Below are 144,179 nucleotides of genomic sequence, written 5' to 3'. Positions count from 1 at the left end.
GCCTCCAGGGCCTATTCTGCCCCACAGTTTTTCTCAGGTATTCTCCAGAGTGGGACCCCACCTACTGTTCTACAGGATGACAGAGAGATTCCGTTAGCCATAGTACGCAATTTTTCACTTAGCAGTGCCCAAGGAGGGCTCACTCTAGCTCAGGGATTTGCTAGGGTGTTTGAGATACTGTAGCAAACAAGATAATATAAGGCCTGCCTCAATGAACCCTTCAGGCCACTGGACCAGCCAGATAATAGAATTGTATAATTAATTTTGATGGGTGCTGCAATGGGAAGATCCATCCACCCAGCATCCATCCATCTGTCTGTCCACCCTTTATTATTATTATTTTTTAAATTTTATTTTGTACACTATGTGTGTGCTTGGCATACATGGATGCTAGGAGAGGGTGTCAGATAGCCTGGAACTGGAGTTAGAGGCAATTGTGAGTCACCATGTGGGTGCTGGGAATTGAACCCAGGTCCTGTGGAAGAGCAGCCAGCGCTCTTAACCACGGAACCGTTTCACAGTCCCCATCATTCATTCTTTCATTTAATCCACTCTGATGTAGTCAGAATCTCTCCCCGCCCTCAAAGGCTGAGCTTATCACCCACTGCAACGTGCCAATGAGAGAGATGGACGATGAAAAGCGGAGAGGGGAGAGTGATCAGCACACTGGAAAGAAGAGCAAACGAAGAGATTCACTGGCCATGAGCTCACCCTCAGCTTTAGGTTCATGTAGAGAGAAGCGGGCATAGAGAGGTATGCATAACTGAGCAGTTTTGGTCAAGGCACCATCTGGTCGATCATTTTCTCAGTTCTGGTTCTGCAGGAGTCTGAAATCCATATCAATGTCATCTCTCAAGGGAACCAATCTGGCTCCTATGAGATTGACCATTTATGCCTCAGGGTGTAGCCTGACCCTCATGGATAATCATCTAGGGACAGTCTGTCCTCTGAGAAGCTTTGCTGTTTCTGGAATCCAAGGTGACTGCAGGTTTAGGACAGTGACGGACCCGGACCCTTGCTGGGATGAGCTGGGTAAGATAGACAGACTCCTCAGCGCTGCTGTGGCTGTGCAGTCGAGCAGGAGACCAAGCCACAGTCAAGGAGGCAGACAAAGAGCAGAGAGAGGAGCCAGGCTTCTGTCCTGCTTGGACTACACTGTGGACCTCTGAGAAGTTCATGCTTCCCAGCGAGAGCGGCCCCACCCCGTGCCTCTCCCGGTCTTTCAGAATCTCTTCTGGACCTGATTTTGAACTAGATGGACAATTAGATAAGCCTCCTATATCACACTTGGTATTTTTTTTATTACACACTAAGTAACAGGTTTCATTATGGCATTTCAGTATACTGAACTTGGATTGATCTGATGTTACCACCCATTCTCCCCCTTCATCTCCCTGCCTGTATGCTCCCACCTGCAGTATCCACCTTCCAGCTTCATATCACCCTTGTTTTATTACCCCACCCCCGCCCCTAAAGCCTCCTCCCCCGCCAATTGTCCTCTTTCTAGTTTTCTATCCTTGACACTCATTACCACGTAAATACACACCTGAAAATTAGAAGCTAAGATCCCCATATGAGGGAGAACATGTGGTATCATCTGAGCCTGGGTTATCTTATGTGATATGATGTTTTCCAGTTTTATCTGTTTCCCTGTCAATTTTATTTCTCTCTATGGCTGAATAGTACCCCATTGTATATATGTACCCCAGTTTCAGTATCTACTCATCCGTTGCTCAACATCAAGTCTGATTCTATTTCTTTCATAGTTGTGAGTAGTGTATCAATTAGCCTGGATATGAAACTATAAATAATTGTTTATATGCCACTTCAAGGTAGAGCCCATCATAATAAGGCAGTCGAGGCAGTAGGAGCCTGAAGCAGGTGGGTACATCGCATTTACAATCAGGAAGCAGAGTGTGGCAAACACATGCTGCTTTTTGGCTCCTTTTCTACTTACATAGTTTAGGACCTCAGCCAAGGGCATGGCGTCACCCACAGTGGTTGGGCCTTCCCACTTCAACCAACGCTGTCCAGACAATCTCCTAAAGGCCTGCCACCCAGGTGCCAAAGTAAAAAAATGAACACCAACCATCATACAAAGTATGTATGAAAATGGTGTTATGAAATCCATGACTTTGGTAATAAAAATAAACTAATAAGAAATAAATAAAATGAAAAGCCAAAGAAGAAACCCTGTAGCTTTGGTCTTTGCTGTGGGTCCCCTAGTGATCCATCTTTGTTTTCTTTAAAGAACCCTCCCCTTGGCATACCAGCCTTTGCTAACCTAGGGTGGATACTGCCGCAGCAGAGGAGGAAGAAAGGTCAGAAGTGGGTGTAACCCTGCTCACGGGCAAGGCTTGATCACCATTACCTCTGGGGCTGTGAGACTTGAGTGACAATGACTACCAGCTCTCTGTGTGACTCATCAGGCATGTCATTTCCCTTAATAAGCTCCGTCAGCCAGACAGCCCTCTGTTTGGCACAGACTTTAATACAGGCTTACTGAAATTTCCAATTTCAGAGCTGAGGACTAATTCTTCCTGGGCTCCTCTTGTTGTCATAACAACAGTGGCAAATCCTTGCTGACTGATTGGAGGAGGATGTTGGGGTTGATAGTGACAATTACAGATCCCCACGCTTACATTAGGGTGCCCTCTGATCCACCCGAGTGTTTCAGCTGCCTGATTAATCAGGCAGCTACAACTGTACATCATTGTAATAATATTTACTTTGAAAACTCACAGTTGGACCAAGGTCTCTACTTCAGGCTCTGCTGACATCCAGGAATCTTAAACTTCCTCCTTGGCAGGGAGGCTTATGGGGTCTTTCCTTGGCAGCTCCGGCACAATTCCTCCAGCAGATGTTCGTCGGATTCAGGGCCTAGTGAGGAACTGATGCTGGATTAGAGCTGAGCTCTTCAGTTGCTTCCTCACCTGGATGAAGCAGCGAATCTGCCGAGGAGCCCAGATACTTTTTTGGGTTTCTTTTCTTTTCAGTGTGTCTGGGAATCTGATTCAGTGGGCGGTAGGGGTAGAAGCAGGGAGTCATAGACATATTTTCTTAAATGCCCTGGTTAGTCTCATGCATGCAAAGACTATTGATCTTATTTTGAGGACCCTGAAGGCTACAAAGTTCAAGTCACATGGGGAGTAATCCAGTCATAAATGAAGCCTTTTGGTGTGTGTATGTGTGTGTGTGTGTGTGTGTGTGTGTGTGTGTGTGTGTGTGTGTGTGTGTGTGTTTTAGTGGAAAGAAAACTTATAGTGGAGAGCCCTGGGAAAATACTTTCATTTTAAAACAGCTTTTCTAAAATTGTATTTTGACTTAAAGTGAGACACTCTTACAGTATTTCAAAGAGCAGATTTTTGGACTGACTGTGTTCCTAAAAATATTTGATGCTGGTTTGACATGCAAAGTCTTGGGCTCTCTCATGGTATCAAAATCTCCAAGAGTGGGCCATGAATTATTATACATATGGGAGTCTGAGAGTCATTGACTTATATATTTTATCATTTGGTACTTCTTTAGTCTTATAGATTAACTTAACACAAAGTAGAATCACGTGGGGAAGGGGAATAAATAAGAGATGGCTTAGATTAGATTGCCCAGTACACTTGTCTGTGGGGGATAATCTTTATTATTTGGAATACTGACCACTAAGGGTGGTATCATTCCCTACGGAGGTGATCCTGGACTGCATGAGCTGTGGAGAAAATGAGCTGATCATCAGCACACATGCATTAATTCATTGCGCTCTGCTCTTAGCTGTGGCTATAGTGTGACTAGCTGCCTTAGGCTCTGATAGCTTTGGAGTCCCCACAAAGATAGACTGTCACCTAGAACTGTGAACCAAATGATGGGTCCTTTCTCCCTTGGGTTGCTTTTTTTCAGGGTATTTTGTCATAGCAAGAGGAAACCAAACTAAGACATAGATACTCCATGCCATGTGCTGAATTTACTGGAGTTGAAAATAGCAAACATCTGCTCATTCCAACTTCCTCCCTGTTCCATCTACTGGTGTTGATTACACATTGAGATTTTTTTTATCCTGGTGATTTCAATGCACAAATTGCTTTCTCCTGAACACCCTTAGCCTTTCTGTGACACCCCTGAACTGTTCCTTATCTCCTTGTTACCCTCTTCCTCCTCTACATGGCCCTTCTGGGGACTCAATTGCATGATTATTCTTGTTTTCCATCCTGATGTGGGAATGGCTTTCAAATGTCTTGTACCAACTCTTACTCATTTCCTGAGTTCCGGACCTGGTTTGCAACAGTCTGTAGAGAGCCGCACTGGGATGAAGGGTGGACTCTTCACATCTTTCTGTTTGAAGAGAGTTCTCCATCACTCCCTGACACTTGGACCTTCTTTTCTCTTCTTTTCTTTTCTTTTCTTTTCTTTTCTTTTCTTTTCTTTTCTTTTCTTGGTATTGTTGTCTTCCATTCAGTTCCAGAGCTGGAGTTGGTATTGTTGTCTTCCATTCAGTTACCACCTTGCTCTTTATCTAGTCTGATTCTATTTCTTTCATAGTTGTGAGTATGTAGCAATTAGCATGGATATGAAACTCTAAATAATTGTTTGTATACAAGCTCTGGCTCACCTGGTCCTGAGTATGATATTATTGGGGAGCTGTTTGTCACCTTTATGCGGTTGGGCTTACTGCACAGTGGGCCATTGAATACTGCTTTCTGAAGGGGTTAATACAGCTCTTCTGGACCCCGATTGGTTTGTGCAAGAAGGCCATTATGAAAGGATGATGAGGCCCCTCCCTTATCTCTGACTTCCTGACTGGTACCTTTCTCTTTTGAGTACCCGAGTCACACTGCCATCTCCAGCAATACAGTGCACCCAGAGGGCCCGAGAGGAGCCAGCGAGTGCCTGCTGTTAGGACTTACAGCCTTTCAAACTGTGAGCTAAATAAACATGCTTTCTTTGTGCAGTGCTTAGCTTCAGGCATTTTGTCTTCATAATGGAAAGTGAATGAATACGGTGATCATTCCACCACGTGACTTCAGCATGCCTCCTGTTTAGCTCTGCGTCATCAGGAACTCAGAAATTCTGTACTTCCCACGCTCTCGGTCTGCTGCTCAGATCTTACCCTGTTCCCATTGGTTCCTCACGTGAGCAGGAGTGCTCACTCCCAGCAGCAGTACTTCCGACTGAAACCTGGGTGCCATGTTCCAAGAGGCTTGGTCCTGGAACCCTCACTAGGGCAATGCGGGAATGAGAAAGGACAGACACACAGACACACTTGGAGAAAAGCTGGAGTCAGGTGATCTGTGCAAGCTCTGATCAAGCCACACTCACTACAGCTGCAACCAGGAGTGTCAGTGCACTTACTACATACAGCACGGGGAGCGTGTCGGCTGGTTTAGGGAGGAGGTCTCTGTGGGCAAGCTGTCTCAGGCTGTAAACATCAGGGAGGAGGAAGCCGCAGTCACAGGTTTTTGTTCATACTGATCAGTCAGTCCGTCAGTGCTCGTACTGAGACCCAGGGAAGAAGACTTTGCCACTTCTGAGCTTGACCCGCATAAGGAAAGGCTTTGTCAATTTCCCATGGGTCTGAGGCCTGGCTTCTTGTCATGGCATGTTCCCATGTTAACAATACACATTCACTGGGGACTCCACTTATTCAGGGCTTCCTCAGCTCTCTGTACCTGGCCTGACCTGTGGCTCCTGCTTTGTGCATTGCCCAGTCTGTCCACAAGTCCTCCATTAACACGAAGCACATTTCATAAAACACGGTGGTGGCATGTCCTTGTCTATGACCTCCACTGTTTAGAATCCTGACTGGCTCTTAGTGGCTACTTAATTGTCACTTCCCAATTGAATGAATTATTCAGTACTTTACTTACAAAAATCATATATCATGAAACAGTCTATACTTAGGTTTTAGCCATTCTTCCAATTTTTGAAACACATGCCATAAATTAATGCTTTGGCAGTTGAGTTTATAAAAACCACTATGCATTCTGATTAATTGACTCATGTTACCTGATTAATTTTCTTATTAAAGGGTCAGTCAGAAGTAGGAAGTGAAGTGAATTCTGTGATAAGGATCAACATTGGAAGCTTGCCCTCTGATAGCTAGAAAGGCAATTCGACAAACCACCAAGGTTACCAGGCACATGACTTCATCTTTTATGACTGGTCAGACTTTTTCCCCTTTAAACTGAAGGATGTCATATTTCACCCCAGCAAGCTGAGTTTTGCTAATACTCGAAAAGTGATTAATTCCATTTTAGCTGAAGTCTTACCACCAGCTGACGGTATGATTAAGTTTGAGATACCCAAGTGGGTCTTTGATCTTCTTGGTCCTCTTTTGTCTATCATGTCATTGGGGTCAAGAAAGCCATGATTGGCTGTAGCCAAGTTCTGCAGACAGGTGGGGAAGGGTGTTAGGTGTGAGTGGAGGATGCCAGATGGAGGCACCAACATGTTAGTGCTGCGTCCTCAGAAACACTTGGCTTGACTACATCACATATAGAACTGAGAACTGAGGACATCTGTCAACTTGTCCGCCCCCCAGCCATGAGGTTTTTCTGTGTTCTATTTCCTGTGCCATCTAGTCAACTCTAAAATGCTTTGAATAGTCTTTAAATTTTTTACAGACTTGGGAACTGTTAGTTGATTCCTGGTAGTCTGGGATGTGGCTGGGGAACTGGGGAGGAGGAAGTGAATTGAGTCCATTGTTTATGATGCAGGACAACATGATGACTATTGGGCTTGATCTCAAAAGGGAAGAGGAGCTCCCTGGAGTCCTCCTGCCCTCCTGCCCATCTCATCAGTGCTCTATTGGCTCTTTCAGATTTGTGCCCCATGGGTGCAAAGGGCATCCCACTCCTTGCCCAGATTAGCAGGGTCTTGTATGTGGCTCTGGCTGTTCAGGCTGGGACAGCGGCTCTCCTTTTGGTGACAGGCTTGACAGTGTCAACCACACCGTCCCTTTAAGCTCACAGAGGGTGAGCAGAGTGTGAAGCCTCCGAATGTTTCATTCCCCCCAAGCCTTGCTCTACAAGGAAATGTGACCCTCAGTCTCACGCCCTAATGCCCTGTTAGGGTGGTAGTATGGAAGACCTTATTTTACAGATGGGAACATTGACTTCCTGAGGGCTTGAGCTGCATTCCCAGAGTTGGTGCTGGGTGTTGAATTTGAGTCTCCTAACATGCCTTAGGACTCTTGTGTCCACATTATAGCAGCTCTATCATGTGCCTGGTTCGCAGCCCTGCTTGTTGGGACCCTTTCCTCTTGCTAAGTGGACAGGGGGCATGCCTTTAATGATTAGAGCCTGACTCGGTTATGTTCCTCAAGTACTTGCTCTGAACCATTGCCTGGAAATTGTGTTCCTGATTCCCACGCATCCCACAGGGGTGGGGCACTCCTTCAAATTCCTGCCCACTTCTCTTACTCCTCTGAGGTCTTTTGGCCATCCACAGAACACCTTCCCAGCAGCCTTCTGCTGCTCTTCAAACACAGCTTGTAAATCCTTTCTTATACCATATTCCCAGGCAAACACACTCTTTTCTCATACTCCTCTCTTTCTCATGGAAAGGCTCATCTGGGGGTGTTCTGAGCTCTGATACAAATCATACTATTTTTAGGACTGCTTCAACAACATCAGTCTGCTATGGCTAGTACTTAAATAAAGAGTGTCTCCTTCAAACCCCTACACTAGCAGTTGCCATGAACATGTTTTTCTCAAACTATTCCACTATGAAATTTCTCTGATGTGTGTGCATGTGCACATGTATGTATGTGTGTATGTGTATGTATACTTGTGTGTATGCCTCTGTATAAGTGTAGATGTATGTATTTGTATTTGAGATATGATAACACAGTGTAGCCCATGCTGGCCTCAAACTCACAGAGATCCCCTTGTCTCGGCCTCCCAAGTTCTGGCATGACAGGTATGAGCCACAAGGCCTAGCCACAACTCCTGTCTGTCTTGTGGCGCTCATAGTACTTGCTTACAGCTCTGAGAAGTTAGGGCATTATAGAACCTGGCTTAACCCCTTAAACCTTATCTCCCAAACTTACATCCTGGAGCCATAACCCATACCTGACACTGCTTGGGTAACCAAGAACCAGAGACTAGATAGACCAAAGACCTAGGGTAAAACCAAACACAACTGGTTAAAATAGCAAAAACCAAAAAACAAAACAACCCCACCCAATAAAATGATTCCTAATGATATTCTGCTATACTCATAGATCAGTGCCTTATTCAGTCATCATCAGAGAGGCTTCATTCAGCAGCAAATGCAGAGACCCAACAGCCAGACACTACAGGGAGAGAGAATCTAAACGGGAAGCTTCCAGCAAATCCCTCCCCTCAGAGTTCAGGAGTCTGTCAGAAAAGGGGGCAGAAAGATTGTAAAGCCAGAGGGGATCGAGGACACTAGGAGAACAAGGCTCTCTGAATTAGTTAAGCAAAGCTCATATGAGCTCACAGAGACTGAGGCAGCAAGCACAGGGTCTGCATGGGTCTGCATGTGGTGATATTTTGTTTGTATGCTAATAAATAAAGGTTGCCTGGAGATCAGAGGACATACCCTGCTATAAACAGAAGTCAGGCAGTGGTAGCCAACACTCTTAATCCGATCACGTGGCAGGCAGAGTCTCTGTGTGTTCAAGGACACAGACAAGCGTGGTGACATACGCCTTTAATCCCAGTACCAACCACAGAGACCTGGAGGTCTGTATAGTCAGTGACGAGGAAGTGAGGTGGCTGGGTTAAGAGCCAATGAGAAGGCAGAACAGCAAAGCAATAAAGGTGCAGGTTAGACAGGAAGAAGTTCTTGCTTGGGAAGCTACAGAAGCATGGTGAGCTAAGGTTAGCTGGTGGCTCTCACTATTTTTCTGATCTCTATGGCTTTCACCCCTATATTTGGCTCTGTGTTTCTTATTTAATAAGACTGTTTAGAAATTCGTCTACATCTACACCAGGTCCTATGGTGATATTTTATTTGTGCTGAAATGTGATTTTATTTATATGTTAATAAATAAAGTTGCCTGGGGGTCAGAGCTGAAAGCGAGCCATTTAGCAGAAGCCTGGCGGTGGTGGTGCACGCCTTTAATCCCGATCACATGGCAGGCAGAGTCTGTGTGTTCAAGGACATAGCCAGCTTGGAGACACACGCCTTTAATCTCAATACCAACCATATAGACCGAGGTCTATATAGACAGGCAGTGACGAGGAGGTCATGTGGTTGGTTTTACAACCAATGAGAAGGCAGAACAGAAAGTCAATAAAAAGACAGATACACAGGAAGTAGGTCTCTTTCTCAGGGGAAGGATGGCAGCAGCAGTGGGTGGTAATAAGGTGGTTTTAGTCTCAGCTCTTAGCTACTGCTCTGACCTCTTGGGCTTTTAACTCTGCATTTGGTTCTGAGTTTCTTATTTAATAAGACCGTTACATCTACAAAGTCCTCTGTGTATATATTATAGCTGTTAGCTTAGTGTTTTTATGAGACTGCTGACTGTGAGAACCAGTGAGTCTGACTCTTGGGATGGCTCTTGGGGCTCTTTTCCTCCTGTTGGATTGCCCTGTCCAACTTTGATATGAAAGTTGTTGCTTCATCTTATTATATTTTATTTTGACATTTTAAGAAAGGAAACTGGCTTAAGCCTTTAAACCCTGTCTCCCAAATTTATATCCTCAGAGCCTTTCACTTATGTGATGCCCATAGCATCCTCCTTGAGTGAATACTCAAGAATTCATGGTTCGCCATTAGACATTTGGAGGTCTTGTCTTTGCAGCCATGCTATAATTTCCTCCTTGTGTTCAACAGAATGTTTCTTTCTAAGCAGTTGCAGAAATTGCATGTGGCAGTAGGAGAGAGAGAGCTTAGTATCTTATTTTATTTTATTTCTTGTTGCCAGTGTGGGTTCTGGTTGAGGAAAAGAATTCAGTCATTTTGAGTTAAGGTGAGGATCAAGAGTGGTCCCTGGAAAGGTTGAGAATGACTTGGGTTATCCTGAGCCATGAGGTTGGATTTTGAGAGGCCAGATCTTCCTACTGTCACACAGCTTCCACGGAAACACCAGAATCTGAGAAAGCTTCACATAAAGAAAGAAGAAAACAATTCCATCACAGAGAAACCACTTTCAGGCTAGGGAGATGCTCATGAGTAGAACACTTTCTGTGTGATCAAGAGGACCTCGATCAAGAGGAGCGCTGTGGGCCCAGCGCTCATGTAGAAGCTGGATGTGACCGTGTGTGTGTGTGTGTGTGTGTGTGTGTGTGTGTGTGTGTGTGTGTGTGTTGTGTGATCCTAGTGCTGGAGGGGACACAGACAAATGGATGCCTAGAGCAGTGACCCAGGGTAGGAGCTGGCAGCGGCCCCCTCAGCCTGCTCTCAATTTACCTCTCTACTAATACATGTCACCTAGGGAGCTCCAGAGGACACTTGTGCCTTCTCTGGCTGGGTGGTGGAACTGCCCTGCAGAGCTGTTCCTGGGGTGATATGAGGGAAGCCAGCTCAGCTTCTCACTCTCACCCTGAGGAGCTGATTCTGCATATACTTCTGGGTGTCTGGTCCTCATTACAGCTGGCTGAGTTGATGGTTCACAGGCTTCACCCTTCAGGGCCACTTTACCTGGGGTTGACCAGATGCCTCCAAAGTCGCTCTTGAAGAAAAGGCCACAGGAGACAGCTCAGGTGGCCCCAGAGCATGTCCTCCAGCCGTCCACACCATGTAGCCAGCTGCATCTGTTCCCACCTTTCCTTCCAGGGGCCAGCTCACCGCAGGCTTGTGGGCCCGGCTCCGGCCTGCCAAGCCTCCTGGAGTGCAGCCATGTGGACATCTCTCCTGGAGTTCATGGGTGCCTGGGTCCTCACATAGGTTGTGAGAGAAACAAACTGAAAATGTGCTAAGTCCGTCCCCACCTTCTTAATTCCAGCCTCCCCTGTGAAGTTCTGTGTGTGTTCCCAGACTTGTAGTTCTCAATAATTTTTGCAGAAATAATTCCAGTGACAGCCCAGCAAACATCTTACTTCACAGCCTGGCATCCTGTGGCAGCCCAGGGAACATCTTACTTCACAGTCCTGCCTCCCATTGCAGCTGGAAGGAGCAGATGGAATTAAGAATACGCAGAAGACAGGGCTGAAGTTTGTCCTTGGTTATTTGTTTTGTTTTGTTTTTGTTTTTTGGAGTATATGAACCTCCCCCCACCTTGTTTTTTTTTTTTTTTTTTTTGCTGTTAACAGCGGGAAATAGACAAATGCAGGGCATTTGCAAACATCTGACTGAGAAAATACAATCAGAGTATTTCCTTTCAAATTTACATCACTTCATGCTTGGTTCAGACCCTCTCCCTCTGATTTTTCTTTTTCTACCTTTTTTCCTCTCTAAAAGTGGCCATATTGCAACTGTGTCTTTTTTTCTTTTTCTTTTTTTGGTTTGGTGACCAATTACATGACTTTTCATCATGGAAAACTTCATATTATCCCTTTAAAAACTACTCCAGCCCCAGTTGTGGCCTGGAAAGATGGCTTGCCTAAAATTCACAAACACATACTGTTTAATGTCAACATCAGGTTTTGTTTCACAAATTTTTGTAAAGTTTTTGTTGTTTGTTTAAAGGTATATGATGCAAGGGCTCTGTGTGTGTGTGTGTGTGTGTGTGTGTGTGTGTGTGTGTGTGTGTGTAGGTCAGAAGACAACTTGCAGGAATTGGTTCTTCCTTTTACCACATGGATTCTGGGGATGGGAACTGAACTCAGATCGTCAGCCTCGATGCAAGCCCCCTCACCCACTGAACCATCTCTCCAGTCTGTTCCTAATTATTTGAGTATCCGGCAGCAGATCTGACTCATTCTGGATGATTTAGTTGTTTCAGCCTCTCTGTCTGAAGTGCGGCCCCCAGCAGCCCGGAGTGAGTCTTTATGAGATTATCCCTTTACTTCATTATTTAGGCACATTCCCGTGCTTCTGGAAAAACAATGCTAAAGACAGAACATGACCCGGAGACTCAGACTCTTTACAACTCACCAGTCAGGAGGCATGTGCACACACAGAGTCTTTAAAAACAAATCATTTATAGTTTCAATCTTTTCTTTATAACCTGTTCCAATGAGATCATCATCAGGGAGGCAGGTTTCATGTTCTTCCTTGGAAGCCAAGATATTTGCTTCCAAGTGAGTATTTAAAGAAAAGCCCAGTGTTTGACTTTCCCCTTCCTCCTTATCTTTCTGTGGAGTAGATATATTGTGTGAGTGGTCAACATCCCTGCCAAAGTCAACTTTTAAAATAGACATAACGTAAGAGCCGCATGCAGCTTGAACTTGATTCCTGGTGGAGTTGTGTCTCTGAGGACTTGGCTTCCAGAGGGCTGCTTTGCCAGCCGGGAAGCCTGCAGCCCACGTTCCTCAAGAAAGAAAAATGAATGCACCACCCCATCCATCACCGGCATCGTTCCATACAACTTCATGGAGGACTTTGAGAAATATGTTTCCCCACTGGGGGACGCATTTAGAACATGGTACCATGTGACAGGCAGCCACAATATGTCTGGTACCTTGTGGCCAGTGTGAGACTGATCTGGTTCTCCTTAAGCAGGGCTCATCCAACACAGAAGCCTCCCACTGATTTCTTCCAAGGGTCTTTAGTCTTCATGGGAGAACTTTGATTGTGGGCATGGGGGTGCATATGGGGGTCAGAGGGCAACTTCTAGGAATTGGTTCTTTCCTGCTACCACCCGGGTTCTCAGGTTCAAACTCAGCTGATTAGACTTGGTGACAAGTGGCCCTTTGAGAGGACTTTTAAGCACTGGAAATGAAGTGCTGGCTGGAGCAGTATGTGCCTCTGAGATGGAACTTCTGGGGACTTCTCCGCTGTGAGTCAGTAGTAGAAGCCAAAATAAATGCCCCTGTTTAGCACAGTGATGGGTTTGAGAAAGGGATCCGAATCCTGGTGGCTGATTTATTCCTGGTATTTTAAGAAATGAAATAAAGACAAACTTAAAACCTTCCAGACTTCAGATTCAGGGCAGTTGGATAATCCACAACGCAGAGCCCTGGTCATTTAAAGTAAGAACCAGGAAGGAGACATTCTGGCATTGAGTGTTTTCTGTGAAATCTACAGCCTGGTTTAAATAACTAAGAGAATTGTGCAGCTGGCGGTGGGTATAAAATTATCTCTTTAGCACCAAAGTCTGTCATTCTCTGTACCTCAGGACTGTGGCATGAGTCCAAAATGACCCCCTGATGCTTGCTCCCTGATGCAGGAGCATTTCTAGATGATACCATTAGGAAATAATTGGAAAATGAGGCTTCAGAGTCATCTGTGGCTTCACACCTTGGTGGGCAATTGAAGGTGGTAGAAACTTCAGGAAGTGGGGCCTTGCTAGGAAAAGGTGCTTCAGGAGCCCTTGAAGGGTATGGTTCATCCCGAGTCCTTTCTCTCATTCTCTGTCTCCTGGCAGCCATGAGGGGAATTGCTCATCTCCACCCCACCTCAGTCCTAACAACAGCTCTGCCAAGTGATCACGGACTGAACTTCCTGAAACCATGTGCCCCAAGGTGTCTTCCCTCCTGAATTGTTTATTTGGGTATTTTGTCACAGAAGTGGGGAGTTGACTGATGCCCCGAGGACGTGACTTTATCTGGAAACAGGGTCTGAGGGTGAGGCCATGGTGGACTTAGCCTGAGACTTAAGTCCGTTGACTGGTGTCCTCAAGGGAAAAGAGGAGGTTGGAGGGAGACGCATGGAGGAGACACTACTGTAAACATGTAGGCAGAGCACAGAATGATGCTGCTGCAAGCCAAGGAATGCCACAGGTTGCCAGGGGCCACCAGAATCTAGGGGAGTGGCATGGGGCAGGTTCTTCCTCCGGGCCTTCAGAAGGAGCAAGACGTGCCAGCGCCTTGGCTTCCGAACTTCAGAATAGTGGAAGGGTAGAGCTCTGTTACGTCATCTAGTTTGTGGTAACTGGTTCAGCAGAGGCCCTGGTGAGGTTCTTGGAAACACCCAGGGGTGTTAATTTTGTTTGTGAGAGGCCCAGTGACTTGTCCAGGCACACAGCAGGGGCACGGTGGCCCTCAGGGGAGATGTTCTTCCATCATGGAGGTTGGCTTCAGGCTTCCATGCGCTCACTCCCTGTTGTTTGTAGAGCACTCTCAAGTGTGCCAAGCACGGAGACAGATGGCAGCCAGACCTCAGGGGTGAGATGCATCTCATTTGCCATTCTGGGGCTTTCAAAGAAGCTATACAGTCCAAAAATGACAAGAAAGGGCACCACATGATGGCATTAGAATGATAGAGATCACAGTCCTGGCGACAGTGTGTGTGGCTGAAGGGCTTAGACAAGCCTCCTTAGGTTGGGTTTGGAGAGATGGGGTTTGAGAATGCAGAGAGGGTGGGGAGGTGGGGGGTCACGTGCGGGTGGTGGGGAGGAGGCCAGGTTTACACCTCATGTCAGTCCATGCCTCTGACAAGGACTCTTAAAGGGCCGTAGACTCTCCAGGGACTACAGAACCGATGAATGCTGTCAATTGCCTGTTGCTTCTAATTCTCTGTAGATGAAACCTTTAATTGGAGAACCACAGTCTTTTTAGCCAAGCACCCCAGAGAGAGCAGAGCCCACATGGAACTCCAGGGGTGGCCCAGCGATAATGCAGCAGCTTGTGCCACACCCCTCGGCGGAATGACACAAATCTGGCCAATAGAATGTTAAGGGGAGGGCCAAGGAGAGAGCTCAGTGGGTGAGACCCTGCGGGCAGGGGAGCTTGAGTCTGGAACCTAGCATCCACATGAAACGCTGCAGGCTGGCAAACCCAGCACGGGGCGGGGGGGGGGGGCGGGGGGGGGGGGGGGCAGAGAGAGGCCAACGGGGAGAGCTGGCTGGCAAGCCAGCCTGCTCAAAACTGTAGCTTCCGGCCCAGTGAGACGCCGGCAGTAAGGTGGAGAGGGACAGAGCAAGACGCCGTACACAGGTGTCCACACCCCCACCCAACACTTACATAATGTAAGAGGACTCTGGTAGAGGCAGAGAAGAAATGGATGGATGCTTCTGGAAATGTCTCGTCGTGCTGGGCAGGAGAGCAGAAAGGAAAAACTCTCCTCTCTAGAAATTTAGTGTTTACAACAGTGACAGTTATCTTGTTACCGGAAGATGAAGGAATCACAAGGGACGGGGGTGGGAAAAAAGCAGTGAGGCGGGATCCTTGCTGATAGTGTGGTACCACTGCCCATCACCTTACCTGTGAGGTCCCATTAATTTATTCCCTTGTCATTTGAGCTGGTGGAAGTCCATGCTGCTGCTGCCTGCCAGGGAAAGCGTGGGGCTTCCTGGAGGAAGCGACCCACAGGCTGTCTAAAATGAGTAGAAGCGAGATGGATGAGGGCAGAATGTTCTGGGCAGAGAGAACGGTTCTGTGGAGGTTCTGGGAACCCCCGGAAGGTGTAAGGAGAATCCTGACTCAGGTGGCGGTGGCACAGAGCACAGAGACGAGCTGTGGAGGCAGGCAGAGAGCAAGCTCCTTTCTGACTCTCCAGATGGCTCACTGGAACTAGCACATGAAGGTGGAGGGCCTCCTGGGGCTGCAGAGTGGAAGAGGTCAGCTGTGATGGCCATCAGCTTAGGGTTCCAGTGAGGGGATGAGGCCCTCGCTACACTTAGAGGCAGTTTGGGCGTCACTCTGGGAAAGACGGAGGCAGCTGGGATGAAACCGCTCTGGGTGAGTGGCCCTGTGCTATTCAGGTAACCAAGGTGGCCCCTGACTCGGTGCTCCCTGGACTCTCAGGACTGAATTGGGTGCAGTTCTGGGCTCTCCCACTTCCTATCTAGGTTGAGGGTTGCCCTGACCTCTGTGTTGTCCCTCTGGGGACTCCATCAGGCCCAGCCCCCAGCCCAGATGTTTGTCCTCATCTAGTGTTGGGTGGAGCGTTTGGACTCCTTTATTCTCCTACAGCTAAATAGTTAGACCCAAGGACAGTGTGACTGAGTGACTTCCAGCACACTCATCTTGTGAACCAAGGGGCTGGTCTACCACATTGTCCTGCGTCTCATAAAGATCAGTCTATGGGGGCGGGGCCTCCCACAGCGCCTAGTTTTGATAGGCCAGAGGCCACTGTAAATAAATGGAACTGTTACTGGTGTATAGAGTGTAGCTGAGGGAGGAGGAAGGGCCAACTACAGGGGCATGCCAACCGTAGGTTCAGACTAAATTGTGGAGGTCTATTTTGTCTTGAAAAATCCTGCTGTCCTAGGCAGGGGTGGGGAGATGGCTCACCCAGGAAGGTGTTTGCTATGCAGCCATGAGGACCTGGATCTTGATCTCCAGAACCCATGGTAAAAGACATCCACATGTGCTGTGTGCATGTAATCGCAGCGCTGGGCCGGGAGACCAGCAGATTCCTGGGCTCTCTGGCCAGTCAGCCAGCCTCACCATGTTGAGCAGTTCCAGGAAAAATGAGAGAGCTTGTCTCACAAAACAAGGTGAGCAGTTCCTGAGGAAGGATACTCAAAGCTGACCTCTGGCCTGTGTGTACATGTCCACACATGTCCAAACACAAACATGAACACACACACACACACACACACACACACACACACACACACACACACACACACATAAACAAAATGATTTGAGCCTGGTGGCAGGGAGTGGTCGCAGTGGTACACACCTTCAATCCCAGCACTTAGGAGGCAGAGGCAGGGGGATCTCTGAGTTCAAGGGCAGCCTGGTCTACAGAGGGAGTTTCAGAGTAGCCAGAGCCACACAAACTGTCACAAACAAACAAACAAACAAACAAACAAACAAACAAACAAACAAGATTTGAAAGTAGGGGAATGATGGTTCTCCAAGCTGATTGTTTTTCTTTCCTTCCCAAACTGTTCAGGGTGTCTGAGGAGGGCACAAGTGGTCTGGGCCAGCACACCAGGGAGTGCTGACCCCAGATACCCAGTTCTGGGAAGCCTTGGAGGAAATCCTTTGGCACCAAGCAAGCAAGCAAACACACACCCAAACAAAACAGCATGAGAAGCCCCACACGGAAAAGTTTCCACTCGCAAACATGTTTTTGTCACGGCCAAAGGTTTAGGATTGCAACATTTGGGCGTCTTTGGCCCTAAACTCGAGGACTCTGCAGTTTTCCCAAAGCACCTAAAATAAAGAATTCTCTTTGGCAAAAACAGTGTGTTTGTAAACAGAACGGTTTTATTTTTGAGAAACTCAATTCCCCCTTAGATGTAGCAGATTCTGAGCTATGTCCTCCAGGCGATTTTCCGACGGCCTTGCTCACTCCAGATTGTCGCACAGGTAAAACGTATCTCTTCCGCGCCTGTGTGTGGTTTTCATTAGCTGGGTGTGTGTCTGGAATGCGCGCTTGTTGGCCATCTGCCGGTTTCCTCCTGATGGTGGGGAGAAAGGTCCACAGATGAGGCCCTGGATGCTCCCAGCCTGGGTTTCTCATGCCAGGGATCCCGAGCTGGAAGCATCCCAGAGAGGTCAGACATTCTCCACGCATGGTCGGAAGCCTGCTTCACCCAGCAACAACTTCAAGTTGGACTGGTTTGTTTTCTAGCTGCTTCTCTAAGTCACTTCGCTGATGAAGACACTCTCTCTCTTAAATTCCAGCAGCCAAGGTGTCGTCTATTTTCTCCCCACCTCTCTATCAGCCCCATTTGAAGGGAAGGCCAGAGCAGCCTGGGCTCCCTAAATGATGCTGAGAACAATTCTCCTTCAGTAAGTCTTAGCCAAGGTGTCCATAGGGGATGGAGATGTTAGGAAACATTTATTTCTCACCCTCTCTCCATGCCTCCTTTTCTCTGTGCTACCTATGTGTCATCTGTCTGTTTGTCTTCCCCCCCCCTTCTCCCTCCCTCCCTACCTAGGTATCTATCTATCATCCATCCATCTCTACCTGGAAGAGAGACAAGGACAGAGACAGACAGACAGACAGACAGTCAGGCACACACACACACACACACACACACACACACACACACACACACACACAGAGAACTATGAGAAGGCACCTAAGAGAATTGGCTCACTCAGTTAGGGAGTCTGGGAGATGCCACGGTACATAGGTAGAGAACCAGAGAAGTCAGTTGTGTGGCACAATGCAAGTACAGAGGTCTGGGACCCAGGGGTGCTGCTGATGGTGTAATTGTCAGCCCGAGGCTGAGAGCCCTAGGACCTCGGGGCCACTGATGTGATCCCGAAGCTCAAAGTCTAGAGAACCTGACCCCAGAAGATGGCCCGAACTGTACCTTCCCTACCTTTGTGTCCCTTTGGGGCCAGATGACTGGCTGGCGTCTATCCACATGGAGGCCAAGCCTGCCACACTCAGTCTGCAGACCCAGAGGTATCTTCTGGAAACCTCTCACAGACACCCTTGGCAGCTCAGTGATTCCTAGGAGATGCCAGGCCACCTGGGCCTTCCCTCAGCATAAGAGAACAGACTCCGAGCCCACAGAGCAGGGGTGGGCTATAGATCAGGGGTAGAACTCTTGCCTGGTAAGTGTGAGGACCTAGGTTCACCCCCAGCACTGCCAGAAAATAAAGAATAATTCATTCTTTATTCATCATCAGACCCCCTTGATCCAGTTAAGCTGATGCTCCAAGCTTTCATTACCCCATTCCTAATTTAAAATACCCTATCTGAAAGCCCAAGACAATAGGTATAATTATTTGACTGTCCATAGGAGGATGTATATATGACATAATATATGTATATAAGCAGTATGATATATACTGTGTGATATGAGCATAAATGCCATATACATGGTAGGCGTATTTAAAACTCAATGAATTGACCCATTCTGGGTATTTTGGGAGAATGGAACCCTCCATGGTCTAGTTTTGTCCTCCCTCCTTCACTTAGGATGGCTCATCCACCTGTCAATCACGCCAAAACAACTTTTCCAACTCCTTTGTTTATCTGGGTTCTGTAGATCTTGGAAGGAAATGAGTCTCATAGAAATGGGCTTCAAAATTTCCAGCACTTTCCACCTGTCAAGGGGCCCAGAGGTCTCCTAGGATAGCAGTGGGAGAAGACGGCATCTTGAAGACTGAAGTGAGGAGAGCAGTTAGTCAGGACATGTTTTAGTGTATCGCTGCACTAAATTTGCTTTAAGCACACACACACACACTTTGATGATTTGCCTATAGCTTTTTAAAAAACTACTGTCTTCATTTATTAATGTTATCATTCCCATTACCTGCTCTGGTTGTATCGCTTACATTTTTTATCACGCTGTATTTTAAAACCATCTCCTGAAAGTGAGGGAATTTCTCCTCCCGGAACTAGAACCTTGCCTCTGTTAGTTTTTAGTACAAACTCTGTACTGAGCAGATCCTGGGCCATCCCATGTGGCGGTTACTGTGGCAGCAATTCTATGTAGCCACTAGGTGGCGCTCATGCGCTATTGCAAGCGGCTCCTACGCTGCAGAAGTACTTGGCAAACCAACTGGCCTTCCTTGTAGGTAAACTCAGAGACTGGTCCTGTGAGCTGCACATGCCTCTCAGGGTATAGATTTTTCAGCTCTCTTCTCTTTCCTTAACTACTTAATTTTTTTTTTTTTGGTTTTTCGAGACAGGGTTTCTCTGTGTAGCTTTGCGCCTTTCCTGGAACTCACTTGGTAGTCCAGGCTGGCCTCGAACTCACAGAGATCCGCCTGGCTCTGCCTCCCGAGTGCTGGGATTAAAGGCGTGCGCCACCACCGCCCGGCTTTTTTTTTTTTTTTTACTATGGTCTCCTGACTAAGCCAAGGAAGGCTCTAGGGTTGGGTCAAGTGTGAACACTGCCGCTTCCTTGGCTGTTCCACGGCCTTCGATAAGTCACTTAGCTTCAATTTTCTCAGCCATTAAACAAGGTGAATAATAGACTACAATCTAGTAGGGTGGCTGTGAGAGGGAGTAGCTCTGTGTTCAGACACGCAGGGTCGTGTGTGTTTGTGTTTGCTGTTTTGTTCTTGGTTACGGGCTCCCGGATCTCCTAGATGCTAGTTAAAGAACCCACATGACCTGAACTGCCCAGGGATCTTTACATGAAGATTTCTGTACTCTTGGTGTGCAGTTAGGGACTGGATACTCAGGAGCAGACAAGCCACCTGTTGACTGTTGATCTTGAGACCTCCCAGTCTCCACTCTTTATAGGTTACCTTTCTGGTATTTAGTTATAGCCACAAACAAACATAAGCTACTGTATTTTCCATCGGACGCTGCTGCTGGGGCTGCCCAACGGTGAGGATTTAGTGAAAGCTGGTTCTCAGGTGACAGGTTCCTCAGTGACCACAGTTAGGTGTTCCGTGTCTTCCAGGGCCCACCAGCATGCTGGGAATCTTTCTTTTTAATGCGATAAAGTTCTTGGCTATGACTTTACAGTTTCTATAATCTTCCACTAGGCCACCTACTTACCACGTTCCTCTAATACCTATTTATTTTAGAAAGAAAGGAAGCATTATCTCTGCTTGTGTATGTTTGAACATAGGTGCTTAGGAAATCACCTGCAGTATTCTCGAGCAGGACCAGGACCCGCCATTCCTTCCTCTCCCACACTGCTGCACCAGAATTCTGGTTTTCGGTTATAGAAATCCTAATGCAGATCTCCCTAAACCCCACAGTTCTTATTTTGTTTTCACTGTGATTCTTTCCCTATCATGAGGACTGCTGGATCACGAGACCAAGCTGTTAGAGCTACTTGTCCTTCAGCCTGGACCTTGGGTAGCGCCTTTTCAATCTTCTGTCTCCCACCAAAGCTGGCATCCCTTGTATTGCTGGTAATGGGGTATGAAGTGTTCCCTCCTGGTGAGTTAATGTCTCTCAGACCCCAAAAGAATTGACTAGGTGTGGTGCATTCTCTGTTTAGGAGGGGCAAGAGACAGGAATTTGTTCTTTTTCTTGGCTAAGATGCTCTGGAATGCCCCAGATCTTAGACCGTTGCAAGTGATAGGCAGGCGCTGGAATCCCAGGTGACATTACTTCCCACTCTTTAATTGCATGAGTGTGACTTACCAAGGCCCCTTGTGTCTTTCCACTTCTTGCTCGTCAGGCCTGGCTTACATGATGTTTTTACTGGGCTGACGTTCTCCAGCGGTCCAGCTGGGCCTTGTCTCCTCAGACTGTATTATGACAGAGTGGGGGCTGCTCGCACAGCCCTGGGTCGACACTGTAAGGGAATACTATTGTCTCCGCTGGGCGAATAGAGATGGTTCCTGACCCTTGTTTCTTGGCAGAGATGAAAAGAACTCACTTTCCAGATCAAAGGCTGCATGCCATGTACCTGAGCCTGTGATTTAGTGATGATTCAGCATCTGGCAGGATGCTTCACAGCAGCTGGGAGCTACTTGTTTCAGTTTGGGGTGGACAGCGTCCGATCCCCCCAGGACCCATCTGGTTTCCACAGGGAAACCCAGGCACTTGATTACTCAGGCACTGAGTAATCAAGAAGTGTTTGGATGGGGACTGCGTGTCTGCAGCCTTGACTCTAGGGATTATTCTAAGCTCTACAAATCCTGATTCGCGGCCCTCACCCCAAACCCAGGATGGGATGTTTTTATGGACTGGGGTAGAAGTACTCTGAGAAACTTTGCTCAGGCTGGCTCACTGATGGGTCTTAGTGGACACAGCAGAAACCCCAGCAGCGTGGGTAGACAACTGGAGAAACAGGTGGACTACTTAGCTGGACCCAGCAGGTACCAGACCTGGTCTTGGGTGTGAGTGAGGACCGAGGAGGCAACAGCCCATGTGTAAAGAGACTATGTCAGGTTTCTAGGGTCAATGTCTATCATTTGGAGTCTGAAACCTTATTCAAGTCTGGGAATTGGACTAAGGCCCCTCAAAATGTGACTCTTATTTATAAATGGAGTCTTTAAAGAGGTAATTCCATTAAAGTGAGGCTGTTAGCATAGAGCCTTGTCTGATAGGATGACAGGACCACCATCTTTAGAAGAGGCTGTGACACAGATGGCCATCTAACAGGGAAAAGGCTGCCACCTGGAAGCCATGGAAATAGGTCTTAAGGGGAACCAGCCCTGCTGACGTCTTGTGAGATGGTTGATTTTGTGTCCATTTAATTGGATGAAGATGTGATCGCTTAGCTTGTAAAACCTTTCTAGCTATGTCTGTAGGAGGGTAGCAGAGGATAGCCTACATCAGTTCCCACAGGTACCACTCAGCCCACTGAGGGTCAGACAGATGAAAATGTGGGGGAAATGGTGAATTCCTCCCATTTTCAGTGAGCGGGGACCTCTGCCTCCCTCTGCTTCCCTCGGACATTGGTTCTTCTACATCTTGAGTCTTTGCACTCTAGACTGTATGCCAGCAGTCACTTCCAGCCTCACTCCCATGTGGTTCTCAGTCCTTCAGCCTTGGCCGGAATCATGCTGCCTGCTTTTCTGGGTCTCAAGTTTGTAGGTGGCTGATTTGTGCATCCCTTCACCCCCATATCATGACACCCAATCTTCATAGTTAATCTTGCACACTTTTCTCTATGTGGGTTCTACTTAGCAGAGAACCCTGGCCAATGCACTTGACCTTGGGCTTGTAGCCTCCAGGACCACGAGATGATTAAATCACTTAGTTTATGTTATTTCATTATGGCAGCACACAGTGTGTTAGCCCAGATGATGTCACCCTGCCAACACTCTTTTCTGGTGTGTCTTAGTTTGTTTTGTGCTCCTATCACAGAATACCCGAGACTGTGTAGTTTATAAAGTACAGAGATATTTTCGTATTCCTAGAGGCTGGGGTGTCTAAGATGGGGGTGGGACTTATATCTGATGGGGGTCTTTGTACTGCATTATCTTATGGAAAAAAGGTTAAAGATGAAGAGAGTGTGAGTTTGAGTGGGAAGAGATAGCTGAACTCACTTTCATCATAAACCTACTTCCTTAGGGAAGGTCCCACTCCTCCGAGGATAATGTTAGCACACCCAGGAAGGCAGAGGCCTAGGATGCAAACACCTTTAGCCAGTGACTTCCTGATGCCGTTGCCTGAAGGATTAGGTCTCTAGAACAGGAAATTTAGGGAATACATTCAGACCACAGCAGTGAGCCCCATCCACAGCCCTTCCTGCTTTTGGATGAAAGGAAGTCTGTCTCCATGGTGACCAGGAGGCCTCTGGATTTGACATGCAACATTTCATCAATGGCCGATGGCCTCAGCCTTTCTTTGTTTCTCTCCCAGATGTGAGTTTCCCTCAGTAACTTCCATGCAGTTCCGTCAATGCTGCCGTCTTTTTCTACATGTTTTTCTCAAACAAGTGTTGTGGAGTAGGGGCCTATGTAGTTCTGTCTCTGATAGACCACCATAGTTCATCCTGGGAAGAGGGTTTGTGATGGGGCCCCTCCAGAACCTGTGCTACCTATGTTAATGGTAGTTACCTACCTATGGAGTTAGTCACTCCCAAATCCCACTCCTGCTCCCAGAAGGTGGACTCCGTGGGGACTTAGATCTCTGGGTGCTTGTAGGGAAGAGTTCTGTGGTTCAGGAACGAATCAGCAGGAAGGGACAGAGAAGTTTCCGGGAGGTGCTCTTGCGATACCATGGGAAGCTGGTGTAACCTTCAGTGCCTTGATGAGCTGGGGCTAGAGGCTCAGGCTGCCATGTACCTGGCCTGTCAATCAGCCTGTGTCAATTGTCACAGGAGAGTCGTGATCTTGGGCAAAGTGGCTCCTTCAGGCAGCCTTCCCTTAGGAGAGTCATCCCCAGACACCCATATCCCAGCATCCTTTAGTCCTAAAGGAGGGTCTGGGAAACGCAGAAGGTAGCCATGACTATAACTCAAAGGGTTACTGGGAGAGCTTTGAACTTCCTATGGACCAAGGTCAGTGCTAATGCCCCTCCTGGCCTGTGGTGGAACAGAATGTCAACACTGTGCACGTCTGTCACCCAGAAGTCCACTTTGCTTTCCTGAATGGAAGTCTTTTCTGGGGAGACTCTAACCTAGGGGGCTTAGCGCGCACGTGGCCATCTCTTTCTCCTGAACCTCCACCTGCCGCTGGACTGTGGTTGAGCCAGAAGTGACATTGGGACCCCTGGCTGTCACTGCACGTTGGGAGCTGGTGAAGGTGAGCTAGGGGAAGAGCAGACATAGACACAACCGGCTCACACAGGTTTGAACTGCCCACCCCCGGCCTCGACCACAACAGAAGCTCAGCCCTGCAAGGCCAGGCCCGAGAAGTGCTATTTGTTTTCATTGAAACTTCATCTCTGGCACTTAACAGCGTCTAACCAGCAGCGGAATCAATTACCACGTGTCAGCCTGAAATCTGACACAAGAAATGAAAGAAGGCCACAACCTCCCTGGGGGCGGGTGGGGGGAGGGGGAGGGAGGGAGAAGACTCAGGTGGGAAGCTGTGAACAAGCCAGTTAAGGGCTAATCTTGCCTCCCTCCCTCTCTCCATCCTGAGTCCCCATGCTGTCGCATCTCTGAACCATTGGCTTCTGCTTCCACAGAGTGACCAGCCAGCCTGGGGAGTTACTTGGGGACTGTGCGTAAGTGGCCCTGTCTAGCAATTGAGGACCCGAAGGTTCTTGACACTCATCATTACAGGGAGCTTTGTGGGGCTAGATCTTCCAGGGCAGCCATGCTGACAAAACTGAGCTGAATTGTTACATCCTCAGGTGTCCATGAAGCGTGACGACAGTCTCCATTCATGCAAGTCTCAAAGTGAGAACCTCCATGCCTCACCCAGTCAGCTCCACACAGCCTCTGTGGATGAATCCTGCCAGCAAGATCTTAGTCTGGTCCCGTTTTCCTATTCTTACTTTTGTAAAGGTTTTAAGTTGGCTGGGGAGCGCGCTCAGTCTGAGAAGTGCTTGCTTGGCAAACACCAAGACCCGAGTTCAATAAAAACTCAGGCCTGGTGCTTGGAACCCCTTATAATCTCAAGGCTTTGGAGATGGAGGTTGGCAGATCCCCGGGATGCTCTGGCCAGCCAGCTTAGCCTTATCAGCAAGCTCCAGGTCTAACGAGAAATACTGCCTCAAAAAATAAGGTGGAGAAAGATTGAAACCAACGCACACACAACATGGAGCAACAGAAAGACTGAAGGTAGCCGTGACACACACAATACCGAGTAACTTAGAACGCTCTGTAAACCTGATCTCAATGGGACTCATTTACCTGATACATTTTCGTCCAAACCTTCCGTGGATTCACTTCTGTAGGGATGTGTCCTCCCTTCCAAGAGTGCTGTTAGGAGCCCTCAACAATTGATCCTGATTTGCCACTTCACTTTTCATGCTGTAGACCTGGCCCGAAGTCCCCAGGCTGCTGACTGCCTGAGAGTGAGCCACCAGACCCATGCACATGGCTCTGCTGTTCTGGCCAGAACCCTCACACCTTGTGTTGAGATATTGCTTACACTTTCTGTTCTTCACCTAGAATCTCCGGACCCAATAGGCAGCCTTTGACATGCCGTCTCCATGCTCCATTCACCAGGCTTGCCAGTCTGTCGCAGTCAGTACAGCTTTGGGGGTGCTTAGGCGTCCATTTTCTTGCAAATGTTTTTAGGGATGTGTTGATGTGTGTGTCTCAGTGCTTTTGTTTAGTGGCCACATGTTTAATCCGCTGTCACCAGCAGAAGATGTATTTCCCACTTATAGATTTCAGAAGGGGGTTCTTTTGCGTGCACTGTACCATCATTGTCTTCCTTAACCCCCACCCCGCCCCCACTTATTCCATGCCTATTACTTTTCTCTAAAATCTGGACGAACATTTTTAATGCACAATCTTTTAATAAAATTAGTACTAACACTCAGCTACTTTGAAAACATACAATCATGCAACTATGTTTGACATATGTTTCTGGAATGTTCATTTCACAACAATGACCACAAGGACTTAGGCTTTATGCCTGTGCCGTGGCGGGTGCAGACAAAACTGGAACCAACCGGTTTTTCAAGATTTGTTCAAGCACCCCCCCAACACCCCCCTAAGGAATTCACCTTATTTTTCTTTTACAGTGACCTCTGAGGCTCAGGGAATACATTGGTGGAAATGAATGGCCTAAAACATATCTGGCTACATAACAAATGGATGTTGGGTAAAATGCATGAGCATGTGTGCACGCACACACACACACACACACACATGCACACACATGAATGCAAACATATGGACAGCAGATGATTTTCGAATGTGACTTACATACTCATTAGATCTTTTTAGCAGAATTCCCCACGAGGCTCATTGTCCTGCAGCTGAAATGCAAGAGGCTGGCTGCTGGGTGTGCATTTCAGAATTCTGAAGTTTAACTCGAATCCCTTTGAAGTGTTTTATTTTGATTGATGAATCATTTCAAAGTTTTGATAAATTCAAAGGCCCCCAATAAAAGACAAAATCAGATGACTTACCAATCAACGGTGCCAGACAAGACTGGGAAGCAGGAGAAAATGTGACATGGACAGCCATAAACTGACTTAAAAACCTGTATCAATCACTACAAATTTCAAAAGAGCTTAGAGACACTTAAAGTGAAACAGTAGGGGTGTTTTTAGGAACCATTGGGAAAATATTAAAATGCTATGGGTATGAGAAATAAATTCCAGTTCGTCCCTTTCTGAAGTCAAGATTTTATGACACAATTTGGCTTCCCAAAGAAGGAGCACCTGCTGGCTTTGCACAGAGATCTTTGGGCTCTGGTTTCCAGGGTTGTGCAGGCCCCTGATGGAGCCAGATTCCCCCTTTCAGGCCGCTCAGGAAGAGTTTCGGCCATAGTCTAAGAGGCTATGGTTTTGGAAAGGATGGCTGGGGATGAGAGCACCCTCATGCCCATCTCAGTACCCCATGTGACCAAGGCCAAGGGTGCAGAGAACAGAAGACCCGGGGCAGGGGACATCAAATACATTCACTGCAGCGCCTCAACCAACAGCTCCTCAGCTGCACGCGTTACCTCTTGAGACTAAATACCTGGCTGGAGGAACCTGAGGGAAGAAGGGTTTATACTTGGCTCATGGATTGGAAGGAAATCATCCATCTTGGTGGAGGAAAGAGGGTGGAGTTCATCGCAGTAGCAGAGTGTGGCTGGATCTCCTCACATCTCTGTGGGTCCTTGAGGCAGAAAGGGTGCGGGATGGAACCCAGAGAGGGCTAGAACTCACAGGACCTGATTCCCAGTGACCCACTATCTCCAGCAAGGCCTTACCCCTAAAGTCCCACCTTTCCCCACACAGCTCAAGTGTTCAAACACACGTGTCTGTCGGGGGCACGTTTTACACTCAAACCCTAACACCAGCCTCCCCCTCCCCACCCCCCCCCGCCCCCCGTGGTCTGGGAATATGCAATGGTTATTTAGAGGCAGGCTGGCAGATAAGTGGATAGAAATAGTAAGACTATTTTATGTCATTTCCCTTGTATGTGTGTATGTATGTGTGTGTGTGTGTGTGTGTGTGTGTGTGTGTGTGTGTGTATGTGTGTGTGTGGTGTGTACTTGTCCATGTGTTTGTATGTATGGGTGTACACATGTGTTTAGGGCAGAGGAAACCCTAGGATGTTGCTCCTCAGGCACCTTCAATTTTTTGTTTGAGACGGAGACTCTCGGCCTGGAACTTGCCTCATATTGTCTAGATTAGTGATCAGTAGGCTTCTAGGGCTCTACCACTTCCACCCCCATCTCTCCACCACTGAGACTGCAAGTGTGTGCTTCCTGTATGATTATGTAGACGATCCAGGCAACCCCAGCTTGTTAGCACTTTAACAAGACTTTCGGAGTCATGTAGGGAGTTTTATTTTGGAATCTAAACTCCATAATATTACTTTAGCTATATAAGTGGATGTGTCTGCATGTGCATGCAGGTGTCCTTGGAGGCAAGAGGTGTTAGCTACCTAGAACTTGAGTTACACACAGATCGGTGAGCCACTTGGTGTGGGCGCTGGAAACTGAACTCAGGTCCTCTGGAAGAGCAGCAAATGCCCTTAACCACTAAGACATCTCTCCAGCCCCCACGTATGTGATTATATAGACAAAAGACAAGTCTATCTACCTATGTATATAGATATATATTGAGGAGATGGGTTCATCTAACACAGAGAAAGAGAACTTCATGACAGGTCTGTAAAGTGGAAACCTGGAAAAGCTGGTGGAGTAGTTAAGTCCAAGTTCAAAGGCCCGAGAGCCCAGAGGGAGAATGGGTTAACTCTGCTGATGGTTGAAACTGTTGAAGTGGCTTTTCCTACTCAACAGATAGGTAGGTAGCAAAAAAGGAAGAATTCTTCTACCTTTTGACTTATTCATGTCCTCAAGAGATTAGATTGTGCCCACACACATTGGGGAAGGCAATCTGGTTCTAGAGTCTACTGATATAGACACGCGAGAGATTTTGTTTAATGGTGTAACTCACAGACATGTCCATCATGCACATCATAGCACAGAGGCCGTTGATGTGGGGTGTACGGATAAACAGACTCGGGTAAGAACAATTTCCTTAACAAAGAGTCAGGCTCTGAGACTCAGCCTCATGTCATCCACAAGAGCGATGGGCAAGTGGGGAATAGCCGACACAGTCCATCTGTAACTCCTATGCCAGCCCAAAAGAAAAGGCAGCAAGAGTTAAGTGAACTGCTTCAGTCTGTCCCCACAGGGTTCTGCGGCCTGCTTTTCCATTCTCGCCTGGGGCCAGCGGTGACTTGCAGTCTACTCTACAGAACCTCTCCGTCCGCTTACCCAACTGCGCTCTTCAACTTTGCTTCATCCTCATCTCTCCTGAGACCGGGTGAGCACTGAGTTCACTGAGGTAACTCTTCCCTGCTTTATACACTGGTTTCCCGCAGGGCCTGCAGTCTTGGGTCTCCAGTCTGTCCCCATGGGCTCTTGGATCCTGCCACTGGCTGGATTCCAGGAGCAGGACTGAGTCAAGAGACGTGGTTTCCTTTCTGCACAGCACTCAGTGCTCAGTATGCAGGAGAATTCTTGCACCCTCTGCACACATGAGCCTACCATTCGGCTTGAAATGTTTTACTCAAAGCAAAAGAATCCAAATTTCCCAACAGTGAAACAAGGCAAGTATTACTTCTAAGGAAAATTACACTCAATAAATACAAGAAGCATATTTCCCTTGTATATTTATCGGTGAAGTTCAGCCTCTCAGGGTGGCCTACTTTTGGGGTCTTACTATATAATCTCACAGCTCTGGTGGTTTTGTCTCTAGGCATTTTGTGCTCCAGAGCCTTGTGCTCCAGAGCCTTCCGCCGGGTTTGTAGATACATAGTCTCTCACCAGGAAGGTTCCCACCAAGAACCTTTGTTGAGTGTGTTCTTTCTCCCTCCAAAGTAGATTTTGCAGAAATGGTGGACAAGGAGACAACCAATTTCAAATTCTCATCCATTTGTCCATCTTAGCATGAGACACAGCTGCTCTCCTCATCCATGCCTAGTGGAGGGGGCAGGGCAATGACGTCAATGCCTGAGCTTCCTGAGAAGAGAAAGTTGAGGGAAGAGGGACTTCTTAGGTTGATTTGGCAGTTAAAGGAAATGGTGAGTAAACATTCTGGAAATAGTCTAGGGGACAGTGAATTCTTGTTCTCTTCTTCTCACTGAGATTACTCCCATCATTCCTTGGAAGAAAACACAGGCTAAGCCAGACCAAATCTACAGCTGAGAGCGGGGCATGAATGAAGGCCCACGCCAGCTGGGGGGCTGTTGGCATTTGTTAGCTGCTGAGAGAGGGAGAGCCGGTTTTCGCTAATAGTGTGGTCTCTGGTTAAGCTGACTATCTCCAGTGGAAGACCGCGTGTCTAGAAATACTTGAGCAGCATAACTGGGTCTTTATAGGTTTAAAACATTGGACACAAAGTGGGGTGGGTGGGAAAGTGGGGGTGGATCTGGGAAGAGCTGGGGGAGGAGGGGTGAATATGATCAAAACATGCTAGACATTGTCAAAGAACTAATACAAATTAACGAAAAAGATTAAGGTGCTAGAGACAGGGAATGGTAGGGATGCGGATGCACAGACAGTAAACCATCTGTTCCCACTCTGCAGGCCATTGCACTCTGGTTCCCAACTCACTCCTCTCTTTCTTGTGGCCTCTTTAGATGTTCATGGATTCCCAATCCCCAATCCAGAATCCAGTGGCCAGAGGTTTAGTTGGGTGGATGTGCTTAGACCATCCCTCTCACGAGCAAGCATCCTCTGTGGATTCCATGGTGGGATACAGGAAGGGAAGAAGATGAATTAGGGTGACTGATGAGTGATTCAAAGATGGTTGTATTATTAATACCTCAGGGAATTTTAACCAACTCTTTTCTTTTTGGTGGGGGTATCAGTTCTCATCTTCTGCCTTCTTTGAGGCAAGGTCTCTTGTTTGCTCTTGTGTGTACCAGGCTAGCTGGCCCATGAGCTTCCAGGCTCTCCCCAGCCCAAGCCCTTCCCGTTTTTATTGCAATGGGCTGGTGCCAAGACATGGTGGGAGGAGCTTAACGTTGAGAACTGGATGGAGACATGGATGGATAGGATCTGATGCTCTGTTACTTTTAATCCCACAGGCTGTCCCAAAAGCACGCTGTTTCCCAGCACCTTTCTGCCTAATGAAAACCGCGTGGCATCTGAGATTGCATTTATCTTTTCAACTTCCTTCCTAAGCATTGTTTCACATAGTCTGGTACTTCATTAGTAATGATTTTACTGACAGTTCCCTCAAACAGACTCTCAACCCAGGTGGAGGAAGATGGATTTTTAAGTAATCTTTTTTGGCATAAACATATATCACCCAGAGACTAACTATTGCTTTTATTTTTCATTTGTTTTCTTTGGTGGCATCTGACAGTAGGTTGTCAGGACAAATTAAAGTGGTGACTGAGCAATAATTGCTGCGCGATAGAAAACGATGGGTAAAAATGGCTTTTTAAGTCAGTAGATGCTCTGGTCTCAGGTCTGAATATTTAGGCGAGCATCTACAAATGTAGCTGCCAGGGCTGGGGATGTGTTTATGGAGCTGGGTCATCTTTTGCAAGTGGGGATTTGCATGGAATAATTCGGGTTTGCTGACTTCATAGCTCAAGCTTCCTGGAGCGCTGCCAGCCTCCCCTGCTTTCTGCTCCGAGCAGGAGTCCTGTAGCTGTTAACGCTAATCTTGTCTGTCTGCCATTCTTTCCCCAGACAATCCCCTCTTACCCTCCTACTCCTTCAAGACCACTTCTGTTTACCTAAACTTTTAGGACTGCTCCTGAATTTTTAAGAAGAAAACTCAAATCTCTTTCAGAAAGGCGACTGGAGAAGTGAGCGGGGAAGGCTTTTGGAAGGTTGGATGTCCAGGACGCACCCAGGCGTGCCACAATGATTTTATGTTGACATTTTCTGGAGTTGACTTTTTTTTTAATAGTCAGTTTCTTGGTGGATTCCAGGGGCTTTGCCTGTGCTGTAATTTCTGTGGGGATAATGAACCAGAACACCATCCTTGCCCTCAGTTAATATGTGATATATTTAGAATCCTTAGAGGTATTTTTATGGCCATTAAGTCTAGTGAAGTCACTGAGTGGAAGGGGGCCCTCTTAGTGTGGTCTCCTTTCATGTCACTTGGTTCAGAAAATGTGACAAAAGAGAGATCTGCTTCTTAGAAGAGAAGGGAATTTGCTTAGGTTTGGCCAAAGGAGACTTTCAGACCATTAGCTGAGTTAGGTCAATTCTTCAGGTTTGGGTTAGGGTTTCACACAGAGTCCCTTACCATTGGGTAACTGAAGCAGGACACCCGGGCTAGCCCAGCTGCATCTTCTCTCTGTAGAAGAAACCACACCGGGAAGGAAAAAGGGATGTGTTTTAGGCCCAGACTTAAAAGCTAGAATCGGGAAATCTCTCAAGCTTGTTCCACATCAACGCATGCCCCAGGACGTGAGTGCTCCGGGCTGGTCTGATGGAGCAAGTGATTTGATGACTGAGTTATTAATTTAGAATTGCTTCCCTGTGAAGAAATCAATACACAAACGTCCTTGCAAACTTTTGGTATATTGATTAATTAAACAAGGAATCAACACTAATTGAGTACTTTCTTAGTGTCACAGGGTGAGATAATGAAATTGTGTGACACAAACAAACCATGGCCGCGGGAGCTTGTGGTCTCGGGGAGAAAGACGAGAAAATAATGATCAGAAGCGGGTGTTCTGAGCAGTGCGTGGATCTCTGGGCAAGGAAGAGAGAAGGGTGAATGCAGGGACTTCCTGAGGCACGCTTCTGGCCTGTCTGAGGGACAACGAACGGCTTGTGCTCTGAGAGCAGACAAGAGCTATGGGATGTTTGTGGGTAGAGCGGGGGAGTTTCTGTCACCTATGATGATGAGGTAATGGCTTGTGGAGCCCTGTCCTTCTTCCTCAGATGACAATCTTTTTGAATCAATGAATATCTTAGTTTAAGAGTTTTTTTTTTTTCCTAAAGAATTATCTAGGTATCTGGACATTTATTTTTTTTTCTCTTCAGTGTCTGGATAGGACATGAGGAAGTGCTGTCCTGACATGGTTGAGTGATATTAATATTGATTAGTATTAATGCAATGCTTCATATTAAATGGTTGATGGATCCTTAACATAAATCTTCGTATGACAGGCCATTGTGAAATACTGTGAAAAGTGTTCTGTGGGTTTGTTTAGAATGCTGTTTTCTATAGTTGCAGGATTGGTCTCTAGGTTGATATTTCCCCCTCCTCTCTTGGCTTCTCTTTCCCTTGCCTGCATTGGTTTCCAGATTAGATCAGTTACACGAACAGGGTTGGCAGGCTTGTGTGTTCTATGTTCTGATATAATTGGCAAAAACAATGTACACCTTATTCAAAACTGTGTATCTAAAGACCCATTAGAGTCTGTTGCCTCTTGGAGGTAGATTTTGGGTCATTTGTCAACTTTCCCCACAGGTTTTGGCTTCTGCCTATGAGATGCCCTTGTGTTTGTTTGGATAACACACATTTTTAGAAAGGAATTAAAAATAATATGCCTTTATGTCTTTTTTTTCCCCCCTTCATTTCTGCGGCTGTAGTGAGATACCCTGACAAGAAGCAACTTCATGGGAGGAAGAAGATATTCAGCTCTAGTTTCAGGTGTCAATTCAGCATTGTGGGGAAGTCAACTTAGAACAGGTGGTGGGAATTTAAAATAGCTACCCACATTCACGATCAGGAGCAGAGAGAAACAGGTGCATTCTCGCTTGCTTGTGCTCAGCTCTGCTCTTACGCAGTTCAGGACTCTCCACCTAGGGAGTGGTGCCACCCACAGTGGGTTGGGTCTTCCCATGTTAGCCATGCGACCAACACATCTAACAGCCACATCCTTTATTTTATTCATGATCTTTTCCACTTTTGCATCTGCATAAGTCTTTTTTATGTTTTTAATTCAGGTGACCAGAGACGTGCATCTGTACATATGTCTCTGCAGTCTCGCCAGGACTCAGTTATTTTACTCTCTAGTTTAACAATACTTATTTTTTAAATTATTTTTTAAACCTCTCCTAAATTAATTTGCTTTTCAGATTGGGGGCTCAGTTAATTTAATTTTATTCATTTTTTTATCCTAAAAGGATTAAAATGTAACTATTTCAACACTGACCATTTTGGCCTATCCCAAAGACTTGAAAGTAACAGCTTTAACATCTTGCACATTAAAATTTTATTTGTTAGTTTCTTATTTCTTTTAAGTCAGGAGTTATTTAGGATCATAAGCTCTACAAAAATGCTTTTCATATTATTTTAGGAGAATTATCCACCATAATTAGCTTTCTAGAAGGGGCCCATTTGCTGGGAAACATTGTATTAATGTAACACATTATGGCCAGTTAGAACTACAATGAGACACCCATCTATGCCAGGAAGGTCCCCAGAATCACTTCCTCCCATCCTCTCTGTATATTGAAGAATATGTTAACTTCTGTGTAATGGTTCTAATTTTCTATATGAGTCACTTGAAATAACCATTGCTTTACTCAATGCTGTGTCACTTAAAAATATTAGTCTTCCTTTTTGATTCTTTATTTATTTTGATACAACATTTTGATCTTTGTCCTGTTTTATATTCCATCCATTTATTTTTTAGAAATAAATAAAAATCCTCCACTTTATAAAATTGAAAACATTAATATTAAAAATTAAAAACATTTGCTTATTAAAATGTTTTTCCTGGCCTTTTATTTTCAGTTGTCTTGTGAATACAACTATGATTAATTTTTATATAATCATTCCATCACCTTTAATGTTGTTTCCGGGACACTTGTATTTTTTTAAGGGTTTTGTTTCTTTCTAATTTTTTAAATTATTTTTATGTGCTTCTACTTTGTGTGGTTAAGTTTATATATTCTAGTTTAATTACCTAGTAGCTCTTTGCATTTATAAAAATATCATAAAACCTGTATTTTTATACAGTCAAAATTAAGAAGGAGATCATTTGAATAAGCTCTCTATACCAAGAAAGTAGTAAGATATATTTTTACCCCCCTACTCTCGCTTACGAGATTTAAAGATATAAAATCGAGTTTTTGGTTGAGTAAATCTTTAGATGTTTCACTTGGTCTGGAATTTTTTCTCCTGGGGCTGAAGCCTTGGGCTTGCTTGGCAAGTGGCCTGCACGGACCTGCTCTGCATTTTCATGTTGTTGGTACAGACTGCCTTTAAGAGCACTCAGTGTTTATAACCTGTCCTTTTGTATAACAAAGCTTGTTATTATTATTTTTTGGGGGTATCTTTTTTCTACCTAATGGCAATAAGAATTTGAAGTGTCAATAGAAGAGGCTAATCTTTAAAAAAAAACCTTGTTTTATTTAGTGGTGGTGGTGCTGGTGTGTGTGTGTGTGTGTGTGTGTGTGTGTGTGTGTGTGTGTGTGTGTGTGTATGTGTGTGTGTGTGTGTGTGTGTGTGTGTGTGTGTCTATGGGATGTAGGTGCATGCATGCCATGGCATGCACAGAGGTCAGGGGACAACTTTCTCTTGGTTTTTAGTGTGACGGCAGGGACAGCCAATGCTGCAGCCCCATTCTCTGGTGGGACAGTCGATCTGGCCCATCCCACTTGGACTGAGGAGTTCTCGGGGCAGGGCTCAGTGGGGGCTTCCCTCCCCACTAAAGGCTGGGCCATGGTGCATAGACTTTCTCCTTCACATATCTGTTAGTGATGGGATTCTCGAAAGTTTTCACTAATGGCTTCATATCAAAGCTTTTGTTTGAGTTTCTCTAGGGTGGGCTCCTCCTCAGGAGTTCATGGTGTTGGCTCTGGGCACCCTTGTGTGTCTTCTCACTCCTCATTTATCTCCGTCATTCAGCTTTCCCTCCAAACCCTGGCTCTGTCTTCCACATGGTTCCGTCTCCTTCCCAGACACAGGCTGATGTTTAATTAAGATGGTAAATGTGTTTCCCCTGCTATTCTTCCTGGCCTCACCAGCAACCTCTAAGCTTCCATCACCTAGACTCTCCTGACGGAGATGGTGGATCTCTGAGGAGGCCTGACCCTCCGCCCACCTCCTGGTGAGGCTCGTGCTCACCTTCAGCTGTGGTGCTGGCCTTTCCCCCTGCTCTCATCCTCTCCCACTCCACACAGTTAATTAGCTTCCTCCTCAGAGAAAACTGAAGGCCAGGCCTAAAATCCTGCCCCCTCACAGCCTGGGCCCGGTGGAGCTGGTTTGGGGACAAACAGACCAGAGTGCTGAGGGCGGAGGTGGACTGGGCTCTGGAGAAGCCGGAGTCTGACTGAACTCTGGAGCTCCTGCCATCTCCTCCTTATTCTATCAGAAGCCTGTCTACAGCAGTTGGAGGTTTGCTAGTGAGCACTTGCCCTTTTGTGCATCTTTCCCACCCCCAAACAGCAATCGGGGGACTATTCTAAACCAGGAAGGAGCACACACTGGTTTTCAAAGTGCTTTTACCCAACTCCCACGTACACTATGCCCTGATGATGGTGATGATGACGCTCAGTTACTCAAACCCGTCTTTAGAGCTCAGTTAGGTTCGCGTGTGGCGGTACATGCTCTGCAGCAGTGCGTGCGTGTTATCCCAGCCCTGCAACCGTGCATGGGTGTCATCCCAGCACCTCAACAGTGTGTGTGTATGCGCATGTCATTCCAGGCCTGCAACAGTGCATGCATGAGTGCAATCCTGGCACCATCGCAGTGCCTTGGTGTTATCCCAGCCCATGCAACAGTTCATGCATACAGCCTCAGCCCCGTAAGGCAGGAGGATAAGGAGTGTCAGGCCATCTTCCGACTCATAGTGAGTTTAGCTGGGTTACAGTAGACTTTGTTTCAAAAAACCAAGAAAAAAGATAAAAATAATAATAATGATAATGATAATGATAATAATTTATAGGCACTACAAGGAGCACAATACTAAAGTGAGCTGGCATTCCTGGACACTTTCTCCCTGAGCTGTACTGTAGGAAGAAATGACAGGAGGTGGGTGTGAGTTGTTATAAATTAAGCCTGGTTTGGAAATCACAAAGCTCTGCCGCCCTACATGACTCTTCGTGTCTGTTTCCCAACCTGCCGCAGGAGAAGGCCAGGCTGAGAGATCTCTGCTGTCCTGGTGCCGCTGGCATTGCGGGAACTCTGCCATTGTCAGGGTAAGTGTCCCAAGAACCTCCTCTTTCTCTGCTTCCTTAGGCTCCAGGCAGGAAGGCTGTGTTGCTGAGGGACAGAAAGGGATGAAATGGCGGCGTGGGTGCTTGAGGCTTGGCAGCAGGTGGCGGCACTCTGAAGAGTCAGATCTTCAGTTTATTGGCTGAGGGAGAAGAAGGAGGAGGGGAAGAGGATGGAGAGGGAGAGGAGGAGGGTGAGGAGGAGGGGGAGTGAACAATGGATTTATTGCTAATATCAGATCTGATGACTCCTGATAAGGGGTAATCAGAAATCTTAAAGGGCAGGGGTTACAAAAGAAAGTGTCAGGAGATTTGCGGTGATTATGCAGGCAACAGGGTATTTTCAATCAGTTTAAATTTTTACGAACAACCAAGGCCTTCTCTACCCCTCTATGTATTTAGCTTTGACCTTGATCTGAAGTGGAAATGTAAATATGTACATAGGAAACAATTGCCACTTATCAAGGAAGTTTTTCACAAATCAGAAGCTTATTGATAGCCTTTCCCTTCCTAATGACTGTAAGACCTTGAAGAGACAGTGGATAGGCTACTTACTTAAAATATTATTTTATTTACTTTTGTATAGGGATGTGTGCTGCGGGCCACAGGAACATATCATAAGAACTCAGCTGGTTATAGCAAAGTCACTACCTGGAGGAATCAAGAAATTCCTCCAGAGGAAGCCAAATTCCAAGGAGCTTTTGGTGTTACTTGGCTTGTTATAGATCAGCTGTCTTCTGTTATGAAAATCATGTGTGCCTTCATAGTTTTCCCAATTGATTTTTCCCTAAGAAGTGCTAACAGTGTGGACTGATAACTCTCCGGACATACACATTCCAGGTATTTGGAGAACAGCCTCAGGAAAGGCTTCCTCTGGAATCAGATATCTCCCTTAGCCATATTCAAGGACTAACAGAAATAACAGTCCAGACCATCACATGCTAGTCTCCTGATTTAAGGTAAATTCCACAGGTAGACACTGTCTAGGTCAGGTGGACCTTAAGTAATAGCTTTACACAATTTAGCTCGGACCCTCCTTTCTTACAGCCTTACTAACTTTATAGACCTTTAACTCCTTACCTAACCACATCTAGGAATATTTAGATAACTTTCTGTGCTAATAGCTATGCTCAGCCCAAACCCCAGTTTAAACCTCTCTGTAATTATCACCATTGGCAGCATCCGGCCAGGTCCATCTCCAGACGGAGGAAAGTACCTTATCAGAGATACCTCTGTACTCTCTAAGAACAGACTTAAGAGTCCAGACTACCCATTTGAGAAGGCCTGGCGGATGTGCCAATTAAGCTTAACTTCCTCCTTTCCCAAACCTTTCCTCTGGTTCCAGATCTCCCTTTAACTATCACCAGAGGCATCTAGCTGTGCACAGGCTGCCTAGTGACTGAGCACACTTTCCCCCACCCTGCAGAAAAGACGGTAGATAGCTTGGACAGATAGAAGCCCCAGGAAAAAAGAAGGCAGTTTTATTTTCTCCCATTGACCTAGCAATTTATAGATTCTTAACATTTTCTACCAAACACGTTTAAGACTATAGTTGAGCAATAAGATCCCTCTTCTTAGATATTACCCGAATTTAGCCTTTAGTTAATTCATTTCCCCATTGGTCACTTCCCTTTGGGGTTGCAAATGATAATTAATGGTTATTGCCCCTCTATGTGATTCTTATCACCCCTCCGTTTGACCCCGGAAGTCTGGCTTTGCACTGCCAAGGGAACACTGATTGTAAGTGTATATATACCGGGACTTCCGGGGCACAAGGGGACGGAGAAGAGAAAAGAGGATGGAAGAACTAGATGGGTAAGAACTTGAGAGGAACAAACTGAGATGAGGAAGAACTAGCTTGAAGGGCTAGAACTAGGTTGAGTACTAGAGGAACGAGATGGAAGATGAGGAAGAGCTAGATGGGGAAGAACAAAATGAGGAAGAACAAGACGAGAGAGAAGGAGATGGGAGAGGAGCTGATATGGGAAAGAACTAGATGGATGAAAACCTAGAAGGGGCAGAACTAGATGAAGGAATTAAGATAGAACCTGGAGGGAACAGCAGATAAGTGTAGAGAGAAATCAGGCAAGAAAGGAGCTAAATATGAGAGCAGAATAGAAGCTTGTAACTGACACAGAATAATAAAGTATATGGACTAAGGAGTTTCGTGTACATAGATTCATTTCTTTTCATCAAAGATTAATTATCAGCTGGTTGTAGATTCTTCCCAGACCCTGGGAGGGGACTATAGAGGGGCTGGACCCCCATAGTCCCAGATAGGTGTGTGTGTGTGTGTGTGTGTGTGTGTGTGTGTGTGTGTGTGTGTGTGATCTATGGGGTATAGGCACATGCACACCATGGTGTGTGTGTGTGTGTGTGTATGTGTGATGTCTATGGGGTATAGGCACATGCACACCATGGGGTGTGTGTGTGTGTGTGTGTGTGTGTGTGTGTGTGTGTGTGTGTGTGATGTCTGTGGGGTATAGGCACATGCATGCTGTGGTACGTGTGAGATCAGAGCACAGCTTTCGGAGTTGGTTTTCACCTTCTACCGTGGGCTTCAGGTACTTAACTTAGATCATCAGACTGTAGGGAGAGTGCTTTAACCTTAGGCACTAGCCCTCTGTCCCACATTCTTTCACAATAATTAATTTTATTGATTTTGTTATTTGACAATTTCATACATGTATACATGTGTTCTGACCCCCTCTCCCCATTTCTCTACATTCCTATTGACGCCTCTTATCACTGCCAGTCCTTTTCCCAGAATCACGACTCAATCCTTTTTTTTTCTGACTCATCCAGGGTAACCAGGGCCATCTGTGTGAGCTTGGGTAGAAAGATCCACTGGAGTCCAGTGCAGTCACCAATGGCCAGCCATGTTTCCTCTTCCCCTGAATCTATCAGTAGCAAATAGTCCCGCCATGAGGGGTGCCCCTGGTGTCCCCTCCTGCATCCATGACTGACTGCTGACAGATCCTCTCTTGTGTAGATCTAGGATGGGCACCTGTGGCTGCTATGAGTCCCCGAAATGGTGGAGCCATGCCCTGGAGGTGGCATTTCACGGCCCTTCTCCCTGTCACCTGGCTTTTATGTTCTTCCTGCCCACTCTTCCACAGTGTTCCTGGAGCTCTGAGGGGATGGCATGGATACCTTTAGGAGTGGGGACTCTTCTGTCACTTATTTCTGATACCACACGAAGCTCATGGAGAGAGAGGGATGTCTCTGGTTAAGACTGAGAGTAGTGACAGCTATGTCTATGGGAATAAAAATCAATATTTAGACAGCACTTTGATGCTGAATGGCTATCCTGAACTATGCGTTATGCTTTGTGGAATTGATCTGTGTGGTTGGAAACATCAACTTTCTACCTATTTATCACATATTCCTTTAAAAAAATACAGTTTCTGGCCTTGTATACTTTTTTTCTACAGACAACGGAATGGCAGTGTCTGACTCTTCATGGGTAGATGTAATCCTGTGCTTAAATGTTATTACGTGGAGATTTAGTCTCTTTATTTTCTGTTATTGGTACCTCAGATCTACCCGTGGACATGGTAGGGACTGCTACCTCCCACATACTTATATCCATGTTTCATACCTCATCACATTTCTATCTGAGCTTGAACGTGGAGGGCTTGAACCTAAGGATCTTTTTTAGTCTTGCATTTCTGCTAGGCACATGTCTAGGCCAATAGCTTTTCTTGTCAACTGAAGGAAAACATGAAATCTAGCAAGTTCTGGACAAACACAGAAATTCAGGGTGGAATGCTGGATGTATCTAAAGAACAACACTCAAGGGAAGAAGAGGCAGAAGTAAGACTGGGTGGGAGGTGCCCCTGGGGGGGGGCATCTGCTGCAGCTTGAATGTCCCCAATGTGGGTGCTGTCAACAGGACAGAGTCAAAAGGTGTCACCTTTAAGAGTTACTAGTCTGGCAGCCTCTTTGTGAATGGGATTCAGGCCCTCATCAAGGAAGCTTCAAGCTGCATGTAGCTCCTTGTCCTGACTTCTGCCATGATCATGGAGCAAGAAGCCCTCCTACCCACTTTGTCCACCCTGAACTTGGGCATCCTAGCCTTCAGGACTGTGGAAGTTTATTTCTGTTATTTATGAGACACCCAATCTGTGACATTCTTACAGTAGTTAAAGTAAAGGAACATGGCCTGACAAAGCTCTTCAGGAAGGCGGAGTTGTAAGCCGGTTCTGCCCTTCAGTGGTTCAGTTTGGCCCAGCATGCTTGGCTCTCTATTCAGCCTGTGGCCAGGCTGTGGGGTCACAGATTTCTGCAGCTCAGGCAATTCCAGTTAAGACAGCAGCCCTGCTCAGAAGGAAGACTTGGGTATCAGCACATCGCCATGTGGACTGTATTCTCCCGATTCCTATACCTATCTCTTTGGTGGCATTAAATTATAGAACAACTCTAGCAGTCTACAGGGTGCCACTGGATGAGTGAGGAGTGCTTCAGAATGGTGTCAAGCATCCGTATTACATATTCATATGGAAGATGCTGTAAAACAACACTGCAACATGGGCTGCTGAAAATTTTCAGTCTCATTGCTACACTCAGTGAACACTTCGGGATGGCTCCCCTGTTGACCTCTCTGGACTATGTGAAACATGGAGGAGACAGACAGTTCTCTATCTATCAGAGCACTGTGGAAAGAATTATTGATGAGAACATGCCTAAGTACACAGTAGAACATGTAGCAGAGTTCAGTGAATGTGATCTAGACTGAAAAAGAACAACCAGGCTCTCCAGAAACATGTTGGTGCATCCATTATGTGCTAGGCGTGGGGCCACGCGCCTTCTTCCCTTTGTCCACTGTCTTCGCGCTGTTCATTTGCCGAGTCACCAGGGCCAAGAGCACAAACCGGTGGCTTGGGACAAACGGCGTGGAGTGCCACCACATTCTGGAGGGTGGGGGTCTGAAACGACAGTAGTAGCTCTTTCCTACCCTTCAAGAAACCCAAGAAGGATCTTGCCTTCACCTTTTCCAGATATTTTTTGGTTGCCCCAGGAATTCCTTGGTCTGTGCCAACATGATCTCAAGCTGTTTCCCTCATGCACATTTGTGTCCAGGTCCAAATGTCCCCCATTTTGTAAGGAGATGGCCATGTTGGGTTTGACCCCAATGATTACTTCTGTAAAGATTTTCTCTCTGAATAAGTTCAGTCACAGATACTGGAGGTTAGGATTGTATCATTCCTCGCAGAGGACAGAATTTAATCCAGAAGGTCACGCATTTCTATGAGGTTAGCTTTATTATCTATATTTTATATGTAAATGCACAGGAATTCAAAGAGTCCAAATAACTCATCCAGAACCACACAGCAAGCAGGCGGCAGAGCATGGACTTGAACTCAGATCTCTGGGGCTGCCTACTGCATGTTTGTACTTTATGCTAAAATGTGATTATTACCTCTACATTGGGAGCTTCTAGAACAAGGAGAGAATGGGAAGGATAGGGGTTACAGCAAGTCTCCAAATGCCTTGGTAAAAAATCAATCATTATTGATAAAAATGCCTGGAATTTGGAAGCAGCACTGTGCCATTCTTCTCAGACTAACAGTCTTGGTCAGGTTCCCTGATGTGCCCAGATGTGTGAGAGGTGCTGGCCTGCCTGTCATGTTTCCTCCTCCAATATGGGATCCCTGGTTTCAGGACTTTTGGAGGTACCCAGGCCTTAGTTTCTTCTCCTGAAACAAGAGCTAACAATTGCCTATCATAAATTGTGAGATGAGGTAGATGAAAACATGCTGTATATGTTCCTTTTGTCATGATTATGGCATATATTGTATACATTGTCTAGTCATCAACATCATCACCACCATCATCACCATCACCGTCATCACTCATTGTCATCACCATCATCACCATCACCACCACCATCATCATCATCATCATCACCATCATCACCATCACCATCACCATCATCACTCATTGTCATCACCATCATTACCATCACCACCACCACCACCACCACCACCACCATCTTCATCATCATACCTGTATTGATTGGAGCATGTTCTCAGGACACTGATGCCCTATTAGCAGTGTGACTAGAGAGTCCATATGGAATGGTGCAGAATGGCTCTGAGACAGGTCCTCTGGTTCTGGCTTTGAAAGTCACCACCTGTGACTTCATGCCCAAATTGTACCTTGTTCATTGAGCTGATCACTGTCAGACATCTTGCAGATACAAACACATTTTGCCCTTTGGATTAAAAAAATTAATTACTTTTTAGATGGTCCCACATATGTATACAATGCATTTGGACCACCCTTTCTCTCCAGCTCTCTACCACCTCATTAATGGCCATCCTAATCACAAATTTCTCTTTGACATTCATGATTATTCTTTTTGTTTGTCAGCTCTCTGAGATTAAGTGGGACTGTCCGTGCAACCATGAGTTTTGAGCCATCTGTTGGAGCTTGGTGGGCTGAGCAGTGGGTACACAGCTAAAGACAGACATTCCCCCTCTCCCAGAATCCACCAAGAGCCAAAAGGTCAGAGGTAAAGGGTAGGGGCCCAGGAGCCCATTCCTTTCCCTTGACTTACAATACTGGGCCCACTTTCTGTGGGCCCAATGCAGGTCACTAATAATTGAAATCGTTGAGTTGAGTCTAGAGACTGATTTGTTGTAGAGATGTAACAGGGCTATTATAGAGAGTAGGGGTCAACTAATGAAGGTGTGTGGACCAATCCTAGCCTCTGCCTATTTTTTATAAATCAAGTTTTATTGGGACACAGCCAAATGAATCAGATTTTATTGGGATAGAGCTATGCTTGGTTATTTTTGCCTCATGTATGGCCGCTTTTTCCATCAAGGTTTGATGGAAAAATCTGAGGCAGGGTCCAGCCTTTTAGAGTTAATTTATCCCATTTATAGGATTTACAGGCATCACAGATGACTGATCATGGGAAGACAAGTGGCCTTGGAAGCGAAGAAGCCAAGTCCATGCAGTGTACTAGAAGCCGGCACACAGACAGGAGACACTCAGTGCGCACATGGAGGCAGCATCTTACCTGGTACCAGTGGCTTAGACTGTAAACTCGACAGGACCCAGAGTCACCTGGGAGACAGGCCTCTGAGTGAATCTCTGAGAGAGTTCCTAGGTGGGGTTAACTGAAATGGGAAGGCCCACCCTAAGTGTGGGTGGCACCATCCCTTGTTCTGGGGTCCCAAATGGAGTAGAATTGAGAGAGCAAGTGCAGCACCGACATCCATTTCTGTGTCCTCACTGTGGGTGCCATGTGACTCCCAGATCACGATGGGATGTACCCCAGAACTGTGAATCAAAGTGAAGCTGTTTTCCTCCCATTGCTCTTGCCAGGGATTTTACAGAAACAAGGAGAAAAGGAGCCGACCCAGAGATGCTGGCGTTGGCGTTCTTCTGGGGGGAAAAACAGGAATCCAGCATTAACTCTCAACTGTTAAAAAGCTTGTGATTTCTAGGCTCACAAGAAGGCCTTGAGGGACTCAAGAAAATGGGTGTCTGTGGAACCTGGGCCACCTCAAGTGGGAAGATTCGATTCAGTTTAGTGAGAGCTGAGCTGAGGTTTCCACAAGAAGAGCTTGAATGTGATTTCTAAAATGTCCACTCACCTGATGATGTTAAGTGACCTTTTAATGTGGTTATTTCTTACATATCTATCTTTAAAATATTTAAGTTGCATTTCTTTATTTGTGTGGGAAGGGGCGCATGCATATCACTGTATACAGAGAGAGGTCCAGAGACACCTTGCAGGAATTGTATCTGTCCACCCACCTCATGGATCTCAGGAATCAAATTCACCTTTTCAGATTGGGCATTGGGCATCTTTCCTTATGATCCATCTTGCCAATCTTTTGTTCATGAAGCCAATCTTTCAGTGGTAAAATGCTTGTTCAAAATACTTTGCTGATATTAAATATATAATTTGCCCATCTTATTATTGAATTTTTAACAGTTGAGATAAGATTTCCACATAGCAATGACAAAGTTTGTTATTTTCACTAAGGCTTGGCACCGGGTCCAGTTATTCCCTCAGCGAAATGCATACATTCCTGTGATGATATTTTAAAAGTGTGACAATCAGAAGACTTTTGAACAAAGCAGAGAACTCTTCACGGTGTAGGTGGGCCTCGACGAAAGCACTTGAAGACCCTGAGAGCAAAGACAGCTTCCTCCCGATGCCCAACAACAACAACAACAACAACAACAAAGAACTCTATATCCTTTAAGACTGCAATTTAGAGACCCTGCCTGGGAGTCTTGTCTTGCTGTAAAGTTTGAACTTAAGACCCGAAACATAGACTCTTCTCCAGATCCCCAGACTGCTCCGTAGAGTGAGGACGTGCCAGCCCCAACAACTGTGTAAGCCATCCTAGAACAAATCCTGTCACCGTCTTTGTCACCTTACTTCTCACTCTACATCTATCACATTTTATCTCTTTGTTTCTCTGTGGAACCTTTACACACAGCCCGTAATATTGAACCCATCCTTAGGTGATTAAGAACACTCAAGCAAACATGAAATCATCAAACTTGAAGACAGAAGGAAGAAAATATCAAGGGCCAATGGCATCAAGCTTCTAACATTCCCTGAGGACAGTTTCTGAGGAAAGCTCATTCAAGGAAGTCCTTGAGGGAGACCCTGAATGGGAACGCATGAAGCTAAGAGACCTGAACATATGTGTGCATCGGTCGACTCTGATCTGCTCATGCTGGTGCGTGGCATACTGCCTGCCCCCTCCTCACTGCTCAGTGTCCTTGAGAATAAATGAATGAATGAGAGAAGATGAGAATCCAAGTCTCCTGGTCTATCAGTGCCCTGGGAACACAGCTGGATGAAGCCATGTTTCGGCTTACATAAATTCATTCTCCTCCCTGGCATTCGTCTGCTTCTCAGAATCCCCAACTTACAGGACTTCCTATTAGAAACACAGGCTCTTTCGGCTGTGTTGTGGACTTTCCACAGCTTTCACTGAAGCTGTTAGTTAACACACTCAGTAGATACTGCACAGGCTTCTCTGTATGGAGGTCTAAGTGCCACTCGCTTCTGAGTTCACCACTCATTGGCTGAGTTGGTCCAGACCTCCATTTAGCACAGCTTCAGGCTCAACTCATATACAATGAGGGGGCTAGTAGTTTGGGTCCTTCAGATTGCTCCTCTCTGGAGCTAGACTGTGTTGCCAAAGTCAGCATTAGCATGATAAATGGATGGGTTTATCATTATCTTGGTAGATAACTTCTCATTTTAGGTACTGACAGAGGCATTAGGGAAATATAAGACAATATATAATAACGATAATTCATACACTGTGATTATAGTAGCATGATTTACAACAGCTGAAAGGTAGAAGAAAAGTATATCTCTTACATATCACTCACAGGCACAAGGAAAACAAAATGTGGTGCCTATGTGAAATGATACAACATCCAGCCCAAAAAAAGGAAGGAGAGACACACACTGAGCCTGGAGGGTGTTGTGCTAAGTGAAATAAGCCAGTAACAAAAAAGGACAAGCACTGGGTGATTCCACTGGTAGGAGGCTCTAGAGTAGTTGAACTCAGAGAGACAGAAGGTGATGTGGTGGTTGCCAGGGACTCGGGCAGAGAGAACGGGAATGTTGTTTAGAAGAGATGAAGTGTGACTTCTCCAAGACTAAGAGAGTCCTGGAGATGGTAACATCACAATGTGACCATGCCTAACATTATTGAACTTGGAGCGATAAAGATAATACCTCACCCATATTTCACCACAGTTAGAAGGAAAAGAATTTTAAGAAAATGAGCACTAATCATGTTAATAGTGGTAATCCCTTATTATGTGGTTACTAGGGGCAAGACATTTGGGAAACATCTCTGAATTAATTTTATGAGTTAAATATGTCTATGAGCTCAAGCTTCTGATGGGTTTTGAAGGGCCAAGGCAGTTAAATAACTTGGCCAATGTATGTAGTTCCCCAACAGCTGGGCTATCCTCATGTCAAGGTTTGTATGAAAAACATGGGTGCCTCGCCACTTTCAATAAAAAAGAAAGATTTCAGAGAAATACCATAGGTAGAGCTAGGGTTTTGGGGGAGTGGGGAAGTTGCCTTGGCCATAAAATTTGAGGGGCACCAGAGACCTCAGTAATCATGACAATGATATAATCATGTCCTGTTAAGAAACCACAGAAATCCAAGATGGACAAAAATTCTAAATAAAGGCAGGACTGATTCGACAAGGGAGGGGCTGTGCACAGAGTGGAGCCCATGAAGGAGTCACTGATTGCTCCTCGGACCACTTTGCACTGTTGGTTGAGCAGTAAGGCGGACCTTCCCAAGCACTGTAACATGATAAGATGTTTGTAATAGCTAATAGATGCAGAAGCAAAAAGATGAGGAACCATGGGAATTCCTGGAGAAAGACATTGAGCACAGAATTGAGGAAGTCTGTCTAAAGGAACTCACGCTTAGGGAATCTCAGCACAGCATCCAGGAGGCTTTAGTTTCTGGAGAGATTTATGTCAATGATTGTAGAGCCTAATAGATAATGTTCTTTGTACTAAGACTGCACTAATCAGCCTCCTCAGAGGCCCCAGGATGTGCAAGTGTCTGCACTTCCGTGAGACTCTGCCATTTCTGTGAGAAGGGAGTCGGCCTCCCTGCCTGAGTTATCTTTAATGTAAGTATAATGTCGACTTTGTTGGCATTACTGAGTTTTGTGAGACTCAGATGAGATAATGATTGTGAAAGTGCTTTATAAGATGTGGTGACCCACAAAGTAAGCCATTGTGACTTTGCGGTGGACTCTGGTTGTTGTTGTTTTGAAAGGGTAGAGAACCAACATGAATATCTTATGGACTGTGCCATGCAGGACTTTTCTGTGAGTAGTTATGTTTGTGTGGGTGGCTAGTGGGCGTGACTGACTCATGGCCTTTCCTGGTCCATGTGTTACTGAGTCCCACACACACAATGATGCAACCTTGGGCTAAGATTATGATGGGAGTTGGCAGGAGGCTCCAGACGGTAGAGGGGACCGTCTCAAAATTTGGATGAAGTTTTTGGAGATGGCAAATGTGGAAGATGAGAGTTGAGTTTACAAGTTGAATGACTGAGCACCCTTGGTTGGATTGGGTCTAACTCTGGGTTGAGATTAACCTGGTTCTAGGTACCTGGACGTAGTGGACCATGTGGCCAGAGCTGGATATCACAGGGAAGATGGGCAGTCTTTGATAACCAACTCAGAGGTCTGGTTCATCCACTTCCATGAACAAAAATATAGCTAAGTAGCATCTTTTACAGACAGCTGAAAGGATCTGTATTTTTAAACGTGCAGTATCTCTCCTAACATGTCAAAGCACTTTCAGTAATTATAAATGAATGTGTTTATGACAAAATACGACATCAAAGAAACTACTCCTAGACTCTAAGCTCTTGGAACTTGTTTTTAAAAGCTCTACTTGATCAAAGCGTTAGGAAACAGTGTTGAAGGAACAACATGGAACGATCTTTCAGAGACAACTCTGTGACCTTGAGGACTGAGCCGCACGATATGATCTTGAGTGGTATTACAGTTCGGCTTTGGAAGCACTTGGCAGGGAAATGGTGCTCTGTTTTCATTTGATCTGTTATGCCATGCATCTGATTTCCCCTCCCCTGTAAAGTAGAGCTTTAGATTTGGTGGGCCCCACCCAGATTTCAACACTGACCAAGCTTTGTGTTAAGTTCAGAGTGGGAGATGGTTTGGACAAACAATTCGTGCCCTCTGATGGGAAGGGGAGGAGCTGTTTTAGGAATGAAAGCGTGTGTGTGTGTGTGTGTGTGTGTGTGTGTGTGTGTGTGTGTGTGCGCGCGCGTGCGTGCGTGTGTGTGTGTGCGCGCTCGTGTGCACGTGCACGAAAGTGTGCATGTAACCACCAGGTACGGGGCTCCTAGACTTCAATTTGTCACTACATTAACCTGCTCATTAGAGGAGTTGCATTTTTATAGGGTTCTATCAAGTTGTTGGTTGAAAGACTAAAAGTGGCCTTTAACTTTCTCAGCAGCAGGGACAGGACAGGGATGACACACCTACAGATGGTTATGGTGAGCAATTAATGGCCACATTCCTCTTCCAGCCCAGCCCAGAAGAACCACCCAGTTCCTTAATTACTTTGGCTAGGCCTGGTCCTGTGCATTAGGTAAGGTGGGTAAAATGCCTCTTCTAAGATTTCATTTGTGTGGATACCTTTGCAGAGAGGGGCCTTAAAGAGGAAGAACCTCCACAACTGAGAAGAAAGTGTATCGATCATGAAGCAGTAGAGGGTTCGAGACGGAAGTGGCGTGGAGATGGGAGGGACTCAGAGAAGAGAAGGACGTCTTGTACTTGTGACCTAAGCATGACGAGGGCTTTTCAAAGCCTTAAACTAGTAGTACAAAGGATTATTTGGGACAAAGGACTGGGGGTACCACGTAGTTCCTGGTGGATTCTCAGCCTTCGAATTCCCATAATGCAGTGGTTAAGTCCATCCCCAGTCTCTTTCTCCCCATCTTCCTCAGTTCAGCCATTTGTGACTGAAGTTGAGTGGGGTAAGTTCCACAATAATCATATTTAGGAGCTTTTCCTAAGTAGGAGGAACAATCTGTTGTAAGGCTGGCCACCTTCCAGGTTTGTCCTTTAGACACAATCAGTTCCTCTTCTAGTCTGTCAGTGTTAAGGTTATTTTGGCTGGGGGGATATGAATCAATACTGTTCTAACAAAACCCAAACAATTCACTGTGAGCCTGTCTTAATCACAAGGGTAAGACACAGAAGACCACTTCTCCTCTGTCAGAATGGCTTTATTTTGATGTGTGGTTTATATGAATGGAATGACTCAGTTGAGCCTCTACCGGAAGCTATGAATTAAGTCCTGTCACTGGATCTGTCTATGAGGAGCCTATTATTTCAAACACATTATTGTTAAAGTTTTATTCACATGTAATGTAATTTTTTAGGTCCTTTTGTCCTGGTTTACTTAGCGCTAACAGAAGGTTTGAGTACGTTTGATGGGTGTCAACACACTTGTTATGGCCTTTGTCATTAGTACGGTATAACTGGCTCTGTCTGTGAGAGGTAGACGCTGTGGACCAGCCCAGGAAACCGCATACTTCATACATTTATGACAGCATATCTTTAGGGTACCAGAGAGTAGTGGAGCAATGTGGCCCAGATACATTACCCATCCAAGGAGGGAGATGAATTTGTCACTTGGATCTCATCACTGTGACCAAGATTCCTGACCAGAAGCAACTTGAGAAAGAGTTTATGTTGGTTCACAGCTTGAGGGATACAGTCCAGCATGCAGGAAAACATGGCTGCAAAAGCTTGGAGCATCTGGTCACTTTTCATCCACAGCTGGGAAGACAGGAGCAATGTGTGCCGATACTCTGTTCACTTTCTCCTTCGTACTTGGTCTAGGAACACTGTTACCATCACTGACGGTGGGTCTTCCTACCTTAGTTAGCTCATCTAGAAACTCCCTCACAGACATGCCCAGAGGTCAGTATCTATGGTGATTCTATATCCTGTCAAGTTGGCAATCAAGATTAACCCCCACAGAAGCTGTTGCCTCTCTACCTTGTTCTCAATGGCTCTCAAGTCTCTTGAGGGGTATCTAGTTTACAACAGGTGGGTCACACAGAGTCATCTCTCAAGATCCACAGTGGATTGGTTCCAGGCCCCGTGTGTATACTAAGATCACAGATGCTCAAGCCTTCAATGTGAAATGACCAAGTGTGTGCATATAACCCATATCCATCCTGATGCATACACTAAATCACTACTTGATTACTTATGGTTCTTAGCATATGTGAATGCCATGTAAATGGGATTCTATACTGTTTAAGAATATTAACAATAATCAGTTTTTTTTTTCAGTTTCTCCACAGTGAGTTGAGTCCACCACACCTGTGCCCTTACTTCAAAGGCAGCTTCAGAAGTTCCTTTCTGGTTTATTTATGGCAAGTAGGATTGATGAAGGGGAAGCTGCTGTAACACAGGGAGTGTCTGAAGATGTGTGTGTGTGTGTGCGTGCACATGCATGTGCATGAGTACACATGTGCTCAGAGCATGACATACCCCTATAGCAAGTGGATCTCAGGGATGCTGAGTACCATCCAGGGGCTTCAGAACACTGAGGGCCTGACTCTAGGGTTGGGGCTCAGAACTATTGAATGATAGATACATCTCAAGCTCATTTTATTTTCTACTCAACTGACAGTGAATTCTAGGTTGGGGGGGGGGGTGGTATATGTCAACTCCTTAGAAATGAGCCAAAACTTGTAGAATTGAAAAAATATTAATTTTTGATTGTGTGTGTGTGTGTGTGTGTGTGTGTGTGTGTGTGTGTGTGTGTGTGTGTGTGTGTATCAGAAGATATCTTGCAGGAGTTAGTTTTCTCCTTCTACCAATTGCATCTCAGGGGGACTGAACTCAGTTTGTCAAGCTTGGTGGCAAGCACCTCTACCCACTGAGCCGTCTTAGCGGCCCAAATTTTTATATATATATACACATGAAGGAAACAATCTGAAAGAGAAAACAAAATGTAGACGTGTAGTTCATCTGGAGTTACTGAAGTCACCTAAGTGGCCAAGGTCAGGACCATTGCTGGCGAGGCACACACTGACTAAAGCAGAAGCCGGGAGTCTGAAGTGGGGGAAGGTTCTGCCGACCAAAGGACTGAGATGACAGTCCTTGCTCTTTAAAAAGAGTCCTCGCTCTTTGCTGACCAAACATATTAGCAAGCTTCAGTCAGAAGTGACCATCCACTCGTTAGTGCACCTACTGTCCTCTGTCCGTCAGCTCTTGGATGGCCTTTAACTTGACTGACGGACAGGTTAACGCAGTCACGACCATGCACAGTTATTGTGGAGCATGGAGATACACAAACTCCTTGCTTACATTTTAATTATTAAAGCAGAGCTTTACTGACGACCCACACCCACGGCTGGGTTTCCCAGCCAGACCCCAGGGGCCATTTTTCGTTCCGCTATGCAGCCTCCAGGGAAGCGTCCACTGAGACTTGATCTTTTAAGCTTTTACTTGTCATTTGTATTGATGGATGCCCCTCAGAGTGGTTATCAGAACCCCGTAGTTCCATAGCTTAGAATCTTCTAATGCAAATACTTTACCTAAAGGAATTATTCAGCCACCATGAAATTAAAAAAGAATTATTTAAATCAAATTAGAAGTGTTTTAAAAGGATTTGCTATTTTTCTATATTTAGAAAGATTTGTTTTATGTGTGTGGGTGTTCTGCTTGCATGCATGTCTGTGCACCATGTGTGTGCAGGGTGCTCACAGAGGCCAGAAGAGGGCACTGGCTCTCCTGGAACTGGAGTGACAGATGGTTGTGAGTCCCTACGTGAGTGCTGGGGGCTGAACCAGAGTCCTCTGCAAGAGCAGCCATTGCTCTCAACCACTGAGGACACCCCTCTAGACCCCTCCCCTTTTATTGAAGTGTACAGAAAGGGGCCTGTATCTCAAGTGTATGGCTCAAGAGACAGAAGCCTTGGCCACATCTGGAGACCCTCTCTCCTCATTCTTCCCCATGTGCTCACTGGCTTCTCCAAATCACAGCTAATCCTCGATGTGGAACAGCTGGCTCTGTTTTGTACTGTACACAGACGGGATCACACAGAGGCATCCCTTGTACACAGACGGGATCACACAGAGGCATCCCTTGTACACAGACGGGATCACACAGAGGCATCCCTTGTATACAGATGGGATCACACAGAGGCATCCCTTGTACACAGATGGGATCACACAGAGGCATCCCTTGTACACAGACGGGATCACACAGAGGCATCCCTTGTATACAGATGGGATCACACAGAGGCATCCCTTGTACACAGATGGGATCACACAGAGGCATCCCTTGTACACAGATGGGATCACACAGAGGCATCCCTTGTACACAGACGGGATCACACAGAGGCATCCCTTGTACACAGACGGGATCACACAGAGGCATCCCTTGTATACAGATGGGATCACACAGAGGCATCCCTTGTACACAGATGGGATCACACAGAGGCATCCCTTGTACACAGACGGGATCACACAGAGGCATCCCTTGTACACAGATGGGATCACACAGAGGCATCCCTTGTACACAGATGGGATCACACAGAGGCATCCCTTGTACACAGATGGGATCACACAGAGGCATCTCTTGTATACAGATGGGACCACACAGAGGCATCTCTTGTACACAGATGGGATCACACAGAGACATCCCTTGTACACAGATGGGATGACACAGAGGCATCTCTTGTATACAGATGGGACCACACAGAGGCATCTCTTGTATACAGATGGGATCACACAGAGGCATCTCTTGTACACAGATGGGATGACACAGAGGCGTCCCTTGTACACAGATGGAATCACACAGAGGCATCCCTTGTACACAGATGGGATCACACAGAGGCATCTCTTGTATACAGATGGGACCACACAGAGGCATCTCTTGTACACAGATGGGACCACACAGAGGCATCTCTTGTACACAGATGGGATCACACAGAGGCATCCCTTGTACACAGACGGGATCACACAGAGGCATCCCTTGTACACAGACGGGATCACACAGAGGCATCCCTTGTACACAGATGGGATCACACAGAGGCATCCCTTGTACACAGATGGGATGACACAGAGGCATCCCTTGTACACAGACGGGATCACACAGAGGCATCTCTTGTACACAGATGGGATCACACAGAGGCATCTCTTGTACACAGATGGGATCACACAGAGGCATCTCTTGTACACAGACGGGATCACACAGAGGCATCTCTTGTACACAGATGGGATCACACAGAGGCATCTCTTATATACAGATAGGATGACACAGAGGCATCTCTTGTATACAGATGGGATGACACAGAGGCATCCCTTGTACACAGATGGGATCACACAGAGGCATCTCTTATATACAGATGGGACCACACAGAGGCATCCCTTGTACACAGATGGGACCACACAGAGGCATCTCTTGTATACAGATGGGATGACACAGAGGCATCTCTTGTACACAGATGGGATCACACAGAGGCATCCCTTGTACACAGATGGGATGACACAGAGGCATCTCTTGTATACAGATGGGATCACACAGAGGCATCCCTTGTACACAGACGGGATCACACAGAGGCATCTCTTGTACACAGATGGGATCACACAGAGGCATCCCTTGTACACAGATGGGATCACACAGAGGCACCTCTTGTATACAGATGGGATGACACAGAGGCATCTCTTGTACACAGATGGGATGACACAGAGGCATCCCTTGTACACAGATGGGACCACACAGAGGCATCCCTTGTACACAGATGGGACCACACAGAGGCATCTCTTGTACACAGATGGGATCACACAGAGGCATCCCTTGTACACAGACGGGATCACACAGAGGCATCTCTTGTACACAGATGGGATGACACAGAGGCATCTCTTGTACACAGATGGGATGACACAGAGGCATCTCTTGTACACAGATGGGATCACACAGAGGCATCCCTTGTACACATATGGGATCACACAGAGGCATCCCTTGTACACAGACGGGATCACACAGAGGCATCTCTTGTACACAGATGGGATGACACAGAGGCATCTCTTGTACACAGATGGGATCACACAGAGGCATCCCTTGTATACAGATGGGACCACACAGAGGCATCTCTTGTACACAGATGGGACCACACAGAGGCATCTCTTGTACACAGATGGGATGACACAGAGGCATCCCTTGTACACAGACGGGATCACACAGAGGCATCTCTTGTATACAGTTGGGATCACACAGAGGCATCCCTTGTACACAGATGGGATCACACAGAGGCATCCCTTGTACACAGATGGGACCACACAGAGGCATCCCTTGTATACAGTTGGGATCACACAGAGGCATCCCTTGTACACAGATGGGATGACACAGAGGCATCTCTTATATACAGATGGGATGACACAGAGGCATCTCTTGTACACAGATGGGATGACACAGAGGCATCTCTTATATACAGATGGGATCACACAGAGGCATCTCTTGTACACAGACGGGATCACACAGAGGCATCCCTTGTACACAGACGGGATCACACAGAGGCATTCCTTGTACACAGATGGGATCACACAGAGGCATCTCTTGTACACAGATGGGATCACACAGAGGCATCCCTTGTACACAGACGGGATCACACAGAGGCATCTCTTGTACACAGATGGGATGACACAGAGGCATCTCTTGTACACAGATGGGATGACACAGAGGCATCTCTTATATACAGATGGGATGACACAGAGGCATCTCTTATATACAGTTGGAACCACACAGGGGTTTATCTGTGTGTAGTGTTGTCTGTTCAAGGCTGTGTGTGTGAGGTTCATGTTCACTTGCTCTGTTGACAATGACATGACGCACAGGCTGCCCGTCTTCACTGCGGCGCAGGTCCTGTTCGGTGACGGCGCCACACGGTGTGCAGTCCACTGATGTCGTATTCTGGTGGCGTCTGCCGTTTGTTCACTCTAAGGGAGCAGCTGCGGGTGTTCCTGTTCACTGGATCCGATGGCTGCCTGTCCTATTTGTGTTAGAAACACTCGGGGATTCAGTTTCTGGGTGTGAGGTGTGTGAACACTTCGAGTCAGCCCTGTGACAGGTATCAGGGTTACCTGGAGGGCTTGTGACAAGACCGATAGCCAGGACTCACCTGAGGAGTGACTGATTTGGGATGTCAAAGGTGGGATCCAGGAGTTCCCATTGTGAACATCTCCTGTCTGCCGTCTACATCGAGCCTTTCTGATCGACAAGTACCAATACCTGGGTAGTCTCGAGGTATTTTACCTGTGCATACCCCTCTGCTGCGTACGAGAGTGTCTACGGCTCTGCTCAGGATACCTTCCTGCCTTCCTGTAGGCACATGGAGGAAAGCATACCTTTCCTGGTCACATTTTTCTTCATGACTAATAAAATTGAGCTCCTTTCCACACATTACTGTTAGTTTTCTTTAAATTTTTATCTGCTAAGTTGTCCTCTTTTTTTTTCTTGTTGAGCTCTGGGAACTCTTTATATTGTTGAGGTATGTGTTACACACTTTTTTTTCCTATACTTTGGGTTATATTTTCACTATTTTAATACTGGTGAACTGAATTATTAATTTTGATATCATGTATTATTATTATTATTATTATTATTTGGTTCTAGGGCCAGAGGTGACTATGCTCAGGACCTTGAAAATCTCCCGAAGGCTCATATATTGAAAGCTCAGTGCCTGACTGCTGGGTCTATCGGGAAATGATGGGGTCTTTATAAGATGGGGCCTGACGGGAGGAAGTTAGGCCACTGGACATGTGTTCTTACAGCCGGCTTTGGGAGTCTCCTGCCTCCTCTTCTCTTCTCTCTCTGTCCACTGTGAGGTGAGCCACTTCCTCTGATGTGGCTTACCACAGGCCCGAAGTGATAGGGCCAGATGACTGTGGATTGAGACTTCTGAAGCTGTGAGCTAAGAGAAACCTTTCTTCTCGTTAAGTTGATTTGTCTCAGATATTTGTTACAGTAACAGAAACACAGGGGGTCCTGTGTCATCTAAAAATGTCTGCCTCATCTAGGACGATGAAGATGTCTGTGCTTTAGGCTTCATCTTCCTCTCCTGCGTTTCAATTTGAAAATCATCTAGAATAAATTTAATTTTTAGTAGAGCTCAAGTAAGAGATTCTCCTGTGCTAAAGCAATAACCCTTAGGGCTTTATTAAAATCCACATATTGTATTCAGTATTTTTAAAAACGATTAAAGCCATGCGTGAAATCGTGGGCAGTTCTAGAGTGCTTTGCCCCGAGACTGGTTGGATGTGACAAGGGCCAGTGAGCGCCTCTGCTTGGGGAAGGCCTGCGCTCAGGTGAGCCAAATGTAAGACAGCCGTGGACAGATTTTAGGAACGCAAGACACCTGTTTCATGCTGTGCCCAAACTCAGGTTCCCACAGTAGTTTCTGTTTAATTTTGGATAAAGTTATCTGTCTCAAGGAATGCTGTGGGCAGCATAGTGTGTCACTCTCTGTACTGTGGTTTTCCTGGAGATGATGTCTGCTCTCTGTCTAGCTACTGGGAGTCTGAACGTTGCTGAGGGCTCTCCCTTCCGGGGATCAACTGTGAGTTTCTGTGGTGGTGTTTTTTTTTTTTTTATTAGCTTTCACCTACAAAACAGGTCTAGCCCTTGGCTGCTCCCCACTTCCTGGAGGTTTAGGAACAAAGCGCTCTATGTTTAAGGGAGCGTTTCAGCCTTACTGTGCTATGCTGGGACGCACACCTCTGAAATGGGCTGGAAGACTTGATTTAAGTTACCGTTTGTCCATGCTGTTTTCCACAGCCAGCCTTCTTTGGCCGGCGATGTCTTTGCAGAGCCAAGAAGGTCTCCCAGTCGTCAGTAGTCAGATTGCTGTATCCATTTGCCTGGAAGAAATAAAATATGACAGCAATTAGAACAGGGAGAAGCGAGAACTATTTAGGAAATTTGAGAAGTACAGACTACGAGATCTACAACTCAGTTTCCCATTTCTTACTACCCACAGACAGGCTGCTTCAAAAGGTGGGTTCTATGAGGGCTAGCACTTGGCCTACAAGTTGTGTGCCCTTTGGTCCCATCCTGAATGCAGAGCAGTGTTTAAGACATGGCAGCTGGCGAGTTGGTGTTTTTGCAGAGAGCTGGAGAGTACCAATCCCATGCTTAACAGGCCGGGCCCAGCTGGAGCTGGGCTGACAGTGGCTTCTGTCTCGCTGCCTCTCACCTTGGGGCCTTCCGGAGGCAGTGCTGGGATGCTCTCAGATGGGCTGCTCCCTACCCCCAGATGGCGCAGATGTGTTCAGCTGATACGCAGACGTATGCTGCTCTTCCCATTGGGCTTTGTGGCTACTGACAGACTGATGGACAGACTATTTACTTTGGGAAATGACAGCGAGGTTGTGACAATGATTTTAAAAACATATGAGCATCTTGGAGAATTATAGAGGTTCCCTCCTGAGGTAATTGGCATCAGAAAACTTGGCTATTATCTCTGTAGACAGTGACACTAAGCAGGTTATTCTCCTTCGATATGATATTACATATATAGCATAAGGGGTCACTTATACTTCAAAAGCAGAAAGATTTTCTCGGTGAAATATTAAGCATGCTCTGCTATTCTGAAACGCAGGTATGAGTAGTGATGAGAACAATAACCATAATCAGTCATTGTAAACACACTGTGTATTTCCAGGTGCTTTGCTAGTGACTCTATGCGTATTGTTCATTTAATTCGAGATGTTCTTGTGAAATAAATTTTAGGAGACTTTTCAGGTGGGGAAAATGAGGCTGAGAGAAATGAGATGATTGACAGAGGACAGAGCAAGTAGAAGCACTAGGTAGTTGAGCCTGTGTGTGATAATGAAGCCCTTGGCTCCATTACCGGACTGGGCATGGTGATCTTCGGGTGTGCAAGAGTAAGCTAGTTAGCAGGAAAATACCTACGTGGCAACCTCATCAACCGAAACTGTTCTGGAGAGCCATTCAGGAGAAATCATTAAATGGATCTTGTCTTTGAAATGATCTCGGTTAGGGCCTCTGGTGAAGGGTGCGGCAGAGCAAGCTGCATTAGAAAGTCACTGAACGTACAGTGCAGATCGAGCTTGTGCTGCACCCTCAGCTTGCTGCTTCACCCCGAGACTGTTTCTGATCTCACGGTTAGGATTCCTCAGGGAAACAGAAATGGATTGCAATTGAGTGTCTGATTGACATTCCACCTTTGAAACTCACCGGCTTCCCGAGTGAGGAGACTGGGTGATGTTGTCCAACACAGGAAATCCGTAGGGTGTGACCAGACAGGCACCCTGGAAGGAAGATTTCCTTCCTTTTGCTAATTTTAGGATATTCTAATTATTTTCCTAGAATGCTGAAATTGGCGTAAAATGGTTTTAGAACCCATTCAGGGCAAAAAATGTCTTTTGCCCACCCCGCCTGGCTGGAGAAATTGGAAAATTAGAGACTGTGTCCAGAGAAGACTGAGAAGCATGGGGGGGCAGGGAGGAGGGCAGGGTGCTTCCATCAGCCCTCCCCTGGCTTCCTCCACCCCCCACACCCCCACCCCGGCTTCCTCCGCAGTGTTCCACAGCACATTGAGTCCCTCATCTGGGGCTGTTGTGGAGATTGTAGTTGACAGCTGGAAATGGTTCACATAGCTCTTCCTTTTCTCCCCCTTTAGTAGCTGTAGTAAGTCACATAGAGAGAGAGAGCTCACATATTTAAAACATTTGCCGCAGGGGTGGAGGTACGGCTTTGTGGTGGAGAGCTTGCCAAGCATCAGTGCGGCCCTCTTTCAGTCCTCAGCGCTGCGTAACTAAAGGGCAGAGCTCGCTCTGCGGCTTGTAAAAGTCTGCTTGTTTGGCACAACCTGAAGTAAACTGACAATGGGCGTCCCGTGGACGTGTTTGAGGTGCTGACATGCCCCAGGGACTTTCTGCACAGTGGTGAGCCACCTTGGCATTTGGTCACACCCTGGTGTCATGACATGGGAGCAGACATAGCTCTTGGCCCGTGTCCTGGTGAACACGGAGAGATGGTCATTGAGAAGGTAGAAGCTGCTGAGAATGGACAATGAGGGAAAAGTGAACCCGACAATAATCCAAACCAAGGGTCTGCTCACCAGACAAGATCAACAAACTGGCGTTTCTCATGTGCCCACATCTCCACAGCCAGACTTGGAAGCTTCCCGAAGGCTGTGGAGATGAAGCAGGCTGTCCACAGGCTGAGGCTCCCAGGGGCTCCCTTGGGGTATCAGCCCTGGTGTTTTCAGTGGGATCTGAACCGGCCTGGGTTGTGGGTTCATGGTACCACCATCTGTAATACTTAGTGTGAGTAGCTACCACAACACAGTTAGGGTTTTTAACTACTGTTTTCCATAAAAGCCATGTGAAGAAAATATCAAATCAATATTCAAAGGTATTTTTTTTCTACCATTTTTACCTGCTTTATTCTGGGAGCATTCCCATCTTTTTATCTCTTGTCACAACATATGTGAGGAGCTAATTGGGAGGGAAGAAATGAGGAGCAGAAAGAGTGAGCATTTAGCAAATTATCAGATGAACGGATCATTACTCCCAAGGCAGTATCTCCTGTCATTTCTGACCACATGTCATTTTCAAATAGATGCTCTTGGGAGCCAGTGTGGCGACTGGGGCCGTGGAGAGGGACAAATGTTGCCATGTGTTGCAGTCTGAGTCTTGGACTAACCCCCACATCAGCTTCCCCTCTGCTTCGAGAGTCTGAACCTCCTTGACGTGCCCTTGGGGGATGTAACTTGAACGGATTATATTTAAGTTCGGTTTTGGAGAAGTTAGGTTACACATTGACTCCCAAGAACACGAGTACCACTTCTCCAGTTTCATTCTGGCTCTGAGAAATTGAGAGCAGCTGAGGCTATTTTTAGAGATTACAGTTCATCGGAGACAGTGATCTACCGGTCTGATGCCTCTCTTTATGACATCACCCCTGAAGCGCTGCATAGTTTTATGCTTAGAAATACCCTCTCACTGTGCAACACACTCCGAGGACGGTATCGTACCTACCCTTTACTCCATAAATCATGTGATGGCTGTGGTCCAGAGGCAATAAGGTCTAACCTGGTGTCTCAGCTGTGGAATATATGTCACATGGTCCATCCTAGGCTCGTGAAAGGGGGAGGAGCTTATTCTAAGGTCAGGAAGATGACTGGAGTGCAGGAATCACCCCAAATCTCTGGTCCTTCAGGCTTAGGCTTTCTCCAACAGCTGGACTCTCAGCAAGGCACAATTTCACATGCGTTTGAGTCAGTACATTCATTAATGTGTGAATTCACTCACAGAGCACAGGGCCACCACACTGTCCCAGTCTAAACTATGCTGGTACCATCTTCATCACGACAGGAACCTCTGCTGTTTACCCTTCATCCTGGAGCCTTCCACTTCTCACGTGAAGCAAAGAGCTTGGAGACTCAGCTCGTGCCTGCTGCCCATTATGCCGGTGATATTGGAAAAAATTGGCAGCAGATTATTTTCCAATCAAAATCAAAGTCTGCAGCCAAGGCTAGGGAATATGAGTGAAAGCAATTTGACACTGTTGATTAAAGACGCTTAGAGAAGCAGGCATTCCAGGCCATAAATCCCGGGGTGGAGGTTCTGAAAAACTGGCAGGAGCTGGTTTGATTTTATATTCTTCCTCTTTACATCTACTTCCTTGTCTAGCTCTCCTCACGTCTCCTGAGTATCAGACTGCAAGCCGACCCCACATTCATCTCTCATCTCCTCCATTGCTACAGAATCCTCATTTTAGCTGACCTTGTGATGTGTCCCTCCTGATGGTGGCCAGGGAGACCTGAATAAGTTGTGGCCACGAACAGGCTTAAAGAGAGCACCTCTGGCGTCTTCCCTTCAGTGGAGGGGGCTTGCTGCCTTCCTTCCTTCCCTCCCCCTGCTCTGGTTAGAATGAGATGAGCTATCTTGGACCACAGAGATGAGAGAAACACCCTATCAGTGTCAGAGCAACAGGTGGAAGAACCATAGGTTCCCAGTGTTGTGACACCTCTCTATCAGCCCCAGGACTATAGACAATCAAGTGTGTCGAAAAGGAACTCTTAGCTTGTACCACCACTGCGTTGGGGCTCTTTGTTGTAACTGTCCTCATGTTCTATGGCCTTTCCCGTCTTGGTCACCCATCTTCCTTCACTCCTTCTCCTGCTGTTCCCTCCCATTCCCTTCTTCCCCTGCTGTGGGACTGCATCATAGAGACCAGTGCCTCTCAAACTTCTATTTGGATAACGATCAGTAAGATGGGCCTTCTTAAAATGCAGGTCCCAGGTCTTTCCTCTAGAGGTTGTGGCTTAGGACATCTTAGATGAGGTGCAAGACTTTGCATTTTTAGGAAGACCCTCAGTGATCTGGGCTGGGAAGCACTGATGTAGCTCTGGGCCCGATAGGACGTAGATTTCCCGAATCTCACCGAGCATTGGTCACTGCACCCCAGTGGGGTCTGCAGAGCTGCACAGGTTGGACCTTTGGGATGCCCCCAAACAGCTGCTCTGTTGACTCAGCTTCTTCCAGGCTACCAGGTCATGCAAGGACTCAAACCATAGCAAGGGACAGCAACACTATACCAAAGTGTTCACTTAACGCAGAAAACAAACCGATACGTTGACTGCATTTTTCTTAATGGAACTTGTTGCTTTTTTGATAGGTGTATAGCTCGAGAGAGTAGGTGTTTATTGTCAGTAGTTTGGCTTTGGTTACTAACTCCTGTGGAATAGTCCTGTCACCTGCGGCTTGCGGTTCACATTTATTTATTTATTTATTTATTTATTTATCTATCTATCTATCTATTTATTTATTTAGTGTGTGTGTGTGGGGGTGTGTGGGTGTGGCAGTGGTGGGCGGGTGGGGGAGGTAGCACATGGTCTTGTGCATGCATCTGAAGGCTGGAGGGAGGCGTCAGATGTCCCATTTCTCTCTGTCACTTGTGACAGGCTCAATCACTGGAGCTGGAACTAGGCTGGTGGTCATCAAGCCTCAGGAATGCTCCTGCCTCCACTTTCTGCAACGCTGGAGTTACTGGCACATGCATGGCCACACCTGGCTTTATGGGTGGATGCAGGGTGGGCAAACACAGGTCCTCATGCTTGCCCAGCAAGTGCTCCTCCCCACTGAGCATCTCCTTGGCCCTCCTGAGCTTTTTGAACTATCCTTGGATTGGAGTTACTGTGGAACTCTGTGAATGGCATTAATTTATTCATTACTTAAACCAGTTGGGACCTTCTGTGACAAACTATTCTGTAGGGTGGAGAGACAGAGGGATGAGAAGTGGACAGCCCTGCATGGAGATGCAGACAGACAGACAGCCTCCTACCCAAGAGTTAGGGTCATTTCTGTGGCAGCTCTCTGAGGGAGACAGGATGATCTGACCCAGCTTGAGGTCTGAATGGAGGGACACAGGTGTCTGTCTGTCTTTAGAATGGATATCTTCTCTTCTGCCAGGGCATTTATAGAGTAAGTCTTCAGCCCTGTGTCATTTCTGTTTTGGGCAACTTGAATGGCTATGTCAGCCAATAAGAAAGTTAAATAGCAAAGAACAAAGTGTGTTGGGCAGAGGTTGGAGGGGGACATGTTGACAGCTCTAGTTTGTGCGAGTTGGACCATCCTGTGCATTCATCCAGATTCTGGCAACGAGGCTGACACTCAGGCAGGTGTGAGGCTCAGAATGTGCTTTGGAGGTTTGTAGATATGTAGGGGTGAGGGAAGCAGGACATGAAGGGCTCATTCCAGACGGGTATTCAACGAGAAGGCACAGAAGGCCACAGAGGAACTCCTTAAGCAAACAACTGTCCCATGCTAGGGTGACCAGGACTCAGACTCCCTTAGACTTGGTGTCTACATTTCTGAAAAACACTTTCCTCCTCTGGTAGTGCTTGTAATCACTGCCCCGGGAAGAGTTTCCTAGAGTACCTGTAAGATGTGTCTAGCTGTGTTGTGAACTGGAAAGTGTCAGCCGTTTTGCATCCTGGGTGGTGGGCGCCTTGATGACATGGCTACATTTTATTCATCATGCAAGGCATTTGCATGATATGTTCCCTGAGGGAAAGGACAATCTGATTGCTGTTTATTTACTATCACGTCATTTTTCCATGATGGCCTCTCACAGTTGAGTTGTGTTAGCATTCATTTTCTGGAATGTTTTACGCATCATTTCCTCTTTCTGAATCCATAAAAAAAATCTAGGCTGGAGTGATGGCTCAAAGATCACCTGAGGTACTATAGCTCAGACACATGGCCGCAATCTCATGAGTTCTGATGTAATTAAGCGTACTGGGATTGGCCCACGCTGTATAAGCAACAGAGCTGTTGCTATTCAGTCATAAGGACCAGAGTTTGGATCCCAGCACCCAGGTTGGGTGGCTCACAACTGCCTGTAACTCCAGTTCAAGGGATCTGATGCCCTCTTCTGGTTTGGGGGAGCATCTATACACACACGTGCACATACCCACATGAGCACAAACACACAGATGCATGCACATCTGGAACTACATGTCCCTGTCCCTGTTCTTCCAGGTTCACACCCTTCGGGAGTTAGGTTAAGCTATGATATCTTTTTCAAGACTGGTTTGTGACCTTTACTTGTCATTTCCAATAGAATTTACGACTTTGGGAACCCTCTTTCCTTTCGCTTGTGACTGTTGATAAAACTGCTTTGGAATCACTACTATTACACGCAAGGGTAAAATTAGACTGTCTATAAATATGCTTATTTTTCCCAGTTGTTATTTTAAAGTGCTAAAAGAAAACCAAAGAACTGATTCAAAGGCCAAGAACAAAAGTCACTGTTTTCATTTGTGTTGAGCTTGGATCTCGAGGCTGATTTTGTTTTTGTTGTAAATTGTTGGCAGCAGCTTGGCATTTGGTTTAGTGTGTTTCTTACCCTTAAGTGATTCTTCATGGTCCCTTAAAGAGGGATCTACCAACAAGTAGTTTTTAAAAAATTCAATGATCAATGAATAATCTTTTTTTGAAAACCTGGCGGATATACTTAGATTTCATTGTAAAACAACTCCTTACAAAGAATTTGAAGACTGCGAACTTAATTTGCAGAAGAGTTTGTGTATTAGTGGCCTGGAGGCAGGAGAAAGCATCCTATTATGTAAATATTTTTGCATATTTTTGAGGCATTCTGGAGCTAATGTAGCATCTCAATCAAATTATATCCTTAATTGGTCTGGATAAGAAAAATAGCTCGTTTGTCTCTGGGTCATGGGATTTGGGGGGGCAGTTCATCTACTTCCTGCTTTAGAACCCTCTGGGGAGGTTTTTCACGCAGCTTGGGCCTGTCTCAGCACACTCACTTGAACTTCTGAGAGAAGGCCACGCCTCTGCTCCATAGCACCCCAGGTGACCTTTGGGCTCTGTGCAGGATGGCAGCCCCTGCTTGGTACAGAGGTTGTACCAAGGGACTGAGTAAGGACTGCATGAGGAGGGGGATGCCGCCATCATGGAACACAGAAGAGCATGTACAACCACACTCAGCGTTAAGAATCCTCTTCCATGGAGCAGTAGAGTCCAGCACCGTGGGACAGGGCTAGAACCACTCTGTGGCATCTGTCTCTACCACAGTCTTCATCTGTAGTGGCAGTCTACATCTGCACTTGCTACACTCTCAGTTCCAGAGAGGATCATGGGAAGTCATACTGTGTGGTTCAGTCTTATCATAGAGCCTGGCTCACAGAGATCTCAATAGGCCCTCTAGCCCCTGGTAGCCAGGTTGGGTGAACTTGAGCCACATATGAGCCACACACACCTGAAGGCCCCAGCTGATTACATTTCTGTTGCTGTGGCAAATATTCTGGCCAAAAAAAAAAAGAAATCAACATGGAGGAGGAAGAGGTCATTGTAGCTCACAAGTCCAGGTTATAGCCTGTCTTTTGGGGAAGTTAAAGGAAGACCTCAAACAGCTAATCACATCACATGCATAGCCAAGCAGGGAGAAGTGAATACATCTGCACTGCCTGCTAGCTTCGTTTTATTCGTTTTAGCTGGCTTCCTTCACTCTTTCACAGTTCAGGGCCCAGCCTAGGGAATGGTGTTACCCACAGTGGGCTGGATCAATTAATAATCAAGACAATCCCAAATAGACATGCCAATAAGCCAACCTGATCTAGATAATTCCTCAGTCGAGGTGCTCGCTCTCTCTCTCTCTCTCTCTCTCTCTCTCTCTCTCTCTCTCTCAGGTAGTTCTGGATTATGGTAAAATGGCATTTAAAACCAACCATGAGAAGGCCTGTTCACACAACATTCACACACATCTCACTGTGTAGTTGAAGGGAGAGTGGCGATGGTTAGCCTTCACTGCTACTTACATCAGAATGACTTCACTAACTCAGGATCTCGCCTTCTCAGAGCCAGAAGAAAAAAAATTAACATGGCCTGTGCTCACATGAACACAGTTCTCATTTCCAAAGTGAATGGTTGTGGATATATCTATTTTATTTGAAGTGTGGCCACCCCAAAGGGGCAAACTTAGTATGAACTAGTAGGGCACCCCCTGTGATATTTTATCTAAGACTCATATCCAGGCAGATGTGAGTTTCCCTCCTCTGAGTCCCCACGGGACTGGGCATCTTTCCCTGGCATTTTTGCTTAGTTGCCTTATGGGCCCTATTTTTTTATAAGTTAGGGGGAATTCTCTCAAGAATACAGGCTCTAAGCCTTGGCATCTGGAGCTGAAGATCCATGTCTCTCTTTGCCCCAGACTGTGGCCAGACACAACATGACATGTTGTTCACTGTTACATTTCTCCCAAAGCAAGTAGAGTCCAACACAATAAGCAGGTAGTTAGCAGCAGCCCTCTCAAGAACGGAAAACAGTACAGGATGCTTTTACTGGGAAAGATAGAAAAGAAAGTTCTGGAAGCCAGGACTTAGTGAGCACATCGTGGGGAGCAGTCATCATGTGAGTAGGTATCATAGGTATCGGAAATTAGTGTAACGATAATGCATGCATCATGGTGGGTATCAATGCTGTGTAGTGTGGACATGAAGGAGAAAAGGGAAGAGGTGGTGTAGAAAGGAAGGAAAGCTCCAGCATTTCAAAGTTTGGCCTCTGTCTTTATCTTTTTTCGTGTGTGTGTGTGTGTGTGTGTGTGTGTGTGTGTGTGTGTGTGTGTGTCCATAAGAGAATAACTTAGAGTGAGTAGGCTATTAAAAAATACTATCAAGAATTACTTTTGGCCCATGGGTTCCACAATTTAAAAAGCCCCAAATCAAGGATACGTCTGTGAGGGCCTTCTGGCTCCATCATCCCATGGTAGAAAGGCAGGGCGTGAAAGTATGAATCTATGAGAGGTGGTCTTTGACAGTGACGTCAATCCATCCCTGAGTGTGGAGCCTGAGACTTAAATATCTCTCAGTGTTGTCAGTGTACTCCAAGTCCTGTTTCTTTTCTTTTCTCCCTCCATCCCTCCGTCCCTCCGTCCCTCCCTCCGTCCCTCTGTCCCTCCCTCCGTCCCTCCGTCCCTCCGTCCCTCCCTCCCTCCCTCCCTTTCTGCCTTTGTTGCAACTCAATCTGTAGCGAGGCTGCCCTGGAACTCACCATGTAGCCCAGGCTGGCCTGTGACTCATGATCTCCCCACTGTAGGCTTCCGAGTGTAGGTTTACAGGCCTGTGACGTCATGTCCTACTAGACCTGACACTTTCTGTCAACACCTCTCTTGCTGGCACTCTTGACTGTCACCTGACTTGTGAGCTGCTGGGGAAAGGTGGGTTGTCAGAGGGGAAGCCACTGAAATGTCTTCTGAGAGTTCTCTGTCTCCAGATAGTAAAACACCAAGCAGTCACCATATTAATATCTAATTAAAACATAGAATTTCATTTCAGCGATTGTAGCATCTTGGGATTTTGTAATGTATTTAACTCCATGGAAATGAAGGCTGTCGTTTAGAATTTACAGGAGCAAGCAGCTTCAGGGAAACCTCAAGTAGCTGGCAGGTGTCTGGAGTTGCGATGGTGAATCTTTTCTGGTTGAAGTTTAAGCTTCGGTTGTGTTTGACTCTATGGAATGAATCAGATGTCATTTCACATGGAGAGTCCCAAATGGTAGTGGGCTACAGGAGTATGTCTTAGGGTTACTACTGCTGTGATAAAACACCATGAGCAAAGGTTATTTGGGGAGGAAAGGGTTTATCTGGCCTATACTTCCACATCATAGCCCATCACTGAAGGAAGTCAGGACAGGAACCTGGAGGCAGGAGCCGATGCAGAGGCCATGGAGGGTGCTGCTTACTGGCTTGCTCAGCCTGCTTTCTTAGAAAATGCAGAACCATTGGCTCAGGGATGGCGCCACCCACCATGGGGTAGACCCTCTCCCATCAACAGCTCATTAAGAAAACGCCCTGCAGGCTTGTCTACATCCTGATACTATGGAGACATTTTCTTTATTGAGGTTCTCTCCTTTCAGATGACTTTAGCTTGTGTTAAGCTGACATAAAATTAGCCAGCACCGAACACCCGTAAAGGCTCTAAGAACACAGACTCCCAGATCCCCCTGGAACCTGCAGCTTTACCAAACTCCCAGGCTCTGCTGCTGCTGGCTTTCATAAACCGGGAAGCACAGGTTCAAAGGAGGAAAGTTAGCCGGCTGGATGTGGTTTCAATCTCGTCTTTTTCTCACAAACAAACAAACAAACACAAACCATTAATTCCTAGCAACCTTCTTTACAGGACAAATTAGCATTGAGTTTGACTACTTAAAAATATTTTATTGATTTTATTTATTAAGTAAATACTTCTTGTTTCAGCTAGGGGAGTTTAGTACAATGTTACTGCCCACCTATTGTATGCTGCTCATACAAAAAACACCATTTTTATTAAATTAGTGGACAGAATGAATAATTAAAAGTGGGGATGAGGGCTTGGAGAGATGGATCAGCCAGTAAAGGGGTTACTATACAGCATGAGGACCTGATCCCATGACCCAAAACTCATATAAAAAAGTCAGGCTTGGTGGGAAGCGTTTGATTCCAGCACTGGGGAGGCAGAAGCAGGCAGATCCTCAGGATCCTGGCTAGCCTGGTCTAATTGTTGAGCTCCTGGCCAAGGAATGACTTTGTCTCAACAAAACAAGTGTATGACACTTGAACAAGGACATCATAGGCTGGCTTCTGCCCTCCACATACATGCACACCCATGCATGTTCATGCACCCAAGCACACATACACATCACACACACAAACACATACATGCATACATATATGATGGGTATGAGTATACATAGTATTATTTGTACCAACACAGACAAATGGAAAGATAAATGGCATATTTAGTTAGTGTTTCAAGGTGTGGTGGTTTGAATGAGAATGTCCATTGTCCTGGCTAGTTTTGTGTCAACTTGACACAAGCTAGAGTCATCTGAAAGGAGGGACCCTCAAGTGAGAAAATGCCTCCATAACATCCAGCTGTAGGACATAATCTTAATTAGTGATTGTTTGGGGAGGGCCCAGACCATGATGGTTGATGCCATCTCTGGTCTGGTGGCCCTGAGCTCTATAAGAAAGCAGCTTGAGGAAGCCATTATGAGCAAGTCAAGAAGCAGCACCCCTCCACGGCCTCTGCATCAGGTTCTGATTCCAGGTTCCTGTCCTGTGTGAGTTTCTGCCTTGACTTCCTTAAGTGATGAACTGTTACATGGAACTGTGAGTGAAATAAAGCCTTTCCTCTCTAAGTTGCGTCTGGTCATTACACCCTTACTAAGACATCCCTCATAGACTCTTACATTTGAATATTCAGTCCCCAGCTGGTGGAACTGTTTGGAAAGGATTAGGAAGCATGGTCTTGCTGGAGGAGGTGTGCCAGTAGGGGTGCACTTGGAAGTTTCAAAAGCCTACACCATTCCCGGTTACCTTTGTCTTTACCTCCACCTTGTAGCTGAAGATGTAAGCTCTTGGCTCTAACGCTGTGGACTCTAACCCTCTGAAACTGGAGGACGAAATGAAATGCTTTCTTTTATAAGTTGCCTTGGCCATGATATTTTATCACAGCAATAGAAAAGCAGCTAAGACACAAAGTTACTATAATCGTTGATTTTTATGTGTCCACCTGACCAACCCACAGAGTGCCAAGATGCTTGTTATAACATCCTGGGTGTTTCTATAAGGGTGTTTTTTGTAGCTAGAGTTTTCCTGCCTGGCCCACAGTCAGATTAGAAATAGTTTTCAGATGAGATTATCATTCAAAGTGATTGACCTAGTAAAGCAGATTGTTCTAACTAAGTAGTCAAAAGCCTGAAAGAATAAATGGGTGATGCTGTCTAGAGTGAGAGGCTCATTCTACTCACACATCACTGGCCTTGGCACTCAGACTAGAACTGGCCATCAGCTCTTGAGGGTCTATGACTTTCTGACCCATCATGTAGGTCCTGGGATTTGTTGAATTCCATAATTAAGTGAGCCATTTGTTTTTATAATAAATCTCTACTTCTCTCCATACATCTTCTTGGCTCCTTTTCTCTAGAGAGTCTTTAATACAGTTACATCATAACTTTATTCTTTCTTGTTTTATTTTGATGTAATTTCCAAAGTACTTGGAAAAGTAGGGTACTAGAGGCCCTATTTTTTGTTTATTATTTTAAAGCTGTGGTTTTTATTCCATGTGTATGAATGTTTTCCCTGTGTGTATGGCTATGCACCACATGCATGCAGTACCTGTAGAGACCAGAGGAGTGCATCATATCTCCCTGGAACTGGAGTTACAGACAATTGTGAGCCTCTATGTAGGTGCTGGGAATCAAACCCAGGTCCTCTGTAAGAGCGGTTAGTGCTTTTAACCATGGAGTCATCTCTCCAACCCCTAGAGGTCCCGTTTAGATCATGTTTCTGCCTCAGACATTCCTTGTTTGTCAGACCACACACAGAGCACAGGAATGAGATGCATTTTGTACATGTTGACTTCAGCTCAGTGCAAGGCTGAGTCCAGCTCGTGTGTCTTAGAACACCTTCCTTGAGAGGCATCGTCCCCCCATTCAGGAATGGCTGTTTATATCGTAGCCCTTTCTTCTAGGCATGAGCAAGACAAGACAGGGCAGAGGATGGATGGATACCTAGTGGTAGATTCTCCTTAGCAACACCATAGACTGTCTGTTCATTGTAGTATTTTATGACTCGAATAGTCTTCTGGAACCTTCTTTAGAACCAGGACACATAGTTTCTGTAAATTATGACAGTCTTATTAGCCATCATCATGCACCGCCTTGAAAGTCTCGATGTCCTGGTATGACTTCATTTTGATCTTTGTAAAAAGAGAATTGGTTTAAAAAAAGAAAAATAAAGACAAGCCTTCATCACCAGTGTGAACACATGTATTTACACAGAATCTTGTGCAGAGAACACATGGAAAAAATTATAATTCTCCCTCTTCTAAAAATATTGACTTCATTAGTAAAATGGAGATTTTTTTTTTTTGGTTGCAAGAAAAAAATAATCCTTTCAGCTGAAAAATGGGAAAGAATTTACTAAGTTTGAATAGCTAAAAATAACTCCTGGGTCTTATTCCTGTCCCCCATCTTTGGAGGAGTTTACCTGATAGTGCTATTACAGGACATTCCAAAAGCATGAACATTCCTGACATTTTCATAAAATCAAGAGTTTGTGTCTTGTTTGAGACATGGGGGAACACAGTTTTGCTTTGTGTGAGTGATCGTTCCTGGTAGGAGCCATGACATTGGGGTCTTACGTGAAAGTTGGAGAAAGCAAGCATGTAAGAATTCACAGGAGAGTGATAGAATATACTGCCCTACACTGCCTCTCCAGCCTGGTTACAGTCCACTGCAAACAGTGGCTGCAGACATGAGCAATGCCTGCCTACAGTCCGTATTGTTATTCTAGGGCATCATGCTGTCTTTCATTCCAGAGTGATCCATGGCTAATAGCTGTGAACTGTTGTAATTGTGGGATGCCCAGACACTTGCAAAAGCTAAGTAAGCACAAGGATGGTAGGTGATCAACTACTCAGGTGTCTTGGGACATCCAGGCTAAAGTATGTCTAAGAGCACTTGGTCTCTGTTCCTTATGCATATAGTTTATTCACTTTCATATATGGAGACACTGTCCTTCGGTGTGTCAGCACCAGACCTATGCGGAACAAGGACGCTGAAGCCATGCCCTTGGTGTAGAACGTTTTCAGACCACAAGTCTGAATTTCTGAGTTGACCTGGCCTTCAAGGACCCATAAAAATTCCATCTTGGTTTACAGCAAATGTTTCGACTACACAGTAAGTGAGTTTCTGGAAAGGTGAGTTAGGCAGTGAAGCAAACCCTTTGCACACCCTTTGCACACCCACGGACTCAGTTCTTAGGAGTTTTACACCATCAGCACTAAGGGTCATGCTAACCCGAAAGACACCCCATTCATGGGAGAAGCCTGGGCCGTCTTCTTGAATGTTATTTAGCTCTGTTTCTAAGAGTGGATTGGCCATGTGAACTCATAAGGCCCGTGATACCATGGGTGTCACATTCTTATCCCACAGCTGTGGCTCAGTGCACATTGAACAATGGCTTTGGGTTGTTGGACTGCGTGAATCATTTTGCACCAAATGAAAGCCCTTATTGAGAAATTCAGGATTGCTTTGCTAAAGTGGGTATCTACTGAATACCCCAATGCCACCCTTCCATCTGATATAGTAATCTGTTATCTGGATTTAATTATGGAAGGTGAAAGTTGCTGGGCAGCCTGATGGAAATTTTTAAGTCCTTTCACGCTGGGCTGGCTGTCTTTTCAGATCAATCTTCCTGCTAATGACAGCCAATACTTTCATATGTGATTACAGGCCCGCTCCATCTTTTCATAAGCAGAGACTCTTTGGAATCATATGTATTGATCTTTTTAATAGAAGTCAGGAAAAATAAAATTACTCTGGCTTCTTGCGGCAAAACGATGATAAATGAGAACTTAGAAACTTATGGGAGAAATTTTTTTCCTGCCCCGGATTATTTTAATCACTAAAAATGATGGTCTTTTTAATAATATTTGCTTTCCATTATGCTCATTTGCAGCCTAGCCAAAAGTGGTTTCTGTATTGCTTGTGTGACCGCACCGAGGCAGAGGCCACTGGTGTTCCCGTACCTGCTGGCGACTCAGGTACAACGGCCCCTGAAAGGAGGCAAGGAGCCAAGTTCACGGTCTCTGCAGTAATTGCAAGCTGGGTTTCCGTAGAAGACCTTTGGTGACCAGGAACGTGCCGCGCACTTCTTTCTCCATTTGCCTGAATGCCCCCTCATCGCACTGTTGTCTTTGAACCTTTGTTTCTATAGCTTCTCCCCTTTATTTCTCATTTGACCAAGTCTAATTACTTTCTGATTTTTTTTTCTGTTTTGCTTTAGATAAAGCACATGTGATTCCTTCTCTGTGGCTTTGGTTACTCACCGTGTGTTCCTGGAAGCAGTAAATGGTGTCTTGCTGAAAATGAGAAGTCAAGCATGTTGGATTGGGTCATTCTATCATCTTTCCCCCTAAAGCTATGACCCCCTTAGGTTGTCTCTTATGTTGGATGATGGGGTTCCTATTTTACATTGGATCAAGTCCCCTGTTCCCAATTGAAGGCAGTTTGTTTTTGTCTTAGGTTGGAGCATAGAGATCAAAAAGCACCAATGCCAGGACATAAAGTAGACCACAGAAGACGTGGAGGAGGACCAAAGAAAGCATCACAGATGTCAGGCCAAAGTGTGCCTTGCTCTGTTGGAGAATATTATTTTAGGTGTGTTACTTTTGTTTATGTTGCATTTGTTTAACTCTGTGAAGCTGAGTTACTGTGCCTGTGTAAAACACCTGAGGGTCTAATAAAGAACTGAACGGCCAATAGCAAGGCAGGAGAGAGGATAGGCGGGGCTGGCAGGCAGAGAGAATGAAGAGAAGGAGAAATCTGGAAGAAGGAGGAGTAGCTAGAGAAGGAGGAGGACTCCAGGGGCCAGCCACCCAGCCACCCAGCCACCCAGCCACCCAGCCACCCAGCCACCCAGCCACCCAGCCACCCAGCCACACAGCCACACAGCCACCCAGCCACCCAGCCACCCAGCCACCCAGCCACACAGCCACACAGCCACCCAGCCACCCAGCCACCCAGCCACCCAGCCACCCAGCCACCCAGCCACCCAGCCACCCAGCCACCCAGCCACCCAGCCACCCAGCCACCCAGCCACCCAGCCACCCAGCCACCCAGCCACCCAGCCACCCAGCCACCCAGCCACGCAGCACGCCATGGAGTAGGAAATAATAAAAGGTATACAGAAATAGAGAAAGGTAAAAGCCCAAAGGCAAAAGCTAGACGGGATAATTTAAGTTAAATAAAGCTGGCTAACAAGAAGCCAAGCTAAGGAAGGCCAGACATTAATAATTAAGATTAAGCCTCCATGTGTGATGTTTTTTGGGGAGCTGGGTGGTGGGCCCCCAAAAGAGCAAAAACAAACAACAACATTGCTCTGCTTGCCTGGGTCCTGGACGGATGTCTGTGAGTAGAAAGCTTGGTCTTGTAGAGATGCATGGGAGAGGCCTCCACAGGCCAGTGGTCTTGCATCCCTGTGATGGAGCGAGAATCTCTCTAGTGTGCTTATTCATCCTTTATTTCCTCTCTTTCACCCCACCTTTCAAAAAGGAAGAGATTGACCCATTAAGAAACAGGTCATGCTCACAAGCTCACCTTTCATCTTTGTTTAATCTGGTTCCATCCAGACTTGATGGAGGCAGTGTTAACTTAGAGGCGGTGTGAACCTAGGCTGTGTGCAGACAGTTTTCCAAACCACATCTGTGGAAATGTCATCAAGCCAGCCACCAAACTTCACCCTAAGGCTGGGGGAGGGGGGCTTTCGAGTGACGCTGCTCTGGATGTTCATGGAAGGCAACAGGCAGGGTGAGGATTGAAGGGCCGGTGCCAGCCAGATGAAAATTAAAGAGGAGAGTGAGGGAAGTGCTTGTGTGGGTGCTGGAGTTTGGCACCCCAACATGTCTGACACACAGAAAGGGGCCAGAGACCAGAGTGATCACTTCATACGGTCACCCAGAGGTACAGGTATGGTGATATTTTATTTGTATTAAAATGTTATTTGTAGGTTAATAAATAAAGTTGCCTGGGGGTCAGAGCTATTAGCAAGCCATAGGAAAGCAGGGCAGTGGTGGTGTACTCTTGTAATCTCAGCACTTGGTAGGCAGAGCTGGGTAAGTCTCTGTGTGTTCAGGGATACAGCCATTATTGGATACACATGCCTTTAATCAATACCAATCATGGAAAACCTGGAGGCCTATACAGACAGGCTGTGAGGAGGCGGTCATGTGGTTGGGTTTACAACCAATGAGAAGGCAGAACAGGAACTCTATATAAAGACTTTAACACAGGGGTAGCTCTGGTTCGGAGAGGTAGGACCACCGCAGGAGGAAGGGTAAGGTTTTAGCTCTTAGCTCTGACCTCTTGGCTTTCTTCTTTGCATTGGTTCTGTGCTTCTTATTTAATAAGAAGGTTGGTTACATCTACATACAGGAAGTCTAAATTTCCTTGCACTTGGGAGAATGTGGTGATTTGAAGGCATGCTTGGTGTACTGGCTGCTGGGTGAACCTTGTGAGTGGTGCTGTCTTTGTGTTCAGCTCAAGGCCCACGGGCCACATGCAGTGCAGGGTAGCTGTGGACACCTCCAGCATAACCTCATAGACTGACTTCCAACACTGTGAGATCTCCTTGATGTTTTAGTTGTACATGGTTTTGCCGACGGGAGTGTGTCATGGTATCAAAAGGTTGAACTATGCTCTTCAACTTTGGCCACATTGTTAGATTCCAGTAAAAGTTAGTGTTTGGACAATTGTTAGACTGTTTCTAGAAAATTGACCTCAATATATCACAGGGTCGGAAGAACGCTAGTATCTGAATGTTGATACCTGTATGGAAAGTGCAGGTTTTAAAAAGAACCATGGGGCTGGGGAGGTGGCTCAATGGGTAAAACATTTGCTGTGCCCAATGTGAGGGCCCAAGTTCAAGTCCCAGAACTCAGGTAAAGATGGTTGTAGTAGCACAGGTCTACAGTCCCTGGCTCCTGTAGAAGATGTGAGGAGGAGACGAGAGTCCCAGGAAGCTGCCAGACTAGCCAGCCTGGTGTGTATAGCAGTAGACAATGGGTCATGTCTCAAACTGAGTGGGAATGAGGCCTGCCACTCAGGATTCTCCTCTGACCTCCATGCATGCACTGTGGCACATGTATGTATGCATTTGTTTATGCGCATGCATGTGCGTGCATACGTGCACGCGCACTCACACACACACACACACACACACACACTCACACTCATTCCATCTGATGAGAGGAAAGACTGGACATAGGCATGAATTACCTTAAAGTTGGGCAGTTGTGTGCTCATGTATAAAAAGTAAAATATTAAGGGGAAGTGACTGACGTACTAAGAAGTAAATCTTTGCCAAATATGTCTAAAGTTGAGGTAAAATGTACCTTTAACATGTATTTCTTTGGTAGTCCTTTCACCATGAAGAATTTATTAGTGTTCTCAACTGTATTTGCTGTTACAGCTCACCCCTCCCCCTACTCCACACCAGAAAGATGTTTGTTTTATATGAAAACAAAGATGTATATTGATTTTCACTCTTTGAAAGTTTGACAATAAGAAGAATTAGAAATTACAGATCCAACACTTACAATATCTGTTCTGAGTTTGGGGCATTGGATGGAACAGTAGAAACTGAGCAATCAGTAAACTCATCTAAGCTCTGTGCTGCCCTGTGAGCATTTCTGTGGATACCATCAGCTATGTGGACTTTCTCAGTCTTGGTCTTCCCATTAGGAAGTGACAACACCCTTGGTCATAGTGAACATTGCAGGCCTCTATAACAGTTTGGATAATGGGAAACAGATGGATAACATAGGACTGGCTAGAGGTGAATAGTGAGAGGAAGGAGAACAGAAGCTCTAATTCAACAGAATCAGGAATTCTGGAGATAAATTAGAGGAACGTTGTGTTTTAATTAGCACACCTTCCATTAACTGTCCCCTGTTTCTTCCATAAGCCAGTCTGTGACTGCGTCCTTTGCAGCTACAATGGCTGCATTAAGAAGGCTCTAGAACCTTGGATAATGTGTAAGCCTATTTGTAGACTGAAGAACAGTGGAGTGCAGAGCTTAGTGTCTCAAGTCTCCATGTCCATAATTAATGGACAAAAATCCGCACAAGGTAATGTACCTTCCCATCTGTCGTTTAACACACATCAGAGGGTTCCCCGTTTCTCAGTCCGTGTGAAATCTGATGTCAAGCTTTCTCTTTTTACCACCTGTGGGAAGAGGCTCCTATGATCATGCTGAGTGCAATTCCATCAATGGTGTGGAGTGTTCTTTAGTGTGGAGACTCGAACCTGCAGCAAGGCACTGTGGGTCATTTTCCTTCATTGGCTTCACTCACTGTTTTGGGCTCACGCTTCTGCATCTGCTTTTGCTACTCTGGTCTTCTCGGACTCCCGAGGGCTGTGGAGCTGAGCACACTGACCTGTTCTTAGCGGTGTTCACTCTCACCCCCTTTTCAGGGACTCTCATATCCAGGATAATCCCAGCCATCTATCTGGATAGCTCTCTAAAGACCTTGAGTAGAGGAAGCCTCCCCATATGACCATGTGATGTGGGCACTGCCTGGCCTGTTTATGAGGGTGTGGGCCCTGGACAGTGTGCTCCTCATGGAGTTGGGATGTTGTTGTACATCCCTCTAGTGGGCTACTTTATTCTTTCTTCAGGTCCAGAGCTGTTGACACTGTACAGACTAGGGGTCCATCTAAGGGCACTATTAATCACCTGTGGGGAGCAGTTTCAATGGCTTACCTACCACGATGTCATCAGGCAGGCTGCCCTGTCCCTGTCCCTGAGTCAGTCACCCTGTTGGGTACCAGTGACCACATCAGGGGCTGGAAAGTGTCTGAGTCCTCCTTTCTGAAGCCAGAGAGCCCACAGCTTATTTAGAATAACCAAACTAAAACAATCCCATGTGACGGATGTGAGGATGTACAGAACTTGCCAACTGGAGATGCTTCTGGATAAACTGAGTGCTGTCTATGATAACACTCCTTAAGAATCCAATCTACCATGATAAAATCTTTATTCCTTCATTTATTTATCTCAGAAACATTTGCTTAGTACCAATGAGGTGCCAGGCACTAATCTAGACACTGAATCCCTTATCAGGGATCACAGGGCCCACTGGAGGACATGGGTTGTTGGTATGATGTGGCAGCCTGCCCCATCCTCAGACCTGTGAAGGAGCGATGCTCCAGGGCAGGAGACAGAGGAGGTATGCTAGTTCTGCCCGGGACTCATGAGAGGTGTGGAACCCTCCCCTGGGGACCACAGAGCCACTCCGAGGGAGGAATGAATACTTGTGCTGACTTGAGTTGGAATTTTCCAAAGGATACAACTTTATGGAGAAAGGTAGTCAACCCAAAGTGTATTTTCACATGATTCATATTTATAGAGAACAGAGCACTCTTTTCCTTATGGTTGTTTGATATTTACTGTTTACATTGTTGCTTAAATTCTACATTTTAAAATTCTGACCCCACCTTAAAATATCTATTAGTAGAAAATTAAGAAGGGACAGTCAGTTTTCATCAAAGACTTTTTTTTTTTTAGAGAATTCATTTAATTTATACTTGGAATGGGTTGTTGAATCTACTTATGCACATAAAAGTAACTTACTTTCTATGGAGCATCCTAGATAATTTCTTATGTGAACCTTATTTTAAACTGATTCACTTTTTTCCTCCTGCATGACAGCTGTGTGCCTGCAGATGATTGTATTTGATGATGTTGGGCACAGATGTACGAAGTATCGAGTCCTCTCACTCCTGACCCAGGGAAAGTGGCAGACTTTGAAAGTGCAAATTGGATGTGTGGCAGCTGGCAAGAGAAGAACGAAGATCATTTGTTTGCCTTTGGAACTTGATAACTGTTAATTCTTCATGAACTTGGCCCCTGCCAAACATACATTGTACTTCTCTCTGATAGGAAATTCATATTGTTAAACTCTCTGTGAACTCAAGGTATTAATGTAGAGTGCTTACTAGCAAAAATGACTTTCAAATGTCAGATAAAATTAAATAACATGGCTTAATAAAATAAGCTTGTTTCCGAAAATATGTTTTTCATATTTGTGAAGGAGTTATCTGTCCAGTTATTCAAACCAAGATATTGCCAGCACAGGGAAAAGAGACACTCTTTTATCAATTATCAAGGGGGCCATTGATTTTACAAAGCCAATTAGAACAGATCTGGAAGGACAAATAAATATTAGTTTTAGAATCATTTCTTTTTAAAAAGCAATTCAGTTAACTAGAGTTACTAAATGAAAATAAGACATCCTGTTTGTAACCAGAGGCACACTTTGCTATGGGGCATGCTCGGAGGAAGCTTGTTTTCAAATATTGTCAGTTAAATGACTTCACATAGACACCCTTCACATAGACACCCTTCACTTAGACACCCTTCACATGATTTGCTCATAAGCTATAGGTTCAGATTTCATGGTTACTGAGACATAATTTGAAATAGGTGAACATCCCATTGTTGACTGGATATTTTGTCGACAAAGAACAAGTGACCAAAACTGCAGGTCTGAACACTAGGAGCCGCTCGTGGCCCCTGTGGTTCACGTTGTTGGCGTCAAATGTGAACCATCATTTACCACAACTTCTTGCCCAACGTTAAAGCCGTCTGGGAGGAAGAGTTGAGAAGCCTTTCCTGATGGTCTCCAGAAGGGGAGCTTCTCCAGCAGGGACACTCACAACAGGCTAGGAACAGGAACTACAGGATCCAGGAACTGCAGGATGGGGTGGTGGCTTCCAGAACCAGTTTGTTCCTGCTTAGAAGGTGTTTTAGGGAAAGTGTGTTAGTCTGCTTTCTGTTATTTGTAACAAAGTGCCTGAGATAATTAACAAAGGAAGAAGAGAAGTTTCCTTTGGCTCTTGAGTTTTGGAGCTTCAGTTGATGGTCAGTCAGTCTGTCCTGTTGCTTTGGGCCTGTGGTGAGGCTGTCCAGCATGGTGCAAGCACGCTGTGGAGCTGAGTTGCTCCCCTTCTGACTGCTGGGAAGCAAAAGAGAGGGAAGAGACCAAAGCCCCAGAACCACACTTCAGGGAACTCCCTAGTGATCTAAGACCTCTCTCTAGGCCCTACTTCCTGAAGGTTCTACCACTCTTAATAGTACCAAACTGAGGACTGAATCCTAACACATGGGACCTTTGGGGAAATTCTAGATCCAATCTAAAGCAGGATTCTGGATTGCTTGGTAATGGGAAGGTTGTGGTTTCCTGGGGCCCTATTCCTCTTAAACAATGCTCACTTGACCTGTGTCACCGAAGAGATGGGTTTTTTGGTAGGGTGGCCCCAGTGAGTCTAACTAGGATAGAATGACAGTTCATCTGTAATGAGGAGTTGACCTAGTGTTCTCTCTTTATTTGGAACAGACACCCTCAGAACTAGGCACACCTAGATTGCTGTTGAGGGTGAAGGCCAGGGTCTGTCCTCTTGAAGGCTGTGATACCAGCTCCAGGACAAAGACCCGACTGACAAAGATCTTTCTTGTCAGTGTCCCAAATGTCACCTCTGACTGACTTCCTGCCACCCTCCCTGCCTGAGCACCGCAAGTGCCATAATCTCACTCACTAGATGCACAAGACTGATACTAGTTTTACTGATTTTAATGTTAAGATCATTGGTTTTCTTTTGCCTCATTTACAGGTATGCTAACAGAGGTATCATTCATTGGAATTTGGTAAAGAGTCAACAACATTTGGGAATGCAAGAGCAAACAAGGATGGAACTTAATTTTCCAATGGTTTTCCCCTTCAGCAGACACTAGTCACACGTTTTCATACCCTGGTGGCATGATCACGTAAAATATGATGGTAGCGTGTCAAGCAGGGCAGCTTAGGAAAGCGTCTCTTTGAGTTTTAACTGATCTCTGTCTCCCTCCGTCTCCCCATCTCCTTCCAGAGCCCTGGCCGCTCTTGTATTCCCTTATGTAGCTGAGGAGGACCTTGAACTTTTGGGGGCCCTTCCCTTCTGACCACCTCCAGGGCTGGTATTAGAGGCCTATACCACCATGCCCAGGCTGTGTGGTACTGGGGACTGAAACCAGGGCTTCAGGCCTGATAGGCAAACATATCCCTGGCCTCTGATATTTATTTTAGGATGTTATTGTCTATTCAACCTGGCATTCAAGTTTCAATGACAGGTTTGATTTTGAACTAAAAAATCTAATTAAACACAATTTTAAGAATAATGCTTGCATATATCAATGAGAGTGTTGTATGTTGAATTTTTTAGTGGAAAGTGGTAAAACAGAAAACTTTCCATAAGAAGCAATCCTTTGTGTTGAGACTCTACGGTCCTGCCTTGGCTGCCACATGGAATAGAGAGCGCTAAGTGCTGGTGTTCCTTTGTGTCTTACTCTTGCGGTTCTGACAGAGAACTTGGAAACACACTTCCTGCCTCAGTGGCCTCCGTGACAGGACACAAATGATGACCACTGACATGTTTCCATCCTAGGGCTGTCATCAGTGGACAAAAAGCTTTAGGCTTCCACAATGGTTCCTTGCATGTGCCGAGTTTACTGGATTAAGAGCAGCTGGGTTGGGACCCGGTGATTGATGGACACTCCGATGACCAATCCTTTTCTCTTCTTTGGTTTTCTTCTTCTTCTTCTCTTTGTAGTGCAGAGTTGCTTTGCCTCACTGGGGCTGGGCCACCTCCCCTCGCTCGTTAGTCATTTCTCCTCATTGTAACAAACTCGGAAAGAAAGCACCAGGCTTTATTTTGGCTCACGGTTTTGGAGGTTGGACACATGACCAGCTGGCTTCAGTGCTGAGCATTAGAGGCCAGAGCAGAGTGGAGGGAAACAGCCCGGTTCATAGCTGACAGGAGAGAGAGCAGGGTGGGCCGAGGAGTAAGGCCTCAGCAACTCTCTTACAGTGACTCCAATAGGCTCTTTTTTGAGAGTGCCCCTTATTTCTCTACAGCACCAGATTCTAAACCTGTCAGTGTATGAACATGGTTGAAGGCTGAGGGTCTAATTGTCCCTCAGTGGTTGGGTCACTAGCTGGGTCCCAAGCCTTTGACATGAGAGCCTTTGAGAGGCACTTCATATCCAAACCATAACAGCCATACTTCATGTTTTCACAATCTCCTCCTGGGATTTTATAATCTTTATGCCCTAAGCTGTGTGTGCATGCCTATGTGTGTGTATGAGTGTATATACATGAAAATGTGTGTATGTATATGTGTTGTGTATGGATATGTCTTTGTATATATATATATATGTGTATATGTGTATTTCTATGGTATATTTGTGTGCTTGTATGTATGTCTGTGTATGTGTGTGGGAGTATGTGTATATATGTGTGTGAGTATGTAGATATATGTGTGTATATGTATGCATGTATGTGTGTATGAGTACACAAATATGTTTGTATGTATGCACACAGCGTAGGTATCCACATGACAATGTAAATAAATAATTTACTATTATCAACACGAACAAAACAGTTGATATAACTAATTGAACACATGTCAAGGCCATGAATATTTTATAGGATCCAACGTGTGTGTTGTGAGGAGGAGACTGGACTGGAAACTTGAGGGGATGGTGTGGGACTAGGGATCAAGGAGAGAAGACAGAGTGAGAGGGTAGTTTTGTGTGCTCCCATCACCCAAGCTGGTAATGTGGACGACTGACTTGATTTTCTGCCCATAATCCAGACACACACCAGCCAGCTCGCTTTCCTAAAGCGTTTAGGATAAGTGTGTGTCTTAAAGGCTCCTGTGTTAGGGGCTTAGCCCCAGAGTGTCACTGTTAGCAGTGTGGGCCCCAGAGTGTCACTGTCAGAGGTGTGGGCCCCAGAGCGTCACTGTCAGAGACATGGGAATTGGCCAGGTCAATTTGGAAGATATTAAGATAATTCTTGTGAACTTTGACTTACTTATATTTTAGCTATTTCTTAAAAATTGTATTTTCCTTTGGTGTGTGTGTGTCTGTGTCTGAGTCTGTGCATATGAGTCTGCATACACATGCCACTGTGCACCGGTGGTGTCCACAGGACAATCCATGGGCGCTGCATTCGGTTCCTTCCTTTCATCTTGTAGGTCCCGGGGTGTAACTTGGGATGCCAGCCTTGGTGGCAAGCACCTTTCCCAGCGGAACCATCTTGCCTGCCCTTTGACTTATTTCTTAAGAGAGACCTAGTATTACAAAAGAAACGGAGTGGCATGCCCGCCGCTTGCTTCCCTCCGGCCTCTTCTCTGGCTGTGTGATCTTTCTCGGGGTTCCTAACCGGAACAATGCCAGCTCCCTGGAAACCCAGACCAGACAGTTGTTATATCCGGATTCTCTGATTTATGCTGAGTCTGGGACATTGCTACTTGCCTGCATTTGGTCAGAGGGAAGTCTCAATTTCATTCCTTAATGTTGCGATGTTTCCCTCCTGTCTCCCTCTCTGTAAGACTTCCATTGATTCTTATTCTACATTTCCTTCTAGACTACATGCATATGTGTGTGCGTGTGTGTGTGTGTGTGTGTGTGTGTGTGTGTATTATATATCTATACACATCTATGTATATGTGTGTACATATTGATGGATTTAGTGTGTGAGTACTTGTGTGTGTGTGTGTGCCATGGTACACATGTGGAGGTCAGGGAACGACCTGTGGGATTCAATTCTCTCCTACCACGTGGTATGAAGGGCTTGAATTCAGGTCTTCAGGCTTGGCAGCGCCTTTACCTGCCGAGCCAGCTCACTGCGCCCAGACTACACTGCTGTTCTGTAGGACGAGAACTGGAACACAGACGCATGCTGCCTTTGCTGGTGCAGTTATTTTAATAAAATGCTGTGACTGGCATCCCAGAAATTCCTTCTGCCCCGCTGTGTCTCCCTGCCCAGCAGTGTCTCCCCGCCCAGCAGTGTCTCCCCGCCCAGCAGTGTCTCCCCGCCCAGCAGTGTCTCCCCGCCCAGCAGTGTCTCCCCGCCCAGCAGTGTCTCCCTGCCCCGCTGTGTCTCCCCGCCCAGCAGTGTCTCCCTGCCCCGCTGTGTCTCCCCGCCCAGCAGTGTCTCCCCGCCCAGCAGTGTCTCCCCGCCCAGCAGTGTCTCCCTGCCCAGCAGTGTCTCCCCGCCCAGCAGTGTCTCCCCGCCCAGCAGTGTCTCCCTGCCCAGCACAGCTCCCCGTTTCACCCAGTCCTGATCATAGTTCCATATCCACCCATCCCCCGCTCTCCATCCCGCTCTGTGAGCAAGCGTCCAGCCATGCCCCTGCCCCGCTGCATCAAGCTGTCCCACTTGTTGTCCGTGAACACTCTGACCCAATGTCATCCCCCCCAACCCAATGTCAGTGAGCTTCTAAAACCCAGCCCTGGATCCCTCCACCTCCCACCACTTCGTTTCCTGTTGCCTCCATAAGGCAATGGGCGAGGCTGACTTACAGGTCCTGGCTGCCTCCTGCGGCCTTGACTGCCTCTCATCCCATCATCCTCTCCCAGGCACCTCCTCCCATCCTGCCCCGCTCCTCCTCAGAGTTCCTTGTGCACCACCCTCTCTCCTGGACCTGGTTGCTTTCTGCCTCGTCACTCTTCCTGCCTCAGCCAGATTCCAGGGACCACTTCGCCCCCTCAGCACACACGCCTGTGGCATCCCAAATGTCTACTTTGTGCATATTTTCAAGTATTTATCTTCATTTTGCTCACACTGCCTCCCCCTCAGTCACAGGTTCTTGGTGGTGGGAATGGCCAGGGCTATGCCGCTCCCACTCTGTACTGCACAATACATGGAAGGCAGACTGTATTGTTAGTTATTCATGGCCTGCATGAATTTCCTAAGCTGCTTAATTGCCCATCTCAAGTTTAATGTTCTTGGAGAATGCTAAGAAAATTCACCTTTGAGACACAACTGTGGCGTGTCCACATTTCCTCATTCCTCGCCATGCCTGTAAATATGACTTTTGGGTCAACTACAGCATTTTCTAAGACAGGCCTGCCTGACGTTTGTGTTCCAATGATTTCCTTATGTCTTGAATGGTTCCTTTGAGCCAAGTCTGCGCCTCCATCCTGCAGGAGTGATTTCTCATCTGCTGCTTGTACTAGATAACACCGTATTAGTCTTGAATGAATGTGATGGATTTCTAGCCAAATCCATCATCTTAGTGGAAGGCAATGCTAAGGATTTCAATCAAATGGGGAAGAGATAAAGAGGCTACACTGGCTTTATTTATGAGTTGTGTGCTCCCTGTACAATGGCCTACAAGGACTCAAATAAAATAATGAGGCTATCATCTCTCTCTATGTCGGAATAGATCCAGGTCTGTCTTCTCTAGACAATAGAGACAGGAAATCCAATAAGCAAAAAGGCCTTTCTTATCGGATACATCAGGAGGGAGGAATGTTCTAGTTAATGGCACCACCGGCCACTTTGGCTTGAGCCAAAAGTAGAAGTCACTCTTGATCCCCCCACCTTGTCCTCAAAATCTGTATTTAAACAATGGCCTGAACGTCGCAGCCCTGTGGGGCTGGATGAGCTTGTCTGACTCCACCCCTTGGAAGACATAGCTTCCTTGGTTTCCCTCCACAGCTCTCTGGCCTCCTGAAAATGCACTAACTTCTTAAGAGCCAGAGATCTTTCAAAACTCAATCAGATCATACCATCCCGAAGCTTAAAAACTTCTAAAGTTTCCAATGACTTATAAAAAGGTCAGAATTTATTTTCTGGCTTGTAAGGCAAATGGCCCCTCTTGAGGGAGAGTGCCACATGGTGCTCTTTGGGAAGTGATAACCCCCACTGGGACCTCTTCCCGAGTCTCACCTTGTCTCCCTTCAGAGCACTCTTTGCCACCGGACATTGTGCTAGGCACCTGCTTGGTTAGTTGTTTTTCTGTTCTGCTCATTAGAATAGCAACTCCGAGTATAGGAACTTGGCAGATCTTGCTGATGTGAGGACTGGTCCCCACAGGGTCATGTGCTGGTTGCTTTGTCCTCAGCTAATGGTGCTGTTTTAACAGGTGCTGGGATTTAGTAACTGGGACCTAGTTGGAGGAAATAAGACACTGAAGCCTGTTTATGGATTTATTTTACTTTTAATTATGTGTAGATCTATGTGTGAAAGTAAGCTTGTGAGTGCAGTGCCCACAGAGGCCAGAAGAGGGCATCAAATACCCCTGGAACTGGAGTTTGAGGCAGTTGTGAGTCACCCAGCATGGGTGCTGGGATCTCAGGTCCTCTGCAGGAACAGTACATACTCTAAACCACCAAGTCATCTTTCCAGCTCCCAAGGGCATGCCTCTGAAGTCTATGTCTGGCCCCTGGTTATTTCTTTGTTCGCTATTTCCTGTCCACCACAGAGTGAAGAATTTCCTTCACCTGCTGCCATGATGTTCTACCCAAATACATGGGCCAAGCAGATGTGGACTAAACCCTGTGAAACCTTGACCCAAAATAAACGTTTCTGTAAGCAACAGACCCATCATTCACTGCTGAAGATAGGACACCTGTAAGTATCTCCTACGGAGTCAGGACTGAGAAAATTGCTTGTTAGATGAATGAATATAATGTGAATATGAATGAGACCCAGCCTTCCTCATGTCCCTTCCCTGCAATTTCACTGAAAAATCTCTCTAAACCAGAAGGATGTGGGGATGCAACCACTGCATTCATGTGGATGCTGCTTTCTTGTTGCTGCCATTGGCATTTGGAGGACCCTGAGATGAGGCTTCCCGTGTCCGTCCTGCAAGTGTGGAAGGAGGCTGGTCCCTGACCTCCACGCTAGTGGAACTGTCATGAGAGCAGGCCTGAGCTCAAGCTGCCTCCTGCTTGCCTCACCAGCTCTGACTGGAATACTTGTCTGTCAGAGGGCACTCATTAGCACCTTGTAAACATTTCTCTGCTCCTCAGGACTGCCTCTTTAGTAAATAGTGGGGGACATTGACTCAGACCTTTGGGGTCATAAGCCAAGTTTTTGCAAGTGTGCCTATTGAAAGGGTCTTCAAGAAAGGTTTTACTTTTAATGATGAAAATAGTGGATTTCTTTGTAGACAAAGTTACCGGGCTTCAATTGGGTATTTGTGGGGTGTCATTTTTCTTTCTTTTTTCTTCTCATGAATTATCTTGGTGGTCTAATATCAACTCTTTTCCCCCCCTAGTGTGCCAGTGAGGAATCTTTACTTCAGCACTCTCTAATGACAGCAAAACAGATATGGGCCAGGCCAAGGCACAATTAGCTGAAGCTTCCCATTTCCCTGCTGATGGGCATTTCAATAGTTAGTTCTGCTTTTGATCCGTCTCCCTTTCTCCTTCCCCTTCCCTTCCTTTCTCTGCTCTCCCTCTCTCCTTCTCTCCCTCACCCCTTCCCTTCCTCCTCCCTCTCTTCTTCTTTCTTTTTTCTCCTCTCCCTCTGTGGTGTCTCCTTTTTCTCCTCACCCTCATGTGACCCCCTTCCTTTTCCTCCTTTTCTTAGGAAAGAGGCAGTCTGTGAGAACAAAGCCACACAGGTGGGCAGGACGGACGTGTTCCCACTCTGGCTCTGTGCTGGAGGACCTTCACTCAGCACTTCTATAACTGCTGCTTCTTTGGGACAAATTTCTGCCTTCCCATGGTACACCCAAGCATCCTGGGGTACACCCAAACTTCCTGGAGCGCACCCAAATATCCTTTTGGTGCCTCTTCTTCTCATCAACCAAGACTTGAAGGAACTCCTGGAGTCAGAGGCATAGTAAGGGATGGACCAGGTGGGCAATGGCTCTAGGCCTTGAGCTATGAAGTGGGTTTAAATATTTCTGTCATCAATTCAAATTTCTCTATACTGCAGACTGGTCTAGTACCTTTTAATGGAAATAGAAAATTGTACATGCCCTTTGCCCTGGTCCTATCTTGAAGCTCATTGCCAGAGGAACATGCAGTTAGAGATACTGAAATTTTGAATTCAAACTGAGTTGTGCAGTGCCTGCCACCAGCAGTGTTGGAGTTAATTAGTTCTGCTGTGGGATGTCATTCTGTATGCTGTGAATGTGTTGCTCTGATTGGTTGACAAGTAAAATGCTGATTGGCCAGTACTCAGGCAGGAAGTATAGGCAGGATAAGCAGACAAGGAGAATTCTGGGAAGAGGAAGGCTGAGTTAGGAGTCATCAGCCAGACACAGAGGAAGTAAGATATCAAGGCAGAACTGAGAAAAGGTACCAAGCCACGTGGCTAAACATAGATGAGAATTATGGGTTAATTTAAATGTAAGAGCTAGTCAGTAATAAATCTGAGCTAATGGCCGAGCAGTTATAATTAATATAAGCTTCTGAGTGATTTATTTTGTAAGCAGGCCATGGGATTGTGGGGGCTTGGTGGGACCTGGAGAAAACTTCCAACTACATAGTTCTTCACTCCCATTTCCATCTTGTGCCTTCCTGTGGGGGTGTGTGCTTGGCTAGAAAGCTAAAGAATCATCATCCTTTCTCTTGTGTGGATACTACTTTAGACTGGGAAAGTGAGTTTTCTGTGTTCGCTTAAAAAATGTAAATAAATCTTGTTGTTAATTGAAAAACAGAGTAGAGAATACTAAAGAGTATTCTCAAGAGGAGTCAGATTACTGCCCTATCTAAAGCAGCTACGTGCTTAACAAGCCATGTCTGCTGAGGCAGTTCCACAGTGTCAGGTGAGGTGGATGGTCCCAGCAGGGGAGACTGTGTTGACTTCAGATGTCTTCAGTAGCAGGGATGCTATGGTTTGGATCCTAGGTATCTCTCAAGGGCTGGGCATCCAAGGTTGGCACTCAGCCTACGGCACTCTTCAGAAGCAGTAGAACCTGCAGGGGGGTGAGGTCTAGTAGAGTTAGGTCATGGAGAGTATGCCTTGAAGGAGATGTGGGGACCATGGTCTCTTCCTCTTGGCTTCTTGGATGCATTTTCTACCATGTCCCCAAAGCAGCATCATCAGTGTCCTTGAACTGAACACTGAAACTGCGAGCCGGGGCCTTCACGATGGTTTGTCATGAAACTGGAAAGCTGACTGAGCATCCAGTGATGGCAGGGTTAAGCTGCACTAGCGTGAAGTTTCTCAAAGCCTTTGGCACCTGACAAGCAGACAATGGTGTGAACCACCGCAGTGTACCCTCCCCAGGGCTTTGCTCTCTGGGGTTTCACTTACCCATGCATGCTCCACGGTGATCTGAAAACATTAAATGGAAAAATAGGCAATTCATAAGTTTCAAGTAACTTCATTATGCTATATTGCCACAGTTATTCTGCCTTACCCTAGTCATTTATCATACACAGTGCTTAATATAGAGATTAAACTAACTTATAGGCATGTTAATCTAGGAAAATTTAAAGCTTATAAAGGGTTTGGTACTGTCCATAGCCTCAGGTATCTCCTGGATATTTTGAAATATGTCTGGGTGAATTTGGACAATGACTTCAGGCTATTACATTTTTCTGAATGAAGAAAAGCCATTATAAAGACCCTCCATGTACTCAAGGGACTGGGTTTTAGTGGACAGACCATGGCAACTTGATTGATCTTCAAGTTTCTCTTATGATATGTCAAAATTCGTCCTTGTGCTGAACAAGAAGATGGTGTAGAGGGGACTGTTGAATAACCCTTAGTGACCCTTCTCTGACTCTCAAGGCCTGGTATGCTTCCTTCACCAGCTTAGATGTACAATGTTACCAGGAGAATTACAGGTTATCCCCCAACTCATAAATCCTTGTGCTTCACTGTCCGGGATGGATTTTTGTTGTCTTGTCACAAGCTGGAGTTATCCAGGAAGAGGAACCTCAACTGAGAAAATTCCTGCATCCAATTGGCCCGTAGGCAAGTCTGTAGGGCATTGTCTTGATTAATGATGGATGTAGGGGGCCCAGCTCACTGTAGGTGGTGACACTCCTGGGCAGGTGGTCCTGGGTGGAATAAAAAAAGCAGCTGAGCAAGTTGTGGGAGCCCATTCTCGGGTTCCTCGTGGCTTTACCCAGCATGTCCGCATAGAGGATGATTAGGACCACGGGCCTGAGTGCAGGTGTCTGAGATGGTCTGCACTTGGCTGTGCTGGGGGAGGAGGTCTTTTGCTCCACCCGTTGGTGTCTCTATAAAAACCCTGGGGCAGAGACAGTCGGGCCCGTTGGAATAGGTTCCAGGCCCTCTCGAGGCTATCCTTTATTTTCTATCTGTTTATCTCTGCAAGATTCTATAAATCCTTCTGTCTAATATTTCCTGCTGCTCTCACTCAAGAAAACTCTGGGGAACTGTGGGGGTGGTTGGGTAAATGCCCCACAGCAAGTCATGAGGGGAAAGCCAGTAAGCAGGGTTCTGCCCTGGCTTCTGCTCCAGTTCCTGCCTCCAGGTTCCTGCCTTGACTTCCTCTCCTGACTTCCCTCAGTGATGGGCTGTAAACTATAACCTGAGATAAACTTATTCCTTCCCGAGTTGCTTTTGGTCATGGTGTTCATCCCAGCAATAGAAAGCAAACTAAGATATCCACACCTTGCAGGAGGTGGAGTTGCCCAGGGCAAATCACACCCACCAGTTACATGCCTGCCTTTGTGTGTGACTTTGGTGTCCTGTCCATTTGTGAGTCTTGCTTTTCTCAACCCCGTCTGTGCAGTGTGAGTCCACGTGACCCATGTCTCTTGATCATTGTCATAAAAGCTCCCAGGAAGCATCGTGGCTCCCAGTCTTGGAGGTGGTCCAGGCTGAGCCTCCTCCTTCCGTGGATTTTACAGACATCAGTTATGTACATTGTGGTGGGAGCAAGTTTCACAAGCATAGTGGTTTAAAACAGCATAATTTAATATCCATTTTAAAAATGTGCACACAGGTGTGTATGTGTGTTTGTGTGTGTGTGTGTGCATGTGCATGTGCATCTGTGCACATGTATGTGGAGGTTAGAGGTCAACCTCAGATGTAGTTCTTCAGGACACATCCATCCTGTATTTGAGACAGGGTCTCTTACTGGGGTCTGGGTCATGGCTGTTGCCCTGAGATCCTCTTGTCTCCATCTCTAAGGTACTGAGATTGTAATTATACATAATCATATGACTTTTAACCTTAATTTACTTACTTAATTTTGAGACAGGGTCTCACGATGTAGCTCTGGCTGTCCTGAAACTCATCATGTAGACAGTCTGGCTTCTAACTCACAGAAGTCCACCTGCCTCAGCTTCCTCACACTTCACTTAAAAAAATGTGGATTCCAGGAACTGACCTCAGATCCTCATTTTTGTTTGGCAAGTACTTTTCTGCTTGAGCTGTTCCCTTTACCCCCATATTTTATATCTTAACAGTTTTGTAGGTTATAAGTTCCTTATTAGTCTCATTGGAATAAAACCAAGACATCCTCAGAGCTGTAGAGAGGGTGTCTCGCTGGAGGCTCCAGAGAAGAGTCCGCTTCCATGCCTCTTCCAGCTTCTAAGGGACATCTACACTCCTGGGCTCGTGTTCCCTTCCTTTAGCTTCAGGCCAACCATGTTGCTGTCTGTTTTCTTCCACATTTTCCCCCACTGTGAATACTAGGAAGGAGTCTCTGCTTTTAATGAAACCTACTAGTAACTCAGACAATCTGTGATAACAGTCTATCTCCTTCAAGGTCCTTAGCGGAATCATACCTGCAAAGTTGCTTTCGTCATAAAGCGTCACATGGTCTTAAGTTCTGTGGTCTAGGACAGGGGAATCTGGGGGATGGTGACTTTTGCCAGCCACAGTATTGGTTTTTCTCCTCTGGGGAAACCATGGGTTGGGTCAACTCAGAGAGAAGCCTTTGGCACGAAGGATCCTCACAAGAGACCTTGGATTGTAAATAACACCCGTGGGGGAAGCAGTGATCAGAGCAGAATGTGGGGCACAGCCTCCAGCAGCCCACAGGGGTCAGCCTTCATTTTTTACTCCTGGAACAGAGATGGCCAGGCCTGGAAGTCTCTGTCTGATGAACCAGGAGGCGCACAGCCACAGGCTGTGGAGACCTTCCTGCAGGCACCTGTAGGCAGCTGCTCAGGAGCACACACAGCTGGTCCTTTACGGAAGGGGCCTCCCTGGAGCACCATGGCCACGTCCACCACAAACAGGCAGCTGCACTTCTCACAGTGCCTCAAGGAGACAGAAACTTGTATTGATTTGTAGAGACGAGAGTGAAGCCATTTATTGAATGTGTAGCACGTGCCTTGTTAAATACTTCCTTCCTACAGTCACATCAGCCTTTCAACAACCAGCTGTTGAAAGAGGAGGAAGCAGCTGGCTTTCCCCAGAGCAGTTAAGAAACTTTGTACGGTAGCTCAGTGAAGGGTGGAGCTGGTATTAATTATTAATTCCCATGTTGTTTTAATATAAAACTTGCGATCTTTTTTTAAATCTCTTTTTCTTTCTTTCGTGTGTGTGTGTGTTTACCTGTATGTGGGCACATGTGTATAAGTGTATGCATGTGAGTGTGTAGGTGCATATGTGTGTGTGCATAGGTGTGTGTATGTACATGTGTGTGCACATGTGTATGAGTGTGAGTGTGTATGTATGTGTGTGTGAGTGTGTGTGTGTGTGTGTGTGTGTGTGTGTGTAGGCCTGAGAGTGATGTCAAGAATCTTCCTTGTTCTCCACGTTATGTGGGACAATCATGGTCTCTCAGTCAAATGCAGAATGCACTGATGGGGCTTGTCTTTACTGGCCACCTTGGTGTGGGAATCACTGTCTCTGGCTTCTAGGGCTGGCTTTGCACATGGCTGCCACGCCCACCCAGCATGGTTTTGAGGATCCAAACTCAGATCCTCTTGCTTGGCAAACACTCTGACCTCTGAGCATCTCCTTAGGCCAGCATCTAGTTTCTTGTCCATTGCACCCAAATGCCGCCAGTCTCCAGGGCAGGGTTTGATGAACTCTTTTTGTAAAGGCTAAACCGTAAATATTTTTGGCTTCATGGGAAGAGCTGGTTAGTTTTGTTGTCGACTTTATACAACCTCGACTTGTCTGGGAAGAGGGAACCACAGTTGAAGAACACTCTTCATCAGACTGGCCCATGACCTTGTCTGTGAGGAATGACCTTGGTTGATGGTTGATGAGGGCGGGTCAGCCCACTATACCCCAGGCAGATGGGTCGGCACTGTATAAGATGGCCGGCAAAGCACACCTGGGAGCAATCCAGCACACTCCTTTCTTCCATGGTTTCCTCTTCAGTTCCTGTTTGAGTTTCTGCCCTAACTTCCCTCGATGACGGAGTGTGACCCGTCAGGGCAAGATGAAGTCGACCGTTTCCTCCCTGTGCTATTGGGTATGGTGTGTGTCAATCACAGCAACAGAAGAGGAGAGCAGAATAGTGGGTCACGTGGCCTTGGTCCCGATTACTCAGCCCTGCCATCATGAAGCAGAGGAAGTCTTAACCTGCCAGCAAATGGGACTGCTGGACTCCCAACTGGGACTTCATGCATACACATGTCTGGTTGCACTGGGTCCATACACTACCCTAGGAAGTTATGTTGAGAAACTGGAGTTGTCTGTCTGTCTTCTGTTGAATTCTAAGTCCCCTGTGCTCTGGAGGGAAGTTGCTGTGCCCTTTCCTCCGGAATCCGTTGTCTTTAAAATGTCAATATCTCTAATGAAGAGACACTTGAGGTGGGACAGGAGGGGCACTTGTGAGTATTAGAACTGAGAAACCATGTGCTAATTTATTGACCATGGACAGACTTTTTCCTTTCGAAGCTACAATTTTCTTATTTGTTAAAAAGAGAGCAGTGTTTATCGTTTCACAGTTTGTTATCAAAACAAAATGAAGTGTGATGCGATAATGCATCCACAACACTCTTCCTGTGTTTGAGCAGATATGTGTTTGGGCTAATTGGTTTATTAAACATGCTCCCTGTGGGGCAGTGGGAGAAAGCAGTGTCTACAGAAAGAGATGTTGCGTGTGAGGATGAGGGCACAAGCAGGTGGGCGGGGCCCTTCCTGGAATAAAGTGCTTGCTTTTTCTGTTGTTTAAGACATAGTATGTCTCATCAGTCTGGACCAGCTCTTGCTAAAGACAAAGATGTCTCAGTTAGCTTTTTTTTTTTTTTTTTTGGTTTTTCGAGACAGGATTTCTCTGTGTAGCTTTGCGCCTTTCCTGGGACTCACTTGGTAGCCCAGGCTGGCCTCGAACTCACAGAGATCCGCCTGCCTCTGCCTCCCGAGTGCTGGGATTAAAGGCGTGTGCCACCACTGCCCGGCTCTCAGTTAGCTTTTGCTCTGTAATAGGCAACTTCACATTTCAATGACTTAAACGGATTCTCAAGTATGTATCTCACGGTTCTGTTAGGTTTGGTCTGCTGTGGGATTGGTTAATATTCACTCTCTGCTCTTGAGTATGTGATCATTTGGTGGGTAGCCCTAGTGCCATCAGGTGATGGATCCTGTCATCCATACAATTGGCGAGGTGGTTGACGGAGACCACCTCTGGTCCCCAGTTTGGATCTTGTTCCCCCTCCTTTAAGAACAAAGTGGGCAGACAGTGTGGAGTTCAGACTGGTGGTGCTCTGCTGTCATTGAGGGTTGATGGCATTCAAAGGAATAAAACAACAACATAGATGGTGACATGGGGTTTTAATGAGATAGGTTTGAACACTCAGTGGTGCCTAATGTTCTCCGAGAGCCCAGAAGGCTCGAGAAGCATTGCAGCTCAAAGGCCTGGGGGAGTGTTGGGATGCTAAGACATCAGAACAGGCTTATAGCCCTGAGAGGTGTCCCAGCTGCCACAGACTTCGCGAGCAACGTGTCTCTGACCTGGTAGGTGCTCTTCACATCTGGAGACTGAAAAATGCTGGACAGTGAATTTCTGCTCACAGCCAAAATGTTAGTGTCAGAGGCAGAGACAAGGGTCGGTCCCCTTGGTTGATAGTCCCTGGTGGAGTCAGGCCCCAACCTGAGGCAGATGCCTCACACCCAAGGGCCTCCCATCTCCAGTGACTCCATCTTCTCAGAGTCTTGGAGGAAGTTGTCTGTCCATCTTCTGTTGTATTCTAATGTCCCTGTGCTCTGAAGCCCAAATTTATATGGGGCCAGATAACGACCAAACGTGGACATGCAAATAGGGTGAAAAAAAGACCACTGAGGGATGAGTGGACAATCCTGGCTGGAAAGGTGAAGAACCCTAGGTCACCCAAACTTACCAAGCGCTCACAGTCCATCTCTGCAGACAGGCGACACTGAAATGTTTTTGTCAGTCCCCTGGCTCTGCCACGTTCCTGCTGTGTTCAGTCCAGGAACAGCTGTCTCTCTTCTGGCTGCTGCACAGGAAGTTACCAGCAATCTGCTTCTGGGGAAATCAAGCCTGCCAGCTGTCATAAAACTACCAGAGAGCCCCAACTGAGGCCCCGCATTCCCCTAACCATGGGGTGGCTGTAACAAAGGTGTCTCATTGCCAGTTGGCTGGGGGGGGGTTGTTTGCATGGTGACAAGATTCTTAAAGCAGCAAGTGGAAGTTTACAAGATCTCTGAAGGCCTAGAACACCCATAAACAAATTCCCCAATCCAAACCCCATTTTCCACTAGTTCCTACTGCTCCCATCACGGCGTGCTCTGTGGCCACCTCCGGGGAGATGCAGAGCTCAGCATGGGAATTCTGCAGCTCGCTGGTCATTCCCAACAGCATGGAGAGGGTGCACCAGGAACGACACCCCTTCTCTTTCCCGTTTAAAAGGCAGCCCATCTATGGTTAGCATAGCTCTCACCCTTCACCAAAGGAGCTTCTGCAGCAGAGACCAGTACAGAAAGCTACAACTGGTGAGAATACAGAGAAAAGGTGACTGTGTGGTACCCAGCCCCAACTGATGTGTCTACAACTCAACCCTTATACTTCAGGCTTAGAAAACATTGCAGAAAAGGGGACAAATGGATTGTAAGAGCCAGAGGACCAGATGTCTGCTGGGAGACTGTGCCTTCTATATATGACAGGGAAGCTGCATCCATGAAAATGGTCTTAAAACAAGACCTGAATAATGATGACACCAGCTGATATGCCATTATGTATGGGGAAAATCTCAAAAGACTCCCACCCTTAGAATAAGAGCTACAGGCAATAAATGACTTCTGAGGGAGGGAGAATTAATTTCCCTGGGGATGAGACCTTCAAATTAGTTATCCAACTGTAAGTGGTCAGCCCTAAAGACATACACACATGAGTAACACTAAATGAACTCATTGGGTTGTTTGTATGTATGTATGTATGTATGTATGTATGTATGTATCTTAGTTAAGGTTTCTATTGCTGTGAAGAGACACCATGACCACAGCAACTCTTATAAGGAAAATATTTAGTTGGGGTGGCTCACTTACAGTTTCAGAGTTTGAGTCCATTATCATCATAGCAGGGAGCATGGTGGCATGCAGACAGACATGGTGTTGGAGAAGTAGCTGAGAGTCCTACATCTTGCAGGCAACAGGAAGTCGACTGAGACACTGGGTGGTATCCTGAGCATAGGAAACCTCAAAACCCACTCCTACAGGGACACACTTCCTCCAACAAGGCCATACCCACTCAAAGTCACACCTCCTAATAGTGCCACTCCCTATGAGATCATGGGGGTCAATTACATTCAGACTACCACAGTATGTATGTATGTATGTATGTATGTATGTATGTATGTATGTATGAATGTATGTATGTAACAAAATAATTGAAGAAGAAGAGGTCATGAATGTGAGAGGGAATGGGAGGAGTTAGAGGGAGGAGGAGGGGAAATGATGTAAGTACAGTACACATATGAAATTAAAAAATTATTGAAAAGATGCAATGGTATCCCTCAAGGCATTTTGAGGATGTGTTCACTCGACTGCTTAGCTTTTGCTCAGGCACATCTACTTTACCTACTTTGGGTGACGACATTTCCCTCGGTGGAAAGTGTATTAGGTAATAATATTTATCCTATGTCCTTGTCAACAACAGTGTTGCTGTCCAAGAAGTGGCCATGAGTCCTCTCCTGCTCTGTTTGCCGGGGCCTGGTCACGGTGTTCTCAGCCACTCTGCGTGGACTCGGGCTCCTGAAACCGCTCTTTGTATTGCTGGAGGACTGTTAGCCATATGTGACAAGGAGAGTGTTTTCCACATCCTGGTAAGGAAATCCTCTGTCAGGGGCAGCCGACTTTCCCTGCTCTCCTCCACCTTGGCTCTTGCCAGGAAGGTCTAAATAGGCCCTCTGTAGTCGGTTTCTCTTCAGTATTCCACACCACAGCTCAGTTATAGACCCTGAGCCGGAAAAGCTAGCTTCTGCTCAGAGACCACAGGACCCGCAGAACAGAGAGCTGCTTAAGGGTGGAATGTCCAGGCTCAGCCTCCTGCAGGCACTTGGTGTTTAGGGAAATGTCCCAGTCGTCTACCCTCTTCTCCTGTCGCTTGAATAGCTGTGCATGTATATATTTGCTCAAATATTCAGCTCCACTTTCCTGTGCCAATGACCTTCTGAGGCAAGAGATTTAACCACTGTGCTGAAATTTACACGTAATCCATTACATGCTACCGAAGTGATGTTTGGAAGCAATGGCCTTATCCAAACTAACTCCCTGTCCAAGATAAATCTTTTTGTCACCATAAATAGATGCCATTGCCCTGGGGAGTGGGCGGGGGAACCCTGTCCCCCTGCTGCTGTTAGATGGATGGATTGTAACTCAGTAAACACAGCATGTAAGATGATGTGAGGTTTCTATGTGTCCTCATGAGTTGCCATTTCCGTTCACTTCTGCTCCTTCGGTGCCTTCCATTTGGGGCTTGTCTGCTTCTTCAGCGGCATCCTCGATGCTACCTTTCTGTTTGGTGATGATGGTGGTGGGGTGCGATGGCTTAGGAGAGGTTGTGGCAGACACTGTTGTCTCTTAGGACCTGTACATCCACACAGCGGCTCTCTCTGATTCTAGCCTCCTGGGAGGGTTTCAGTTCTTTGTCACCCTTATGAGACGTGCTTCTGTAGTCTGAAGCTGCCTGAAGCACTGAGTGGGATTGTTCCAGCTGACCTGAATCTGCTCAGGAGGTAAGTTTGACCTCCACATCAGTGGTGTCACGAAGCCCTACGGTCTCATTGAGCAGCCCTTTAGACTTGGCACAGGCTATAGACAGAGTCCTGAGACAAGGAAGGTCTGGGGCTGTTCTCAATGCTGCCATCTTCACATCCACTGTGACCTGCTGTGTTTCTCTGGGGCGCACAGTGAGTGATTCCACGCTATTGTCCTGGGCTACCTATGGGCATACATGAGCATATATGACCAGAAAAGAAAACCAGGCCTTTGAAGGTTACCTCATGTTTTCCTGGAAAATAAATCCTAAGCCAACAGGATGTAGAATTTAAGACTGGAAGAGAAGAAACAGGAAGTGGCATTGTCGTATGCCTCTGTACTTTCTCTACAGTAGGGTCTGGCTGGATGGCTTGAAGTCAAGAGGTCTCCCAGACTGCTTCCACACTGGTTTAAGATTTATTTTGAATTATATGTGTGTTGGGTGTGTGTGTAGACTGTAGGGGCCAGAAGTGTCAGCTCCTCCTTGTGCTGGAGTTACAGGCAGTTGTGAGGTATCTGATGTGGGTGCTGGGAACTGAACTCAGGTTCTCTGCAAGAACAGTGCATGCTCTTAACTACTGAACTGCCTTTGCAGCCCATTCATATCAGTTAGATGCAGGATTTTCACACATGCACACCTGTTTGCACACATAACTCATGGCTGCTGTGGTTATTGAATGCATCCATCCTTGCAATGCCCACAACCACTTTTGGAGCATCAGTGGCATTACTCTGAACTCTAGCTTAGGCAGTTGCTTAGGTGGTTGGAGCACATTTCTAGGAGCCCCATTCCCACCATGCTGTCTCCTCTTCAGTTTGCTATTTTATTAAGGCCTGAAGAGCAAGAGAAAGAGTGTTGAGAAGCTTACAGACCCCAGGCTGTACTCCCTGACCTGTCTCAGTGGCCATGGCCATGATGCAGAGCTCACAGTGGGAGGATCAAGGGACCTGCCATCTCTCTGTCACCCTTCATTTTCTCCCTGGACCTTCCCAGACAACCGACGCTGGCCCGCCATGGTACAAACTCCTGTGCTGACACCGGGGATCCCTTAGTGAGCTCTTGCCTGCTCCTGCCTTGCCTCCTCTGTCTAGGTCCCCCAGGACACGTGGCCTTTTCTTGTTTTCCTGCCTGTCTCTGTTTGCTCCGAGTCTTCCCGTTTGCAGCGCCACACCTGAGCACAGGTGACAGTCACTTTCTAAATGAGCTCACTCCTCTCTGGAGCGATCTGTCTTCTCAGTCAGTGAGAGCTGTACCTTTGAAACCCCATGTCACAGAGACCACATCAGTCATCTGACACACATATGCTGCACACACACCTACATGCAAACACGGGTTTGTTATTGATGTAAGAAACACAGCTCCCACCCCAAAGGGGAGAAGAGATAGTTTATTCTAGAGCCAAATATGAGCAACCATGCCTGGGGAACACATCAGGTTCCCCCAATACCATGTTCTGACATGCGGCAGTTCTGTGAAGTTTTAATAGTGTCAGAATGAAGAAAGTCACAGGTCAACACATGTTTTAGATGCATTGGTGGGACCATCAAGTAGGTGGGTTACAGTAAAGCAGAGGAATGTTTACTATAGACACTGAAAACTTTCTTAGCTTTTGGGTTGGTGGATGTTGGACATCTATTCATGCATTCTAAAGGATTTACCTAATAGTCACAAGGATCTTCTCCCACACACAGTGGTGAGCAAAAAATGGCTACTGGGTGAAGGGTTAAGAGAGCTCAAGATAGTCTGCCCCTAGATTTGCAACATTCTAACCTTACACATCACTGAAATTCTAATCTGTCAATCAACCCTTATTTATTGTCATAGCTTCTTCCCAGAAGCTCCCATTCACAGTATGTGTGTGTGTGTTTCTATATATATCTTCTCCATAAATCCTGACTCCTGTGTGATTTTTGTATTTAGAGTATAGCACAGGAAAATAGCTCAAGAACACATTCACAGCCACTTCCTCATTTAGAAAGACTCAAAGCACATCCTGTTCACCTGGAGGAATTCTGTTTGCAGCAGCTCAGGACACGGCCTTTGTTGGGAAGACTCCAAAAGAGAGGATTTGCTGATGTAGCCTTGAGAGGGATAATGGAAGAAAACATACCTGACCTGGAAGAGTAGACAGTTTGGTAACAATCTTCTGACTGCTAAAATTGAGGCTCCCTGAGGGCAGAGATTTTTGTATGGAATCTGATCTAGAGCAGATGCACTATATGTATTGGTTGGAAGAATGAGTGACAGACAGTGGGTGGCTTATGGGGTAGGCATGGACTAGAGTTCTGAGTAGAGGAGAAAGATGATTGATTGTAGGTTTTGCTGTGCATGATGAACACACCCTTCCTGGTAGTTTCAGATGCAAAGAAAAATCTGAAAGGCTTTGAGCTGTTTTATTGAACAGGGTGTCATCCTGTGGGTCCCTCAGAGGGCTGCCTTGCATGTTTTCCATTCTGTGTTATTGAATAACTGGTGCTCTTCACACACACACACACACACACACACACACACACACACACACACACACATACACACACACAGACACTCACACACATACACACACACACACACACACACACACACACACACACACACACACCCTGCTGAGATGGAGCACACATTGGAAATTGGTTTTCCTTAACTTTGGTGCCATTTCATTCCAGCCATGCATGTGGGGGCTCAAGTGTTTGCATTTAGATTACAAGGGAAACTTGCTGTGATTCTGTATATGGGAATTGTAAGTGGTGGTAATTCAACTTAATGCAATTTAGGTAAAGAAGGAATATGTTAAACAGATGCTGGGCTGCTTCATGCTCCAAAGGCCGGGAGTAGGGTTGAGCCTCAGAAGTGGCTCTTGGCATGATCTTGTCCTTCACATTGTTTTGTCTTCCTGTTCCTGCTGCCTTGGACTGGATCCTTCTCAGAGGTACCACTTCAGGAAATGAGACAGAGAAGGTGCTCTTTCTTTGTTTCAAATTTCCTGGGAGTGATTCTGAATATCCAGGACTGTGGCTGTGGACAGCATCATATTATATTTAATGGAGTGGAGAAGGGAGGAGATTCCCTGAGAGCAGAGGCCAGGCCCCATGGGGAGGTGCTGAGCAGGCACAGCAGGTAGGGTTCACTTCCATGAAGACATTCACTGTCATAGTGGGATATTTCTGCACTTGCTCCTCATGGGGACTTGGAGGGTTGTCTTCCTAGAGGAAAGGAAGGCTGAGGTGTTGTGGATGATTGCTTATTTTGGATATTGACTCTTGATGGTTCCTCCGAGTACAACAGCTGTTCTGATGGGAACAAATGAATGCAGAGTGACGGAGGTTGCAGTTAGCACCTTGTAGGTATTCTAGAAGGGAAGAGAATGTTACCAGGAAAAACTCAAGGTCTGTGATTTGTGAAACTGTGATGTGTGAGGGCAGAATAGCTTTATTCTTGGGTTTTGGTGAAGGGATCAGAATGAAAATGCTGAAACTACTTTAGACTCTGAAGCAGTTGTTTGAGTGAAAAGTGGTTGGAGTGCCCAGTGAGTGTAGTCAGAAGTTTTCCTATGTCCTGCCCGGTCCTGCAGCTACTCAAACCCAAGTAAACACACAGAGGTTTACATTAATTACATACTGAATGGCCATGGCTCAGGCTTCTTGCTAGCTAGCTCTTATATCTTAAATTAACCCATTTCTATTAATCTGTTTTGCCACATTCTGTGGCTTTACTGGTCTGCTGGCATGTTGTTCCTTGGGTGGCAGGATGGCATCTCTTCTCTGTCTCTCCTTTCTTCTTCCTGTCTATCTGCTTGAATTTCCTGCCTGCCTCTAAGCTGCCTTGCCATAGGTCAATACAGCTTTATTTATCAACCAATCAGAGCAACACATATTCACAGCGTACAGAAAGACATCCCACAGCAAGTGAGAACTCCTCTTCAGATGGGAGATAACCTGTCCTTTATCTCTGATTCACGTTTTCTCTTTGGAGGTTTGTAGTGCTTTCTGGCCGCACTACAGTGGTTGACACTGTTGTCAATGTGCCGGGATTTAGAATCGTCTAGGAGATAGATCTCTGAGAATGCCTATCTGTGAGAAGCTCCCTAGTTAGGTTAATTGAGGTGGAAAAGATACACCCTGAATCTACCAGAGATCTTTCAGTGAGAGTCTGTATAAGTTTTAGATATTATTTTAAAATAAAATAAAGTTGTCTTTCTTTGTCTCCAACATTAGTGAAGAGCCAGTAAGTGCCACAAAAATGTGTGCTTGCTTGGTACCATGGTCACACTCATGATAGTCTACAAACCCACGTATAAGGAACTCAAGGTGGCTAGGCAAGCAGCCTGCGGTGGCAGCCGAGCCCATGCCAGGGTGGATTCCTTGTTTCAGCTCTTCACACATATACAGACTCTAAGTCTCTTCCCTCTCCTTTTGCTCATCTTAAATTCTCTACAATCTTTTGAATAAATCCCATGTAGCTTATGTTGCTATTTATTTCAATATCAACTTAAATGGTGAGAAATTTAAGAAATTCAATGGGAAAACAAGTCACATATTCTAATAAATACATAGTAGATAATTATGTGTAATTATAAATATTTAACAGAAGATAATGATCACACGCCTTGTCCATTGTGGTACATAGGCACAGGACTGAGTAACCAATATGCTTGCCAATACTTCAGTTTTAATTCTTTGAGAATTTCATAAATGTATACACAAGGTACTTTGATCATATCCACCATCCTCTTCCCCCCCAGCCACTCCCAGATTCTACCCCAAGACCTGCCTCTAACGTTGTCTTTCTTTTTTACAATCCACTCAGTCCCAAATTAGTTCTGCTCAGCTGTGTGCAGGTGGATCGCCTGGAGCACGGTTAACCTGCCAGAGAGCACAGCCCCAAAGAAAATTGATTTCCCCTCCTCTAGTAGCCATCAACTGCCAATAGCTCCTTAGTTAGAGGTTGGGGCCTCTTAAGCCTCTCCCCCACCATGCTGGGATGTTTACTGGCTTGATCTCCATCAGCGAGTCCATGGGTACAATTGTCCTGTTGTGTCTAGAAGTCTCCTTGATCACTGGCTGTTGCAATCTTCCTACTTGCCCCCGCCCCACACCGTGTTCCTTGAGACTTGGGAGCAAAGGGTGTGATATAGAAACCCCATTTATGGACTAGCATTTCACAGACACTCCTTCTCTGCATTTCCACCAGTTGTCTATCTCTGTATCAGCTGCTGTCTACTGTGGAAAGAGGCTTCTCTGATGAGGACCAAGACCTGGTCTAATCTATGGGTAGAGAGGTAAGTATTTAGGAGGCAGCTTGATACTCAGTCTATTTATAAAGTAATAGTAATAGGTTCTCCTCTAGGGACTCTGAGTCGCTAGCCACACTTTTTGGGGTCCTTCTGGATCCTTACAGGGCAAAGGTTGAGAACAACACTTGGAGAAACTACCAGTGCTCCACTGTGGCCGTTCTCCCTTTCCTCTGTCCAGCAGCAGGAGGAGCCCTACCATTCGGAGGAGCAATACCGCACATCTCAGTCTCCTCTGCAACTCTGTCTTAAGACTATGGTCAGGGCACTGGGATATGGGAGTAAGAGGTGCCTGGGTTCCTGCGTGTACTTAAACAGAAGTTTTCAGTCAGTTGTTATTGTCCCTTTGTTATCTCTGCTTTTGACATTGTAGGAGAACTCTTACCTCTCACTGACCCTGGGGAGGGAGCAACATATACATGTGTCCATGTCACCTTACTCCTGCTACTGCGAGACTCTTCGTGTCTGCCAGGCTCCATGGGAGCTCACTGAAAAATCTGAGTCATGTTTACCTCCTCAGCACGGAGAAGCAGTCAGTGCTCCTGGCAGAGTACAGGGTATTATAGATGTTTACAGAAGAGATGGAGGGATTTCAAACACCCTAGAGACAACCTCAGAGTTCCAGGTTGAGTAGAGTGAACTCTAAGGTGTTGCAAAGACCACAGGAAGTGTCAACATTGTTGATAGCAATTGAGAGCAAACACGTTTTCATGATCTAGCACCCCCATAAAGCCCAACTATCTAACCCCAAATGACACATCCTGTCATGGCCCCTTAGTGTGTTGGCCCACTATACAGTTACACGTGGTGTTTACATTATGAAAGTACCTGGCAGCTCTAGCGAATTCTGTGGCCATCTTGTTGGGAATGTAGCCTTGGAAGAGAGGCTACTTGCACATATTCCTTTTGTGACTGGGGAGAAAATGTAATATTTATGATGGAGACCTCGTGTGTGGAATTGTTGTAATAGGAGAGTAGCACTTTGGAGCATTTCTGGGTAGCCCTGGATCTACCAGGAACATTCTGGATTGGTCTGCTTTGTGTTTATTTGGCTGTTGGGCTCTGCAGACCTTCTCAGACATTCTCCATCAATTGCTGTTTGTATGATAGATACAGACACAGGAAAGTTGCTTCCACTCTCCTGGGCTGGACAGAGAGAAGAAAGGAGATTCTTGCGTGAGAGTGTCACCAGGAACTGTGGTCACTCCCATGATGGAAATACACTTTACATCTTTTCCTTCCCCCGTGTGCCTTCTATAAAAACAACAAAACACACTGAATCAATTTTTCAAATAAACTTTACAAAACCCGAAAACACAGTCGACCTTTAACTGTGGGTAGCGTGAATTATTGGGGGCTCTGAAGAAGGTTTTAACTATTGGAACACGTTGGCAACCTGAAAAATGAGTTTCCCTCCTTTCAAACGGTTAAAAATAGCTTTTATAAACTCTTAACTCCCTGTGATGGTGAGCTCAGCATTAATCACCTTTATGACATCTTATATTTAGGCCATGGATAAATCCACGGGCCCTAATCAACCACTTTCCTGAGGAAATTGGCCAAATCCCACCTGGAGGGAGGGGATGAGTCACAACAGCCTTGCCATTCAGACAAATCTCTTTTCAAGTACCCTTAAAGCTTTTCTCATACTCCAGCGAAGACAGCCGCAGAGGAAACAATAACAGTTTAATCTCCTGAAAAACTTCCTTCCTTCATTGCAGCCTTCAGACAGGTACTGAGCGCGAGCCAAGGAAAACGAAGAGAGGCCCTGCCAAGCTCTGGCTGCTGCTTGGCGGCTCTTTCCTGGTCTCGCACAGGAGCCACCACGCTCTCCCAGAGATGCTCTGCCCCTGGCCCCAGTGAGGACTCTTCTGCTGCCCTGCCCTGGCTCTCACTGACCCTGGGAAAGAAAGAGCAGAGAACGGAAGCAGCGTTGTTGACTCATTGTGTGACTGGGTGTCTCAAAGCCACCCTCCATTCTTCTGGAGCTTTCTAGGGCTTCCTTCTATGGGGAAGACACATTTTATCTGGAAAAACACGTGCAGCTCTCAGGGAAGTGCAGAGTCTGTGGGGGTGTATTCTCTGGAAACTGTGTCTGGGCTTGCTCAAAGGACTATGCTGCCTCAGTGCTGAGCAATGCTTCCCAAGGCTGCTGGGAATGTAACAAGGCTCCAAGGAACCTGAGCAATTTTGAGATTTGTGGGCTAGACAGGACCCATATTCAGTAAGTCCACTGGCTTTACCTTGGCCAGCCAGCTCAGAATGCCAGCCTGTAGTGACGTTCAGTAACCCACAGAGGATTTTGTTAGGCCCATTATGCATAATAACGCTTAAGGATTAGCTTGCAATTCTCATGGATGGCTCAAGCTGTGTGTAATCTACTTCAAAAGAGCTGTTTCCAACCAGCAAGATCACCAGATGGGCACATTGGCCATTAGCCCTTCTTCATCTGTGTTCTGTGTGTGTGTGTGTGTGTGTGTGTGTGTACACATGGAAGTCAGAGATGATATGGATGATGTCCTCTTGATTCCCACCTACTTTTTTTTTTGGAGACAGAGGCCCTCACAGAACCCGGATTTCCCTGATTCTCTACACTGGCTGGTCAGGAAGGCCCAGGAAGCCGCCTGCGTCTGCCTCTCATTGGTGCACAGGGCCCTATGTTTGTGTGGCAGACACCTCACCTCCTTAGCCTATTATGAGTCCTTGATTCACTGGCTGTAGTTTTTTGCTGTTTGTGCTCCCCGGGGAGCACCTCTGCCTAAGCACACCCCAGAGTCCTGGCTCTCAGTTGCTCCACTTTTACTCCGTTTTATTTCTGGTTTTCCTCTTGACTTGGCCTTTTCAGGAGCCACTTGCAGGGTCTGGGCCAAATGAATTGCATCTTCATCTCATGTCTGCTTCCCCCACCTATATTTGTGACTTGGAATTTAAAAAATAAAACCCTCTCATTATAGAGAGTGGAACATTGTCTAATCTCTCGAATAAATAGAGGAGGTAAAAGGGTTCATTAGCCAAACTGCTGGTTGGCGCAAAGGAAAGTGAGCAAATTTAGTTATCATAAAAATAGCCTCTTCAAGCCACCCACCATGTCTAGGAATTCTTTGGATCCATTCCCACCCACGTTTTCAGGCCAAGCAAGAAGTACACGAAATAGAACCTGTTTTCAACTCATTTTCTTTTCATTATTGAGGATAACTGAAGGCAAATTCCGTAAGATTCTCCTTAGACAAGTGTCTCGGCCAGCCAAGGGCTGTTATGTCAACTGTCAAGTAAGAAACTCAGTAGTCTGTAGGAATGCAGTAGCTGAGGAGAGACCTATGTAGCGAGGATTAGTAAAGACCAAAAGACAAGGATAAGATGACCATCATAATGCTATTTACCATAGCAACAAATTTTGAGTGACATTTTGCCAGAAATGTGGGGTGTTCAACATTAGTGTCACCCACATGACGTGCAGTTCTCAGAGGTGTGCAAACTCATGTTTCCAAAAACAAACAAACAAACAAGCAACCAGCTCCCAAATAATGTCAGAGAGATTTGTTATTAATTATGGAAGCTCAGCCTTAGCCTAGGCTTGTCTCACCAGCTCTTATAACTTAAATTAACCCTTTATATTAATCTCCATTCTACCATGTGGCATTATCTCTCTTTCATCTTGTACCTCTTGTTTCCTCTCTGTCTGGATGTTGATTCTGCCCTTCTTCTTCCCAGAGTCCTCTCTGTCCTTGGAAGCCCTGCCTAACCTCTTCCTAACTACTGCACAATCAGCTTTTTATTATACCAATCACAGCAATACATTTTCACAGTGCACAAATATCCCACAACATTCTTAGTCTGTAGTTGAAAATTATTGAGTGTAGTATGTTTTTCTCCAATTTACCTGTTTATTACAGACAAGCAAAAGTATATTTCTGATTACTGGAACAGAGTGATTTAATTCCATTTTTATAACTTTTTATAATATCTAAGATGTCCTTAATACAGTTTGGTGATGTAAACATCTCTGACAGAATGACTACAAGCAGTTTTATGTTTCTAGGTGTTGAGTTCCTTGTGATTATTTCTGCCATGTCTGTATCAGTCAGGGTTCTAAGTGACAGAAGCAACCTAGAGAATATGTATGAAGAGAGATTCACTGGACAGGCTTCCAAGATGCGGTCCGAGTAGGCCAGTAAGGCTGTCTTCACAACAGAGAGTGGAGATCTCACTAGCTGCCCAGTCTGTGAGTCTGGTGCCTCAGCAGGCCCTGGAAGATTCTAGAAGAGCCTCTGGTGGAAACTTGAAGGAGCTGGGTTGTGACACCAGTGAAGGATGGCCAGAGCATTCACAGCCGGGTAGACAAACGTGAACCAGAAATGACCTTGTGAGGTGACATGGATGCAGAAGGCCCCTTTATGGGACCCACCACTGGAAGATGCTGCTCACATTTGCAAGAAAATCCCTCACAGCTGTGCCTAGAGGCTTGCCATGTGGTTGATTCCAGATGTTGTCAAGCTGGTGACCCAGACAGACGATCACAGTATCTTTGCTTCTTGGATTCTATGTAATTACTTTAGTGACTTTTAAAAACATGGGTTTTCTGTTTGGCTGCAAATCTTCGAGGTTCTTTCTGTGGATGTGTCTGTGTCTCCCACACTTCTCTCTTCCAGGGTGCCCTGCTTAATCAGAACATGGTTCTGGGAGCATTTCCCATGACATCCGTGTTCAGAGTGGGTTCTGATTAGGAAAAGATGCCAAGAAACAAACAGGTTTGGAATAAGCTGTGGATTTCGGAAGAGATACTGAATTGATGATGTGCCCCAGACAACAGCTGTGAATGGCAGTGTCTTCAAACAGAAAAGGGCTGAAAGGAATTTCCTCAGAGATTGACTGACTGAGGAGCCAACTAAAACCTGAAATCCACAGGACGTGATTGGCTGTCGAGGAGGGAGGAGTCAGCACTGTGGGGTACCTGCCTCTCGGCCCCTCTCTTCCTTAGTACCTCTAGCCATGGTCAGATAAGTCCTGTTATGCCCGGCTGAACTTCAGGAAGGTTCTGTGACCTCGTGAACAAACAAGGTGTGGTGGGAACCAGAACTCGACTCCAAAGGGGTGAGACCCACCTTAGCACTCAGAAGCCGGCTCATATTACAGGATGCCCGGCCCAGGTCAGGACTTTGTGGTGTGTCAGGGCTGGGTTTGTTTCAGACCAAAGTATGAGTGACTCAGGGGAAATTCACACACCTTGTGGCCATCACCCCGACTTACTTCCCTGGTTTAGTTGTCAAAGTGGGGGGCTGGCTTAGAAGTGCCAGGTGACTGACTGTTCCTGGGAACATGAGGCATCTTAGTCTAATTTATGCTGATGTCAGTTGGCATGGGGCAGGATGGGGAGTGGGTGGCCACCCTGGACAGGTGGGCACGGACCTCCATTCTCTTGTTTCCTTGCCTCACACCTGATGCAGGCTTCTGAGCACGTTTTCATCAGGCCAGTTTTCTATCAGACACAGGAGACATTGTATTTTCCAGTATCTCATCCTCCACCAGCAGGGTGTACTCCAAAGAGAGCTCCAGGGGACCAGATGATGGCAGAGCAACCAGGAAGGGACCAAACATGTTCCTAGACCAACTATGTGGAACGCTTCTTTCTGCTGAGCATTTGATCAGATGCAAGTGGGGCCTAGACCATCTGCAGGGTAGGCAGCGGGATTTCTGTCTGTTGGTGGTAGGAATGACAGTGATCAAAACAATGTCACCGACTTCACGATGCCCATCATAGCCTTATGATTATTGTAATTTTTCTGCCTTTGCTTCCTCTGGTGTCAAATGATGTTGCTGGAACATAGGCCGTAGGGGGATTAGAGTGAGCCAATCATTCAGAATCATGCCCAGGGTCAGTGAAATGTTGGTTCTTGCTAATGTTTCTGGCACTACACTGTAACTGCTGGGACAGCTACAGCAGCTATGTTTTTACTGATTGATTTTGTTCTTCATCAATTTCACACATGGATATGATGCATTCTGATCACTTTCCCCTCCCATTCTCCCTTATCTCCTTACAGTCCATATCCATGTCCCTTCCCCACCCCTACCTCCCCCTTCCCAGAAGCATGACTGCAGGTTTTACTTGTGACCCCTTTAGTTTAAGCAGGGCCATCTGTTGAGGACTGGACCGGAACTATCCATGAGAGCCTGGCAGGGTCACCAGTGGGCACACACCCGAAACAATGGCTCCTTGAGTCTCTCAGTAAGCAGGAGTCTTCAGTCATGGATGGGCCCCTGGGTCCTTTTTTTCTCATGCTTACTGCTGACAGGTGTGTTCTGAAGACCGAGTGCAGGCCTCTGAGGCTGCTCTCTCTCTCTCTCTCTCTCTCTCTCTCTCTCTCTCTCTCTCTCTCTCTCTCTCTCTCTGTGTGTGTGTGTGATTGTCATGGCTGTCTTTTGACTAGAAGACTCTCACAGGCCTGCTTCCTATCTTCTGTTCCTTACATTCTTTCTGCCTCCCTTTCTGGATTGTTTCTCAAGCCTAACAGGGAATGGTACAGATGTATTGTTCAGGGCTATTAGATAACTTTTATCTGTTTCTACTGTGGGACCACCCCTATTAACACTCTAGGGTTTTCTTTGAGAAAGAAGACGCCCATAAGAGAAGTGGCTGCTTATTCTAAGAAATACTGCATTGATCACCTGCTCCATAAAAAGGGAAATGGAGTTCTATTTTTTTTTTTTTCTTTTTGAGATAGGGTCTTGATCTACTGCCTATGCTGGCCTAAAAATCTGGATTCCTCTTGACTCAGTTTCCCGAATACCTGGGCCTATAGGTGTGTGTCGCTGCACCCAGAAAGTTTCTTGATTAGAACCCAGGGGAAGTCCCAGCGAAACCCACAGAACCAGTCTGTGACCCTGCCACGGTGATTGTGTGCAAGGAAGCAGGACATTTCCTATTGTTCCAGGAGCCGGATGCCATTATTCACAGTGGATTTAGAGGAGAGGGATCATCTCAGGTTGTGAGGCAATTTTTGAAGATCTAATCTTTCCATCACATTTGGGAGGAGTCTTGACAAGTGAAAAGAACAAAGGAAGGGAGGACCAGCCATCAGCGTTCGGTAGTGGCCACAGGGCAGGCTGACACCTTTGTGGGGGTTTCCTCTGCCAGACTGAGGTGTGAGAGTCCGAGTAAAAACTCCAGGGCATTGGTAATGATGTCTATGCTAAGGAGTCCGGACAATTAGGGTCATCTTAACAAACATTTAGAGACAGGGTCCAGGTCCTAGCAGGGTGCTGATATGGTGACTGGGGTGACAGGCCGTCGGTTCCAACTGCCAGGGCGCAGCAGATCCAGCAGCTGATGTGTGTATGAGTGACCAGACACCGAATGTTTTTATTTATTCTGTGGAAGTGTGTGGGTGTGTGTGTGTGGGGGGGGGGCAGCCAGGGGGAGACATGGTCTTTCAAGGTTAACATGGCTTCATCAAATCCATGGTCAAGATAAGGCTGGCTGATGACAGTGGGGTCTGGAAATAGAGCGAATGGAGAGATGGGAGACTGTGGGAGGGACCATGTGTATCTCTCTCTCTGTGTATGTGTGTGTGTATGTGTGTGTGTATGTGTGTATGTGTGTGTATGTATGTGTGTGTGTATGTGTGTGTGTATGTGTGTGTATTTGTATATATGTGTATGTGTGTGTATGTGTGTGTGTATGTGTATGTGTGTATGTGTGTGTATGTGTATGTGTGTGTGCATGTGTGTGTATGTATGTGTGTGTGTATGTGTGTGTATGTGTATGTATGTGTATGTATGTGTATGTGTGTGTATGTATGTGTGTATGTGTATGTGTGTATATGTGTGTGTGTGTGTGTGTGTGTGTGTATGTGTATGTGTGTATGTGTGTTTATATGTATGTATGTATGGGTGTGTGTGTGTGTGTGTGTGTGTATGTGTGTTTATATGTATGTATGTATGGGTGTGTATGTATGTGTGTATGTGTGTGTGTATGTATGTGTATGTATGTGTGTATGTGTATGTGTGTGTGTATGTATGTGTGTGTGTGTGTGTGTGTGTGTGTGTGTGTGTGTGTGTGTGTATGGTGGGGTGGTTCCTCCATGATCTTTCAGGTTTTTCTTGAATCCATTCTCAGTTAATCTGTAAATGAGTAGAAATATGGTAAGGAACACTCACACTCACACACATATTCCCGGGGGCGGCAGCTGTTTGTTTTCCTCTTCTGAAGGAGTGGAGCCCATGGTCACACACCCTGGCAGGGAACACACTTCTGAGAATTAGGACAAAGAAAAACAGCAGGAAACTGAGCTGGGGTTGGAACCTTGATCAAGGTGCAGACTCTGAAAATATGAGAATTCTGGAAGCACACGTCCTAGGGAGACAGGACGGAATCCAGGTCGTGATGAAAAGGGTGGAATTAGCTGATGGGTACGGGTGGGGAGGAGGCCATGCTGGGGACAGGGAGCTGTGATGGAGCATGCTCAGTCTCCCTAAGGTGCTGAGAATCCAGGTCCCTTCAGAGTTTAACCCCGTGGGGCCAGTGTGGCTGAGACTGTCTCTTAGGTTATGAATTCATTTTATCAGAAGGAAGCAGGGGCTCCTGGAAACCCTGTCGCTGTTTATAGGTGGATTCAGCTCAAGACTGGCAGTGCTGGGGTGTTGGCCTGCCCCCCAGTGTGGCTGTTTCCTGAGCTGGCTCTATGCAAGGGCTCACAGAATCATCAGTTGAGCAGACATCCCCTGGGGCAGCTCCAACCTCTTGTGGCAGTCAGGCCTGACACAGACTCGGCCAACCACAGCCACCGAACTGTCCTTCCTTTGCAGCTTCTGCACTTTTCTCGGGTTACGTTGTAGACCAGCTTGACGTGAAATTGGTACCTGGAATTCAGGTCCACATTTTCCTTAATGCACAGGATAAGCGAGGTTAAAGATGAGACTTTAAGTGGTCCTAGAAGCCACCGGAGATGAGGCACCCTCTGAACAATAGTCTAATCATCTCTAAAACCTTGCATTCCATCTACATGCCAGGCAGAACCCCGAGCCAACGACAAGCCAAGTTGAGCAGGAAACATGGTGCCTGACAGCGTCCATCCATTTCTGGAACAGCAACTCCTTTTCCTCAACCTTAATAATTCACGAAGGAGGAAAAGGTGCGGTTCCTGCCAGGACAGGTGCAGTGGGCCTTTATCAGCTCATCGGTTTGCTTTCCTGCTGTGACTCAGATTGGTGGTAACAGCGAAACTGCCTTAGTTTCGTAAAGTACCATCTAGTGTTTAGGTCATCATGGTAGCCTTGACCTTTCCCATTAGGACTTTAGAACAAATTGTACACGTATCAGTAAATGCAAGTTAAATTACAAATTATTCATTTGCTGATCCACAATGATCCGTGTATGCATTATTATAAAATTGACACTTTAGGTAAAAATTGGTTCTATAGGACTAATTTCATATTCCAAACCTTGAAACACCTACAACACGATTGCATTTCCCCCTCATCAAACAGCAATAATGCATCATTGTACCATCATTATATTAAATATATCACAACTAATAAAGTCTGCACTAGATGCCTGGGAAGCTAATTTGTAGAGTAGTCAAGAAAGTTGTTCTTCTGCTGTGTATAGAAAGTGTGCTTTGTTCTTCGGGGGAATTTGGGATACAGCTTGCTATGGACTAAGATGAATCGAAGCCCCCACTCCCAGCATGACTGTGTCTGTGGACTTGCAGGAGGTTGTTGAGCTGAGTGAGGTGGAAAGGATGGGATCCTGATGTGATACGGTTGGTGTCTTACAGAAAGGAGGAGGCGACGAGAGTCCCTTCATGGGTATATCCTGAGGAAGAAATACACAAGGGCACAGCAAGAAATCGACCCTTCATACAGCAGGAGAAGAGCCCTCACCAGGAATCAAACCCCACAGGAATATCTCCTTGGATTACAGCCCACAGAGCTACAGGAAAACAAACATCTACGGCTTAAGTCCACAATATTTTGTTATACAGCTAGAGCTGACCAAGACAGGGTGACAGGAAGGTACCACAGCCGCTGTAACCTCTGAGCAGGCTTGTAATCCATCCCCTCCGTCCCCATGAGTAACAGGAAGGCATGTGGCTGAGATGTTGGAACGAGCTTCCTGTTAGAGCACCGTGCAGAGGCTGGGGAGTTTGGCGGTCAGTACACAGTCGGGTTGTGTCAGCTACTTTCCTGTTGCTGCGACCAGACACCTGACTACAGCAGCTGAGGCAGGAAGGGGTTATCCTGGCTTGCGGTCTGAGGTACGGTCGGTCACAATGGGGAAGGCAAGGCGGCAGGAACACACGGTGCTGCCCACAGCGCAGTGTGCTGCAGTCAGGGGCAGATGGAGCGGAGGGCGGCTGCCCAGCTCACCGTCTCCTTTGTGTGCCCACATCCAGGGTGGACATTCCCTGTTCACTTAAACCTTTCAGAAGACACGTTACAGACACACCCAGAGACGTGTTTCATGGTGACTCTGAATCCTGTCTAGTCGGCAGGGAAGACTTCCCATCAGGACACCACCAGTGTTGACTCATGAAAATGCAGCCCAGGCTAGACCTTCGACAACATCATGTGCTACTTTGGGAGTGTAATTCAGCTTCTGTCGTTATCTGAATAACTCTGTTGTATGGAATCTACTGGAAAACAGCCCCAGCCTTCAGTGTATGTATTTGGGCAGAGAGCAGGAAAAACAAGAGCACCAGGAACCGAGACTCTGGGTTGTCCCAAATCCACCTGTCCAGCCCAGTCCTCAGCACAGGTTTACCGTGCAGGCAGTGGAGAGGTAATGAAGGATTTTAACTCATGGAGCTCTGGTAAAAGGCATCATTCACAGCAGATTAGAGGAGAGAAAATGCCGTGTGATGCCATTCAAGTGTGGCATTGGAGAGGAAATGATAGGGACAGTGAAATGGCCAGGGTGATTTCATGTAACCCTTCAGCAGAGTCTGCTGTGACCCAAATGATGTGAGGGACCTAAGATGGTTCTCACGTTTGCATGGCTCCCCTGCAGAGAAAAGGCGAAGAATTTGGCCTTAGGTAGTCACGTGCACTCATGTGCGTGTGCGTGTGTGTGTTCCACTTAAAATTATAAGAATCAGCCGGGCGGTGGTGGCGCACGCCTTTAATCCCAGCACTCGGGAGGCAGAGGCAGGCGGATCTCTGTGAGTTCGAGGACAGCCTCTGTCTCCAAAGCAAGTTCCAGGAAAGGCGCAAAGCTACACAGAGAAACCCTGTCTCGAAAAACCAAAAAAAAAAAAAAAAAAAAGATTATAAGAATCTACATTAATTTTCTCCCTCAAGATTAATCAGTGGTGTGGTCTGGAGAGAGAGATGACTATGTGGAACAAATGTTTGCCATTCAAGCCCGGGGGCTTTAGTTGGGATGCCCAGAACTTGTGTCAATGCCTGGTGAGGACGTGTGGTAGCCTGCCTGTGATTCCAGAGCCTAGACAGAAGAGACAGGGACTCCTCAGAGCAAGCTGGTTAGCTAGACCAACTATAATGATTAGCTCTGGGTTCAATGGAGAGACCCTGCCTCAAAGAATAAGGTATATCAAGGTCAGAGAAGACTCCCAACATCAATGCCTGGCCTCCACATACCTGTTCCCATGTGCATACACACCTGCACACATATGTGCATGTCCATGAGTACACACAGAGAGCTGCACACACACAGACTAATCAGTTGCACAATGTGAGAAAGAGTTTGGGGTAGGGGTCATGCAGACATTCACTCAAACACTTAGAAATACGTCAACTAAATTTTGGGGGTGCCAAGAGCAGGAATTAAAGTTGTGTTGGCAAAGCTTTTATTTTCAAGTGCACAGTGAATTCTGTTTAATAAAATGATATTTGTCACAAAGCACAGTACCCAAGTTGGCTTTAACTGTAAAGGTGACGCAGGCTATAGTTGCCTGAGAAGGAAATCTCAGTGAGGGGTTGCTTAGCTCAGGCTGGCCTGTGGGTATGTCTGTGTCTGTGTGGGGGCGGGGGGCTGTCTTAATTGTTAATTGGTATGGGGGGTCTAGCCCACGGTAAGCGGCCCCCCTTCCCTGGACCTTCAAGCCTGTTTTTAGTGCTGCCTTTTTGAAGTCTGAGCCTATTAACGTTCCCTGATAGGTTCCTGAGTGAATTCACAGTCTGAAGTAGGCCCTTGCAGAGCATGCGGTCTCTCACTCAGTGCACGTGTGTTCACATGTGCGTATTAGTGTGTGTAGAGGTATATGTGTGTATAAGTGTGTGTGTGTGTATGTGTGTGCACATGTGTATGTGTGTGCATGTGGAGGCCAGAGGTCAGTGTTGGGTACAGTTCCTCAGGCTCTGTCCTGTTTTTGGAAACAGGGTCTTACACTGGCCTGGGGCTTGCTAATGTGTCTGGCCAGTGACCCCAAGAATCTGCCTATTTCTACTTCTCCAGTGTTTGGATCACATACATGTTTTCTATGTGGGTTCCAGGGACAGAACTCAGATCCTCTGGCTTGCTTGGCAAGACTCACTGTCTGCCCAGCCCCACCAAACACACTCTGCTTACCCCTTTCCCACTGCAGCTGGAGTTCTGGCATCTTACTGTGGCAGAAGGCACAAGGACCCATGAAGCCTCCTCTGAAGACACCCGAGTCATGTACAGACACCATCCTTCCCCACCTTCCCATGTGAGGTGAAGGCTATTAATTACAGTGAGTGACAAAGACTCTCCGTGCTGTATGATTGACACAGGATGAATCTTTGTTACTGATTGCAAATAATAGAACTGTGGTACTCAGGTCTAGCCAGGTGGGGAGGAGGTGCCCGCAACCATGCAGCAGGTTTGCAGTGGGCATGCAGTGAGCATGCATCAGGCACGCAGTGGGCAAGCAGTATCTTCTCTGGCCTCTGCCCAAGAGGCAGCAGGAGACAGAACAGGCATTATCTTGCTACATTCCTTCCCTAAAAACAGCCTCTGTCCTACTCTGCTTGTTCAGCCCTGGCACAGGGACAACCTGTCTCTTTCTATTAGTTTAGTTCTGTAAAGAAACAGTCATTTAGGAGGAAATAGCCAGGAAATTCGGGCAAGGATCCATTTTTAAAGTCGCAACTGAAAGATTGCTTTCTTATTGTGCGACGTCGGGCTGCAAAACCCATCCATTTCGGTACACATGCTTCTCTTTTCCGTTCTTAGCTTTGTGTTTTCATACTGCTTAAGACATACATCTGCGCCAGAACGAAAACAGTTTCAAAGGGCAGGTTTTCAAGGACTCCTAAAAATAGGACCTATTGCCAAATACACAGCCCCCCGATATGTAAATGGCCAAAAGGGGGTGCAATGAGAACCATATGTTACTCACAGTTCCCTTAGAAAAACAAGAGTTGGAGGCTTGGCCTCCTGGCCCTGGCGCTCTCAAAGCTGTGGTTTCTATTTCAGCCTTATCCCAAGTCTGCAACTCACTCTCCGCATAGTTCACGTCTATCTTTTAATCAAGGCTGTAAAAAGCTACCAGGAATAGTTTTATTCTCCAAATGGGAATGAGCTATTTCATCACACCAGTCTGGGGCTTGACATGAACCTTTCAAACAATTATCGAGGCTCAAAGGGATCAAGCACCCACAGTGCCGGGCCTGTGTGGCTGCCTCGCAGGCCCAGGGCAAAGGAGTGGGCTGCGCAGGGAATCCAGGGTGGCTGAAACAGGAAGATATTTATTGTTTGCCTTCTGTGGCAATGAGAAATTACCTTCCGAGAAAAGAAACAGAGAGCATACGTACATTTGGGGAATCCAAAGTGCTCAGTGGTGGTGGGTTTTCCTTCCATGGCTATCCCAGTATGGAGCGTTTTGTCTGGTCTTACAATTTAGGAAAGGCATCCTTCAGGAAAACCCCGAGATTTGCTAGTCTCTCAAATGCCTCCTTTTATTTTCTGAAGACCGAACTTTCTTGATACACAAGGATCCAGCTCTTTGGCTTATATTATTGTATTCTCCATCTTGTCAGAGGTCCACAAACCTGGATGAGGGAGCGTGTCTGTGCAGGGAGAGCTCCCATGGGGCTGAAGTCCCGGTCCCTGGAGACCTCTCCTCGTCCAGCAGGTTGTGGAACTGAGCTGGTCCCCGAGTGAGAGGGGACATCTAGTCTTTCAGCTGTGGAGTTATCTTGCTTCCCCGGCTCTGGTTAAATTTTGTCTTCTGTATCTTAGTATTTCCACGATAGGCCATGGAAAAAGAAACTTGGAGAATGTTTCGCCTTTGCTGTTAAAAGTTGTGACCTTTGCTCACATTTGCCAGAGAAAGTGCTTATAGCACCAATTAACATGAATTATTAACTCCCAGATTAATAATTGATTAGAGAGCTAAAGGCCCTGGGCACTGCCACATCACACTGTTGAGAGAGGAACGAAGGAAACAATTTAGATACAATTAGAACAGTTCAGGCAGGGCTTGGGATAAGTAATGACATTTTGGCTTTTTAAAGGATTGCTTATTTCTCCTCTACTGCCATGTGGCTGGAGAGTCAAAAGTCACGAATAATTCATAGACTGACTCATGTGGATGTTGGCTTTAAAATTTTCATTTAACAAATATTTATGGGCCTCTTTCTTTGTATTAACTTCTATTTGCAACAATTGCTCATATGGGTTCTTTATCATCATCATCATCATCATTCGTGTGTGTGTGTGTGTGTGTGTGTGTGTGTGTGTGTGTGTGCGCATACCAGCAGTCAATCTCAGTGTTCCTCAAGAGCCATGTAGCTTATTTTATAAAGAAGAGGTCTATCATTGGCCTTGGCCTTGAGCTCACTAAGTAAGGTAATCTAGCGGCAAACCTCAGAGATCTACCTGTCTCTGCCTCCCCAGCACTGAGGTACAAGCACATGCCACCATGCCCAGGTTTTTGACATGGGTCCTCATGCCTGTAGGGCAAGTACTTTGCCGACTAAGCCATATGAACTGAGTCTACAGAGTCTACAAAGGAATTCTTTTCGTGAATCTTAACAGCCTCTTATGTTAGACACTGTCATTGTCACCCACCAGGAATGGGCAAGGTCAGGAGAGGCAGGGAGCCGCACAGCAAGATGCTTGGGGACCAGTCATCTCACTATGCCACAAACACTTGAAGAAACTGCCATCAACTTTTTCTCTTACAGTTGGAGGCGGAAGAGTCTAAGCTCAGGCCAGGTGTGGTGGCAGATGCCTGTTGTCCTAGTGCTTGCGAGATGGAGGTCAAGATCAAACTCAGCTGTATGGTGAGCTTGAGGCTAGGCTGTGATACAGAAAACACCGTGTCAAACCACACACACACACACACACACACACACACACACACACACACACACACACACACCAAACTCACAAACACACATACACAAGCTCACAAACACTCACACAGGGCTCAGTTGGTAGACATATTATTATAACATCTCCCTTAATTCTCACATGGTCATCTCCTCATAGGAGAGCCTGGGTCTGAGCTTCCTCCTTTTAAAGGAAAACCAGTCATATCGGATTAAGACCCACCCCAGGGACCTTACTGAAACGTGATCAGCACTTTGAAGACCTTGTCTGAGGCACTGGAGTGAGGATGCCAACTTCTGGATCCTGGAGATGGAGGATAGCATACAACCCACAGAACAGACAGAACCAAGTCTCTAGTGGGACGTAAAGCCTGAGTCCCTGCTTGTCACCACCAAGCTACACTGTCTCCATCTGTGGTCCTTTTGAATATGTGAAGCTTATTAGGATGAGTTCAGTAAAGCACCTTATCAATCTGTGCCCAAGAACTGTCCTTACCTTGTGTGCACCCTGGAGACAGTGTCTGGATGACTTTGACCTTCTAGGCAGACTCTGCTTTCTTAGGAGGAGGAGGGGGCTGGTTATAGTTGGAAGGCCTCTGAAAACACCCCTGAGCAGGGACTGCAGTTTGGGAATCTAAATGTTTCTTTAGCTCCTTTTGCCTGACTTCTGTTTCCCTAAATCCATAGTTTCATGGTGTTTTAGGAGAAAGAGGGAGAGGGGGAGAGAGAGAGAGGAGAGAGACACTCCCAAGTTTACCTGAAACTCCAGAAGATACTCCCATCTCTGTTTCCGAGTCAACAACTGCAGGCATGTCCATCTCACCTGGCTTCCCTGGTGTCCTAAAGAGGAAATGCCGACTCTGGCCTTTTAACTTGAGGAGGGATCCCTGCCAGAGACTCCTTAGCCCTTCCCGGAAAAAGGAAAACAAAAGAGTGGAAATCAGGTAACCAGGAAATGTAGGAAGACCGAGAAGGGGCTCATCACCACCCATCATCACTTTGCAAGCCAAAGCTTAGGTTTTAGGAGAGCATACCTTGCTTCATTAAATGCCACCTTTGAAGAAGCGTGACAGCACACGGGATGCTGATCATGCTAAGGACGACGCAAGTGGAGGCTCATGGGCTCCATGTTTTACTTCTCCATCCACTTCACCATGGAGCTCATGGTGACAGATGCCCGGTGTCCATTGCCAAGGTTAGGTTCTCTGAGCTATATGCTACCTTTGGGTCTCTACCTTAATATATTTGTAGGAATTTTTCTTTCTTTCTTTCTTTTTCTCTTTCTTTCTTTCTTTCTTTCTTTCTTTCTTTCTTTCTTTCTTTCTTTCTTTCTTTCTTTCTTTCTTCCTTCCTTCCTTCCTTCCTTCCTTCCTTCCTTCCCTTCCTCTCTCTCTCTCTCTCTCTCTCTCTCTCTCTCTCTCTTTCTTTCTTTGTGTGCATAATCTTCATAGTATTTCTGTGAAGTTTGTGTATCAGAGAAAATTCCTCATTATCTCTTCTCCTTTGAAGCAAAGAACGTGGTAACATCCACACTAGGAGAGCGCCAGGTGGGCAGCAGGATCCTCTTCTCTGTTTGCATGGATTGTCGGTTGGGTCAGGGTTCTGCCTGTTTAGAGACTTGCTCAGTTCTGAAAGCAGACATCCCAGAGTCCTTTCTAGATGGACTCTCATGGTCAGAGGACACACAGAGCTCACTTAGAGGAACCTGAAAACCCAGGGCTTGGCTTGGGCCTGTCTGTCCTGCTAGGTCTCTAAAGAGACATTAGCATTGTTCAGGAATTTCTGGCTCTTATTTTTAATAACTGGCCAAGAAATTTCATGAGGCTGTCATGGCCCCTCTCTCTCAGGGGCTGCTCTGCTTTGGGCCCACAACAAATATCAATTCATGCAGAATCTAACAAAGAGATTCATAGGCTACAAAAAATGGCCGCCTTCTCTCGGTTTTCTGTGCAGCGTGACTTTGCAGTGTGACCAGGAAGCCTGCTCCCCCGCTCTTGTTTATAGGCAGCCTGTGCTAGTCTGTGGCAGTAAGAGTGATGGTGACTATTTCTTATACTAGAATGAGAGCCCAAAGGGTCTATGTACTACTGTGCTTTCTTAAAACCCTACCTAAATGCCTTGTGAACAAGACCAGGGTAGTTACCTACTCCAACGTCCTTCTGAATCTTCCAGTTACAGAAATAAGCTCCCACTCCCAAACTAGGACTCACCTCTCTCCTGAGACAGTGGAGAAATCTCTTTGCCAGACAGTGGCATTGTCTTACCTTTCTTCTTGGCCTCTATGTTCCTTGATGGACTTACATAATGGAGTATTCAGCCAAGGATGTCTCAAGCCAGATAACTAAGAGAAGGACCATGAGGTCCAGGGCAGCATGGACCCACCAGGGCCTGGGAGCATGCTCAGCCCTGATACTGATAGTGCGGGATCACAGGTCTCTGAATAGAGACTGGCTAAGGGAAGGTGTACCAGGGTGGTGTATGCTACAGAGACTGGGGTGCTTGGCAAGCATCTGGTGGTACTGTGCCAGCATGATACTGCTGCTCATCACTATCACCTTCTGGTTGGTCCTTCCCGAATGCTGATTGGTTGGGGCAAAGACTGTGGAATGAGGCATTTAGATTCTATTGACTTGGGGAGTGTGAGATCTCTAAGACTCGAACTCTGACCCCTCAACCCATCCTGTTGCTCACCGAGCTCCTCAGGCAGCTCTTTACCTCCCAGACGTCTGATGCTGTGATGGGGTCTCTACGTACAGTCTGAGTCTCTTGTTCCTCCTGCATGGTTTAGCCTGGATTCCAACCTAATCCCATTCAAGTCCCCTCGGCCCTTCCCTTCTGCTTCTTTTTGTCTTTTCAAGATGGTCTCATTGTAGCCTAGATGGGCATCAAATCCGTGTGTAGTCAGGAGTGACCCTGAGTTCCTGAGCACCCCGCCTCCTCTCATATACCTTGGTTGTGGGTGTGTACCACCACACACTGCTCACCTGGGCCCTCTTTTTTGTCAGCAATGATGACAACAAAAGAAATAAACCATGATGAACCCAGTGGGTCCTTCAGTCATTATGCCATGGTATAAAAACCTTGTTGTTTTAAAAAAGATTTATTTGTCATTTTAATTACTATGTGTATAGATGTGTGTCTGAGGACTAGTTTGTATGCTGCTGTGGATATGGCTTTGTATGCTGTGAATGTGTTGCTCTGATTGGTTGGTAAATAAAATGCTGATTGGCCAGTAGCCAGGCAGGAAGTATAGGTGGGATAAGCATACAAGGAGAATTGTGGGAAGGCTAGAAGGCTGAGTCAGTAGATGCCAGCCCGTTGTCCAGGGAGCAGCATGTAATGGCTCACAGGAAATGCCACAGAACACGTGGGAACATATAGATGAACAGAAACGGGCTGAGTTTAAATGTAAGATCTAGTCAGTGGTAGGCCTGAGCTAATGGCCAAGCAGTTTTAATTAATATAAGCATGTGAGTGATTATTTTATAAGTGGCTGCAGGGTCTGTGGGGCTGGGCAGGACAGGAGAAAACCTCAGCTACAGTGTGCTTAAGTGAGGTACCCATGAGGGTCAGGAAGAGGGCACTGCATCCCCAGAACTGGAGTTACAGATGGTTATGAGCTACTATGTGGATGCTGGGAACCAAACCCAGGTCCTCTGCAAGAGCAGAAAGTGCTCTTAACCACTGAGCATCTCCCCAGCCCTAAAGGCCTTATTCTCTACTCTTGCCACCAGAATTCATCATAGGAAGGGATTTTTCTCTGCTTTCTCTGTCTCACTGAAGATGTCCACACCTTAATCCCAGAACCCATAGATATTTTATATTATGTGAGGTTTTGCTGGTTATTCGAGTGAGACTGCTCTCATCTCATGGACCTGCATACAGGAAAGTCCAGATGGACAAATCAGAACCTGCCTTGCTACTCTCTTTAAAGATGGAAGAAGAAGCCACGAGCCAAGGCATGCTGGGGCAGGCATTTGGCACTGACAGGCAGCTGGTGCTTCTGAGTCCAGTGAGTGAGGCCTGTGATGGATGAACCAGCTCAGCATCCGTCTCCCCAGGTTGTCCTTGGTATTGCCACTCTCAGCCATAATTTCTGACAAGTCCTCTACTCTTGTGGATCTGGGACTGACTGGAAACGGGAGAGAATAAGGGGTGGATCCTGGAGGATTTGGGAGAGGGGAGCGAATATGATCAAAATAATCCTATGAAATTCTCTAAGAACTAATAAAAATTAAAGAAAATATTCTAAAGATGATTAAAAGATCCTGAGAGAGATCCTGAGAGGAGCCAGAGAGGCCCATAGCTGATCCCTCCCTCCCAGCCCAGAAATAATCGGATCTACTTCTGGCCTTCAGAGCCATAAAGAAATGTGAGGAGTGTAATCCACTCAGTGTGTACTCCTGGGGTAAACCCAGCAAAGTACAAGCTGAGGATTCTGAAATTTCTACCGTGTCCTGACAGGTGTGCCCCTGTGTTGTGAAGGCTGACTGAGAAGGTGAGCCTCTCTGGTCCTCTTTCTGTCTGGGGTGGAGGTTAAGTGTCAAAGCTACCACCTTCGTTAGTTGTTCCCGTGATACCAGGGCCCGAGGGAATGGTGAAACCCAGCAGCCCCACCCAGGGATGAAGGTCATCGAGGAGCCATTTATTACAGTGTGGACTTTCTGAGAAGAGGAATTAAGCTCCCCTAATCTCATTTCCTCCAATGACAAGTAATGATCACAGGGCCCCAACTTCTGGAAAGTGCGATGCATCTGTGTGTTTCTGCAGAGATAAACAAAGTTAAGGAAGAGGTTATAAATGGGGTCTGTGCCTGGAGAGCATGACTCAGTGACTCTGGCTGTGTCCCCAGCCCTCCTGGGGATGATTCTGCCTCAGCAGCTCTGGAAGGCAGAAGGTATAAAGCAGGGATTTCCTCCCATTTTGTCCTGATGTTTTGTAGGAAGCTATAGTTAATGGGAACAAAAAAACCTTTCAAAATGCACTCTTGGGAAGCAACATAGCTTAGTGGGAGAATGCTTGCTTAGCACAGTAAGGTTCTGGGTTTGATTCTTAGTGCCAAAAAAAAAAAAAAGGTGAAAAAAATCACTCTTAAGTGTTTACAAGTGATGTGTTACTCCCTTGGAAGAAAGGTTTTGTCTTTATTTCTGGCATCTTCCATTGATGTCTGATGCTGACCTGGCCTATGGAGCTTGGCCTGTGACAACTCAGTGCTGAATTTCACCGTGACCTGTGCTTAGGGAAAGTTATTCTCCGTAAAATGTTGAGGAGTTTGTTTCCATTCGTAAGGGTCCCTGGGCATCTCCTGTTGCCTCCTTTCCCGTGAGGGTGAATACTGCAGCTCAAGGCTGAACACATCTTCATAAGAAGGAACCTAGGCGATTCTAGTAGATAATTGTGGGGACCCTAGGTTGGACCAGAGAGGAATGAGGTGAAAGGTCACACATTTGAGAGAGGTAGAAGCCACTATCCTCTGGTGGATTTGTAGTATACAAGGGTAATAAGTACAAGGCAAGACAAACTCCTCTACATACCATGTCCTAAGAAAAGTAAGGTCATAACGAATAGGAAGGGCCACTGTCGAGGTTAAGGTTAGGCAGCTGGTGCTGGGGACCACCCCCCCATAGGAAGCCGTTTGCAAAGCACACAGCTTAGGCTCATTTCTGCAGCTGATGATATAAAGAGACTCAAAGAATCCGGGTCCCTAAGGGTGTACCTGCAGTTCACGGTCACACATTTCGAGTGTTAAAGTCAGAGCCTCAAGTGATGTAACGTTTGGCAAGGGTCGGGAGGTGAGAGATTTAAATTCCTGCCTCTGTGCGCATACACAGGCTTCTTCCATGCAAGAGTCGTTTTGGGTGATGGGGACATTAGATGGAGATGTTACTGGTGGAGTTGAGTGCAGATCTTCTTGGTTGGTCTAGGGAAGACTAACTGTGGAAGGAGAAAGAGTCTGGAATTCTGCTGTGTGTGAGGAGGGTGCTCCATCCATGCCCCTGAATTTACTCAGTGGCTACCGGGTCTTGGGAAGTCACCCCTCTCCAGTGTGCCTCAGTCTACTCATGTTTAGAATAGAAGATGGTGATTGTATGCTCAGGGTAAATATGATCAGCAAACTTTGTGATGGTTTACAGGTGACTTTAAAAAATTATTATTTATTTTTTGGTATTTTAAAAGGAAGGAGACATCAACACAGACCCCAGCTGCAGTAGGACCATGGACCCAGACATGGCCCTTGGCAGCAGCATGGACCCAGAAATCACCATGGCTTCAGGTGGCAGTGCCAAAAACCATGTGGAAGTCCATGATCTATGCTCCCGCTGACTGTAAAGGACAAGGAATCCACTTTGGCAGTGGAATTGATGACTGTGGTGACTCACAGTTGAGAAGGCTTCTGTGACAACCCTACTGTCATCCGCCCCAAGTAGCAGCCGACACAAAAGCCATTGAAGAGAACTCTTAAAAGTTGTGATAGGGATCATGAAGTGTAGCTCTCCACAACTGAAGGCTTATGTTGGGGGTTGGGGGGAAGGACTCAGTTTTCTTTACGGGGCCAGCCTCCAGGAGTTTGACCGTGCTCAGTGAGTACATGGGCAACACAAACTGGACTTGTTTTCTTCTTCTTTCTTCTCCTTTTCCTGTAAGGGGGGGTCCCAAGGGTGGGAGGAGAGGACCTGGGGGGGACTAGGAAGTAAGTGTGCTTGGGGTTCATGATGTGAAATCCCCAAATAATCAATAAAATATTATGAAAAATAATACAAATGTCTAATAAATACATATATATATATATTATACAAAGGAAGGAGACAGGAAGTGGGGACAAACAGTCAAGACCACTTAAACATCATCTTAAACATCATCTTGTTCCCTGCCGAGAGTTCCAAGCTAGTTCAGGGAAAGTCCACTTCTACTCTGAGATTTTAATTAATTTGGTGAATTTTGGGTACTCTAGAAAATCACAAGGTAGTATTTGTTTTTTTAATGACATTTATCTTTATTCTCTGTGTGTGTGTGTGTGTTTGTGAATGTGTGTCTGTGTGCCACATGCCTTCCTGTGCTTGTGGAGGTCAAAAGATGGCTTCAGATATCCCGGAAGTTGAGGTAGAGATGGTTGTGAGCTACCAATCTGGATGTTGGGAATCGAACCTAGGTCCTTAGGAAGAGTAGCCTTCACTCTCCCCTCATAGTCGGCTCTCCAGCACTCGTAGGTAGGTAGCAGTTCTTCAGATCCGTTTCTTAGATCTGGAGGCTAGAGACACACGGAACACACAGTCACCGAGTGAGTTTACATTCTCTCCGACAACACAGATTCCAGTCTCGGGAACCCTAAGTCTTGCTGTTGGCAGCAGCCCCCCTCACACTATCAAGAATCGCTTTAAAACTGCACAACTGTGCAATATGCTTTAACCACGGGGTCCAAAACCACAAAACCCATCACAGCGGCGGGCAGAGCAGATGCTCCGGGAGAGGATGTCTTTGAAAGACCAAGACGAACATTAAATTAATCAACCAATGCTCTGGGGGGGAAATGGTCACTAATTTCAAATTTTTCATCTCTGGAAAAATCAATTATTATTATGTTTATTGATGTTGTATTTGTCACTATTTTCAGCCATTTCCCCCGATGACATGGGTTAAAATAAGAACATTGTTATAAAAGAGATTAGGCATGTTCAATTCTGCCTCTGGACTTTCCACCTTGCAACTACCTGGGGTGTGGGAGGCAGATTAACTGCTGTGGGGGCAAAGGCTCCTCTTGCCTTTCTTTGCTCTTCTGTCTGGTGACTGCTTCGGCCTCTGTAAGATTTTGAATATTTAGTTAAGTACCAGTTAATGCCTGTTAGTCTCTGGGCAGGATTTTGGAGGTGTGTATATGAAGTGAATACTCTTTTGCAGCAGGCTAGGGCTTGGAATTTCTTTCCTGACCCCTAAAAGATCCTCAGAACCCTTGCTTCACTCTAAGGTAAAGCTCTCCAAGATCAGAAAGGGGCTTCCGGCTGATGTGTGTAATCCGGTAAGTGGCCTTGACTCACAGGAACCAGTCAAAGCTGTGTATACACAATGTTCCAAATCTAATTCCCCACTCCCCGTTCAATGATGACTCGTGTCCTTTGGAAACACTTGGTGATTTGGGGTTCCCACAGCAGCGATCCAGACATGTTTGGCAATAGCACCACACAGGTCATTCTCTCATTCGGTTGCATGCATATTTGCATGCATATATAATATATGCAAAATATAGTAAAATATATGGCCTAGCGACAACATTAGATAAATTATTGTAAAGTCGTGGTCATTGTTCCATTATGTTCATTAACTGGGGAAATTGTATTTAAAATATATTTGTAAAATCACTAATATATATATTAAGCAAGGCATTCTGGGAAAACCCAAAGATGAGTTTACTATAGACTACATTCTGTAATTGTGCCACATAGCAAGTGCACTGCATTGTAAAACATTTACTATATCACAAAGAAATGGTTTCTAAAGAAACCCTCAGATGATAAATGTACTTATGAATCCTTACTTGATTTATTTACAAAGTCAAAACTACTTATTGTCATGCATTTAAATAACAGAGAAGCTTGTAAAACAATATCAAAATAAAAATAATCCCCCATCCTCCCTCTGTTTTACTTCACGGGTGGACCCAGGTTTTAAGTGTCTGGTGAGTTCTTGCCCCAATTTTTTTGTTGCCTGCACACCATGCAAACAAGGCCCATGTGTTAGCTGCTTTAACGGTGACTGCGATCAGCTTCCTGGGGACAGTCATTTGGCCCTTTGTGTCAGAGGACTGTATTTTGTCCCATGAACTTGGGCAGGATTTTAACCTTATATACACAGAAAAAAGACAGCTAGAGGGGACCAGGGCCATTTTAATGCTGAGACACACCCCAGTGCTTACTCTTTCCAGTTAGTTCCCACCACTCGAAGTTTCTAGGACTTCCCATAGTAGCAGCACCAAGTAGGGACCAGGCATTGAACACGTGAGGCGGTGAGACCCTCTTGTCTTCACGCCATCACAGCATATAAACATAGTGGACATCCTCTTGCATCATTGTCTTATTCCTTTAAATGATTTCTAGTGTCCCGTATCATGACTGTGTTTGAATCTATTGGCCAGTCATTGGCTGGCAGCATCTTACGTTATTGTGAGTTTGTTGAATGTTCATTCTTATATTATTCTCTAAACAGATTCTGAACGGGCTAGGATTTGTGTCTAGAGGCATGTTCTCCTTGTAAGTGAAGTTCTGTGATTGGCCATTGGAGCTCTCAATTGAAGGGTGTCAAGGCAGGGGCTGGCTTGGACTACAGTGAGCTTCATTACCATCTAGAGGAGAGATGCTGAATTTTGACTACCATCATGTGTTAGATTTCAACTTACAAAGACAAAGGTTTGTTTTGACTTCTGATTTTGGAGATAATAGCTGAATGCATTGGCTCTGTGGAATCCCACCACGGTTTTAGTGCGGGGTCCAGTGAACCTGTTCATAATGTGGCCAGGGAGCAAATGAGAGGAAGAGGAAGAGACAGAGGCCACTGTTTTCTCAAGATCTGTCCCCAGTAACCTATAGACCTCCTAGGAAGTCCCACCTCTTAAAGGCTCCTCCCCTTTTTAATAGTGCCTGGCTGGGGACCAAGGCTTTAGTGTTATGTGTGGCACTTTGGTAGACAGTTAAGATCCATAACTACAGCAGGTAAGGAGCCAGGAAAAAGAGATTCTAGAATTATATTCCATTGCCAATTAAGTAGGGCTGAATTGGTAGTAAAGAAGATATTAATTTCTAATTACAATTAAAGCTGTGGTCAACTCTTGGTTTTTTAGTGGGGGCGCAGCCTGGCCAGGGACAGGACAGAGCTGTGAGGTGCTCACTGGCTGATGAATACTGACTGTTCAGTGTAGGGACAGGTGGTATCTTGGGAATAAATCCCACTTGGAGTGGAGGCAGGGGATTGAGAAGCAGGATTCTGATCTCTGCCTCCATCCAAGGCAACTTTTCTTCATCTTGAGGCCTCACTTCTTTGTGAGGCAGTCAGCTGATGAGGGGATGAAGGCTTTCCAGCTCCCTGCACAGTCTTTACCACGGCAATTGACTGCTTTTAGGAAATAGAATTGATAAGGGCTAGAAAGAATCAATATAGAAATGTAGGAGGCACAGGAGTAATAGATGAATGGTGTCTGTCTATGGTGAAGTTGCAGGCCAGGGCCAGCCTGGTGCAAGTCTCCATGGGAAATGCACTCTTTGACTAGGGTTGGGCTGGGGAAGGTAGACCAACGAGAATGAAGTAGAGGGAACATAAGAACACGGATTGGAGGTGGGGGGGTCCCTTCTCTTTTCACCTTTCTCTTCTAATCTACATTGCAGGTAGAATCCCAGCCCCCTCCTCCTCCCTACAGTCAGTAAAGAACACTAGCCTCACACTGAGCTTCAGACCCAGAAGGATTGTACACGATGATGATGTTCCTGCCCTGGCTGAAGGTACCTCCCTGTGACCCTGTCTGCGCTGGGCTTTGGTTCTGTCAAGTGATAATAACATGGACAAGCTGGGTCACCTACATGCCTAGCAATTGGTAGACTGTTCAATTTAATACATGCACTAACCCATCCATACTATGATGCTCCCTGCTGTGGGATGGTCTGTATGTCAAGTGTGTTGCTGATTGGTCAATGAATAAATCACTGATTGGTCAGTGGCCTGGCAGGAAGTGTAGGCGGGACAAGGAGGAGAATAAAGCTGGGAAGTGGAAGGCTGAGTCAGAGAGACACTGTCAGCCGCCATGATGACAAACAGCATGTGAAGATGCCGGTAAGCCACGAGCCATGTGGCAAGGTACAGATTAATAGAAATGGATTAATTTAAGCTATAAGAACAATTAACAAGAAGCCTGCCACGGCCATACAGTTTGTAACCAATATAAGTCTCTGTATTTACTTGGTCGGGTCTGAGAGGCTGTGGGACTGGAAGGTGAGAGAGATTTGTCCTGACTGTGGGCCAGGCAGGAAAACTCTAGCTACACTCCCCACTTCTTTGTAGAAAATAAAAAGATACAGAAAGGGTCAACCACGGAGGCCACTGCAGGAAGGGGACATGTTCAAGTTCGACCTGAACTGCATAACACTAAGTAAAAATAAAACTGTGGTGTCATCCAGTGGCAGAATGCTTGCTTATCTTGACAAGTGAGGCCCCAAGACTGGTCTCCAGCATCACAACAAATGGCCAATCATTTGTTCCGATGTACCAGGGACACCAGCAGCATGCCATAGCCGGGCAGACTTAGTGTGGGAAAACCACACTCCCCTTTTCCGTGAATTGCAGAAAATCGTGAAGAGTGCCTAATGCAGGCTCTGTTCAGCCAGGGGTACGAGGGTCAGTGTCCGAGGTGTGAGACTTCTCCAGGTGTGCCTGACAAACGGTCGGAGTGCTTCGAGAAGTTGTTAGCCAGCCTGACTACAGTCCTGACCTCGGTGTTCCGGACACACAGGAGGGCGGGTCAGTCTCTCTAATTAAGCAGCAATAGTATCCATGTCTAAAACCCCAAAACCTTGGTTTATGATTCATCTTTTCATCAGCAGAACAAAGAGAAGCCTTGTTGGATCATGTTGTGAACTTACTACATCTTGAAGCCATTTCAGCATTTACCAACCAATTAGAACACATTTTTAAAGGTTGATCAAACTCACAAATAAAGTTTCTTTCTTTATACGGGACTCAGTTTCAACTTTTCTTAATGGGCTCAAAGCATGTGTGTCTTAGTTATTTTGGTACCATGGGATTCACTGAGAGCAATAAATTATGTTTGATTTCTGAGCCGTCAGAACGGGGGCTGTCTGGTAACTGACGGTTGTTCCGGCAGGATTTCGCTTTGCAGCCCAGGCTGGCCTTGGATGTGCAGTCCTGCCTCTTCCTTCTGTTGGCATTACCCAAATGACCACTCGGGAGAGTTAGTTTGCTTTTTGGAGGCTTGGAGCGGGGTGGGGGGTACTGGGAGATCTTAGACAAGGCATTGATGTTATAAACAGATGTAACGAATTCACAGCAGCCGTAGTTACCTGCACAAGATACCCACAAGATCGTAAGAGTTAAAAAAATTCCAGCACTGCGTGGGGAGAGGCTCCAAATGCCTCACCTGTAGCAGAGGCACTAATGAGAGCTGGTGGTCACCAAAGGAGGGAGAGTCACTTTGCTTTGAGGAGGTGGCCATTGGTATGTCACTCATGCCTCCGTGGATGACCCCTCCCACATACACAAATGCACATGGGCAACACTTAATAGGACCTAGTAAGTTATGAAAAGACATGAAGTTGGGAGGGAGATAGGGGATGTTGTTGTGGGGGAGGTGTGGGGAGGGAATTGGAAGGAGGGAATAGGGAGATGAATATGATCAAGATACATTGTACACATGTATGAAAAAAATTCCCTTCCCCACTAAGTAGACAGATCTACAAAGACTTCATAGATTTGCTCTACAGCCTGGGTCTTTTTACTTATTTCACTAAATGGCTGTCCAGGAGGCTTAGGTCAGTTTCATGAATGTGTACACTGGTAAGGTCATGTTGCCCTCCTTTGCTAGCCTTTCCAAACAGCCTTGTTCCTACAGGAGAGGATTATGGAAATTCTGCGTTTGAGGAGTCCAGAGTTAAGAAGCGAGAGTGCTCCAGTCATAATAGATTTATCTCCTCTAAGTTTATTGTTTTGGGGACAGTGACACTGTCTGAAGATTGACAGTCCTCTGATTCCATTTGTTCCGTAGCTGCACATTGGTGACCAGCCAGCTTGGCAGTGAGTTGGCAATGTTTAATAAGATTGTCCTCCGTGATTGAAACAAATGGCTCCCCCTTTGTCATCAGAAATGGGACCTCTATGCATTTGTTTTAGTAATACAAGACCTGACATCATTAATAATCCAGGCATGCGACTTGCGCTTGTTGAATACAATAGATGAATGAAAAATTTAATTTTTTAGTAGCTCATAAGAGATGTGCCAATATATCAAAATTAATTTAGGCTGACTGCCTTTGAGGTGGGAGACATTCCATTGTCTCTGCTTTGGTCAGGCTGGCTCACGTGTGCATGCTGATTTCATCCCTGGGGGAGCAGCTGTAGGGTGGTGAGCAGTGGCTTTTCCAGCTGCTCCCCTCTCTCCGACTTCCAAGTGAATCTGCATCAGCCCCTTAAAGACGAATTGCAAACCCCACCTTCGTGTTCCTCTGATCATCCACAATCTTCTCCCAGGGCTGTAGTATACCTCGCTGTGGGGAAGTTTCTCAGGTTTCCCTCTCAGACCCAGCACTTAAATCTTGGGCTCATAGCAGCTTGTTTTTTACTGGTTTCCTTTCTGTGTGGCACCACTAAGAATTTCATCTGTCCTTGACCTTGGGCAGAAAATCACCTTGGCAAGGTCAGAGACCATCTTTGCACACTCTGCCCATTGGTCCTCATCCATCAATGCAGTTGGAGTTCACAGATACATTTAACTTGTAATTGTCATGCAATAATTGTACATGTGAATAGGGTATGGTGTGGTAATACCATCCTGGCATACAGTGTGTCATGATTGTGTTAGGGTAATTAGCATTGGTTTGTGCTGAGAACTTTTGACCTTGTCTGTTCTGGTTGTTTCAGATATGCATTTTTCTGTTTCAGGTCTGTAACAACTGTCTTATTTATGTTCCCACAAATGCCAGTCAAGGACTCCGTAGGCAAGGGACAGACCACACCTCAAAGGCCCCCTGCTGGCCTTCTTACAGCCTTCCTTTCTATATCTGAAGAGCTCTGGTTATGCCAATATATTCTTCCTCAATCAAGAAGTTTCATTTCTTTTCTAGGCACTTATCTCTGCTTGGGGTGTTTAATTACACTTTAAAGACCCTGTTTGTGGTGTTTACTTCTGCTGGCGACATGAGTGATGTTTGAGAGGCGGTGATATGCCTGTGCCCCCTGAAAGCACAGAAAGACTTGTCCAGGCTGTATGGGTCTGGTGAGTGAGCTTTAACAGTCTGTCATTGTGCACAGGGAGAGGAAGCTTGGCAGTGAGCCCATTGAACCGCGGCTTCAGCTGACCTCGACTTTCCGGAGTGTCTCCTTTAGTGAGGGATGTATGGGCATACCCTACAGGCCGTGACCTTCTGTTATACAGAGTTGTGTCTAGAATGAGAGAACAGTGCTAGATGTGGTACTGGGGACACGGTGTAAGGAAATGCTGGAAGCTCATAGGTTTTGGTATAAAAGGAAAACTAGAAAATGCATTTAAAAGACAGACACCTTTGTCCACTGTGCCTGGAGAGCAGGTGTTCCAATGTCAAGAAGACAATGCACATGAACACACTAACAGCCATTAAGTCATGACAGCAGGAGTGGCCAAACGTCATCACAGTGTCCGTTCATTGTCCTCGGTGGAAATTTATTTTTTCCTTAGAAAATGTATTCCCCCCCCACCCCCTGAAACTTATAGCGTGGAATTTCACCATCTCTACATAGAACATCCGCAGCATGGTCTAATGATGTTTTTCATTTTCCCTCTTCCAAGAGAACTTGCTGGAGGTTGCCAGCACAGCTAAGAAAGGGTTTGAGGCCCAGACCCATCTCAGGTGGTGGCGTCAGAACTTCGGTCACCTAGCGTTCTCTCCCGAGTGTTGCTCTTGCTCCCGGAGGGCCAGCAGCTAGTCTGGAGGCTGATGATGGGTCCCTGGGCTTTGTGTCACTGTGTGGCTAGGCAAGTCACTCAGGGTCTGTCTCTGCTTGGAGTTTGCCTGGCTGTGGGCCAAGGGAGTAGGGCTTTGCCTCAAGGGAGGCCGAGAGAAGCAGGACTGTCAGACAAACACTTTAAAACAGGGTACCTGATGTAGAGCATTACACATCACGCCCAAAGGACCCAAGTGCTTAAAAACAAAGACATGAAACTCCATAATTCAGGAGGAACATGTGGGTGTAACCTGGCTCTTAAGCCAGGAGGTCGGGGAATGGGGACTTGGGGGACCTTTGTGGATAGTCTGTTCTTTGCCTGAGGTGTTCTCGACTGACATAAATGAGGTCTTCATAGACCTGAAACAGGATGGGGGGTGGACAAGATGAAGTAGTTCCAAGGTCATCCAAGCATCTCTGAGATAAAAGAGCAAGCCAGATGGGATCAGGAGATAAAGGACACGGAGGATAGTCCAGAATGACGTGTAACTGTGAGGGCTGAGCTCGGGTATAGTTCAGCCATCTCACATCAATGGCTGAGCAGAGCCTCGCCCTCTGAGTGGGCGGGGTGAGGGAGCTACGGTGAGCAGGAGGTGAACATTGCTACTTGCTGGATGGGTGTGTATTGCGTCGTCGTCCACTGACGGCAAATGATAGGGCTTTAGAAAGAAGATAATCCTCACATGACCAGGTCTGCAGGGGACATGGGACTCAGGGACTCAGATATCTCAGGCCCGAGTCCTGCAGGGTGGAAGGAAATGGGCTCTGGGAGGGGGGCTTCCTAGTTGAAGACTTTGGTAGGGAGAAGGATGGGGCAGAGAAGCCATTAGCAGTTTTGCCCAAGTTGTGAACTTTTCAACCTATAGTAATGATCTGCCAGGCAAGATGTCCAAACGGATACAACAATGGCAGGACAATTCATATTTTGTTATGTTTATATCATGTAGTGTCATATATTATATGTGTGTGTATAATATAATTATATAGTGGGAGTAGCCAACTGATTTCTGATTGAATTTGAGGCCTGATCAAGAAGAGAGATCCCATGCTTGATACTGTAAATTTGACCAAGAACTCATGGTTAGGGACATTATAGGCTTTAGTAGGGGACCTATTATTATTATTATTTTTATTGCAAAGTGGATACTTCCAAAGCAGCAAGGTACTTCTTTCCCGTTGGCCGGAAGGGCAGATGAACGATAAAGCGACCAGTGTGACTTGGGGGCAGGCCCACAGTGGCAACCGTGTGATTGACAGTCTCTTAAGGGACAGAGGCTTTCTTCTTGATTTTAAAATAAGCAAGTACACAAGTGTTTCAGATATTCTTTCTGGAAGTTCTTCCTATTGTCCCTCCCTCCACATGAACGACCTGGGTGGGCGGGAGCCCTGGGAATCTCTAGGCTGCACCTGTATACTCAGACCATTTATTTCTCACTATGGTGAGAAATACATTGATTCCCACCACCCTCCCAGAGCCATACATTTTAATACAGTTTAAAATGCTGAGTAACCAATGTTTCAGCTCTTGGGTCAAAGTTCAAATCCTAATTACATTGCTTGAGTTTCCAAATTTCTTGGGTATTTCCAAGCATAAACCAATTAGTGTCAGTATGAGAAAAAAAAGGCAGGGTCATGCTTTGTGCAGAGTCTGATGGCTGCTCGGGTTTTCTCCTTCAGTCACGTGGAGGTGGTGGGCTTCCTTCCTCGCTATTTCAGAGAATCAAGCTGTGTGCAGGTTTTTTTTAAGTCATAACTGTCTTTTTGGGTGAGGAGAGGCCACCCCTCTCTTAGGAAGTCAAACTGTATGGTGGGTGGCTGTGGTGACCGATCTTACCAGACAGCTGGTTGCTTGTGGAGTCAAACAGCCTACATGTTGGGTCTCCTCCAGATGAAGGCTTTGTGCCTGTAGGTTACCAAGCAATAACTTTCGAGGACACTGGAGTAATTTAGAATGATAACTTCATTTGGCATGCTTTAAAGTAACTGAGTGACAGCTCTTGAATTGAAATGTTTGTTGGAATTATCTGAGTCCTGTGTCCTGTGTCTGTAGCAGTGTGTATTCAACCGCTGGCCATGTTACTGATTTTCCATTAAGCCCAGAAGGCTACCCCTGCACACATGAACATGCTCTGGAGTCAAGAGAGGTTGACACGTGTGGAGGATCTTCTCCAGGGAGGACTCTTACTAACTCCAGGTCAGGGAGAGACCAGAGCAGCTGCAGCTTTCTGGGCATGCACAGATGGCCAGGGTGCTAAGCAAATAGCTGTGTGGGAAGAACAGGATCGAGGCATGAACAGAGGGACAGCTTCACCGTAGATCAGAGACCAAGGCAAGATGACCAGAAGAGGAATTCTAAGCCTTCAAGGATGACTTAAAGTTAGCTCCATGGACAGGGATCACTCTAGGAGCATGGCATTCTGGAAGGACAGGTAGTTCAGCTTGCACAATCAGACAAGTAGTGAATGAGACACAAGGAATGAGCAGGTTTTGGTGGCTGGTGTTACAGTCTGGGCCTCATTCCAGGGAGGCCATAAAGCCTCCCATAGATAAAGGAGACAGGATAGGATTTTAGTGAGGCAAAGACAAAATGTGTATAGGGATGGGTAAAGAAAAAATGAGAGGCAGATAAGGGGATGCATCGAAGGAAAAAGCCTGAACTAAAGTGAGGTTCATGGGAGGAGAGGACTGGGGAAGGGGCGTAGTAGAAAGATATTTTTGAGATATACAAGCAGATCTTGATCCACAGTGAGAATACCCCAGAGTATCAGCAGGGTCAACAGGACAGGTCAGCAACATCTCCGAGAGGGAGGGAAGTGCATGGGGGATGTGGAAGGTCCTCCTGGTTGGCCACCTTGAAGGCCTTTAGTCAAGATGTGTTGTGAAATACTCATTTACACTGTGTGAAGGTGTGTCACTGCGGCTGGTTTAATTAGAAGCTAAATGGCCAATAGCTAGGCAGGAGGTATAGGCGGGACTTGTGGACAGAGAGAGCTCTGGTAGGGAGAAAGGCAGAGTCGCCAGCCAGATACAGAATAACCAGGATGGGCAGAATGGTGATAGGCAACAAGCACACGGAAGAATGTAGATTAAAAAATATGGGTTAATTTAAGTTAGAAGAGCTGTTATAAACAAACCTAAGCTAAGGCTGAGCTTTCATAATAAGTCTCCATGTTATTTTATTTTATTTTTTTGTGAGCCAGGGGCCCAAAAAGAAAAGTCTGTTCACAGAGGTGGCCAGGGGTGGAGGATTCAGGGACTGACAGATAGGCAGGGGATTCAAGGGTCATAGCACCACCAGCAGCATGGCAAGGTCACTGTGCACTGCAATTGCACCATAATGTCTAAGATGCAGAAAGACATCATGAACTTGGCCTTTTAAAAGTACTTTGAGACAGTGTTCAGTCAATAGAAAGTAAAACAATCTTATTTGTTGATAAAAGTAAATGTATCTAGTCTGAACTACACAACATTGTATTTAGTATGTGGGTTGAGAGCATTCTAGTGGCATGCATGTCAGGCTCAGCATCTGGCATGTGTGTGTGCATATGTATTTATGTATATATGTGTATGTATATATACACATGCGTGTATACACAGGGCCAGTGGGATGGCAGAGGTAAGGGTGCTTGTTGCCAAACCTGACAACCTCAGTTCCATTCCTAAGACTCACAGGGTGGAGGAGAGAACTGACTCCCACAGGCTATCCACATGTGCACCACACCGTGATACACACCACTCCCTCCCTACCCCATAAAGAAAAAAATATATGAATATATATATAATTTTAAATTTAAAAACTAATATCTGTAATTTGTATCTTTGCATGCAATTACCTATCTCTACTTAATAGCTTCAGTTTTCATGAAAATAGGAAAAAATTATCTTGAAATGTGCATTAAGATATTACAGGTTGATTGTCAGATAAAGCTGTATTCTTTTGAGAACTGTCATTTTAAAGTAAAAGTTGGGGTAGAAGTTTATTTGCAAGCCATTATATGCAATCACTTAGCCAGAATTTTGTTTTACCTGAACCTCTAAGACTATGTTATTATGCAAAGACCTTGAAAGACCAAGAAATGACATCAAATTGATGACATAATTTCCTAAATGACCAGCCATCACTTCTCTAAGAAATGCTATCTTCATTTGTAACTCTCAGGATACTCTGAAATTTATAATACAAATAAGATTTCTGTGGTATCGAGTCCGCAACCCACACATAACAGCTCAGTATATCTTCATTAACGAGAAACATTCCTATTGATTTCATTTTGCGATGTTTCATATTACACATAACAAATATGTATGGTCACCTAAACGAATTATTGCAATCCAATTTGGAATGATTGCAGGGCGTTATTGTGTTATCTCGAGGGTGCTTTAGTCTCTGGGTGTCAAAACTGTTTTTATTTAATGGGATAACATGGCAAAGTTAATCAGAGTAGGTGAACCTCCACAGAGCTGAAGGTCACATGCATTTACTCTTGCTTGGAAATGGGGGCGCTTTGGGTTCTGAACCCTGGCTGGGGGCGGGTGGAGGGTGGAGGAGGGAACAGCCTGCAGATTTAATGACTGTGTTTCCTCCGGTCTCATCAGTATCACTTGGCTCGTGGGCTTTTCAATAACTGGATTTTTGATTAAAAAATTTCCTGCAAGGAAAATAAAATTAAACAGGCAATACAAATGTAATCAGAAATCGATAGTGCAGTTAACATTTCTATTGTGTGTTATTGAGCGGCTCGACTTTGGCCTGCTCAGCTTTGCATACGGACATGCACATGCCCAGAGTTCCTGAGCATGAATGGGGTGAGTGTGAGGAACTGTGAAGGCAGGTTCTTCTCTGCAAAATTGTGTTTCCAAGAAAAACAGTGCTTCTCATAAAGTGCATCCCATCCCTGCGGGGCAGGATGCAGGGGTAGCGACATCTCTTTGATTGAACTAACTGGTTTGCTTTTGATGCGCACACAAAAGATGCGGGGAGTGGAGTTCCAAACTCACTGTTCAAGAGGGCTTCCCTGTTGTGGCTGCTTCTGCGAGGTTAGGCTGGTGGTGCCTTACAGAATATGTTGACCCTTTGTCTTTCTTGTTTTAATCACTCTTGGAGAGTGAAAGGGATTTAGTTGAGAGGAAAGTGTTGGCCGTGAATGAATTCCTCTAAGCTTCCAAGATTCTTTCACAACTTTTGGTCAACATGACAAAGTGAGATCATTGGAAAGCCTATTCTATTATTTAAAGTTTTGGAAATGGAGAAAATCCACACATGAGTTCAAGTGCAGGGAAGGAAGAGATTGAGGGGCCAGAGGCAAGAGTTCAGAGTTGGGTCATAACCAGAGCCTAGGAATTAAGGAATCTGCCATGAATTTGGGATACACGGAGCAGTAGGAGGGTGTCCAGCCAAACGGTCAGAGGGAAGGTTTGAGGAGACCTTGAACCCCAGAAATAAGGGCTATTTTGTCATTGGGATCGTGATCAGAAGTCCACTGAGTTCCAGATGTAGGTTTCACATTCAACCTTAGGTAGGAAAGAGTTAATGCACAGGCCTGTACAGTCTGCAGTTATGACATCAAATGCACCAGCCAGGATCAAACCAAGCCCTCCCCCCATCAAACAGCAGCCTAGTATAAAAACAAAAAGAAAACAGAGCTGGTGGACTCTGTGGGATCAGGGTCACTGCTGAATCAAGGGCACAGAGGTTAGGTTTCTTCATGAGCTAACATATGCCGAAGACAGGCTCACATCTCTGTTGCTGTGTCGTCATACAGGCTTGTTTTAAATACAGGAGAACATCATACTGCTTGAAAGAGATAGTCAAGTCCTACAAAACGTAGGAAAAATCCAAGTAGAAGTCCAAAGTGACAAAATGTGCAATACGCTTCAATACGCAAAGGGAAGGAGAAACAAGTGGGAATGGACAAGTTGTCACCACAGCTTGGGAAAGACAAACTTGAAGATAAAGCTGAGGATGTAGCTCAGAGGGATAAAAAGGTAACAGACGGACCTCTAAAATATGGTCAGTGGGAGTTCCAGAAGGGCACTGTGGGCAAAACAGGAGTAAAAAAATATTTTAAAAAATATTACTGATGAACTTTCATGATTGAAGAATCAACTTCAGTTTAGCCTTAAACCCAGACAGGCACACAGACCTTCAACTGCTAACACAATCCTGGGAAGCCATGGCATGAGAAAGACAAGTATGTTTTTAAAAAATAATTTAATAGGAAGAAGCGGCGAGAACGACCCCCGGACGGACCAAACCCGCGCACCGCTGCATCCCCGCGTCCAGCGCCGACGTCCCCCGCCGCCGCCGCCGCCATGCCCAAAAGAAAGGCTGAAGGGGATACTAAAGGAGATAAAGCCAAGGTGAAGGACGAGCCACAGAGAAGATCTGCAAGGTTGTCTGCTAAACCTGCTCCTCCAAAGCCAGAGTCCAAGCCTAAAAAGGCCCCTGCAAAGAAGGGAGAGAAGGTCCCCAAGGGGAAGAAGGGGAAGGCCGATGCCGGGAAGGATGCGAATAATCCTGCAGAAAACGGAGACGCCAAAACAGACCAGGCACAAAAAGCTGAAGGTGCTGGAGATGCCAAGTGAAATGTGTGCATTTTTGATAACTGTGTACTTCTGGTGACTGTACAGTTTGAAATACTATTTTTTATCAAGTTTTATAAAAATGCAGAATTTTGTTTTACTTTTTTTTTTTTAAGCTATGTTGTTAGCACACAGAACACTTCATTGTTTTGAGGGGGGAAGGAACATGTGTCACTAACAAAATGTCTCCCAAGCTGGATTGGTGATGGTTGATGTTGGAAAACATCTTTCCCTGCTAATTTTGAAAGACTCCTCTTGGCTCTCAGGAGAGACGTCCTGGTGTTGACATATGGGCCACCATGGCACAAAATGCCTTGTGTGGGAAACTCTAAATTCATTTCTGTGTCCTCCTCCCCTGGACCATCAACATAGACTTAACTCCCTTCAAACCAGAGACCTGTTGGAACCTGACCCCCAAAATTGGTTTTGCCGGTCTATCAGGCAATCTGGACTTTGCAGTGGTATCATTGTGTCCTCAAAAGAGCAGCGGTTCCTTTTATAAAAGATTGTGGATCTTCAGATTGATAATTCTGCCGTGTTCGTTTGGTTTCCTGAAAGTCAGGGTCGGCTTGTGAAAAGTTGTTAAACAACATCCTCAATGTGAACTGTCAGCCCTCACTCTAAGCTCTCCCCCTTTTCAAAGCATCGAATGAAGACTTATCGGGTTTTATAGTGGCTTTCTGATTTTGGTAGTCTATACAAGAAGGGAGTTTGGAAGTTCTTGTATACTGTTAATGACTGTCTGCCCATGTCCTGCCTGAAAAACCATGATTGTTTATGGAAAGTATCTTTAATAAAGCTGGATACAGTTTGAAAAAAAAATAATTTAATATTTTTATTTTTACCTATGTGCACATGTATGTATGCATGTGTGGGTAAGTGTACGCACATGAGAATGTAGATGCCCACAGAGTCCAGAAGAGGGCATTAGATCCCCTGCAGCTGGTGTTACAGGCAAATGAACCACCTGATGTGGGTGCTGAGAATCAAACTCAGGTCCTCTGGAAGAGAAGCATTTGCTTTTAACCCCGAGATTTCTCTCCAGCCTGTAACGATCTTAAAAACAAAAGAACAAAAGCAAACTTTGACTGTTATTACTGTGTGCTTGAACAGGCTCAGAGGACAGCTTTGTGGGATTGATTCTTTCCTTCCTCCGTCATGCTGGTTCCTAGAATAGAAGTCCAGTCTCTAGTCTTGCATGGCAAGTGCCTTTACCCACTTAGGCACTGAGCCAGTCTGGAGCAAGAATCTTTACGGAGTATAAATTGAAGCAGCAATCAGATGGACTGGGTCTTTTCACAACCCCTTGCCAGACATGGCCACAGGACAACCCCATGTTCACAGTCTGTCATTGACATTCCCTTCCCAGGTGATTCCAAGTTGTGTCAAGTTGACTTTTATTTTCTCAAAGGTTTTTTTTTTTTTTTTTTTTTTTTGTAAGATCCAAGTTGTAGCCACGGCTAACCCTTCTGCCTCTGGCACATTTGAACTTCCGGCCCTTGGAGCAGACATAGGGTTTGGTATGGTTGTGTGGGGTTCCTGCAGCCTTGCCAAAATGCCAGTACACCTCCAGGACCAGACAGGAGCACAACACCATGGCCCTTGGGAGATTCCAGAGCCAGCTGGTCGAAGGTGAGTATCTTACCTCCAGCCTTGAGGATGCGACTTTGGGTCTGGCTGCTCACCCACAGTTCACAGTTTGGGCACTTTGAAAATCCACACATCATCTGTGACCATCCCTGTCCCCATAATCATAGCTGTCTAATTCTCTGTCAGGGAAGTGTAGTGGTATTTGCTCCGCCCATGACCTTGGGCTATAGGGCCCGAAGGAGGTGGTGCTTCTTGTCATTGTATGTAATCTCTTAGGATATAAGTAAGTAAGTAAGTAAGTAAGTAAGTAAGTAAGTAAGTAAATAAATAAAAGGAAGAAAGTACCTTGTGATCCCTCTCCCTTTTCTTTTTAGAGGTCACTACAATGGCACGAAGCACCGTTTCCTTTGGGCTGTATAGCCCAAAGTCATGGGTGGAACAAACACCACTACAAGGAAGCTTCATCTTTTGGATCACCATCTGGAACAGGGACAGAGGAGTCTGGTTAGTGTGACTCATGAATAACCTTTTCAGCACAATCTGACTGAAGGTAGAGTTGGTTCACTTGGCCAGAAACCTGTACAGTGTGGCTGGCGGCTGCAGGTAGATGTCCTGACTCTTGAGCTCCTTTCCCTGAACCTTTTGGTCCTTGTTGTGGCAAATGTCAATGCCCGTGATGGCCTCTCCTGCTTGATCAGGTCCAGAAAGACAGAACTGCCTCAAGTTGACATTTAAAGGCGACTGTCACGTGAACCTTGGGGAGCTTTCTTCTTCCCACCATGAATGAATATTTCAATCCCTAAGAACCAGCTACACAACATATATGAGGGGAAAACAATACTTTAAGATATACAAAGACTGTGTCTGAGCAGTCAAGTGAAATAGTGCAAATTGAAAGAAGAAAAAGGAAGCTCAACCATTTCCATGGGAAGCAAGAAGCCACGGCAAGCCAAAAAACAAGTTTACTGAAAGAACAATGTCAAATTTGAGGGGGCTTTTTAAAACAAAAAGAAAGTACTGGGCAGCAATTTCATGGGTGACAGCAAAGCAGAATTTGTGAGAAAGAGGGGTCTAAGGTCCCTAAATTACATGGAGGTTAGAGATACTGGATAATGTTAGTAATGACCCTTTTTATGATGATGCAGTGTTAACTATGCATCATAGTAGATTGGTGAGGGCATATAATTTCAAAATAACACTAAGAAAAAAGGAACAAAAAGAAAAAACTTATAACAGAAGGTTGAAAAAAGAAAGAAAAAAATCAGAAGCATAACAGAGAAATTTGATCCAAATATATAATCGGGAATAAAAATAAATGTAAATGGATTAAACTATTTTTTAAATAATAGACTCAGTCTGGGCAAATTCCTGATCCCTGGGGCATTCTGAGCTACCCTTGTGGTTTCCTTTTATTCTCTGTTGATGTAGGCAGAGGTCACATTTCAAGGCAAGAACACTTGCGTACATCTACTCTGGAGGTGAGGTATTATCTGGCATATCTTCATGTCTCTGATCAGATTCTGGAATTAACTTCTCCTCTTCTGTTATGTTGCTTTGCTTCCAGGGGCAGCAGCAGGAGAGCTCTCTCCCACAGATCTACTGAAATCTAGAAAACTATGCACGATGAAGATGTAGTGGGTCAGTTCCTATGCAGAATGGTTGAAGAGATGGCAAACCACAGGCTGGAAGGTTAGATGACTCACGTAGTTGGGTGGCTTTATTAAAAGCGCTGATAACTCAATCAATGACCACATACAGAGAGGCTGCTAGTGAGGAAAGGCTTTGGGGTTTTAATCGGGTTTTGGCTCCACCAGATATGGCTGCTGGATCAGCCACTGATTTTAGAAAGCAATAATGGAGGTAGACCAGAAGTCCAGGTGGAACGGCTCCTCTCCACTAGCTTCTATTAGATCACCACCTAAAGAATGCATGTATATGTGCATGTCAGCATGTATGTGTTTGGGTATATACATGAATCACATATATATGTCAGTTCACGTGTTAGTGTGTGTGTCCATCAGCATGCATGTGTTTGGGTGTGTACATGCATCATGTATACATGTCAGTTCATGTATTATCATGTGTGCATATCAGCATGTGTGCTTGGGTGTGTGCATATCATCATGTGCACATATCAGTACACGTGTTAGTGTATGTGTGCGTATCAGTTTCTGGAGGACATTGTGCTGGAAGAGCTGCAGTTAGAGTCTATTCCGTTGGACAGCAGATGGTCGGCTGAGGGATGCAGGTGGACAGCTACACCTTCCCGTTGCTGCTCTGGACTCTGCACTGGGCTTGGCTTCCTGAACTCAGAGAGTTCCTGTAAGCTTGAACATTACTAGAGCAACGATGTCACAGCTTCCCTCTGAGCTTGCAGTTACTCTTTCCCTTTGGATCAGTGATGGTTTTACAGCCTTTACCAGACAGCAGAGCCTGGCCTCTCTCCCTCCTTTAAGGTCTTGCATGGCATAGACATGGTGGCTGTTTTCAGACAGTGGAGATAACAGAGGTGTATTCCTAGGGGCTCAGATACATTCCTGACAGCTGCTGTTGATGCGGTGTGGACACAGGATGCAAACTCGACACACCCCGAAGGGATACAGCCCTCTCTAGGTGTGCAGTCCTGGCGTCCGTCTCAGTGCTGGCTTCCGGTCAGGCAGTTGAGTTGGGGGTCACTGAAGTAGGGGCAAAAGCTCTCAAGTAGCTACTACTGCCTGTTGTTGACAGCAGCGGACAGGGGGACCCTCTACCCCACAGTCAGCTTTAGGGGGCAGAGCAGAGATGGGATTCTGTCCATGAACACAGCGCCCACCATGCCTCTGGAACTGGAGAAGGAAGAATTGGACTCATGTCGCTGTCACAGCAGAAAGTATTTCCATTGACCCAAAGGCCTGATGGGATTTCAGTCCAGGACCCAGAGTCCATGTGCTGTGTGTTGACTTCCTCTAGGGACAGGTGCTGTGTCCTTGAACAGCAAAGGCCAGGCAAGGTCATTAATGTTACAAAAAGGTCAACAGAGATGACGTCCGAGGTGATGCATCACTCCTCCAAGGCAACTGTGATGAGGCTGGAGGGGTAACCAGGGCTCCTCAGGAGGTTCCCACAGCATGACTGCTGCTAGGTGCTCACATTCTGCTGTAAAAATTCTGTTTTCTCATCTTGCAATCTCTGAGCAGGTTCCTTTCTCCCCTGTGGCCTTGCAACTCATTCGGACACTGTGAAACAAGATATGCTGGCCTTCTCTCTCCTGTCACCCTGTCTTCTGGACTACCAGACTTTATCAACAGAAGACATCCTTCATCAGGGCTGCTCCAACTCTCAAGAAGTTGACTGAACTCCATTCTGCCCTCCTGCATGAACGTGTCCTTAGATGATGATTGCTAGCTTTGGAAGGCTCATCACTTATGAGGGAGATAGGAGAGATCCTACAGGACAGCAGTAGCCAGCCAGGCTATCAAATGACCACCATACAGAGCCCAGGACTGAGATGCATGAGGGATGGTCAAGGGCTGCTGGCGTGAAGACTCATGAAGGCTCCAGGGAAGATCTCGAAGGATGATCTGAGGGACTACTTTAGAGTTGTCACAGAAGCTGAGAGGGCTGGAACCGACACACACAGCACACTGTGGGGGATCATAGTGAGCATTTCTGGTCCTGGTAGACATCCAAGGGCATCACGGGCATGGATGCTGGGGCCTGGAGAGATGGTGCAGTG

The 144,179-nt window shown here is 46.1% G+C and overlaps 1 protein-coding gene, 1 long non-coding RNA gene and 1 pseudogene across 2 annotated transcripts; 2 read left to right on the top strand and 1 right to left on the bottom strand.

Annotated features, from left to right (window-relative positions):
- Window positions 1-36,374: 36,374 nt before the first annotated feature.
- On the top strand, window positions 36,375-124,210 carry LOC128111619 (uncharacterized). The gene is made up of 3 exons (XR_008218678.1): window positions 36,375-36,473; window positions 112,123-113,126; window positions 123,782-124,210. It is a non-coding gene; the product is annotated as an uncharacterized LOC128111619 (long non-coding RNA).
- A 14,289-nt stretch (window positions 124,211-138,499) lies between these two features.
- Window positions 138,500-139,682, top strand: LOC128111618 (non-histone chromosomal protein HMG-17-like). Its single transcript, XM_052739870.1, has one exon. It carries the CDS (start codon window positions 138,605-138,607, stop codon window positions 138,875-138,877), a length of 273 nt encoding a protein of 90 aa, XP_052595830.1. The 5' UTR covers window positions 138,500-138,604; the 3' UTR covers window positions 138,878-139,682.
- Window positions 139,391-144,179, bottom strand: part of LOC128111456 (60S ribosomal protein L18-like) — a 9,090-nt pseudogene continuing 4,301 nt past the window's right edge.

This window comes from Peromyscus californicus, unplaced genomic scaffold, assembly GCF_007827085.1.
Source record: "Peromyscus californicus insignis strain IS unplaced genomic scaffold, ASM782708v3 Scaffold_16__1_contigs__length_79575227, whole genome shotgun sequence".
NCBI classification, from domain to species: Eukaryota; Metazoa; Chordata; class Mammalia; order Rodentia; family Cricetidae; genus Peromyscus; species Peromyscus californicus.
The sequence above is the reverse complement of the archived record's forward strand: the minus strand, read 5'-3'. Positions and strand labels throughout refer to the sequence as shown.

Coding starts and splice junctions, on each gene's coding strand:
- LOC128111618 (XM_052739870.1), top strand. CDS start 138,605: ATGCCCAAAAGAAAGGCTGAAGGGGATACTAAAGGAGATAAAGCCAAG.